A 123,931-nucleotide genomic window follows, 5' to 3' on the forward strand; every position below is an offset into this window, starting at 1 on the left:
TAATTAAATGAACGAACATGAACATAGTGCTCGTTCGTTCATTTACGTTCGTGAACGTTCGGTAATATGTTCGTTCATTTATGTTTGTTTATTATGTTCATTTGTTTATGTGTGTTTTTTTATGTATAGCTCAATCTCTCTAGACACATTTAAAATATTAAAGCCAAATAAGTTTTAATCTGATATCCATAAATATTTTAAAATTCAATTAATTTTAAATACAAATAAAAAAGCTCAAAACAATTAAATAAAATATAATCATAAAATTGTTAGGAAAGAAAAAATACATTTTCATTTTTGTTCGTTTATGTTAATTTATTGTGTTCGTTTATGCTTATTCATTTGTGTTCGTTTACATTCTTTTATTGTATTCATTATGTTCGTTTACATTCTTTTATTGTATTCATTATGTTCGTTTACATATGTTCGTTTGTGTTCGTTTATTGTGTTCGTTTATCATTTAAATGAACGAACATGAACATGTTGCATTCCTTAACGAACGAACACGAACAAAAAAAATATTCGTTTATGTTCGTGTTCGTTCATTTGTTCGATTAAAGTTAAACGAACAAACATGAACATATTCTCGTTCGTGTTCGTTCGATTCGTTTACAGGCCTATCCGAAGAGAATAATTCACTTCCCTAAGTTGTGAGTTCAATATTTATTAGAGCAAAAATTTCCCTTATTCCTTCTCTAAATAAAAATTGTCAAACAATTATATTAAACAATTTAATAAAAAAATTAAAATTAAAATACAAATATCAAATATCAAATATGATATATGTCGTATAGAAAATAAAAATATTATTTAAATACATAAATTAATATGAAATTATTTTATAATTTTTCACCGCATCAGTCATCACTCTTGGTCTTAACCACAAATATCATCCACTTTATCGATTTTCTTTGAGTCATCAATTTATTCAAATAAAACCTTTAAAATAATCAATAAAATGTTTTATAGCATTTTAAAATTCTTTTGTTTAATTTTAAAACTAAAATTTCCATTTTCTATTAAAAAAATGAAAACCTTAACCTTCTCAAACTTTTTTCCTTATCGCCACCCTCCTTTCTTTCATCTTTGTTGGTAAATGATAGTATTTGTTTTAATGTTGATTGTCGATATTATTTATTTATTTCTTTATTTTATATTATATTGTTTTTTATTTTTGTTATCTTTAGTTTCTAATAACTCTACTTTTATGACATATTATTAGATATTTTTATAGCATATTTTTCTCTGTTTTTCGGTACGTTATTTGTTGTTTGACCAATTGTTTTCATTTATTTTTTTAATGTTAGATTAGACATCATCTAGACTAATCAAAATGACATTTTTTATTATCTTGTTGATATTTCATGCTTTGAATACGTCATTTTTGTTTATAGATAGTTTTCTCACGACATTCGATTCTGATTTACAGTTGTCGGTGGTCTTCAGTAATTTGATATTCTGTTGTGATTTATTTTATAGATGTAGTTAGATATGTTCATATATATCTTTTATTCTAGTTTTTTTATGTGTTTTTAACATTTTCTTTGTTTGATTCCTGTATGATTTCAATAATTAATTTTTGTGTTAATAGTTAAAAAAATGTCATAATTATATGTTTAATATGTTTATGATTATAAATATTTTTTGTAATATTAATGTTTTTTATAATAAAAGTAGCTATTTCCATTAAAAAAAAGGTAAGAATAAAAATGAATATAGAGTCAAAGTCGATTTTCAATTTCTTTTCCTCTCAGTTTATCATTTTCCAAATACTATTATATATATATATTAAAATTATATATTATTACGTGATTTCACCATTTTATTTCTGCGACATTAAATTTAGAAGACCGAGAATTGTCCTATTTTATGTTTTCAAGGCTACTAGTACAAGATTTCGGTGAAATGGTTGAGATCATGGTTTTCACAGGTTAATTAATCGGTCATGTTATCGATTTATTGATTTAATCGGTTGAACTGGTCTGACAGGTCGGAAGAATCGGATGACGTCAAAATTATTTAAAAAATTAAATAAAAATATCAAAAATATTTAATAAAAAATAATTTTTTATATCACAAGTCATTCAAAGCAAGTCATAACATATATAAGTTAAAAACCATAAAATCAAGTGAAACAAAATGATTCGAATTAACTACAAAATAATATTTAAAGTAAAACCTATTAAATAATAAATATAATTATATAACTATAATTAAAAAATAAATTTGGGGTTAAAAAAATCATAACAAAATTATATAACTATAATTATATAACTATTCTTTCACTTCAATTAAGCTCGAATTTTAGGCTTCAATCGAGCTTCTAATTTTTTTTTTTGAGTTCAAGTTTCAATATTATATTTCGAGTTTGAGTTGAACTTAATAATTTTTAGCTTGTGAGTTTGAGTTGAGTTGAGCTTACTTTTAAAGTTTTCAAGTTCGAGTCGAGCTCAGCAATACTCGAGTTCGACTTGGCTCGTTTAACAAACGACGTTGTTTGGTTTAATTTTTCTTTAAAAAAAAAACAAAAATCTTGATTTTTCCGGTTTTTTCCGATTTTCAGCCGGTCCGGTTCGAACGGTTCAGCGGTTCTGACCGGTTCACTAATAACGGTTCAACCGATTTAGATTGAACCAGACTAAGCAACGGTTCCCGATTGAACCGGCCGGTCCGGTTTTCAAAACAGAGGTTGAGATAATGTAAGTGAGATTTTTTAATACTTAATATAGTCTATTTTGGGGATTATTTTTCATCTAGGGTAAATTAAACAGTATCATTCTAAAGACGTCAGGTGCTCCATGTGTCTTCAAGCTAAATATAAAGACCTCACAACTGCATGGCGTCTTCAGGTAAATGAAGAAGATCCCACGACTGCATGGTGTCTTCAAGCAAATTGAGAAGACCCCAGGAGTGCACGGCGTCTTCAGACCAATAAGAAACCTTAATTCGATAAATAATATGATGGATGTCTTATATGAAGAAATTATTTTTCTCACAACCTATATGAACGAGGAAGCCGAAATATTCTATAATAGCTGTAAAAATTAGAGAAAAACATAAAGTAACATAAAGCTGTTATTTTAGAAAATTATTTCCTAAATCATTTTCATTTTTCGTTATTTTAATCAATACAAATTTATTCTTATATTTTATTTTCAATGCCACGAGTGAATAGTCACCCATATCTTTTCACATCATTTTTTAAAGCGATTATTTGTATAAATAAGAAGAAAGATGAAAGAAAGGAGAATAGCGATAAGTAAAAAGTTTGAGAAGGCTAAGGTTTTTATTTTTTTAATGGAAAATAGAAAATTTAATTTTAAATTAAAAAATTAAAATACTATAAAACATTTTATTATTTAAAAATCGTACTCCTAAGTATCGTATAATGAAACCTAATAATCCGAATAATTTAAATTTTTAAAATTTGAGTTTTTATTTAATAGTGGAGGAATTTATCTAATCCTAAAAGTATTTAAATATCAATATAAAATATATTTAATAGTTAAATATCTTCGAATAGAGTCAAATTAAATTATTATTTATTTTTTAAACAATGATTTATCTTAATTTATTGAATGGAATGGACCGTTCCTATGGGCCGACCTCGGACAACTATAACAGGCATCTCATATTGTAAAGGAATGTGGGAATCAGGAAGACATCAATCAATGAGGGATGCAAAGCACATGAATAATCTATGAATTGTTTGCTTTTATTTATTTATTTTTTATGCACGCCCACTATATTTTTTATATATTTTTCGGGGTCAAGTGTTTATGTCGGTTAAAATAAGCATATCTTGAGTTCTTGACGTTCGATTGAATTGTTTCAAGATGTATTGAAAAACTAACTGATAGTAGGTCGTTTCATAAGAATATTGCATCTGGTCACAAATATCTTTATGAAAACAATCATCTAATGTTGGAAATATTACCATTAATTCCTAAATTCCAACATTATATATATTTCATGGCCATGCAAATAGAATTATCGAGCTTCACGATCTGTCTCGTCTCATTTACAGTCCTACACGAATCTACACCCATTTTCGAGTTTCTCTCCCTTACTAGTTTTGGATTTTCATATTCGGCAAGTATTTGGACCATGAAGTTGAGCTATCAAGGTGTCCCCCAACTGGCCAAATTGTTGAACACGGTGACATACGGTCCAAATTTTGCTGTGATTTTGGGTCGTGCAATAAGAATCTAATTGGAGCCCTATGTGCTTAGCCCTTGCTCCTTTGATAAACGATGGAACCAATGGGGACCAAATTGATCCCAACCCTATTGTCCTTAGAAAATGATTGTGCTTTCATTAAGCCTATAGATCGGATAATAATTTCGATTACGATACGTTTAATGAACACAAGTACAACATGAAATAGATTGATCGTAATTTTGAAACGACATGATTATTAAATACGACAATGATATGAAATAAATTGAAGTGCCACGTAGATGGTCCAAATGGCACAAGGATAGTTTAGGACCAAATCATGTTGTATGAATGGTGACTGGCACATGTATTTGTACCCCCAAACAAACAACTTTATGAAAATGATATTGACAAATGAGATGGGAAAGGCAAAGCATTGAAAGGGTGCGTTTGATTCACGGAATGTAAGATTATCAGTGGAAATAAAAGATTATCGGGGAATAGGATTACTGGGAATGTTGTATTTTGTGTTTGGTTGGTTTAGCAGGAATTTAAGATTACAGTGTTTGGTTAAAGGAATAAAAGATTATTGGAATGTATATTTTACCAAATTGTCCTTATTATATATTTGTTTTTTAACAAGTTGAATTATACTATAATTAATTTATATATTTTCTTTAAAAATTTTAAATTCATAAAATTTATATATTTTTTTCTTACAAAATTGAAAAAGATAAATAGGTTTAATGAAAGGGTAAAATTTTATTTTAACCCCTGAACTTCATATAAAATTTTAATTATAGACTTTTTTTTGTAAATCTAAAATAGTTTAAGGATAAATTTGTTGGATAACTTTCGTAGAATTTTTATTATTCAACGACAGAAGAATGATATTTTTTTTTTTAAAAATAAAGGCATTTTAGTCCAAAACGCCAGTAATCCAATAATACCTAAATGAAGGGGGTAATCACATTCCCGGTAATATACCCAAAAAAATCCATTGTTGGTAATAAAAGATTACAGGTAATAGGATTACTGGCCAACCAAACGGGGGAATGAGGATTTCATTTCATTCCCCCGGTAATATCTTATGCCGTGAACCAAACGACCCCTAATTGGCATCTCAAATGACTTATTTAAAGCTTAATTTGTGTTCATTAAACCTTATGTGTATAAAAAAGCATATGTGTATGGAAAATTAATCAGCACATTGACGGTCCATGTTTTATATTCTATAAATGATTTTTAAAATACCAGTCTATATCCTTGATTATTTTTTTAAAAAATAACAAATAAACATAATATATAATATAGTGTATTAAATAATAATTTTCTATAATAACAATGTATGATCTTAGATGGTTTTTAAAAATTATTATTTAAGATAGAAAGATAAGCAAAGAATTAGGTTTGGTCCCCAACAAATATGAAAAACAAGGGACGTAATGACACATCTTTGTCTATGAAAACGATCATCTCATGTTGGAAATATACCCAATAATTCCTAAATTACAACATTATATATATATATATATAATGGTCATGTGGTCTAAAAATTACCTAGTAAATCAAAGCAACAAGCATCACTGAGTTTGTGTGATCATGGTGTGGGTGTGTTGGGGGTGGGGCTGGGGGGGTTAAAAAGTAAAAACAAAATAATTTATTTTTAAATTTTGAGTGGATAAGGGATTTGGGATTTAATGGACCCCAACAATATTAAATGAAAATGGACCACTTTTTAAAATGGGTAAAAGATATTAGAGGTCATTGTACTATGTTTAAATAATTTTTTTGTCATTACTTTTTCAAAGGTTACAAAATGGTCCTCAAATTTATCGAATGATTGCGAAATGGTCATCAAATTTATCGAATGATTAAAAAATGATCATTGATTTATCAAATTGTTACAATTTTATCTTTAAATTATCGAACTTTGATGATTATTATAACGTCATAGTGACCATTTTATAATATTTTAGTATGATGTTATCTCCTTTCATATAATTATTTGATACATTAATAAAATAATATAGTAATTTACAAGTAAAATTAAGAAAAATATATATATGTAACATGTTAAAAGTTAAATATTTTTAAATAGTTTGGGGTAATTATAATATAGTATATGTTCAAGATTTTTCATGACTATTGATAATGTACACACCCTGCAGACGTAGTTGCTCAAACCCAACACCTCAAGGAAGAACAACACTTCCTTTAATCACTTAGGTCACTTTTTTAAAGGTTACAAAATGGTCATCAAAATTATCGAATGATTGCGAAATGGTCATCAAATTTATCGAATGATTACAAAATGGTCATTGATTGATCAAATTGTTACAATTTTATCTTTAAATTATCAAACTTTGATGATTATTATAACGTCATAGTGACCATTTTATAATACTTTAATGACATGTTGTATTTTACTCTTTAAAGTTTTATATATAGTGAGGGGGATTATTATGTTATATATTTTCTTTTAAAAAAAAGTTATAAAGGACACATGACATTGTCTTAAATTTGTTTGTGAAATTTTTTATTTCACTCTTAGTATATCAAATAATTCTTTTTATATAATCTTTAGTATAATGTTATCTCCTTTCATATAATTATTTTATATATTAATAAAACAATATAGTAAATTTTCAAGTAAAATTAAGAGAGAAAAATCTATGTAACATGTTAAATATTTTTTAATAGTCCGTGGTAATTATAATATAGTATATGTTCAAGATTTTTCATAACTATTGATAATGGACATACCCTGCAAAATTAATATTTTTTTTACTATTAATAAGATTTTTGTTTCGATTTGGGTTTTCAATTTGTTTTTTATTTAATATTTTCCCTCCAAAATTACAATTAAATGTGCACTCAATTAAGAAGAGCAATAAAAGAGCAGTTCACATATTTATGGCCTTTCATCATATAGCTTTGTTCCCACTCAAACTTCTAAAGAGACAGATGACCCCTCATGAATTATGTTTCATTTTTTTTTTTGAATTAATCACTGATATCCGATATATTGACCGACTAATCCAGATCGGGAACTGCAGAGACGATGGCAACCCTCCCAACCCAGTTTGTTCCATTCGCAAACGCTATGATTCGAACCCCTGACCTTACTTAAAGGACTTAGTATCTCATCCCACTAGACCAACTGATTGTTGGTTATGTTTCATTTCCTTAATCTAACGGTAAATTCAAGTATTTTCATATTTTATGTTTCGGTCATAGAATTATTTATGTCAAGTTTTGAATAAATTTATAATATATAATTATTTTCATAATAAAAAAAATTAACAATTATATATATATATATATATATATATATATATATAGTTATCAATCTAGATTAATATGATGGAGATATGATTCAATAATTTACATGTATAAAATGAACAATGATATTAATCATTTCAACGCCTGTATTATAAAAATACGAGAGTTAATTGCATTACATGTTCTTAAATGTATGACTCTCATTCTAAATTGGTTTTTGAATTTTTAATTGTTTCAACTTCATTCCTAAACTATGACTATCATTTTGAATTATTCTTCAAACTTTTGAACATTTCAATTTCATCCCAAACTATATGTATATACTGATCACATCCCTTGTTAATAAAATCATTAGGCCAAGTTATATTATTATATGTTTGAAACAAAAATATGGTTGAAATTACTTACATATTTGGATGAATTTATGGATGAAATTGAAATATTCAAAAGTTTAGAGACCAATTTAGAAATAGGTCATAGTTTAGGGGTGAATTTAGAATGTTCAAATGTTTAAGGACTAATTTAGAATGTGACACATAGTTTAGGGATGAAAATTTTTAGAAGTTTAAGGATCAATTTAAAATGAGGATTATAATTAGGTACATATTATGCAATTAACTTAAAATATTAATCATATAAGAAAAAATCTGAATATATACTACCTTATATTCACCTAAACTATTAAAGAATAATTAATTATACAAAAAGTTAGTTAAATGTGTAAAACAACTTTTATTTTATATTGGCGTAAGTGAATTCATCCCTAGAGGCAGATCCATGATTAGATATATACGAGGGCCGAATTATTAAAATCTTTAAGAAAAATAAAATGACCTAAATTGTTATTAGACCAAAAAATTGAGAACATTGAATTATCATTCCTTCTTTTTGTATAACGTTTCCAATCTATTGGTCGACTAATTCGGATCAGGTACTGCAAAGGCGAGAGTGACTCTCCTAACCCAGTTTGCTCTATTCACAATCCCCTACTTGATTAAATATCTAACAAATTCTTATATTTCTTAATTTAAATACTTAGTTTTACATTAACCAAAATACAATTAAATCAAAAATTATCGAACATAAAATAATTTTACTGGGCAGGGCCCTTTTGGCCCTAAGGAGCTCTTCCCCTGTTCATCCCTATTTATATATGATATAATATCCATATTACACATAATCATCCAAACCCCTAAATAAGAGGTAATTACTTTTGGGTACATACAAACTAACAACATCCAAAAAATGTCCATGGAATTAATTATATTTACTATTTGGTACATTTTTAAACGTAACAAATAAACTATCAAAACGTATTCGCAGAATTAATGCCCCATGAAGTACTTTTGAAGCAAACAAAATAAATACTAGGGACTACCATAAAAGTAGTAATAAATGAATTCAACTGATACAATAAGAGTAGTAGTAAATTTTAAGGCTGATATAATCAATACACCTAACAATAAAAGATCAAAAAGATAGTTTTATTTCAACTCTACAAAATGAAATATAATATATAAAATATAATAAAAGTGTTGCGGAATACGGCTATCGGATAGAGCAAAATCGTAACTGATAATTTGAGAAAATAAAAATGAAGATAAATAAGATACAAATTTTACGTGAAAACCCCCTAAATAATATAGGGTAAAAACCACGGGCAAAGGTAGAAGAATTTCATTATGAGAAAATAGGAATTACAACTTCTCTCGATCTAATAATGAGAAAACAATAATAATTCTCTCTTGATAAAAAGGAGAAAATAACTCTCAAGAAAACTCTCTAAATTTTTCTAGTATTGGGAGAAAGCTAAAATGATTTGGGATGATTTTGAAGCTAAATGGGTTAGGGTATTTATAGTTGAAGCTTAATGACTAATCTTGTAAATACCCTAAAGTATAGAGACTAAATGAGCAATTTTTTCATTCCACTTTTCAACCAAATCATATTGCTAAATTAGACCAAATCAGGCGTCCCATTAATGCTGTCATTTTTTTTACTTTCAACAAAAAGTTAGGGTAAAGTATATAAGATGTATACTTAAATAATCTTTTTGATGATTAATTTTTAATAGTTATAAAATGATCACTGAATTATTGTAAAACGATGGTTAAATTTTTGTAATTATTATAATATTGTAGTGACCATTTTATAAATTTTCAAAATTAAATTTTTTTTTAAACAACATTCAATTTCTCAAACCCATACATCAATGGCCGCATACAAACCGGACCCAAAGTGTTTGTATTTTATCATATAAATCAAAGTGAGAAAACCAAACCAAAACCAAAACCACAAAGAGCTCTCACATGGGGAAGAAAACGAAGCTCCCTTTCTTCTCCAAGAACACCAATGGCGGAAAAACAAAACCTTCATCGTGGCCATGGCCATCGTGTCACCAACCCAGAACTCACTCTTTCCGAACAGACGAAACGCCCGAGTCGTGGTTCTCGAACTCCTCGGAGTCTCCAAGCTTCTCGACCGCCTCCGACGAGTCCGCCACCGGGGCGGTCGTAGAATCGGTCGAGACCGTAATCCAAGGGTTAAGATTAAGATCGGAGAGGCTGTTCTTCGAGCCGAGTGAAGCCAAGTTAGGGACCGATGTCACCGAGTCAGCACCTTTCAAGGAGACGACGATTCTGTCAATGGAGTCTTTGAATCCACTCGTCGATTTCAGGGAATCCATGGAAGAAATGGTGGAAGCTCACGGGTTAAAAGACAGGGAAAGCCTTGAAGAACTCTTGGGGTGGTACTTGAAAGCTAATGGTAAAAGCAGCCATGGATATATCCTCGGAGCTTTCGTTGGTTTGCTTTTGAAAAAGGTTACCGTTTCAACGTCAAGTCCTTGTTCGCCATTGTCGTTTTACACTTCTTCTTCATCTTCTTTATCTGAAGATACTCCGACTTCTGAAACTCCATGTGAGTCTTCATTAAAATCTGATGATGATGATAATAAAACCCTTTGTTTATCTTCATTATCAGAAGAGGAGATCATTAAAGATAATGGTGTTTCTTCTTGTTCAAGCTAGATTTTTTTTTATTCTGTGTATACCACTAATTTTCAGAAATGAATATAGTGCACTTTATTTATTTATTTTCCTTCATGTTCTTTGTTTATTCATTTTCCCTCTCTTTCTTAGTTGCCAAACAGGTTTCCAATGCAATTTGCATGCCAACGTGTGTAATTAATAATAGGATTATTAACATGCATTTACTCTCTTTTTTTATTAAAACCGTACATGATTTTTTCCCAACAGTTTAAATATTGGATTTATATTCATATTATTAAATATTAATATTGTATCTAACTGCATAAATATTTATATGATTTTAATTTTTATATATCTTCTAATTATTATTATTATATATTTTTAAAATGTGTATAAATTATTTTACATGAAATTAGAGGTTTAAAAGTATATTTATGTTTTTTAATTAATCATTCGTATTTGATTTATTAATCAATTAATCCAAATCGATCATTGGAGAGGTTTATTATGGAGATGACTCTTCTAATTTTACTTGAGGAATTTTACTTGAAGTTCAACATACTACTCATTCTCTTATTAGAACAAACTGGCATGTGTGATGCTTATCCAGTTCCAACATCGATGGTCGTTTCTTCGAAGTTTAGCAAAGATGGAGGGAGCCCATTACAAGATGTTCAATTATATAGGAGTATTGTTGGAGCTCTTCTATATTTAAATCACACACGACCTGACATTTGCATATAGTGTCAACCGTGTCGCTCAATACATGCATGCGCCTTGCACTCAACACTAGGTGGCCGCGAAACGCATCTTGTGTTACTTGTGTGTGACACTTGATTATGGTTTAGTATTTCGCAAGGCTAGATTGGGCTTACACTTGGAAGCTTTTGTGGATGCCGATTGGGCAAGCAATGTCGATGATCGTCGTTCGATATCCGGATTCAATGTCTTTCTTGGAGGTAATCTCGTGTCTTGGGGTTCCAAGCGTCAACGATCGATCTCTTGATCGACTACTGAGGTCGAATACCATGCATTGGCTGATGTTGTGGCTAATGTTGTTTGAATCCAAGCCTTGTTAACATATATGGGGATTTCGTCCTCAAGCATCCCATCATTTGGAGTGATTATACAAGTGCGATAGTGATGAGTGTCAATCCTGTTCTACATTATTGGTCGAAACATGTTGAATTAGACCTTCATTTCATTCATGAGAAGGTTGCTGCTGCTAGTGTTCGTGTCAATTACATTCTCTCTCAACATCAAAAGGCTGATGAATTCACTAAGCCTTTGTCTCGAGCTTATTTTTCTCTGTTTCGCTGCAATCTCAATGTCTATTGTGAAGTTCTGGAGTCTATAGACATTAGGGAGACTATTAATTGTTACATGAATAACAAATTAGTTCTCTTTTAAATTTGTGGCTACCTAACATTTCATTTGTAATAAATTCACTTTCAAATCGCAAAATATGAATTAACACGGAAAGAAATCAGAAACGTACACGTGTGACACTATGATTGACCCGATAATTAACCCATTGGATTTATCTCGCCTGATACTGTGGTGCCTAGGAATCCTAACGTACGATGGAGAGAGATCACAACCGTTGATCTTAACTGGATAGTCATTATCATCTGATGGGTACAATTCCAGCCCGGACTTGGCTTTGCCCTATATTCTTAACATAAATTGGAGAATTTTTTTATTTCATTTTTTTCACCTTTTTAGGAAAATCCAATTAATAAAGCATCTTCTATTTCAGAAATTTAAATTTTAAATTTTTCGATATATATAATTATAAGGTTTAATTATGCCCTTAGGGGGCGTTTGGTTCAGGATATCTCACATCACCGGGGGAATTTAATATCTTCCCTCGTTTGGTTAGCAAACGTTTCAAAACCCCAGTAATAAGTTATTCCCAACAGTAGTATTTTGGAGATATATTACCGGGAATGTGATTATCCATTTTTCTTAGGTATTGTTACATTCCCAGTGTTTTGGACTAAAATACCCTTAATTTTTTTTTCAAATTTTTTTTTCTTCTGTCATTGAATAAAAAATTTTACGAATGTTAAATTACAAATTTATCCTTAAACTATTTTAGATTTTAAAAAAAGTCCATAATTAGAATTTTATATGAAGTTCAATGGTTAAAATAAAATTTTACCCTTTCATTAATCCTATTTATCTTTTCAATTTTGTAAAAAAAAATTATATAAATTTTATGAATTTAAATTTTTTAAAGAAAATATATAAATTAATTATAGTAGAATTCAACTTGTTAAAAAACAAATATATAATAAAGACAATTTGGTAAAATATGTATTCCAACAATCTTTTATTTATTTAACTAAACACTGTAATCTTACATTTCTGCTATACAAACCAAACACAAAATACAACATTCCCAGTAATCCTATTCCCATCGGTAATCTTATATTCTGTGAACCAAATGACCCTTAGTCTCTATATTCTATATGATAAAATTTTCTATATCAATAATAAATGATAATGCCATTGATAATAACGAGTAAATGATCGCAAAATAATAAAATATTTTCAAGAAATAATAAACCTATATATATATATATATTTCTCAATTTATTTTTCGTTAAAAAAGTCGTATTAAAAACTTTTAATATCAAAATAAATAAGATATGAAATGAAATAAATAAAAATGAAAGTTCAAAATTGTGAAATGAAACAGATCTTTTTGCTGCATGTAAATCAGCTTTATGATAGGATACAAAATGAAATCCAGATAAAGTTAATTTAAAAAGTTAATGTCCTTTTTTGCTGAGAAATGAAAGATGTGGGGCTAATTAATGAATGCATGAACTTTGTCTAAATTCAAATTGGGGAGTAAATGCCACAAGAAAAAACAAGAGATGCAGATATTCTTTAGTTGTTAAAGTTAACAAAAGAATGTCTCTGGCATATCAAGAACAAAAAAGAGTGGTGCCTATGGAGCAAGGGACCATTTTGTTTCTATCTTCATTATCAATCCCATATATATATATATTTTAGTTTTAAACATTATGAATATAATTATATTTTTTTTAGAATTAATCACTGGTATCCGATCTATTAATCGACTAATCCAAATCAGGTACTACAGAGGCGAGGGCGATCCTCCCAACCCAGTTTGCTACATTCGTAAACGCCAGGATTTGAACCTCTGACATTGTGATGTTACAGAATTCCATATGGAATTGATCCTCCTAACTTAATTTACTCAATTCGCAAACATCCGTTTTTTAATCCAACTTTGTTTAGGCAAATAATAACAATGAATATATCCTATTGATCGAATATTGATTTCGTGAACAATGTTAACTGAAGGTATAAATTGTGTTGAATCGAACACAGCTAATGATCATGGAAAAAATATCAATTAAGTGATTATTTAAATCATATCATCTTGCATAAACTAAACAATTTCGGTGGTAAAAAAATAGTTATTATTCATTGAGATCTCAGGTTCGAGCACTATAAATGTTAAGGATGTAAACATTCAATGTCAAATAGTTGAGAGTTATATTTGAACAGATAATACTGAATTAACGTATTTGAATTCCTGTTTACCTTTGTCTTTGTTATTATGGTCTGTATGTTGAGTTGCATATATTTAATATCGAATTGAATGGTTCTATGGTTAAAGTAAAAATTAAGATGAGCGCTAAATCGAGTCGAATCAAAAGGTTTTGAGTTATTTAAGTTGACGAGTCATATTTTATAACTTAAACTTAATTTGAATTTTTCTCAAATTAAGTCGAGTTTATAAAATTTGAGTTGAGTTTTTGAGTTTCTGTTTAATTTAATTGTAAATATTTATAATATTATGATACTATTTGATTCCAATTTAAATGATTTTTTGTAATCATATACAACACATATATTTCTTCATATTTTTTTCATATATGATATGCATATATCATACAGAGCCGAGAGACTAGACTCAAATTTGAAAACTAATCCACTAATTACTAAAAATTTCGAGTTATCCGAGTTACTATTCAAGGCATTCGAGTTGTATTTTATAACTCAACTTGAACTTGAAATTTTTTCTAGTCGAGTTGAATTTATGAAATTACAACTCGAAGTCAATTCGAGTTGAGTTTTTTCGAATCTAGTTGAAAAAATCAATATTTCGAGTCGAGTCGAATGAAAAAAAATCAATTTTTCGAGTCGAGTCGAATTTTACTCACCCGAACAACCTAAAGAGAGAAGCGAAACAATGAAAATTAAGAGATAAAGAAAACAAAGCAAGGGCGACATATCATTCGATGAAAGGAACCAACAACTAATGAAAATAACACGAATATAATACAAAATTTATATAACATGAATTGTAAATTCCTCAAAATTTATATATTATTATGACACACAAAAATAGCACGAATATAATACAAATACTGTTACGGTTGTTTGGTTCGGAAATGTGAGATTCCCATGGGAATGGAATCCACATTCCCCCGTTTGGTTGGCCGAAAATCTCATTCCCGACAATATTTTATTATCAATAGTGGATTTTTTTAGGTATATTACTAAGAATGTCATTACTCCTTCCCTTGGGTATTGTTGGATTACTGGCGTTTTGGACTAAAATGCCCTTAAACTTTTTTTCTTAAAAAATATTCTTCTTCTATCGTTGAATAATAAAAATTTTACAAATGTTAAATTACAAATTTATCCTTAAACTATTTTAGATTTACAAAAAAAAATATACAATTAAAATTTTATATGAAATTCAAGGGTTAAAATAAAATTTTACCATTTCATTAAACTTTTTTATATTTTCAATTTTCTAAAAAAATATATATAAATTTTATGAATTTAAATTTTTTAAAGAAAATATATAAATATTTTTCAACTTGTTAAAAAACAAATATATAGTAAGGACAATTTGGTCAAATATATATTTCAATAATCTTTTATTCCTTTAACCAAACACGGTAATCTTACATTCCTGCTAAACCAACCAAACACAAAATACAACATTCCCAATAATCTTATTCCCTGATAATCTTATATTCCGTGAACCAAACGCACCCTTAAGATTGCCTATCTATGACGAGCTGAAGCTTACACACTTGATCTGGGCTGATTTAGCCCAATAAAGATAACGGATTTTTTATTTAGCCCATTAGGAAAAGTTAAAATTTATTTTGAGATCTACGACATTTTCTACAGTGTTAAGGTGATGAGTTCCAATAAAAAAATGTTTTTTATTCGAACTCGTCACGCTGGAGTGACGAATTCGAATAAAATATAATTTTTTATTAAAATTTATCACATCAATGTTTAGGGTTTCCCCTCCTCCCTAGGTCCATCACTATAGTTGATATTTATTTTGATTTTAAATTCTAATTATTATTACTAATTGTAAATGCCAACTTTATGTTCCTATTCTTTTCTTTTGATTTGAGCCCAAATTATGCCTATTTTAGGTTCTATAACTTACATTAGCAAAAACAGAACAACAAATCCCAACCATTAAAGCTAACACAAAAGATCAAATTCAACCACAGTGAAAAGGTTGAGGGAGCTAACGGGGAAGAAAAATCACTGGATTTCTATAATCATATGATAGTTCATGGATTCCGTCATCACAATCTCCATATACAAATGGATCGATTTCATTGATCGATCCAATGATTATCTTCTCAATGCACCAATTCTACACATCTACATTTGATATGGCTGCTTTCGAATTTCGATATGTCAAATTAATGACTAATTGAGCGAAACTCAGATCAACAAAGGGGTGTTAATATGCATATATAATCAGATTTGACGGACCAGAATTCCGATGCCGGCACATTTTATTTCTCTAACTAAAACCATAGGATAGATAAATAGCTCAACCCTGCAGTAAATTGCAATAACCCCTATATTTACCATCCATGTAAACTAAAGATAGTGGGTGCTGGCATTCTTTTTGCAGAACTTGGTTAGGGAAATTGATTTTACCTATTGAGTCGAGTTAAAATCGGAAGATGGAACTTCGGTGATTCTAGAAGGTGGAGTTTCAGGCCTTGGGGTGCCGACATCAGCCATTACGAAGTCTGGATGAAGCATATTGGCTCCGCTCCATACAACACCTGCTATTCTTGGAGTTAAGTGTTACAAGCTCAATTGTTGTAGAGTGTATAAAAAAGTTTGTGCACGTGCTTTTTCCCGCCTTTGGCAGGTTGAGCAGATTGATTAGGCTAAAAATAGAAGGATACAATTTGTCTTCCACATATCTGTGATGCTAACATCGGCATCTGATAGAAGCCAGTAATCTGCATCATTCTGTAAACAAGACGATAAGTTATAGTCAATATTACGAGTTCTTAAATAATCTTTGGCAACCACTGTCCATGCTCCATAATTTGATGTTTGTAAAGCTTGGCTAGAGTAATAACTGGCCAATAAAAAAGACACTTACGTCAATATCTGACGGAACAATTCTCATCATTCCCCCGACAGACTGCCGTGAAGCATTAATATCAGAGCCAATTTGATGATTTTGCTGTGCCAGTGGTTCAATCTCCTCTCGGGTGCCAACCGTATAGACCAACTCATCTTGGTTTCCATTAGAGCCAGAACTCAAAGCAAGTGGAACACCCAGAGGTGGGTTACCGCCATTCATCTCTTCAAACTTCTCCTCAAATTGGCTGAGGAAACAACAATTTGAAGCAGAAAGACAAAAGAGAAAGACACTTAAACAACCTCCCTTGTTATCATCAATTAGTTTTATTTCAGCAGAAAGATGGTTCATAAACATGTATGGATAAATGGTTCAATATATAAGAGAAGGAACACCTGACTAGGTAAACATCAATGGGACCCATTGTGCTTCTAAGGATTATCCTGTATCTCCTTTGTCGATAGTCAACATCCTGGATTATTTAGGAGCAACCCCATTATGCCTTTAAATCATGAAAGTGGAGCATTGTACTAACTCATGAAAGTTTTCTAGTGATCTTACCTCATCAGGATCAGGTACTTCTAGTGTTGTTCCATGTGGAGCTTTAATTGCTATCAGGGTTTCATTCTTCCAAAAGCAACATGAAAAATTTAGCTATAGTAAAACCAAGATGTCTTGGAGATTAGTGTCAAATGCAGATGATTGCACAAGTGTTAGTATAGTGGTATGGAATCAACAAACCTGAAAACATGGTATACCCTTGATGTCTTCTTCGGTCACAAATAGCCACCTGAAACGGTTTGAAGATAAGTAAATGTAAATTCTTTTTGCAAATAATTAGCAGTTAACTTCAATTAATTGGATTCCAGTGCAAGGCAAGCAAAAGAATCTTACCTCTGACTGGTCTCATTCTCACTCAAATCTCTTAACCTTTCCTGCATTTCTCTGCAATAAATTAGAAGCAATCAGCATTCCTATAACGGTTACTACTGTAACTCGAGAATAAGCCACGTACAACCTTATTTGATCATCAAATCTGTGCTCTTCCATGGAAAGATTCTCAATTTCACCCTGCATAAAGGAAAAGAAATCAAGCTCATATGTATCAGAAATATAACACAATTGGTAAAGCAGCACTTACTGAAAATCTTTAGAAAGTAATTAGTCAACATAAAGAACTAAAGAAAAATTCTAATGCACAACAAGAGGAAAATTTGTTGCCTTGGTGTCAAAGAAAAAGAAATTTGATATTATTTTCACGTACCTGTAAAACAGAGACATCAACATCTGTTTCTCCTGGCCTTGAAGCACCAACGCCCCTAGTAAATTTGATTAATCCTCAAAAAAATCCCAAGTTCTTTGAAGGTTAACCAGAATGACAAACCAAATTAAGACATCAAATTCAAGAAAAAGTTGAACACATCAAATAATTACTTCCAGCGTATTCTGTTTTTGAATTTCTTTTCAATAAGATCAATGCCTTCCAAGACATTTGTTATATCATAAATCCTCCTCTTCTGCACCTGTTACAACATTTAGGGTGTGGGGGAAAGAACCCTTTAAGTAGTATGAGAAAACACTCACTAAGCACCCAACTGTATAAAACTCACTAGTTGTGTATCATTACCTCCAATGTTTCTGCAGCCTTATTTAGGTCAAGGATACCATCTTCAGAATGCTTTATCAGATTAACAAACTTTTTGTCAACAGACCTAAAAAGCATGACCACATTATGGCGATTCTTACCATCTATAGAAGGTTAAGGAAACAAAAATACGATGTTAAAAGAAAAATTATAATAGTAAGATTACCTAAAGAACCGTCATACCGGCAGTTGCCAGCAGGTGTAAGAGGACATGGAGAACCTGCCAATTACCACATCTAATGTCAGTAGTTCCTCTTGGAAGTGATATCTCTCTCTTAATTCAAACATTAGAGTATTGATAACGGACTGTGGACTGATCATAAGTTTCCTTCTGCGGACTATGCTAGTAGGAGGCAGTTTCTCACCCACATTTGACACAGATTTTTGTGGTGTAGATTTATTGGCCTTTGAGGTCTTTGATCTATTATTTACCCTTCCTTTAGCAGATACAGGAGTCTGGAAGGGACTGTTGGACATGCTGGTAACTCCTGGGCTGCTTGTCCATTGGCTAGATTCAACTTCATTTTTGTCCACTGTGCTCTTCCTTTTTAATTGCTGAGAAAATGACAGCAGTACTTCAGACCAGTGCCAACGGAAGGCTAAATTACAAGTTTACTCAGTATTTGCAGATAAAAAGACAGCAAGTATAACAAACGGAGATATAGGACATGCTATCAATTGCAATTATGTTTGAAATCCAAAAAATCAAAACCAAAAACCCAAAACTCAATCACTAGATCTTTGCCTCATCAGCATGTCAGAATAAAATTATAGTACTAAAACTTAGCCTTCTCAAATTAAGGCATAGGCATTGGATGAGGCCAGCATGTATTAAATTCCAAATACGTAAACGGCACACCAAAAGTTCACATATTAAAGTACAGGCATAATAATTTCACTGCACAAACAAATAATTCTAATGATAATTCATCCCCTGAGAAAACTAGCCAACATGAAAGGTTTTCTCAATGAACAAATCAAAATAATCTACAAAGAAATTAAGCACATGACACTAAACGTTAGTAAGAGTATAATTCTCATCAAAATTGATATACTGTGACTAATTACGCTGCAACCGCCATTTCTAAAAACGAACAATTAAACTCACTGGAGATCTCACAACAATTGCTTCAACTTCTTGATCGGCGATGATTCCAATAGCCTTTATTGCACTAGAGGAAAATCTGTGATAATCGTCGGGATGAACAAATGGCGGCTTCGTCGAGGCGAAGGCCAGGTGGCGACTTATCAGCGGAACAATCGATGGAGCCGTGGATGAAAGTGCGGGTGAAGCCGTAGAAGAAGAAGAATACGGCAAGGCGGGACCACCGGAGGCTCGGGCGCCGCCAGACGTGGAGGCGGGGGCAGAACTGGAATTAGGAAAAAGGGAAGAGGGAGAAAGTGAGGGTTTAGACGTTAGAGATAGAAAGTAGAAAACGAGGGAAAAGGGGGGATATTTTGTTTCGGATAAATGTGGAGGGAAGCATTTTGTGTGTAATTACAATTAATGTATTTGAACTCTTTCGTTTTTACCTTTATGAACTCTTAACTTCCCGATTTGTTCAATTTTGCCCCCAAAATAATAAAGAAAACTTATTGATATCAAAAAAAAAAAATTAGACCTATGTATCAGACCTAAGTTGCAGTCCAAAATTTTCTTTGTTCGAGTGAATCTTCCTACTCTTTGATAGGTCTATTATTCAATTCAAAAATGTTATGATTAAAATTACTAATTTATTTAAAAATATAACATTTATCTCGTTAAATTAAATAATAATTCATTTTACTATAACATTTACTAATATAGAAAAACAGTTGAAAGGTTCGTACAAACCTAACAATCAGTTGGTCTAGTAGGATGAGACACTAGGTCCCTTAAGCAAGGTCAGGGGTTTAAATCCTGGTGTTTGCGAATGGAGCAAATTGGGTTGGGAGGGTCGCCCTCGTCTCTGCAGTACCCGATCTGGATTAGTCGGTCAATAGATCGGATACCAGTGATTAATTTTAAAAAAAGGTTCCTACAAAAATTATTAACATATATTTATTAAAATGCAAAAGGTAAAAAAATAGAAATTACATAAGAGTTGATGTGCATGCCCTTCTCTTTATCATTTATTGTTGTTGAGTTCAAGCCTTTGGTTTGGCACTTTGGCTACCTATTGTCAAACCCTAGACCTTGAAATGAGTTATAAGAGCATCTCCATGGCTACCTATTGTCAAACCCTAAACCTTAAATGAGTTATAAGAGCATCTCCAACGCTGCGCTACAGTGGAGATATTTCCACTGTAGCGCGCTCCGGCCCTGCGCTATATCTATCGCTACAGTAACGAATTGCTACAGTACCGCGCTCTACATTTTATTTTTTTTTCTTTCTTTTTTAATTAAAATATATTAAATTATAAGATAGATAAAAATACATTGAAATTATATAAATAATCATATTTTTTTTGTGATTTTTCGGATTTTTTTGTATTTTTTATGATTTTTTATATTTGTAAAATTAATATTATAATAGTTAAATATTATGAATAAAGTAAAGTTGATGGTAATGTAGAGATATTGCTGGAGATGAATTATTGTTTCATCTCTAGAATAAAGATAGAGATGCTCTAGAGTAGAGATAAGGGCTGGAGATGACCTAAAGGCTTATAATGTTACAAGGCAAAATTCCAACCATCTAATTGTTCTTATTTATTTATTTGTAATTTTTAATAAAAAAATTAATATTTAAAATGATCCAATGATCAACTTGAATTATTGTTTAATTATTTTCCAGTTCTGCATGCTCACAAGGGGAAAACAACTTGTATGTGTTTATTGTAGCTTTGTCCATCATGAAAAATTTTGCTTTTAAAATGTAAAATATATATAGCAATTAATCCCACGTGATTTGTTGGACCCGATCTCGAGTCCGATTTTTTTTAAAAGTTCAACTCGATTGGGTCGGGTCGAAACTCGTCGGTTTCGGGTCCCATGCCCATCCCTACTTATAAGGAGATTTTAATCTTTGACATATAAAATTTTATCTGATTTAGATAATAAATCTATGATTTAAAATTTTAATTAATCTGTACACTGCGCCAATCTTGTAGTTTTTGGTTTGTGAAGATACGTTGTTAGGTTCTCTATTTTATTTTTCCATTAAAGCCGAACCTAAATCTGTGTTTGAGAGGTATGGTTTACCTTAAAAACGGAACAGATCAAAAGTGATAGGTGGATGACTAAAATAAAATCAAAACGTAACATTAAGTATGATTTTGAAATAAAAAAATAGTTAGATAATCAATACGGAAAAAATGTGATAGTTGGGGCATAAACTTGTAATTTACCCTAGAAAAATCTACATTTTCTTCTCTATTCATTGCCTAATTTACTAATTTTCTGCGTTTACTATATTTAAAACTATAAAAGAAAATAATAAAAATATTAACGGCGTCAAATAAAAACGAGGGAAACTAGTTAACACAGAGAAACAAACGATATACTTAACGGCGTTAACGCTTCTTCTTCTTCCTCACAAGCTAACATCACATCTGTTTACGAACTGAAACTTAACAGCGTTTTCTCCGACTGAAACGCCATCGCTTTGGCCCCCGAACGTAATATAAGCTGGGCATCTAACGTGAATATGATAACTCCCTGTAACGAAAGTCCCAACTTTCCATCTCAACCGTCCATCAACCTTGATCATCAAGTAAACAGAGCCAGCAGCCTGTTCGTCGCCCAAAGCGAAGGAATATTCCGGCGCGACCGGGACCATGGTACCATATATAAAAGGCGACCAAGTGTTTTCCTCATTGTGACCTTGGTACGTTTGAGGGAGTCGGCACCGGAGGGTGATTTCTTGGTTCCGGTACTCGGCGTAGACGTCGAGGCGGTCGTAGTAGATGCTGATATCGTCGTTTGGGTTCCGTGAACGGAGCGTGATCTGAAAGTTGGAAGTGAGGAAGTTGGCGGCGGAGGCGTTGAAGGCGTAAACGGTGGTGTCGAGGAGGGTGAAGCTAGGCTTGCTCGGACGAAGGATTGCCCAAATAAGAAAGATTGTGATGAGAACGAGGAGGACGAAGATCAGAATGCAATACATAATTCGCCGGAAAAACTTCCGGCGGGCTTTGCCATGATCGCCGCAGTCTTTTCCACCCATATGCTATGTGTGGAGTTGGTTTGTTCAGTTTTAAGATGTGAAGTTTTGTTTTTGAATATCATGCAAATTACACACACACATATATATATATATATTATTTTTATTACACATTCTTAAATTATAATTTTCATTATAAATCAGTAATGGTCCAATGGAGCTATTTTTCTTAGAGTGAACATATATATATATATATTAATAATAAATATGAAATAAATATAAATAAAATTTTAGGGTGAATATATTTAGTAAAATAAATCACTAATCGAAGCCAACGAGTGTTGGTACAAGTGATTTAGATTCAGGAATTTGAGTTTGTAAGATCAAGTTTAAATCCTACCACAGACACTCTTGGTGGTCAATCTATAAAGTCCTATGTAAATCCCAATTGGGTCTTAGGTGCACCCTGACCCTGGACTGGGGGAGCCACCCCTGACCTAAATTTGTGTGTAAAAAAAATCAATAATCGAAAAAAAATTGAATTTCAAGGTACACATGTGTCTATCTTAAAATAGGTGTGCATCCCCACCATCTTAAATTAATATATAAATTTTTAAATATTTTAATTTTAATTATAACTTTTATTTTACATTAATATCAAACTTTTAAACGTGAATATATCCTATATATAAAAAATAGTACAATATTTTTAAATATAATTAATAAAATAAAATTCTTATTTCTTCTACATGAAAACATTTTAATATACGATGGATAAATGGATTGGTTTTTCATTAGATGGACAAATACATGAAAACCACAGCTTTAAAGGGATATACATATCTCAAAGGATTGGTTTCCATCCTTTGTGTTATCCTTCTTTTGTATTATTTTAAATTTTATGTTTTTATTCGTAATTTCAAATTTCCATAACAATTAGGGCTTCCTAACTTTATTTATTATATAAAATTAATTTTATAAGTTTTAATCTTAATTATTAAACTTAATTAATTCAACAATAAAAAATATTTAAAATTAAAAAGTTTCAAAATTTATAAAAAATGAGTGTTGATTTGTGAACGATCTCTAAAAATAACATGTGAACCTCCATACAAGATAGTCAGTTATTTTCGAGTTCTCAGTCCGATTTCTATCTCATTTAAGTGAGAGTAAATACTATGCCCTTGAGAAGTAAACCTTCATACAAGATAGTGAGTTATTTTCGAGTTCTTAATATGATTTCTATCTCATTTAAGTGTTAGTAAATACCACGCCCTTGAGAATTAAACCTTCGTACAATATAGTGAGTTATTTTCGGGTTCTCAACCTGATTTCTATCTCATTTAAGTGAGAGTAAATGTTATGCCCTTGAGAAATAAACCTTCATACAAGATAGTGAGTTATTTTCGAGTTCTCAACCCGATATCTATCTCATTTAAGTGAGAGTAAATACTATGCCATTGAGAAGTAAACCTTCATTCAAGATAGTGAGTTATTTTCGAGTTCTCATCCCATTTCTATCTCATTTAAGTGAGTAATACTATGCCCTTGAGAAGTAAACCTTCATACAAGATAATGAGTTATTTTCGAGTTCTTAACCCGAGCTCTATCCCATTTAAATGGGAGCAAATACTATGCCATCAAGAGTTAAACCTCTATATAAGATAGTGAGTTACATTCGAGATCCGTGTGCTTTATATCTTCGAGTAAAACTCCTTATAAACATAAGGAAATAGATCCCTTTGAATTGAACTCATACATATAAACTTATAATGGATGATGATTGAGGAAAATATTCATTATTTGTAATACTACATCCTCCATCCAACCATGATCACACGATATATACATTTTATCCTGAACAATAGATATAACTGAAAATCGACATTCACAGATATACAATCTGCATATTGTTGCATGGCGTTTTTCCTATTGTCGCAAGTGCTTTTAGCGGCGTTTAAAAACGCTGCTATAGGACTGAAAAAACGCCGTTAAAACTATGTTTTGCTGTAGTGAGAGAATAAAACAAGACCTTCCCTCCCCAAGCAATAAGCACAAACAGCAGCCAATCTGACCACTATTCAGATCTCATAATTGTTGCAGACATAGTATGAACTATCTCCCTCAATACCTTTACCAATTGAAATCTTTCACTCACTATAACCCTGATATACAATCTGCATATTGCATGCATAATAATGTCCCCAGTCATGGAAAGACATATATGCTCTCTTAGCTCTCTTCTTCCCGCGTACATCAAACATGGAGGACTCCAATGACGAGGAATGGATCAGCTCCTGAAGAATGTATGTCTTCCATTAAGCTTATGCTGACAAAAAGTAACATTAACTATTAGATGATTGCAGTTACTTCTGAGATCATTATGAATTCAAGTGTAAAGCAATTAGATCAACTACAGTAGCTATTGCACCTGAACCTGAAGATAGAAAACAAGTCAGAGATGTATTCACAGCTTCAAAATAGAAAACACAATTCATCCAAATGCGTGTGAGCGATCTGATGCCAATTGGGCAAGTGGGAAAGTTGTAGCATATGCAACTGTTCCGAACTGGTTAGGCAATGCAGCTCGTCTGGAAAAGATGCTAAATTGAGCAAATTATGGAGATAGAGCTCTTTCAGCTGATTCGTTACATGTTGAAGCCACTCCGGAAGATGCAGACCGATCATCTGTTGCATGCACTCATCTAGCGTATCCGAGGCTATACTTCAATATTATGCACATCAAAGCATTTCGATTTGGATAGGGGAAGAGAAGAGGTTGATGATCATCTGAATGGTATGCTTGAATGGCCTTGAGCTGGTTGGTATTCACCAAGATTAGCTCATCGAGTGATGGATACAGTGGCATTGAAGTCAAAGGGCAATCTTCCATAGATGAAAAGGAAGGACAATGAAACGCCATGGTTGATGCGTTCGTGAATAGTTTTTAATGTCGCTCAAATATGATTTATGGTTTGTTTGTGGTCTTTTAGTTGGTTCGTTTTCCGGTGCGATCAGATCTGTTTGAATCTATATTTGTTTGAGTTTTCTTGATTAGATTTTAATCTTTCCTTGTATGATCTTTACGTGATCATAAGTTATTAGTTTTATTTCAATGATTATAGGAAATTATATTAATTATATGTTTAATTTACGATTATGATTGTAAATCTTAATTTTAATTTACGGTATTTCCTATTTTGAATAAAATTAGTGATTTCTATAAAAAAATCATTTAATAAATGAACCATTTTATACTTATAAAATATAAAAACAATATACATATTACTTGAATTTTAGAAACCTAAGCTTGAATCGTCCGAAAGCTTGGTCCATTGGCTGAGTTGAAATTCTTGGCCCAATCGAAGAATATTGGATTGGGTTTGCTATGGCTAGGCTCCCCATTTGTCAGCCATCTTCGTTTATATTCATTTCTTGAAGCTCTCGCTCGCTCTCTGTCACAAATTCGAAACCTGAATTTGACACCAAAACAAGAAAAGATCGGATTGAAGAATCCGGTGGAAGTGGAAGGCTATATTCTCCGGAACTGATCTAATTGGTTCTTCAAAGTTCCCGAGTCAGCTCGCCCAGAAATCACATCCGGCTCATTAGCTTTCAGCGAAACGACAACCGGAGGAGAGGGCGAGAGTGATGGCGGATCCGGCCAACACGCCACTTGGTAAAATGCTATTGGAGGAGATCGCTCCTGTTGTTATGGTACTCTGCACTCCACTTGTGGAACAATCTTGCCTCAAGAACGGAATATCCTTTGTCCAGATGCTTTCCCCTTTCTGCGACTTCACAAACATTGACGGTGAAAATTTTCAAATTTATTCCATACGGATTATATAATGTGAATTTATACGTGTATATGTATCTCGCATTTGAAGTGATTTCTTTGTTTGTTGCAAGTTACTTATCTGGATTTTTGTGGTAGTGCCTGTACGAACGTCGAGTGATCAACCCTACAGGCTGCGGAAGTTCAAATTGCGCTTGTTTTACTCCTCGGATATTCGGCAGCCGGATCTCGAGGTAATTTCTATTGAGATCACCAGTTTCGTAGCTTAATAATGTAGTGCTAAATGTTTTAATCAGTTTACTTAAATTGGTATGAATTACAATCGGTACTAGTTGAGTTGGAAGCTACCTAGAGCTGTTTCTGTTGGAATTGATTACTGAGCTTTGATTAAGGACCGTAATTTAGTTGATTTAAGGGTTTTGTTGTGCATTGCAAAATAGGCAGATGAAGGAAGGTGATGGGTTTTGGTTTGGCTGGAATAAAAGTTGGTGGATTCGAGCTCCATAGTGCACTTGCAATTTCAATCAATTTCAATCACGTTATAATTTTCATCTTTAGATTTTGATGATTTTTTATTCTGAAACTAAATTTTGATCTCCTAGGTAGCAAAAGAGAGGCTAAAGCAGGTTATTACCCGTGCGGGAGAGAAATTTTTTCTTGAATCTTCAGAACCATCTCAAATTAACGATCTTCTCTCTAGTAAGTTTACTTTTGATTTTGATATTTTTAGTATATTAGCAATTTGATTCCTTGGTGGCTAGTTTTTCTTTTTTCCTAAATTATCGAGATTTTCTGATCTCATTGCTTGCCCTTTCTTTTGTGGTTTTATTAAAAGATCACCTTGCTGCTTTCATTAATATACGGTGAATGTTTTTTTTTTGCAGGGCCTGAATCTGAAATTTTACCATCGTGGTTTCAGTTTTTTAACAAAGAGCTTGTACGTACATTGTCTTTTTCAGATCATGAAGCTTTTGACCATCCCGTGGCATGTAAGCTTTGGAAGATTATCAGAGAACTTGCCTTTTTTTCCTTTTGCATGATTAAGATCAACTAATCTTGTTTCTTTCACTTACGAGTTTCATTAAAATGTTTATTCTGGACACCATATATGATTAAGTTGTTGATTATTTCTTGTCCAAAATGATCTTTAGGCCTTTTGGTTGTGTCCTCGAAGGATGATGAACCTATAAACAGATTTGTAGACCTCTTTAACACCAGCAAATTGCCCTCTCTTCTCAATGATGGTGCAATGGACCCAAAGATTTTGAAGCATTACTTACTTGTGCATGATGATCAAGACGGTCCTTTAGATAAGTATGCCACACTTCTTATCTTGCTATGACAATAAGCATGACAATGATGCCGTTAAACACTGATCTATCATTTCAGAAGAACGTGTATGCCTTTATAACCTTTTATTATACTGTTTCAAGATGGTAGAGCAATGCAGATATATATTGTATTTTTTCCCCACTTTCTTATCCAGACTTGTAAAATGGCTGCATGCATGGCTCGGAAGAATGATACTGTTCAACCCAATTGAATGCGTTAGATTTACCTACCATCTCTATGAGTTAGGAAACAAGATCATGTGGAGAATGAGAAGAACATGGGTTTGAATAGCAAAAGACTACTGAGATTCCCATCATGCTGAAGAAATCCACATTTCATGGAATAAGACAAATGAAATGATTTGGGTAGAAAACATCCTCAAAGAAGCTTGTCGGAAATGGATCATCATAATGTGAAAATTGGAATAGAATGAGCATTTTTTTAGTCTGGGGAAGCCAATTTCAGACTAACTTACATTCAATTTATGCCATTCAGGATTTTCTCATAAGTTCTACTCTTCTACTTAATTGTTGGATAGTTTTGATAATATAATCAACAAAAAGGAAGCTAAAGACCTGATATAGATTAATCAATAATATTTCTATATTTTTCAGTTAATTAAGTGGATGCCATATGAGTGAAATGAATATATGATATGATCTGTAGTGCAGCTAGCTGAATGTTATTTTATTTATCTTTTGGTTGCAGGGCTACTAAGCTTTTGTCTGAGATGAGAAATGCATTTGGCCAAAATGACTGTCAAATAATTAACATTAATTCTTCTCAAGATGGGCAAATCCATCATGAAGATAACCCTTGGGCTCCATTTGTAAATTACTTGACTTTGAGGGATTATTATCTTCAGTTATTTACTTGTTCATAGGAAAATGTTAGCTGAATCTTATGTTGGTTCAGGTTCAAGGTGCAGCTAAAGTATATAACAAATAATGCTTTAATTCATGTTCTTTTGTTACAGAAACCTGATGCTTTACCTACTGAAAATCTTGGTGGTTTCCTCGATCTTGATGACTTGAATGAGGTAACTTTCCAACTCCTTGATCTAATATTCTGGGGTACTTTTGTTTGTCATTCTACTTATGGTTGCATTATTTGGTAACAGATAAAGGATTTTTTGCTAGAATTATCATCTAAACATATCATTCCTTACATGGAACAAAAGATACGTGTGTTGAACCAAGAGGTATTTTAGCTCCCCAATTTTGTTCCTCATGTTCTTATCAGAATTTCTATGTATTGGTTTTTCCCCTGAAATTCTCAAATAATGTTCTTATTCCTCTTGTCATCTTTCATATTAAAATTAGGTTTCTGCAACAAGAAAAGGTTTTAGGAACCAAATTAAGAACTTGTGGTGGAGGAAGGGGAAAGATGATACTGTAGTTACCGCTAATGGTCCTGTGTGAGTGATGCTGTTCATTCATTGAGATTAAAATCTGTTTCTCGTTTCTTCTTGAGTTTATCCTAATTTAGTTTTATTTCCTCTGCTCATAGGTATACCTTTAAGTCAATTGAATCTCAGATTAGAATTTTAGGTGACTATGCATTCATGTTAGGGGACTATGAACTTGCACTATCGAATTATCGCCTAATTTCCACTGATTACAAGATTGATAAAGCCTGGAAGCGCTATGCTGGTGTGCAGGTTATTTCAAATGCTCTCTCTTGCTATCTCGCTCTTAATACCATTTTCTCTGTTCTCTATATTGATTTTTTTTTCTTTTCACTTGCTTGGTTTGTGTTTCATGTGAATGGTTTGCTACTTCAAAATATAAGGATATCATGTATTTATGTTTATTCTCTTTGAAATAGATCTCATGAAAACCTTTTAATGTACATTTGGGTTCTTTATGGATTTATTGTACCTATTTTGCAACCTTATCGTGTCTTATTCATTTCTTCAGGAGATGATGGGACTTACCTACTTCATGCTTGATCAATCAAGAAAAGATGCGGAGTATTGCATGGAAAATGCATTTAATACTTATTTAGTATGTATAGTTCTTGGCTTCTTTCCTTTTTCTTTGTTAGGATTTAGAACTGAATATATTTGATCATATATGATTTATACTAATTTTCTTATAGCTTTCCTTCAGTACCTTTATTTTCTTAAAAGCAATCCATAGCATGGAACCCTTGATTTTTAAGCTGAAGAAGAAAATTGATCAATTGACGAGTATATGAAAAAATAGAAACTACAAAATTTAAGTGAACTAATTCTAGATATCATCATTATTTTTCTTCATATTCGTATGCCCTGTTTGATATAGCCATTTATGCTTCAAATTATCAACATCTTTAACATCCATTTTGCTATAGTTGGTGTGGATGCTTGCTTTTAGATTAGCAGTTAGGTTTTAACCATGAGTAAGCTTAATGTGTCTGCTGGGATTGAAGAAGTTATCATGTGAATGATGGGAATTTTGGTAAAGTCATCTGCTTGTGATTTGTGGTGGATGGGGTTCGTGGCTTGCAATAGCTAGGTCAGGTGGATGCTGTTTTCTTAATAAGCCTGAGATGAACTTAATGGGTTCTTCAATAGTAAAGAAAGCTCCTTGGTATAAGAAAAATGACCTTCGTTGTTGTTTCCTTATATGCTGGTCCAGTAGTTAACATGTAAAGTACTTATGACCTTGGGGATGATTTGGGAATTTTCGTTTTGCTAGATTGAGCTAGGTCTTATATTGGTCTGCGTAAGTAATTAGGATCAGTTGTGGTGACAGTTAGTGATGGCAGATGCCAAGTTAAACTTTTAATGTAGCAAACACCGAGTGTTAATTCTTTCCATTGATTTTCCTTTTTCCTTTATTTATTCAACTATTGCAGAAACTTGGATCTGCTGGTCGACAAAATGCTACCAGATGTGGTCTTTGGTGGGTAGAGATGCTGAAGACAAGAGACCAGGTTAAAGAAGCAGCCACTGTTTATTTCCGCATTTGTGGCGAGGTAATGTTCTATTTCCTAGGAATTACTTTGGGAAAGTGCATATTATCTGCCACTCACAACCTTTTTTGTTTTCTCCCCTTAGGATACTTTACATTCGGCTGTGTTGCTTGAGCAAGCATCTTTTTGCTACTTGTTATCAAAACCACCAATGTTGCATAAATATGGGTTTCATCTTGTTCTCTCTGGTGATCATTACAAAAAATGTGATCAGGTATGCGAAACCCTCAAGTATTGTGGGAATATATCAAATCTTCCCTCTTCTAATATTTTACAATGTCTTCTTCAGATTAAACATGCGATTCGCACATATAGAAGTGTTATCCCTGTTTATAAGGAAACCTCTTGGAGTCTTATTAAAGATCATGTTCATTTCCACACTGGACAGTAAGCTTCATATATGGTGCAGTCGGATCCTATATGAATGTAATTGTTGCAGAGTTTTATTGTGGAATTTTTCTAATAATTCCCACTTGGTATAGGTGGTATGCTTTACTTGGCATGTATGATGTTGCTGTCACTCATATGCTGGAAGTCTTGGCCAGCGCTCATCAGTCGAAGGCAAAGCAGGAGCTGTTTCTGAGAGATTTTCTTCAGATTGTCCAGGTGGATCAGAAGTTAATTTGATTTCCGCTGTGCTTCGTTGACTGAGGAATATGAAAAGATATCGGAGCTTCTTAGATCATAGAAAATCTACCCTATGTTTGAAAAGTGGGCTTGTCTTATTAGTTTGTTATGTGCAAGTTTAACAGGGTTGTTTAATTGCTTCTTTTTTTTCATGGATGATACAGAAAACTGGGAAGACATTTGAGGTAGTGAAACTTCAGTTGCCTGTTATCAACATTTCCACCCTTAAGGTCATTTTTGAAGATCATAGAACTAATGCCTCTGCTGAAGCTGTAAGTGAAATCATTATTTGTTTGGTGGATAAGAATGTTGGGAGGGATTCAAGTATCTGAAGGAGATGTTTCATTGTCTTGATACTTGTAACCAACCCTAGACATATTGGCTTAAGGCTTGCTAGTTTGGTTTACTTTTATTGTGATTTTTTGCATGGAATTACTGAAATCAATGTGTAAGCATAAACAAAATATGCTCTCCATACTTCATCGATATACTTATCTTTATTTTTTTTGAAATATCGATATACTTATCTAATTTGTTTCAGAAGTAAGATTATTTGTGGGTGATGTCATAGACTCATGGGCGTTTCATTCTTTCCCAGGCTAGTGTCAGAGAAAGTGTATGGCGTTCACTGGAGGAGGACATAATCCCATCATTCTCTACTTCCAAGTCCAACTGGCTGGACTTACAATCAAAGGTTATACCACGGAAGTATAAAGAATCAAATATTTGTGTGGCAGGAGGTATGAAGGTCTTATTACAATTAATGTTAATAATTGTTTTCTTAACTTAGAATTCTGTCAAAACAAATACTTAGAAGGTTTTTGGCTGGCGGCTGGTTTTAATTTGCTATTTTTTAGCAACAAAGCATAATACAAATATTTGACAGTGAGGTCAGCTTCGTAGTTTATTGTTTCCGAACTAACTGGATAGGCCCAACTTGAACAAGATAGGCCTAGGATCCTTTACTGCTAATTTTGTGTTCAAGGCTCTTATTGCTTTATGCAAATTCTATTGCCAATGTATATTCTTTGAATTATAAAATCCTTTTCTTCATCTGTCTTTTCAATCTTTGGAGTACAACTATTAGACAGAGTAGAATGCATGAAAAAGATTCATATAATATGCTACATGAACTTAAATTCTTGGTGTTGGCAACAATCTATTGGCAGTGAATGAGAATTTTCAAGGATTTATAGTTAATGCATGAAATTGATTAATATATGCTACATGAGCTTATATTCTTTGTATTGGAAATAATGCTATTGGCAGTGAAATAGAAATTTCAGGGATTTATAGTTTTAATTTACATTTCCTACCATAGTGTTGAGGATTTTGCATTACTGTGATGAAATTTTAGATTGAACCATTAAATGAAATCCCAAACTTTTACCTATAATAATATATGATAGTCGTTTCCTAGATAACAAAGAGAATATGTGATAGGTGTAATTTATTGTTGAATTGATGGGACTTTTTTGCGGATATATTCTTCATCTGTTTGCAGAAGCAATAAAAGTGGATATTGAATTTAGAAACCCTCTGCAAATCCCTATTTCTGTCTCAAGTGTTTCTTTGACGTGTGAGCTCTCTGCAAATCCCGAAGAAGGCAAGTTTTCAAAGTCTGCTAACTTTTTCTTTTAGGCCCTGATCCTTTCAACTCTATATTGACTAAAATTGTTTTTGTTGCATCAATTACGACACAGATGCTAATAGTTCAAACATTGAGCTCCAGAATAATGAAAGCAAAACATCAACCTCCACTGGGTATGTGTTGCTTTGTTCCTATATATAGGTGTATGTATATATATGCATACATGCATTGATTGGTTTACAATATTCTTCCTCTTGGGAGGTTCCAATTCTTCATTGCTGTATACAACTGCTGATGTAGCTGTTTGCATGATGACTGCAGGGATATTAATTCGTCTTTGATTTTATCTGAGGTCGACTTTTCATTAGAAGGGGGTGAAACAACCTTGGTGAGTATTTTACTGGAATACTCGAATAATTTATCGATGGGAGTGTTTGTATGAATTGACACCTACATCAATTTTATTTGTGAAGATTTCTAAAAGCTTAATTGGTTTAATGGACTCTTATAGAATTGTGTAGGAAATTGAAATTATGAGGAAGAGTATATCACCTAATTGATGTTCTTATCCTTGGTGCACCGTAATTAAAATACTTTTCTCATAAGTTACTATAATTTTCTGAACATTTACTATATCTTATTTCAGGTGCAACTAACTGTTACACCAAGAATAGAAGGAATTTTGAAAATAGTTGGTGTGAAATGGAAATTGTCAAGTTCGGTAGTAGGTTTATGTGATTTTGAGTCTAGCCATGCAAACAGAAGAGTTGTCAAGGGAAGAAAGAAGGCTAAGCATTCTCCTAGCAATGATTTGAAGTTTCTAGTGATTAAGGTGCACGTGTTTCCTCTGAACCTGCTTTTGTTGTGCTCTCCCTTGCTCTCTCTCTCTTGTAGAACTGCATCTAACTTGCACTGATTTTTTATGAATGCCTAGAGTACACCAAGACTTGAGGGTTTTATTCATTCTTTACCAGAAAAAACCTACGCGGGAGACTTGCGGCTTCTCGTGTTGGAACTAAGTAACCAATCTAAGTTTCCTATCAAGGTGCAGTTTTCTTAAACCATTTTTGTGTTAAAATCTTTCTATATTGTTGTTGACTTAGGGTCAACCAACTCTGTCGCATTCTAAAAAAAAGTCAATATGCATCTTTATACTGTATTTGTATGGGTTTTATTTCTGCCGAGTAATTAAAGCCAGCTTGTTCAGAGTGCTCCTTGGTCTAGCCTCAAGTGATGCCTGAGTTTGGCGGGGATTACTTACTGCAGTTTTCTCATATTTGCGCCTTCAGGCTTGTGTAGTGTGTCCTTTTATATAGCATGGATTATTTTAATGGTTGTTTATTTATAATGGGGGTTATAATAACGTTTTGACAGAACCTAAAGATGAAGATCAGCAATCCCAGATTTCTATATGCTGGGAATCAAAGGGAGTTGAATGTAGACTTTCCTGCTTGCTTAAAAAAGATGAATGTTGAGAAAAGCAGTGGGCATACTAATGGTAATAAAATGTCGCAGAATGTGTTTCACTTTCCTGAGGTAATGTTCCAGTGCGTGCTTTGATGACAATTTATATCAAGTTTGTGGCACCTTGTCATTCATATATTTTACATTTATCTATGCTCAGGATATATCAGTGCAGGAGAAAAACATCATTATCATGGCCACTTTGGTTTCATGCTGCTGTTCCCGGAAATATTCCTTTGTACATTACAATATATATTACGAAATGGAAGGTGTATCAAGCATCATGAAATATCGCACTCTACGCATGCATTATAATTTGCGGGTAAGTTCTTGAATTGGACAAGGCTGAGTGTTCATAGTATGATTCTTTTCCCTTTCTCTTACTATATTATTACCATTGGTAGCTTACAATATGGATTATTTCTTGATTAATCGTTATTTAGCTGTCTTATGAAATCAACCTATAAAGTAACAAGGGAAAGGTATAATCAAGATGTTAATCTATTTATGGGAGCACACAGAGAACATTTTAGTCTATTTATGGAAAAAGAAAATTATTGGGGGCATGGGCAGCAATATGCTGTGGCTAATTTCTAGAAAATATCCGTTTGAATTTTGTTCAATAGAGAACAATCAAGATCATGATGTATCAGTTGGCTACCTAGCCATTCTAATTCTTTCTCATCATCTCTGCTAGGTTTTACCATCAATGGATGTATCATTTGAACTTAGTTCTCGCCCATCAAGATCAATAGAGTTCCTCTTGCGCATGGATGTTGTCAACAAGACCAGTTCCGAATGCTTCCAGGTTCATCAGTTGTCATCTGTTGGGCAGCAGTGGGAGATCTCATTGCTTCAACCTGTTGATAGCATCTTACCTTCTCAATCTTTATTTGCTGGTCAATCATTCTCATGTTTCTTCATGCTTAAGGTTGGTACAACTATACAATAACTTGCACCTTGGATTATTCATATAGGTATAAAATATTTATGCACTAGTTTTCCTTTCAATTTGTTCATCGAGGTTTTATAATGAGCGGGATATTACATGTGCAAAGCTAGCATTAGGTGATTTCTTTTTTTTTTTGTCAAGCTATGGCCAGAGGGTGTTTGATCAAATGCCTTCCTGTTGGTTCCATGGGACAGGACTATCTTTAGATCTTGATGGTATTCCTTTGAACTTAACTAAAATGCTCATTGATAATAACTGAACAAGCTGTAAAATGATAAGGCAAGGGTTAAATCTGGGGCTTGGTCATTATCCAGACGAGAGTAACATGATCTCTTGATTGATAGATTTTGCATAAGTTGCAATTCTACCTTATACTCGTCTATCGACCTTATCACCTTTTAGTGTAAGTATGCATGCTATAGGCCACATATTAGCTTGGTAAAGGTTTGTATGTCATCTCGAATTCTTCAATTTCCAAGTAATACTTGTTTGTTTCTTTCATCTTTTTAACTGATTGACTTAAGATTACTCTCTAATTTTCCCCAGGATCGCAGGAGGTCAGCAACTTCTGAAGATTGTACACCTCTTTCCCGTATTCAAAGTGATGTAAGATTGGGACCTCAGGATATCAATGAAGCCCCCTTTGATGTATCGAGTTCGCCTTTGGCTGATTTCCATGACTGTGAAAGATCATGCCAGGGAATGTCATCTCAGGTTTTTAGCCTTCTTGCCTTTGTGCTATTCGTTTGAATAACAATCAACTGGAATGTGTATCCATATATTGATTATCATACATCAGATCTATATAATCACTTTATTCCCGACTCTCAAGCATATATTATCAATGACGATGATGATGTTGCCTTTCTTTGTTATAAATAGATTGGATTGGTTATTTGTCGATTCTTTGGATCTTTTACACTAGCCAGATGACGCTTTCAGCTTATATTTTTCTTGCACCAGGCGTATGAATCTAAAGTTGATTTCGTTTTCATCACTCAACTGCCGGAGGGTACTATTGATTCCGCTGCTCCTAATACACCGCTTGTCTTTTCCTATCATGCTTGTGATTGCAGGTAAGTCCCCGTTAATTGCAATAACTTTTAACGATGAATTGATAGGTGCCACTTATTTCTGATGTTTGTTTTCGATTTCCTTCCTTTTCTGTTAGTCTTTCTAGCATGAATCCAATATCATGGATAGTCGATGGACCTCGTACCATTCAACATAACTTCTCGGCTCCTTTATGTGAAGTAAATTTGAAGATGACTATAACCAACTCCTCCAATTCAGTTGCATCTGTCCATATCAACACATTCGATTCCCCCAGTAGTAACAGCCAACCCATAAACGACGCTGCTGCATCTCAGCCTCCAGAAAACCAAGCAGGATGGTCGGATATCCCCATCGTCAGTGATACAAAGATCATCACTAACGATGCCCTTGCAACACGTTCTTCCAAGTCATTGTCCATTGAAAGTGCCCCCCAGTTCATATGGTCAGGGTCGAGCTCCACTAAACTCACACTTCAACCTAAGTCGACTGCCGAAATTCCTCTTCAGATTTGCGCTTTCGCTCCGGGGGTATACGACCTGTCAAACTACGTCTTGAACTGGAATCTTACACCCATCAACGACCAAGTAAACCAAGGAGAAGCGAGCAAGTCGTCCGGATCCTGCCAAGGGTATCCCTATTACCTTACTGTGCTCGAATCTACTCGAAAGGGTAGTTAATGTTTCCCAGTTTTATTGATGCACCGTTACTGATGAGATCTTTGGTTTATAGTAATTTTTGTAATTTCACTTTTATGGTGCCTACAATGTATAATTGGAATTGAAAAAACAAAGTGAAGATAGATGAACTATTTTTAAAAAAAAAATATTTAGACAACAATAAGTAAAATATGAGAAATGAAAGAAAGAAAATTAGCTTATCCTATTCTTATATGTAATGGGGTAAGGGGGAGGTAGGGTAGTAGGCTGCCCTTAACGTTAGGTTGAGAGCAATTTTCGAGAAAGACCTCAGGCAATTATTTTTATTTACTTATTATCAAATGGGTCAATTTAACAGACTAAGCTAACATGATGTTAAGTTGATTATGACCATAAAGATTCAATTAATCAATTCATTAGGTTCACAAGCACGACACGCACATGTGAGACACAATTCATGAGCATCACAAATTATCCATAGTTTAAGATTACAAACACCATAACCAAAGTTTCAAAGCATTTTACTGGATCAAATGAAACAGCTCGTTATATAGTCTGATCCGTATATATATATGAAGGTTTCAGCATCTTCAACCAGCGGTAAAGAGGAGCTTACTTGAGCCAAGAATGATTTGCCTAGCAACCAAAGCCTGTGTTGCAAAACAACCCTATAATGCAAACCCAAGTTCTTCCCTTGGTTGCTGCAGGGGGGAGTGGTTTTTTGGTGCAATATCTTAGCAGCAAATCCCACAAGAATCCCCCCATTGATGTCAAAATTTCATAATGGTGCCTCGATGATCAACGATCATCGACGGGAGAGAGTCTGGACCCGATAGTCCAAGATGATTGATAAGGAAACACTGGTGGAGGTCTCCCCTGGAGTACATGCTGGTGACCTCTGATGACCCTGAAAATGTTGAGCCAGCTCCATTTGGTCCCTTGGATGAGTTCATGGTTCCACTATCAGATGAACCAGTAGGGTTGGTAATCAGTCCTCGAGCGGCTTTCTTATTCCCAATGCCATCTTTTTCGGAGCTCGAACTTCGGGTATTCAGGAACCGCCCTCCGGATCCCCTTGGCCGGCGCATTGCATGAAGATGGCGAGAGTGATGCATATATGGCTGTGGAACAAAATCTCAGACCGTAAACAATTTGTGCCATATGAAGACATTAAAAATCTTCAAGTTAAGAATCATACATGCTAATGGACTATGATAGTGTCCTAGTGATCTCGGTTGAAATTATACCCAGAAGCTTATACAATCTCAATAAACTATCATATCCATGATGTTTTCTATGTCTCGATATAAAAAAAGTTACAATATACTTGTAGCAAATACACTTTCGTATTCGAAACTTACACGTACATTTCGAACTTTAGTCAATTTATTCTCAAGCACAGCCTTTGCACGAGATTGCCGACGCCTAATGATTCCATTGTATTGCTTGGCATTTACGTATATTGGTCCCTCTTCGGATGCCAAGTTGAATGGCAGCATTATACGACCCTATTATATATATATATATACATAAGGTGAAAAATAGAGATTTAATAAGTATTTAAAGTGAAAAAAATGGAGAAGACATGACTTAATTTGTACAGTGTTAAAACTTATAAAGATCTAAGATTGAACCTGAAAATTAGAAAATCAAGGCTAAATTTTTCTAGTTTTAAAACTAACAAGGACCGAAGAAGTAATTGAACAAAAAATTGGTTTTGTTCCGGATTGGATGTATTATATGTTTCAGAAAAAATGTACCATGGGGTGACCAAATCCTAGTTCGAAGCGAGTGCCATTTTCTGAAGGATCAGGTTGCAGAGAGATGACTGCCCGAGCTTTATGTTCGGCCCCTGAATTTTTGCAATCACCTTGATAGAAACACCACTTGGCTGGTTAGAGGATCACAAATCTAAATGTATATCGAACATAAATAAATAAAATTAGCTGACCCTGTTCCCATATATATAGGGTAGGGGGAGGTAGGTAGTAGGCTGCCCTCAACGCTAGGTTGAGAGCAACTTCCGTGGAAGACCTTCGGCAATTTTGAATTGCCCACCGTGGGATATCGAACATAAATATTAAACACAAATATTTAGTTTTTGTTCGTTTATCGATGTAGTTAGATCTATTTGTATCGATATTTTTGTTCGAATTTTATGGACAAGTTTGTAACATTTTCCTTTTATGATCATTGTATGATCTATGTAACTAGTTTTTGTGTAATGATAATAGAAAAATGTGTTAGTTATAATATTTAATTTACGTTTATAGTTATAAACATTCATTATAATTTTGAAACTAATATAACCACGTCATCATCTTGTTGTTCATTGAGTTCTAGGTTGATGAAAGGTAAGGGAAACCAAATAGGCATAATGTCAAAAATAGCCCCAACGTCTCGAAATGCTCATTTAGCTCCTATTTTTTTTAGCTTTTTAGCCCCAATGTTTCACTTTGGGATAAAAAGTTCTGTCTATAGATGAAAATCATTAGCTAACACACGATTAATGCTCCAAAATAAGAATCTTGTTTAACCTACAATGAAACATTGGCGACCAAAGTATCTTAGGAAAAATAAGAAGAATAGGAGACAAAATGATTATTCTGTCAAATATTAGAAGCCTTTTTACCCTAAAATGAAACGTTGAACACAAAAATACTCCAAAAAATAGAATAGGGGTAAAAAATACAATGTGGTCGTGGGATCGAGTCCCACGGTGGGCAATTCATAATTACCGGAGGTCTTCTACAGAAGTTGCTCTCAACCTAGCGTTGGGGGCAGCTTACTACCCTACCTCCCCTTATTCCATTACATATAAGAATAGGGTCAACTAATTTCTGGGGGGCTAATTTTAGCATTATACCAACCAAATATTCAAAGCTTAATAACCATCCATGCAATATGTAGTTTCGTTGCTTCGATTCATAGGTGTAGTAAAATTTAATGCGTGTATAAATGTATTGAATATTAGGATAATTATTTCATAAATAGGTGGTGAAATTTTTAATTAAATAAAAAAAACATGTGAATATAGATTAAGATAGCTAGTGGTAGAAAAAACTCAAATGATAATGTATGAAACAATAATGCATCTTAATCAATTATCAGTTGATTTAGTGGATACGAGATATCATATCTTTCAAGTAAGTTTATGAATTTGAATCTTAGTGTTAGAAAAATCGTCTTATAATTAATTCGATTAAATTCAAACGATGAAACTGGAAACTGAGATGAGATTTACCAGGGACTATGGTGAATTACTATTGTTGAGTGGAAACATGTTGGTCACCGTTAGAGGGATGCTCCACCAACAAAGGCCCCCCTCCATGGAAGGATTGATGAGATCCTAAGGCAGTCCCCCATGGCAGTGAGCCCAACTGCCCCATTGGATGATTCCCAGTCCTATCATGTTCCTTAAGATGCTGGGTTTGCATTATGTTCCAATTATATCAACTATTTTCCTGCAATATTCAAACATGGAATCAAATATTTTATCACAAGATTTTGCTAACAGATCATAAACCGTCGAGAAAACTTTCACTTTCTTAAAACGAAAATAAACCCAGGACAGAATTTGATTAGTTCATTCAATTCACAATAAAAAAACTAATATCTCATTATCTAAAACTTGAATTTTTAACATTTACAACAACTATAGCACCTTTTTATCCTAAAAAAATCCCATATCTGAGAAAACGAAGATGAACCGAGTTTCAATTAAGAAGAAGAAGAAGAAGAAGATGATCTGAGTTAAATCTGAAAGCAACCCAAGAATTCTGGAGAGCAAAAAAGATGAAAGAGACAACAAAACAAACAGATAGAGATGATTAGAGACTAAACAGAAGAAGAAGAAGAAGAACTAACATATAGAGTAAAACAAAGAGGAGATGCAGAGATTTAGTGAGCAAAGGCAGAGAAGAAACACCAACTGTTAGGAGCCATGTCGGTATAAATTTAAGCAAAAAGGAATTATAGAGAGAGACAACTGACGGCCTTGCATCTCACAAGTGTGTAAATCAATGGAAATACACGCCACTCGCCAATCACCTTCAATTTTCACACCAAGTTCTTTGTACTATGTACAATACAATAATAATAAAAGAAAACAAAAATAATAATTGTTATAATATTATATAGTAAATTAGATTGAGATATTTTTTTATAAAAATATTTATCGTATCACAATCAACAAATTAACAAATTAACATTCAGTTCAAGCGGTAGTCAATTTTTAATTAAAAGAAACAAGTTTGAAACAAATGAATAGTATGGTGATCATTTTGTAACTTTTAATAGTCGGGTCGGATAGGTTTGGGTCAGATTTTTTTAAAGATGATGTTCTGGTCGGGTCAGATTCGGCTTTAATGTGAAAATACCCAACCCGAACCGATCCCAAAAAAATATAATTTTACCTTATATATTTAGGGGTAATTACAATAATACTCCTCTATATATTATTTTTTCAATTAAATCACTATTTTTATTGAATATAAATAATATTTTTATTATTATTTTGGGTCGGGTGAAGGGTATATATTTATACGGGTCGGATCGGATTTCGTGTAGAGGAGTCATTATTCTTGGGTCGGGTCGAGTAGACCACAAATCTGACCCAACCCGACCCATACCCATCTCTAGTCTTTATATTGCATTTGTTTGCTTTGAAAAAGCCACCATAGTCATCGTTTTGAATATTATATCATTTTAGAAATAAAAATCGAAATTTAAATATCAAAGTATAAATTTATTTATTTAATAAAATTTTGTATAAACACAAATTTCATGTAATTTATACTAAAGATTTGTAAAAGTAAGAAAATATAATATCATCTTTAATTAATATTTATTGTATTTTATAAATAAAAATAATTTTATAATTTTTAATTGAATTGACATCACATTAGTTAATGACATCAAACACAAATTAACTTTAAATATTAATATAAATAATAAACTTCTTTTTTTTTGAAATATTTGTATGATATTAATTGAAACACATACAAAATGAGACAAGACATGAGTCTCGAATCACTAAATTTTAAATTTAATATATTATATTTTTTATATAATTGTTTGTATATAATTTATTAATTGATTAATCTAAATCAAATGTTATAAAAAATTATTCCATTTATAAAATTAAAATTCGAATATACTAAATCAACTTCTAAAATCTTCATTTCCCTCACTGTTTAAACAGATCATTGGGTCATCTATTGAAGCAAACCCTAATAGCATTCTCTTCTTTCATCCTCCATTGAAATTAGGGTTTGCCAAGCAATAAAGCAATGATAAGAAAGAAGGTCAAGCTTGCATGAAAAGGAGGTAAGGGTTGTTTAAGAAAGTGGGCGAGCTAACCACACTATGTGGCATTAAAGCTTGTATTATAATGTACATCTCTGATGAAAATGAACCGACGGTGTTGTCGTCGCACACCGAGGTGCGAGGACAACTCGGAGAGAATCGAAAGATGTACTTGTCTCATAATCAATTATCGCTCTAGTAGTTAGATTTTTTTTCTTCAAAATCTCTTTAAAACTCACGAAATTAAATCTAAAATTTAAAAGAATAATTCCGATACATAATGTTCATCGTTTGATCAACCTGATCATAGTGTATTGTTTATCTCTTCTTTTGCACCATCGAAATTTGAAAGAAGAAACTCCGACTTTGAAAAATCAAAGAGAGTATAACAATTCAAGACTAAAACTTTGTGAAGTAAAACTTTAGGGGGGGGGGTTTAACCAAATGAAAATAAAGTTTTAAGGGATTTTCATAAAAAAAAAATTTAGATAAATAAGATGTCTTATTAAGGGTGTGCAAATCTGGGTACCCGCAACATTCGGGTCGGTGATTTCTCGGCCCGTGTCCCAACCGGATATTGCGGGTACCCGGTAATCGGGTATCCAGTACCCGTTTTTTTTATTTTTAAATTATTAATTTAAAACAATATATACACAAATTTAAATGTTCGGAACTTCGAATTACATACTCCGAACGTAAAATTTAAAAGTTTGAAATGCAAAATCTAATAATCTATAATATAAATAATTCATTATATTATATATATATATATAATAAATTAACGGGGTATTCGGGTAACCTGGTACCTGGAAAACTTCAATTTTATGACCTAGACCCAACCAGTGAAATGTCGGGTCAAATAAATTTTTTAGAAAATTATCCAATTTTTTTAGATTCAGGTCGTCGGATCAGGTAGTTTTGCACATCCCTATGTCTTATCATGCAACTGTTAAATAAATATTTATGTTTGATTTGATGCGCTGAAAATTTAATTTATACAATCAAAATTAAAGGCTAAATTATGATTTTCACCATTTAATTTTGATTGTGTTCCTATTTTGGTCCTTTTTTAAAAAAAAATTATTAATTTCATTATTAATTTTTTCGAATTATTCCTATTATGATTACTCCATCATTAATTAATGGCTTCACTCAAATAAAAAAAAGATGAAGTAGAAAAATCAATCAGTATCTATCTGAAAAAACAGAATCAGAACCTTTGACTTCCAAGAACCTGCAGACAAATAAATACTCCATAAATTTTAATTTAAAGCATAATTTGTTTTGGTAACAATTCTGAACATGAATTGATCATCATAAAGGCCTGCCTTCTCATCTCTATCTTTGATCTTCCCTCTTTCTTCTTATCCTTTCATTCTTCCATGAAATGAGCTCCACCTTAGGCTCCGAAACCGTCGATGGATTTGGATACGGGATCGGAGTTTCCGTCGGAATCCTCTTGCTTATAATCACCATAGTATTGGCTTCTTACGTGTGCACCAAGGCACTTCAACAACAACAAGCCCCGCCTGCCGCAGACGTTGGTTCCGAGAGCTTCGTCGGCCTTGACGAGGAAACGATAAAAAGCTACCCGGAGCTGATGTACTCCGAGGCAAAGCTCTTGAAGAAAGGTTGTGCTGATACGTGCTGCTCCGTATGCTTGGCTGATTACAAGGGTAACGATAGCCTTAGGCTGCTGCCCGGTTGCGGACATTTGTTCCATCTAGAGTGTGTCGACCAATGGTTGCGGTTGTACCCAACATGTCCCGTTTGTCGGACATCTCCGGTCCCGACGCGGCTTGCTGATGTTCAGGTGGTTCCTTTACCGAGCAGGTCCGGTGGTTGATTGAAGAAAATATTGTTATTTGCACTTTCATTTTGTCTTCTTAGTTCTCACACCATTCATTAACCCTAAAATTGTTACAAGGGAATGGCAAAATTGAACATTCTCTGTTTCATACTCGTCTTGCTCATTATGTGTTAGATTCGGATATAAATATAAGATATTATTCATTAAATTTACTAAAAAAATATTATTATTATATATAAATATTTTTTATCCAAGTTAAATCTTGAACTTAAAAACTTTTCTCGACTTGGTATGTAAAATTTTTTTGGGTCCACCTTAGTCCAAGAATTTAAAAAAAAAATCCAAAATGATCTTTGAACTTGATTTCATTATGGACTAAATTGTGGATTAAGTTGAGAAAAATTACCAATTATGAGATTAATATGGACCGAAAAAGTTCAAGGATCAAATTGGAAAGAATATTAAGTTTAGGGGCTAACCGTTGCTTTATCCCTTACGAAAGCTAAATGGTAACTTTGTCATCTTAGAAACCATGAATGTATGAACAAAGAGGGAAATTGAAATCACACAAAATGCTCGGGGTTAATTCTTTTTTGAATTAATCACCGGTACTCGATCTTTTGATCGACTAATCTAAATCGAAATTTGTAGTTCATGGACTAAATTCAGAGCTTATACATAGTACAAGTACCAAACATAAAATTTGACAAAAAAAGTTTGCATAAACATGATTAATTACAACTGTTTTTAAAGGAAAAATTATGGTCAACATTTTGATTGGAAAGTTCAGCAATGTTATTTATTGTGACTTATAATATTTATTTATTGTGACTATTAATAATATTATAAAATAAGTAATAAAGATTGTGACAAATCAAATTATAGGGAACAAATCCCCCAAATTTGATCCTAGTGGAGGACCAAAACCATAATTTAACATTATTATAACGCTAAAGAATTATTTTCATTTATCCATGATTTTTGGTTATTTTTCCACATTAGTCCCCCGGGTTTTGTCCATATTAATCCCTAGGTTTATTTTTTGGTCCGTATTAATATATGAGTTTAACTATTTTTCCCACATTAGTCCATGAGTTTTCTTTGTCCCTCCATTATTCTTGATTGTGGTCCTTTTGTAGTATATACCGTTTTTCTTGTGTCACTGAGATCACTCATCGAATTCTTATAATTACTAATTGATTAAATTATTTCAGACAATCGATGTCATTTTTATATAGTTTTTAATTTAGGTATTAAGGTGGACAAAGAAAATAGAGATTAATGTGTAAAAAAAACTCAAAAACTAATATGAGAAAAATATCCAAGGATTAAATAAAACTTTAACCCAACAACAACAAGTTGATATAGTGGGATGATACATTAGGTCCCTTAAGTAAGGTCAGAGGTTTAAATCCTGACGTCTGCGAATGGAGTAAACTGGGTTGGGAGGGTTGCCCTCGCCTCTACAGTACCCGATCTGGATTAGTCGGTCAATAAATCGGATACAAGTGTGATTAATTAAAATAAAACTTTAACTCAATATAATAGGAATGTACAAAAATTATGTATATTGCCAAGTTAGGGACTGAATGATGCATGTTGTTGCCCTTAAGCTATGATGAGGGCACCAAAATGTTGGTTATGGGTCAGTGTAGTCCAATGGTGAAGGGATACCCCACTGGTTTCAGTGATCAATCAAAACTTTTAAAAGCAATCCCAACACATTACCCCTTATCTTCCATTTTTTATCACTTTCCTGCCATTTGAAATCTCATCCTCCTACAGCTTTCTCTCTTCCCAAACAGCTCTCATTCAAAGTTTCCACTCATTTCCATGCTAAAGAGATGAAAGGCATGCAGGGAAGAAGAGGGTTTCTAAAGAAATTCAAATTCAACCCTACAAAGATCAACACTTTGAAACAAGGCTCAGTCTTTCATCAACGCACTTTCTCCCACCAAAACTGCAAAACCAACAACGTTAATCTCTCGGAACTATCATCAGTGCATAATGTTAAAGATCGAAAAGAACCCGAATTCGATGTCGAACATCCGTGTTTGACGGATTTTGAAGAGAAATGTCCACGGGGTGGTGAGAATGCAGTCGTTTTCTACACGACAAGCATGAGAGTGATCCGGAAAACATTCGAAGACTGCAGCAGAATAAGGTTTCTTTTGGACAGTTTCAAGGTATCAGTCCACGAGAGAGATGTTTCGATGGACAAGGGATTCAGGGAAGAGTTATGGATCATGTTGGGCGGTCGTGTCATCCCTCCCAAGCTCTTCATCAAAGGCCTATACATCGGTGGAGCCGACGAGGTCGTCGGACTTCACGAGCAACGGAAGCTGAAGAAGCTGTTGGAAGAGATACCTTCAAGTGGCAATGTCGCCAACAACGTGTGCAGTTGTTGTGGCAATCTGAGGTTCTTGATTTGCTCCAACTGCAATGGCAGCCGCAAGATTTATGAAGAAAAAGGCTGTGATGATGATGATGATCATCATCATCATCATGAGTTTTGCATTAAGAGATGCAATGATTGTAATGAAAACGGATTGATTAAATGTCTGTCCTGCTGCTGAAAATTGCATGCTGGTGTTTCTTGAGTCCTTAATTCAGTGATTTGTAGAGGAACAAAAATGGTGAAACTTCGTATCTAATTTCCCTTCCTCGACTAATATGGTATCATTATCGTCTGAAACCGAAATAATTTAAAACCTAAATAGATATAATTAAGATGAAAACAACATTTGTGAAAGTTTGGTAGTGTGAAATGCACCAATTTGTAGAAGCATGGAAAGGATATGTTAAAGGTGAAGGTTGACAATTTGAATGTGATGTCATGGTCTACAATAGATGAGATTGAAATGATTATGAAGTAGGGCGATAAAGAAGGCATGCACATGGCCTCTTCCTTCAGATGTAGATAAAGTTATTGAGAGGAATCCAAAACAAATGTGATGAAGACAAGTTGTTGAATGAATCAAAAGAAGCAACTTTATGAGAAAGTTCCCTCTTTTTTCTGTAATTGGACCATATGGTCTAAAGAATCTTCTCTCTTTCTCGGCCCCCAAACACCACCCTTGAGAAAGCTCAGCTTTGCCTCCTGTAGGATACAGGGAAAAAGAAGGAAAAGAAAATCTGGGATTTTAGTCAGAGAATCATACCTGTCATCAGCAATCATATGGGAAATTGGAACCCGTGAAATCATATTATTTTTACCATCAGTCAACAAAGCTGCAATGTTACACCTTGAGCTAAAACAGGAGAGTATTTCCATAATTGTTGAATACAAGAAATTTTATTGATCATGTCCGTGTTAAAAATACACTCGTATTCGACACTCATACTCGAGTCCAAAGAGTTCCTCTTTGTTAAATTAAACTGCATTCACATCATAAGATACTCATAGCAAATGGGAAAGAAAACAAGTTAGGGTAAATCACACTTTTCCTAGGATTTACTCATTTTACAGTAAGTCTCTATGCAGCAACTTTGGTTAACGGAGCTTCGGCCAACTACCGTTCGGCTGTTGTCATTTGAGTAGCGGTTGTCATCGGAGTTGCAGAAGTCTCAGGTCGTGGTTGGAAGAACTCGGTATAGTGGAATTCAATCTGTAGTCGGTGATGTAACGGTGTTGATGCCATTAAACCCTTCTTGATATCTGCCTGCAATTCCCTAATAGGTATAGCAGCCAAAAAGCTCTTAATGTATTCCTTGCAAGACTCCTTTCCTCGGCAAACAACCTCCTCAACGTCCTTACTCTTTACCGATTCCTCGGGTTTGGTTGCTACGTACCCTGCAACAGAACTGTCCTCCTTCCTATTGACCTGTTGTTGAACCGGTGAAATTTTCAGTTTGGTCGCAGCTGTTGCGATCTTCTCATCACCAGTTGGTTTATCATCTGCTGATTGAGCCGTATTTGCTAGCTTGTGAATTACGGTACTGCTGTCGAATTTCAAGATGTAAGCTTGATCGCATCCCTCATAAAGCCTCTCTCCCAATGTGTCGATTATGTAGTAAGCTTCAGGTTCGACCTTGAGAATAAAAAAATGATCGTTCCAGCTAACGATGTATACCTGTGGTTCACCATTATTAAGGCATTCTTCACTGGCACGACTAATCTCATCCCAGATGTTATCAAAAGACATTGCACCATGCAAAAAGTCAAATCTTCCCTTATTCATCCCCTCTGGATGGAAAAACCCGATAAAGGACTTTCCTGGAACTACAGTAAGAGGACGTATTTTCGCTTGGAGAACCGTCTCGAGATCGAAGTGTTTATCAGGAAACCGCTCCCTATAGGTTTCATTCTCACAGAGGTTCCTCCATTCCAACGAACCGTCTCTGATCAAACTATCGAATTGAGACTTAATTGGCATCAGATCACGGTTATTCTGAAACCAATCAGCAATGACAGCAACAAGGGCAGTACATGCACTTTCACCGGCTGCTCTCTCGCTCCGTTGATCAATAGAAGCAAAGAAGACTTGCGCTTGAAGCTTCATGTGCCCATCACGGCTTACCACTTCCTTTTGTTCCCAACTGCCGATAGCAAAACTATCATCCCCAAATTCAGAAACTGATGAACGATTCACAGATGAATCTTCATCCGTCTTGTGCCACTGCCAAAAGAAATGGTAGTTAGATTTAGAACTTCATATGCTTTAACTCAAACTACCAGAGTTTATAAAAGAATGAAATGCGTTAGAATGTAGGATATAAAAATCTCGAATCAAATACATAAACACATGCATCATGAGAGTTGTATGAATTCATAAGAACATCAAGACATAACACGGAAAAACTCGGGATTAAAAATCCGATGCAAGAACATTGATGATCAAAAGATGTAATCAGAATTAAAACTAAATTAAGAATCAGAAAATTATTCTTACCCCAAGTGCATGGGATTCATCAGAGCTAAGTTGACGGCGGCGGTCGAAATCAATGTCATCCCCGCCTTCTTCTCCATTGGATTTCTTCAACAATGGTTCCCCTTTAACTTTCGGAGATCTAAAGTTCAGCTTCCTTTTTCTCCAAGGCAAAATGCTGCGCTTTGAATTTGACAGCAAGGATGTCTCCGACACTGATGCAGCAGAATCCTCAATGTTTGAGGAGCCAACATCAGATTTACGGTTGCTGTAGTACACCCAATCCTCACCTTCCTCGTTGATCTTCATGCTGGAATAAAACGATCCTCCAGCATAATTTGCATATGCCAGATTACCGTAACTAAATGATTTTCGAACAATTGAGTCGTCCTTGCCCTCATCCGTTTCTCCTTCCTCGAAATCATCAAGTGAATCTGTGTCCAACGGATACTCACCATCATCACTCCTAGCAGAACACCTTCCTTCACTGCCCTCATCCTCTCGACAGGCCTTTTTAGCTGTCCTGGTAGAAACATACTCTTTAAAAATCTTAACTTTTCTAAGACCAGCTTTAATCGCAGAATGCTCATCCTTTTCCATTGAGACCGTTTCTCCAGATCGGACAGGTGATGCAACAGGCACTAATGCTCTTTGTACCGGCTCAGTGGCTTCTTGGGCAGTTCGTAGTTCCAAAAGGCTAAGTGATATCTACACGATTAATGACAACCTAAAATCAGAACAACAACCAATGAATCAAGCATAGTTTAAGTGAAGGCACATACGTAAAGTTGCGGACCAGGCTCAGCAGCACCAGCGGAGACCGTGAGCGGGATGTTAAACTCAAACTCTTTCTGTTCAGCAGAAGCATATTCAGCGAGGTTCAGGGATGCCGTCCCGACAATGACAGGAAACTTGTTCTTAGGTCCCTGGTTCAAGCCCTGCATCAACAAAAGCCGCTTCCAATTAGTTCAAAGAGATAACTTCTCAAAACCGAATTCGATAAACAATCCCTTGAGGTAAGAATCCTGAATCCCTCAGCCTCCAATAATCAGTTAATCAACCATATTATTATGTTCAAGTGAAGCTACAACACTCAAAAAGTTCAGACAGAACACAATTGGTCCAACAAATATGTAAAAAAAAATTTACAAAATTCATAGGCATGGACATGAAAAAATTCATAGAAAATTCAGCAAATTTGAAATGCCTAAAAACCCAGAAATTCTCATAATACATATAATTTTCTAAAAACACTTACATTCAGGACACAGAAAGCGATCTCCCATGGATGAAACGCGTTGTCTTTATAAGCCGATAAGCTACAATGGGTTTGAAACTCCTCGTCCCACAAAACGACGTCGTTCGCGTCAACGCCGTCGACTTCTTTCGTGAAATTCCTCTTCACCGTTCGCCTCAAAGAACTGAGGGATGTCTTTGGACCTTTCCATCGAATCTCCACCGTTAATTTCTCCGGCTTCTCTACACCTTGCCTTACCGGATCCCAACCTTCCAGCCTCCTCACGATTAATTTCACCTCGTACTTTTTCGAAACCAGCGGCGGCCATGGTCGCCACTTCATCATCTTCACCACCATTTAAAAGAGAACCCAGAAAAGGAAAAAGAAACGTGATTTCCTTGAATTGATTGCAGAAAAACAACAAAACCCAGAAATCTAATATGTTTTCTCCCTGGATCTTCTGAAATATAAACACAAAAAGGAAGGAAAGAGACAATCTTGAGGGTCCTTGAATCAAAGAGAGGGTGGTTAAAGAAATTATCAAAAATGGAGATTTTTAAAAGTTAGAAGTGGAATTGATTCGATTTGGAAGAACAGACAAAGAAAGACCAGTCGTTATGAAAGAGTGAGAAAGGAAAGGATGGTTTTATAATGAGAGAGAGAGAGAGAGAGACAGAGAGAGGTTAACAACTACTGCAAGGATTAAAGGAGGTTAAGGGAAAATCTAGCAAAGCAAGAGATTAACAAATGTTGGAACTCCTCAAAATATATTGTTGTAGAAGATAATTATAAATCTTAAATATAATTATACATTAAGATCTAAAAGTTTTTTCTTTTAACTTTTTATTGGTAATCTTTTCATCTCTTTTTTTTATTTGTTGATCGACATCAGCACAAATTGTAGCGTTGGTTGTCGATCGTCGATATTTTTTATTATTTATTTGTATGACACGTTATCTTTTATCTTTTATGACATGCTTTCTTTTCTTTTTTTACATATTTTCGATCGTTTGGTCGTTGATTTTATTTATCATTTTCTAAGGGTTTATTAGACATCACCACAATTGATCAATATGACGCTTATCTGTTATATTATTGAACTTCTCTACTTTGGACCTTTAGACTGAATTTGGATACTCGTTATTCGTTTGTGGATAGCTTTTCACATCGTTCTAGTTTGATTTGCGGTTTGTCGGTAACATTTTAGTAGCTTGATCCTTTTTGTAGTTTGTTTGCTGATACGATCAAATATGTTTGTATATATCTTTGTTCGAGTTTTCTTTGTTAGATTTTAATATTTCCTTGTATCGTCTTTATGTGATTACAAGTTGTTAGTTTTGTTTCAATAATTATAGGAAATTATTCTAATTATGTGCTTAATTTACTATTATGATTGTAAATCTTTAATTTACAAGTATGATTATAAATCTTTATTGTAATTTAATATATTTCTTTTGAATAAAAATTAGTAATTTCTTTCAAAAAATGATACATAAATATAAAAATATTATATTAATTTAATATTGATTTCTTTCAATAATGACATGGCGTTACCTTAAGGTGATATGCTAGCATTATTTTTAACTTTTTAACTGCATGTGATTAAAATGAAACCAAATGTAAAATTAGGTATGATTTTAAAACAAAAAAATTGAGTAACCAAAACGTAACAAAAGTGATAGTTGGGGTACTAAACGCATAATTTACCCTTTTTAATTTAATAATTTTATATTTTATTATATAATATTTAGTTATATATATTTTTAAAAAATTGTTGATATTTTTCCCAAATCAAGTTAGGGAGTTTTGTATATATATATTTTTTATTTTGAGAAATAAATTAAATATTCATACATATGGATATTTTTTAACAATGACAAATGAAATGAATCAAAATTACGATGCATTCAAATATAGTGTACAAAATAGGGACAATAGTCACACAAAAATTCATGCAAAAATAAAAATATTAAACTCAAAGAGACGAAGAAAAACGAAACATTCTCTTGAGAATAACGTTCAACATAAAAAAAATTTATAATCTTCATAAAAAACTCTATGTCTCTGTCAAACGAGATGTTGCGAAGTGATAAAGAAGTAGTGCGCGAATCAAACTATCTGGCAGACTGCTTCTATACACAATTCTAATTATATCGACAAACAATCTTTTACCAAATAAAAAATCTGATTATACGTAAATAAACCAATCAAAAAACAAATGTCACGAGAATAACATCAAAACAACATCAAATGCATGCTAAAAAAATGTATAAAAACTAGGTATGCATATGGTATAATATAGATAAAATATATGCGAGTCGAGTAATTGTAAATTCGAGATTTCTTAAATAAGGTACGAGATTCAAATTATTTAGATAAAAAATTAGTGTCTGAAGGGCTTTGCCTATCATTTTGAAAATTAAATCTGACTTAATTATGAATATAATTGAAATTCATTTAAGTTTCATAAACATCGAAATTTAGGGTACCTTTACCTTCCAACCATCCATCGTGGGGTGTGGGGCAATTCCATTTTAGAGCCTTAGAACTTGGGCAAGCCATCATCAACTTGCATTTGCTTCAGCATTTCTTAACCTCAAAAACATTTTTAAATGATTGTTTAGTTGGCCAAACTGGTGATAAAGCTTAGGACCCTGTGCCCCATACGTGGGGTTCAATCCAGTTACTATACCTCAACAGCATAAGTTTAGACCCTTTTGTCCCCGTTAGATTAACACTATGGATGGGCATGGACTCGAACCCGATCCGATAATTTTGAGTTTGGGTTAGATTGGGTCGGGTTTTTTAAAGATGATGTTCGAGTCGGATCAAATTCAGGTTTAGGATGAAAATATTCGATCGGACCCGACCCCTAAAAAATAATTTTACCTTATACATTTATGAATAATTACAATAATACCCCTCTATATATTATTTTTTTCAATTAAATTATTTTTATTGAATAAAAATAATATTTTATTATTATTTCAGATCTGGTCGGATCGGGTTCGGGTCGGGTGGAGGTATACATTTTCGGATCTGATCTGGACGAAAGATTGACACTAACTTTTTAAAATACAAGATTTGCAACGAATGAAAAAATGCCACGTGTTAAAACACAATATTTCATTAGACGATGGTATTGGCTTGCCTGTGGCCGCAGTGTGAGCAACAAATGGCCGTTACCCGTGTAGGGTTTGAACATACTTTTAAAGGCTTAATTAAATAATAAATGTCTAAATTATATTGTTTATTCATATTAAATATTTATCTTTTTTTGTTAACATATACTTTAATATTTTTAACATTATCATTATAAGTGTATAATTCATCACGACCGTTTAAAAAAGTGAACTACTCAAATTTTTTTTTTATCTTTTTAACGTTTTAATCGTTTATTTATTTTAGAAATAATCGAAAACTAACCAAAAGCAAGCCCTGGCCACTTTCCTCCATTTTCTTTTCTTTTCCTTTAGAGTTTATACCATTTTCTATTGATAATATCAACTTTTTATTCGATTTTGTTTAGCTGACGACGACGACGATTTATGTTGGTGTCGACCGTCGGCTCTCTTCTCTCCTTGTTTCTTTTTTATTTTTTAATAAGAATAATTCTGACTTTGTGACACGTTTATCTCTGTTTTTATGACACGTTTTTCTTTGCATTTTTGGCACGTTTTTCGTCTTTTTTTCAATCGTTTGGCCGTTCATTTTATTTTATGTTTTCTCATTGTTGTATTTGACGACGGTATGACTGATCAAGATGGTGTTTATTTGTAATCCGGTTGATCTTCCCTGTTAAGGACCACCAGATTGAATATGAATACACGATCTTACGGTCGTGGATAGTTTCTCATGACACACGACTCTGATGTGTGGTTTTCAATGGTCTTAATAGCATAATCCCCTCTCATAGTTCATTTGTCGATACAATCAGATTTACTTATATCTATTTTTTTGTTCGAGTTTTTTGATTGAACTTTTAATATTTTCCATGTATGTCCTTATATGATATAAAGTTACCAGTTCAATGTTATAGAAAAATGTCTAAATTATTACGAGTAACTTTATCTTGTAATAGAAAACATTAAAATCGGGTTATGAGGCAAATCTATTGATTCGAACCGAATAATTTATAAAATATTATCCCTTAAAAAGATTTTTATTTTAAAATGTGTTTTTATTTTGTCAATGCTATTTGCCCTTATGCTTAGCTTATAAAAGATATAGGAAAGGAAGTACCCATCACCCCAATAATATTTCCGACCTCTCTTTCCAAAAAGTACGATTAAGACTTTCAATAACATTTAATATATATACATAAATTATCTCAATAATTAAAAAAATTAATTTTAAATTCGAGTATCAAATATATCAGAGATATAAAAAGCTCGAAATGTATAACCTTATACTCAATATATGTGATATAATTTCATCGTATTATTCAAGGATTATAGAAGTTAAAATCTAAAAAAATTTATAATTTTAATTTAATCATTAAATTATGACTTTATTTATAATTTATTATAAAAAAATCATAAGAGTCTTTTGAGCTAATGTTTTGGCGAGGAGTGCTTTCCGTTGGTGGTGTGGGTTATTGCCACGTGTAACACTAACGCTTGGGTTGATTAGCTAATCATCAACTTTTTGACTAAAAAACCAAACTTTTTGACTAATCAAACATCATTAATCTATAGAATTTCTTTTAATGAAAATGACATCACCTTCTCTCTTTCACGCCTTAAAAAATAATATTTTATTAATTTCTTTTTTAAAAAATTAACAATCAAATCCAATTCAATTCTTGAAAAAAAATATCATCATTTAATAGATTTAATACATTCATAATAAAATAATTAATTTTAAAATCATATTAATGTTACATTTTTTCTATAAAAACATATGATAATATTTTAAATTAGTTTTGTATAATTTTTCAATTTCGCTGACAATGTATAAAAGAATTATTCTTAAAAATATTTTCAAATGAGAACAACCATGATAAATAATAAATTATTTTTCTTTTTATACTATGAAAAAGTAAAGTAGTGGGATATTAGTAGGGATGGGCATGGGTCGGGTTTTTGGTCCACTCAACCCGACCCGAGAAAAAGGAGTCATGCATCGAGACCCGACTCGATCCGACCAAAATAAATTTTTACCCGATCCGAAATAATAATAAAAATTATTTTTATATAATAAAAACAATGACTTAATTGAAAAATTAATATATAGATAGATATTATTGTATTTATTCTTAAATATATAAGATAAAATTATATATTTTTTTCGGGTCGGGTCGAATATTTTTCACTCTAAATCCAAACTCGATTCGACCCGAACATCACATTAAAAAAACCTAACCCAAACCCAAATTTTTTTTTAAAAAAATCCGACTCGGGTCGAGTCGGAACCCGTCGAGTTCGGGTCCCATGGCCATCCCTAGATTATTGCCGCCCGTTTACGAAAAGCTACAAATTCAGTCGGAAACAAACCAATTGGCTGCTGATTATCATCCTCATTATTAAAACAAAAGTTTTAAATATTTTTTAATATCCTATAAAAACTGAAAATATACTGAATCGAAATGAACAATCCCTTTCGGCTCGGGTTTCGATAGGATCTCTACAATTATGATTCATAGGCAGCCATTAATGGGGAGCTTGGGAAAGTCTAATGAGGGCCACATACCAAGACGCAGCCATTAGTGAGGTTACATGGTGTAGGGGAATCCCAGGAAATGGTGTAGTTTTGTGTATTCGGACTGTGTTCGGGTATTTTCTCGTTTTATAATCGTGTTTAAATCTAAGTGGTTCGATCATCCTGGAAGCTCAAACATCTATCTGTAAACCATTGGATTTCATGCTCTAATCATCTTTCAAGTGATTGATATTCAGCAAGATATGAATTGAAACAATGAAATGATTTTAATCATGGTGAAAGCTTGCGTTCACTTTTTAGAGCAGATTTTTGTTGCAATACAGCTTGAGCTAAAGAATGCTTACCTTCTCTATTCAGACCATAAAAGACAGTCCGAAAATTGACGGCACTAGGAGCGATCCCTGAGTTTCGCATTTCGGATAAAAGCTGCATAGCTTCCTCGGACCTACCTAGTTTACAAAGACAGCGAATTAACGTTGAGTAAGTCTTGAAATCAGGCTTCAGTCCGTTCATCTTCAAATGGCGGAAGATGTTCCAAGCATCGGCAACCTTTCCCGTGTCCATGTAGCCGCGAATCATTGCAGAATAAGTAACGATAGTTGGCAGACAACCTTCCTTTTCCATTTTTGCCAAAACCGCCAATGCACTCCCGAGTTGCTTCTCCTTGAAGAAATGAACTATCAAGGATGTATAAACATGGACGGTTGGATGAATGTTGGCCTGCTTCATGGAGTTCACCTTAGCCAGCGCTTGTTCGAATCGACCCTTTCGTAGTAGTGCATGGACAAGGCTTCCATAAACATACTGATCCAATGGGGACTGTTCCGTCCCGGCATTATCTAATATTTCTAAAGCTTCTTCGAGTCTCTCTATTCGACAAAGTGCCCTAATATACAAGGAATAACTTAGTGGAGCTGAGAATCCAATCTTGCTGAGAGATTCCACACAGCTTCTGGCTTCTGTTAGCTTGTCAACTTCACATAAACAGCCAAGATATGTTTCAAGCAACTCTTTGTCGGGGACAAATCCAGCACGGATCATTTCTTGGAAGATTTGAACGGCTTCATCTACCTTCCTACCTTTTCTCCCGCAGAGTGATATGATCAAGTACTTGTAGGTACTAGCGGTTGGATTAAAACCGTCGGATTTCATCTCAGTTAAAGTCCTCAACGCAATTTCGGTTAGACCAGTACGACCATATTGCATTATCATGATCGCCCACGTATCCGATACTAAACAACCCCTCCTTTTCATTTCATAGAAGAGCCTTCTCATGTTCTTGAAATCTTTCCCACATCCGGAGATTTTGATAGCCATGTTGTAAGTTTCTAAAGTGTGCTGATAACCGGCTTGCTTTCCTGCCCATGAAAAGAAATTTAAAGCATTTTTACCATGCAAACTGCTCTTTCGCAGTATTTCCACAACAAGTTCTGGTGTGAACTTAATGTTGCATCTCTCCAAACCTTTTTCAATAATGAACCAATCCTTTGAGGATGATATTATTCTATACACTTCTTCCGGGTCTTGCTTGTTGAAGGCCTTCGAAAGGGACTGTACTTGGTTACAGTCTGTCCTCTTGGGTTCTAAATGTTTATCACCCGAATCGGGGAGGAGGTCCTGTCCTTTGAAGCCGTTATTGCTTACCTCATCGGCCTGAGAATGAATTTTACTAATTCTCTGCAACTTCTTTAATTTTTCAACAATATCTGTCTCTCCATTTCTCTCCATGCTAGATATAATCCAACGGTATATCTCATCATCTCGTATGACTACCTTTTCCTCCTGCATTTTGCATAAAACCTGAAAAATTTCATCTTTCTTTGCAACTTTACCAAGCTCCTTAATGAATACTGAATATGCTTTCCAAGTGGGTGTAATCCCCCTATCCTCCATCGAATTGAACACTTTCCAAGCTTCGGATATACGGTTTTGGCCAACATGACCTGCAACCATGGCCATAATAGCAACAGTATCAGGTTCAACACCTTTCTCCAGCATCTCATTGTATAAATCACAGCCTTTCTTATACTCCTTCGATCTAAAGAGGCATTGCATTAGATCAGAGTAAGTAGAAACCGTTGGCAAGAACCCGGATTCCTTCATGGTTTGGAAAAGATCAAATGCCTTGGAAAAATCATTTCTTCTCAAATACCCATTGATGATAATCTCATAAACCTTCTCGGTAATCAGTTGTCTTCTCTTCATAATATCAACAATCTCCATGGCATCGGCAATCCTATCAGCTCTGCACAACCCTTTGATCAGAATCTCGAAATAATGGGGGTCTAAAGACAAATCTTTCTTCCTAAGGTCCCAAATAAATTCTAAAGCTTCCTTGATTCTTCCAGAAATACAGAAACTCTTCAATACATAGCCATAAACTTCTTGTTCTGGAATCTCAGAGACCCTCATCATGTTATCCGCAACCAAGTGAACCGAATCGTTATCCCCTGATTTCGCTACGCAATTCAGTAGCATCTTGTATGAATTTGAATCAAGGCTCATTTCCTTCTCAACCATCTCCTTGTAAAACTCTAATGCTAATTCACCTTTTTCAGCATTGCAAAAAGCACGCACCATCATCGTATAAGTCATTGTGTCGGGTTCAAAACCACATTTCTTCATGTTTTCGAAGACTTCCAGCACTTTGCCAATCATCTTTGACTTCCCATATTGTGAAATTAGAATTGTCCAAGTCTTTATATCTTTCTTACAAGATTTCGCCTCCATTTCCTCCAATATCTTCTCAACCAGTCCATATTCTTTAGCCTCACCACTTACATACAGAATGGTATTAAAAAGTTCAGTTGTATAACGAAAACCTTGTCTAACCTTCACCCAGTTGAAGAATCTAAATGCTAAATGAGGCACCTTAAAGCACCTTTTCAACACTTTCTCAACAATATCTGGTTCAAAAGAAAACCCTGATTTATCTAATTGTTCCTCCATGGAAATCAAGGCGTTTTCAGCTCTAACTATCTTAGTTATCTCATGAACCACAGGACTAACATCGAATTCGACTGAATTCCCCATTTGAGTATCATCCAAAACCGTTACATTATCCTCTGTTCCCAGCAATCCACTCTTCTTCTGGGAATTTTGACAAACCACTGGCCTGCCTGACAACGGTTGCTCAATAAACTCAAGCTCACTGGCATTGGTTCCTGGGGTTATTGAAAACCCAGATGGGATTTCACCTGAGATTACTTTAACAGCTCCAAAAATGTCAGTTATTTCATTCCGCTTCTTTTCCACCAATTCACTCCTCTGCTGGGCATTTTGACAAACACCCGGCCTTCTAGACAACGATTGTTCCATGAATTCAAGCTCCCTGCCAGTGGTTTGTGGAGTTATTGAAAACCCTGATTTGGTTTCATCTGGAGTTAATTCAACAGATCCTAAAATATCAGTTATTTCATGGAAGAGTGACGGTATGCTACAAGTTTCAGCTTGTTGGGCTTTCTTCGCTTGTTTGGATGATTTGGAGAGTGATGAAAAATGAAGAGCGAGAGTCTTATGTCTCGAGAAATGGAGGCGAATCCCGGATTGTGAATGAAAGTGATGGAATCTGACTAAGTACCTCATATTCAAGCAAACCTTTTGATCTCCACTACCTTTGTTGCCGATGTTCAGTTTCCTCCGAAAAATCGAACAGGGTGGTCTTGACCTGAAAATGTATATGTTTATTTTTTAGGGTAAATTACATATATGACCACTTAACTACCCGGATATTTTAACATGACCACCAATCTTTTAATTTGGTTAATTAGATCACTTAGGTATTTAAATGATGCTAATCAAACCCCTTGCAATTAATATTTAACGGAGTAATTGACGTGATAGCTGAAAAATTACATTTTATTTTTATGATATATAATAATCATAGTTATATTTTTATAAAATTATAATTTATTGTAATTACATGATAATAATATTTATATTTTCATGAAATTACATTATGGTGTTCATCAAATACACCCTTAATACAAAATTACAACACGAATCTCATCCAAAAATTAAAAAAATGTAAATGTAAATGTAAATTCAAATTCAAATTGCAATGCATAATAAAGAGAATATTTCTCTTCTTCTTCTTCTTCTTCCTTTTCAAAGGGTTTTTTTACATTGAAGAATCCCTCTATACAAAACCTGCCTATTGAGAGGCATTTGAAGAAGCTGTCGTCTATCAGCATCATCACCACCGACTCCAGCCTACTTTGCAATGGCCGCAACACTCTGAATTCTCCTCCTGTATTCTTTGTTATTCGACGACGGTTCCCTCACATCATCAGCAAAACGAACCCTTTTCTTCACTTGACATTTCCCATTCCCTAAAAAAACCCAGAATTCCATTCATGCAGCAATGTTAAAATAACCTAAACAAGAACATCAAAAATAACATGCAAGCATGCATGCATGCATGTATTACCAGCCAATTCGAACTCGATCTTTCTCAAGAAATCCGAGAAGAGGCGTTTATGGACTTCATTTGCAATGAAAACTATACTTCCAGAAACTGCAAAGACTGCCATGAGCCCCAGCCTTGAAGATCCAGTCTCCATTTCTTTAATTTTCTAAAAGATTTTTGTGTTACTGAACAAATGGATACACTAAGACATCTTGAAGAGAGAACGATGAAGAGGAGGAGTAGGTGGATGGATGGTTTTTATATGTGAAGATGATGAAACAAAGGGGATGAGAAGGATAATTATTAACTAATAACACACAGCATCTTGCCTTGTACGCTTAATTTTGACTTATCCTTGAAATAAATTCTCTAAATATTCAACTCAAATTTGGTGGTTACTTTTAGATAATACTAAAACAACGTTAAGGATGGGAATTTATGTAATTTATTTTAGTAAATATTTAAATTTAATATTTTAAAAAAAAAATCAAAAAAGTCTTGTGCTTGAATTTGACTTTTTAAATAAATAAGATCGAATCAAATTAGACATAAATTATCTTATCATATGTAATTGTACGGTCTCTTGTAATCCATATAAGAATACGACTCTTCTTTAAATGATGGAACCGATCTACCGAAAATATTTTTTTACGTTAAATCTTTATGTTCTTTATTTTATCGTTTTATATTTTTTGTTATTGTCTTGCTTTCATTATTACATCGTCAATCTTAACACACTCGTACAATGACCTTGCTTAAAGGCGACCTCTCAACCCAGTTTACTCCATTTGTAACCACCAAGATTTGAACTCCTGACCTACTTAAGAGACCTAGTGCCTCATTCTATTAGACCAACTGGTTGTTAGTATTGGTATTTAATACAATGTATCTTACTATTCTATCCTATATGGTTGTCTCTAAATGAAATCTATGGCAACTAGGGCAAGCTAAGTGGCACACTCGCCCACAACAAATATCCTTATATATCTGAAACATCAAAGTGCATGAGCCATGGGGACCAAATGTTTGCCACTGCCAACGCTGTTAATACCCAAGTGAAGGGGCAACCGCTCGTTGATGTTCCAAAACCTTTCAACTTTCGTCACGACAACAAACACCACTTACCTTTTCCCTCCCCACAATCTTTTCATTAAGAACACAAAAACAAAGCAAAATCGAATCATAAACTTCGATTCTGTCTTATCTTAAAAACCCCTGTTTTTGTTGCTGCCCAACACCTTTTAATTATCAGATTGTGTTATTTTCAAATCGAAAGGTTTCTTTTCTAACTTTGGATGTCTGGGTTTTTATGTGATTTACTTTTGATTGATAATACTGAGAAGAAAATGAAGTTTGGAGAGACTTTTAGGGAATACTTGCATGGTGATCAAGAATGGTTTTTAGATAAGTTCTCATGTTGAGTACAAAAGGCTTAAGAAATTGTTGAAAAGTTGCAGGATGTGTAAAGCATTGCGTGATGAAGAACAGAATCCAGCATTGTCTCAGTTCTGCCAATGTCAATCTTGCCCTGGTGAGTTCATTTTCTTATTGGTAATTTCTTGATGAAGAACTTAACTCTGTTGATGTTTTTTCCTGTTTGTTATTGGTAGTTTACATGAACAATTAAGTTAGCGTTTGCATTTTTAAAAATTTTGGTTCTTTTGCTGATATAAAGTTCATGATACATAGTTTTCGGATGATCTTTTAATGGATTTCTTCATCTTTCAGTGTGTGATCAAATGTTCTTTGCTGAATTGATGAGGGAAGCGACGGATATAGCTGGATGCTTTAGTTCCCGAGTCCGACATCTCCTCCATCTTCATGTTCCCACCAGTATGCAGTGGTACGTGTTGCGGTTGCGCCAATGCTTCAAGAACGACCAACAAGCGTTGGTGAAGGAAGTGCGGATGTTAATCGAGTATATCATGATGAATGCGACCGCTATCCGTAAAATCCTAAAGAAGTATGATAAAGTATCTATCCAATATCCTGTTTTTTTCTCGATCACTTTGAATTAGACAGTTTCAATTGATTTTCAATCGGTTTTAGGTGCATAGCTCTTCTAATGGGAGGAACTTTTAAGTCCAAGATGAGGGCTGGACATCTAGAGCTTTTGCAATCGCCATGGCTGATAGAATTGGGAGCTCTTTCAATGAATTTCAAAGGATCAGATGGTGAAGCAGCACTCATTCAGTTTTCCAGTTCGTTTTCATGCGACCTCGATGTGACGGAACCGGTGATGACATTGATGCTTCCGCATTCAATAAAGCTGGAATACAACTTAAAGTGTGCTATTTGCTTGGTAAGCAGTAAGCACGTAACTTCAATGTAGATTTCCGTTCTTTTTAAAGGCAATGTGTTGATCCCATTTTGGTTTTGATCATTTTATCTATCGCTTTGAGTTGTGGTCATCTTTTCTGCAAATCTTGTGCTTGCTCAGCTGCTTCTGCTATGATCTTTCAAGGACTTAAAGCTTCGACTCCGGATTCAAAGTGTCCCATATGTAGAAAGGTTTGAATTTTTCTTTAAAATACCCATATTTGACATCCGTCTCCGACACATTTCGATATAGCTTATCAATCGTAGCCTGTGTGTCGATGTTTATCCGCTCATGTGCAGGCAGGAGTTTATTCTAATGCAGTACACATGCTAGAGCTAGACCTGCGCTGATTACGAGAAGGTGGTCACCAAAACTGAAAACTCCTAATTTCTTTTATGTATATTCGAGTATACTTGTATTAGATACACACAAACATACATACATTCATCTATATATATGTGTGTGTGCGTGAGAGAGACTGAAACTCGAGCCGAAATTTGTTTACAGGCACAGAGATTATTGGAAAGAGAGACTCGTTGCGGAGCGCGCAGAGATGGTGAAACAGTCTAAGGAGTTCTGGGAATCCCAAACAAGATGCTATACCTAATGAAACTTATGATCTTCCAGCATTAAAGCATCCATTATCATGTAGCTGTCCATTTCATAACAAAGACCAAGCAAATTATCAAAGACTATTGTTGATCTATCGTATCCCAGATGCCTCATTTTCTGCATTACTCGCTCGGCCTTTTCGACCGATCTTTTCGGCCTTTTCGACCGATCTTTTAGGCAATTTAATTTTGTCACCATTTAGAGAGTTAAATTTATTAAATTATTTAAAAGTAAACTAAAGATCGAATCAAAATAATTTATAAATATTGAGGGTTAAATTTAATGAAATTTTTAAATTGAGACTAAATAGATTAGAATATGTGAATTTGGACGGAATCTTAACTGATAAAGAAAAAAATAACGTTAGTGACTAAATTTACAGAAAAAATAGTTTGATGATCAAAGTAGAAAAGAGTGAATAGTTTGATGACTAATGTTGTAATTTAGGCAAAATACTTGGGTACCAGCTTGAGAAAATGGTATAGCTTAGATACTTGTTTGTAAATTAAACATTTTTATTTCACAAAATATAAAGTCCTAGTTGTTTAGGTACTAAATTGGGGAAAAAGTATAATTTAAGTACCAATTTGTCATTTAAGCTATTTAAATTTACGAGAGGCAGTCCAACTTTTTTCCCCTATTAATATAGTTCCTGGTAGCTAAGGATCGAAGCCTTAGTCTTCTATCTTAAAAAAAAAAAAAAAACCTTACCCTTCACTCACTGGCCACTACAATTTCCGATTTAAAGCTCAGATCAATAACCTCGCCGGAGAAACGCTGTCGCATCTCCGACATCCAGGTAACTCGTATTTCTCCTGTTAAAATTTGTGCTTCAGCCGTCGATCGCGTCGTTTTTTTTGCCTTTGTGTGTGTTTAGGTTTTCTAATTGTCTAGAAAAGGAAAACCTTATTGACATATTTCTTTGTTTCTTGTTTACAATTTAACTAGAAATGAAGAAAAAATCTCTTTATTCATGTGAATTTTGAGAAATTTATGAGAAGGAACTCCACAAATAAGCCTAATCTAGTTAGGTTGATAATTGGAAAAGGCATTTAGTAAGACAGTGACGTTGATAAGATTTCGTGACCTTAAAATTCTGTGGGGAATGCTTATATCTCCAGTAAAGGCGAAATGCTATTAAGTTGATAATTGAACTCTTTGGTTTGGTTTGTAGAATTACTTGCGACAAATTCTGGGCTTATTGGGTTTTTCATCAGGTTCAGGCTATAATAATCATCACTTTTTCAGTGTTATCTTGGCTACTAAGCTCTTGTTTTATTTGGAATTTGTGTTAAAATCTTTAAGATGATTGTTTTCGGTGTTGGGGTGACTAGAGATGGCGACAGCTACATACCCGCCGCCACCACCGTATTACAGGCTCTACAAAGATTACTCACAAAACCCTAAATCAGCACCAGAGCCTCCGCCTCCAATTGAAGGAACTTACGTTTGCTTCGGTGGCAACTACACCGTGAGTTTTCTCATTTTATTTGCAAATTACTTACTACAATTTGTAAATTATTTATGTTGTTCCTTTTGGATGTAGACTGATGATGTGCTTCCAAGTTTGGAAGATCAAGGGGTTCGCCAACTCTACCCTAAAGGACCTAATATTGGTAATTTTATTATCTTGCTTTTTGATTTTGCGAAACCGTTGAATGGAGTTCATGTTAGCTTGGTTTTCATGGTCATTAGCTGGTTATAGTTGTTTTTTATGCTTAATTCAGCTAAGCTAATATTTTTCACTATTAGTTTTTGAAAGGGGTCTTATGGAAATCCAAACATTCTATAAATTATGATGAGTGATGAGAATATGTTAGAGCTAATCTAATTTCATGAGGTGGAAATTAGGAGGCTGTTTTTTTATAAGAATTAGGAGGCTGTTTTTGAGTGACTTTTAGATCAATTTGTACTCAATTGCTTATTTTCTGTGGGTTTATGTGGCTATAGAACCCTTGGATAATCCAAATCACCGATCATTTCACTTTGCTGTTATACTTATTGATGAACATTACTTCTAGATTTCAAGAAGGAATTGAGGTCACTTAACAGAGAATTGCAACTACACATTTGGAGCTTGCGGATGTTCTCATTGAGAGACCATCACAATACGCTAGACGAGTGGAGGAGATATCTCTAATATTCAAGAACTTGCATCACTTGCTAAACTCGTTGCGCCCTCATCAGGTAAAAAACCATTGTCCCATTATCTGAGCAGTTCTTTCCCCTGCTTGTTTAATGCTTTTGAATTCATTTGGTTCTTCTATGGTTATATTTGTTACTGCAGGCTAGAGCAACACTAATTCACATTCTAGAACTTCAGATACAGCGCCGTAAAGAGGCTCTGGAGGATATTAAGAGGTATGTTCCTAAAAATATTGGAGAAACTGCTCCAAGCTAATTTTTTCTGATGAAACAGAAGAATTTGTTCTTTGAACGTGCAGTTAAGAAAGAGCTTCTTAGAAGTATTATATGAAATATGATCAATGATGCCTCTCTGAAACTTTTGCTATAATTATGAAGATTACAATAATGCTTCAGTCACATATATTTTCGATAATGGTTAATGGCCTAGGATGAAATTTAATCCTCCCATGTGTCGCTTTTTTTTTAGTTTCCCTTTCCTTTTCAGTCATTCACTAGGGGCAATTTTTACTCCGAGAATGTAGAAGGATTTTCCTCATATTGTTTATCAACTTAATTGCATTTGCCTTTCACCGGGGACAATGACATTCCCCTCGGAACTCTGGGTTCGTAAGATGTTTTCAATGTCAATGCCCTCATCAAATTTCAACCTTACCAGTTTAGGCATATGGTTGAAATTTCTTCTCATGTGGTCTTAGGGGATAATAACTCGTGTTAAAAGCCGTCCCGTGATCTACCTGTCCGGTTAGCAAATGACAGAATTTACTTGCTTAGTTCTGCAACTTTGTTTCATTGCTTGTCCAGGAGGCGAGAAGAAGCACAAAGACTGCTCAAGGAGTCGCTTGCGACCTTAGACGGACAGTAGTACACCGGGTTTGAGCTTGAATCGTCATGAGGTTGATTCCGTAAACCGAGCTTACATTTTACATAAATTCTTGGAGTCTTAAATAGATTCAGAGTTGTAGTTAAAAGCCTTGACATGCTCCCGACTTGTGGTAATTTTCTTTTTTATTGATGAGGAATCACTTGCAGACTGTAAAATTACAGGGGATTCTCTTAACATTTTCATTTCACTCTAGAGTTTTTAAATTGCCCAATGTGTTCAAGGGATCAAGTTTGGATTTTTTATGAACATATTCCAAAATATAGGTATTAAAATAACAAAAATAAATAAAACAAACTTATTTTTATGAATAATTAAATAAAATGTTTAAAACTTAAGGTTGTGTTCGATGTATTGAGAATTATCTAAAATCAATGTATTGCGGAAAAGATAATTTTTATCGGTCTATATGGATCGGAATTTTAAATTTTATAATTATTTTGAATATCTTAAAATTTTACAGGATTTTATAATATATATTTTTTGTTTTATAAAAAAATAAAAAAATATTTTGAAATAGAGCGGATTTCTTTTTAAATAATCTAGACTCTAGAGTGATTATAAAATAATATTTATTTAAAATTTTTCTTAATTTATAAATAATACACATCATGCATTTTGTAAATACAACTGTTAGAACATAAATTCTTTAAAAAAAATAATTCCATTTTATTATTCTATTTGACTATTGATGTCAATCAATGAGTTGGGTATGGGTCAGGTTTTTGATCCACTCGAGACTCGATCTGATCCGACTAAAATAAGTTTTCACCCAACCCGAGCTGACCTGATATATAATTTAAAAATCCGACCCGACTCGACTTCACCTGAAATAATAAAAAAAATTATTTTTATTCAATAAAAATAGTGACTTAATTGAAAAAAATATATAGAGGGATATTATTATAATTATTCCTAAATATATAAGGTAATATATATATTTTTTCAGGTCGGATCAGATATTTTTTATCCTAAACCCGACCCAAAACCCATTTTTATAAAAAACTCAATCCTTTCGGGTAAGATCGAATTTGAGTCTCATGCCCATCCCTAATGAATAATTTGAATCTCATATTTTAATTATGTTTTGCATTAAATTTAAATGAATCGTATTAATGTCTAAATCGATTATTAGACTGATAAAAGAAATTTGATTAAAATAATATTAATAATCGATTAGAATGATTACAATTTGATGACCAATCAACAATCCAAATAATAACTAATGAATTAATTCATTTAAAATAGGGTAAATATAGTAATGGTCACTGAATTTTCTAAAGCTTTCATTTAGGTCCCTCAACTTTTAAAACTTGCAATACAGTCTTCTAACATTTAGTTCGTTTGTAATATGGTCCCCTACGTAACTGTTGAAGGACCATATTGCAAACAGAATAAATATTAGGGACTGTATTACAAGTTTTAAAAGTTGAGAGACCTAAATAAAATCTTTAAAAAAATTCAGTGACCATTACTATACTTTACCCTTTAAAATAAGAAGATACGTTGTAATAATAATACCCTAGTTTAACAATCTTATTTTTATTTGATCAAAAAACAATCTTATTATTCTTATATATTTGAGGCGGCCAAGGGCAACAGTCCGTTATGGAGGGTAATGATTTTAATTTGAAGGGAAGCCCCCCATATTGTACGGTCACCAACCTAAGATTCGTAGATTTTTTTTCACACTCTCTCGTTTTTTCTGAGCTGCAATCTGCACGCGACATCCAAGGCCTAAGAAAATCCAAAGAAAATAAAAAGACAAGACAAGAGACAACCAAGAATCTAATCTTACTTGTTTTCCGTTTTTTGGGGGATATTTTTTGCTTATTAATTGGATATTTTTTTTGTTTTTAAGTGTGATCTACGGAAAAGTGAGTGGCTAAGAAGGCATTTTAGAGGATTTCAAATTCTGGGTTTTTGTTAGGATTTTTTTTCTGGGTTTTTATCAGGTTTGGGAAATCATGAGAACTTCATGGGCAGATTCTGTGGCAATCTCTGCATCTGAAACTGTTGTTTCAAACAACAATCCCGTGCCTCGTCCAACTCGACCCACTTATGTCCCTCCCCCCTCCGCAACACTGCAGTTTACGACGCGCCTACCCCGTCAGGTCCGCCCACTGAGAGGGCGAGTTTTGGCGGGAACACTGGTGGTTCCCGTTGGGGCGGGAGTAGTGGGACTAAGCCTGAATACGGGCGTCAGATGCAGGGGATGGTTATGCTGCAGCCGGACGAGATGGTAGCGGCAGCGGTAGGAATAACAGAAGAGGCTGGGAGAGAGAGAAAGGGAAGTAAACCCATTTGTTAATGATGATAAAGTATATGATATGAAACAAGGTTTTAGTGAACAAGAGAACACCGTGATCAATTTCGATGATACGAAGATATTCCGGTGGAGATTAGTGGCGAGAATGTGCCACCTCCTGTAAATACGTTTGCCGAGATAGATTTAGGTGAAATGATGAACCAAAACATTAGGAGGTGCAAGTATGCGAAACCGACTCCGGTTCAGCGATATGCTATCCCTATCGCATTAACCGGAAGAGATTTGATGGCTTGTGCTCAAACCGGGTCAGGGAAGACAGCTGCATTTTGCTTCCTATTATTAGTGGGATTATGCGGGAGCAGTACGGACAGAGAGCTCGAGGGGGACGAACCGTTACCCTCTCGGTCTCATTCTATCTCCCACAAGGAGCTTTCTTGTCAGGTGAGATTCTTGGAAACATGTAATCTCTTCGAATGGTTTAATGTGGTTTTGTTCTGATAATACACTTTCATACTGATGAGGCCAAAAAGTTCTCGTATCAAACCGGTGTCAAAGTGGTCGTTGCCTATGGTGGAGCACCGATTAACCAACAGGTTGTTATTGCATCAATTCGGGTTTTACAAATTATTCTCACTCTATATTATGATGCATCTGGCTGTGCTATGTTATATCAATTTAGATTTTGACTCAACTAGTTCTTGGTTTTTTCAAATGTGTTGTAGTTTGATGTCATTTTTGTCTAATTATGATATCTTCATTAAGCTATTAGATGCATTCTGCGTTGAAGATGTGATTTTGCTGAATTGTGCTAATATGGATATTAGCTTTTTAGAACTTTAGCTATGTTACTTGAACTCGGATGTATTGTCAGATACGGTATATATGTCTGAGGCCGGTATGTTTGATTTTCTAAGGTTTATATCTATATATCTGGTCTTGTTGTTGCTTTTCACTGTATGTTTTAATGGATTTTGTTTCTTATCTTTTTCCAAAAGTCTCCAGTCTTGCAGCTTGTGGTTCCTTGCAAACTCCTACCTCCCTATATCTGATTTCTGATTGTTTCCTTTTTTCTTTTTCTTTTGTGGTTTTGTTCCATAGTTGCGGGAGCTGGAGAGAGGAGTTGACATTCTTGTGGCAACTCCAGGACGTCTGGTTGATTTGCTAGAGAGGGCCGAGTGTCATTGCAGTCAATTAGGTACTTGGCCCTTGACGAGGCAGATCGCATGCTTGATATGGGTTTTGAGCCACAAATCAGGAAGATAGTAGAACAAACGGATATGCCTAATCGGGGTGTCAGACAAACAATGTTGTTTAGTGCCACCTTTCCAAGAGAGATACAGGTTGGTTATAATTGTTAAATACGGTTTCTTTGTTGATTCATGCTTTCTGTTATTTGATGTTGAAGTTGCATCTTCTGACAATTCCACTCATATGTTTCACACTTATAATTGTAAATTGTTTCAAGTTTTACCAATTAAACCACATAATCCTTTGCAAATGGTTACTGTGCAGAGACTTGCATCCGATTTTCTTCAAATTACATATTCTTGGCTGTTGGGAGGGTTGGCTCAAGTACAGATTTAATTGTTCAAAGGGTTGAATTCGTTCCGAGTCTGATAAGAGAAGCCATCTCATGGATCTTCTGCATGCACAGAGGAAATGGGGAGCATGGAAAGGTAATGCAAGACTACCATGTATGGACTGCTTATGTTCCTTTATCCATATATATTTCGATCAAATCTGGTTACCGTGTTACTCGGTATATTGTTTGATGAATAATTTCTGTCCGACATGATAATTAATAGCCGTGTGTCTTTGACTTAGCAGCAAGCTTGACTTTAGTTTTCGTGGAGACTAAAAAAGGGGCCGACTCATTGGAACACGGCTGTGCATTAATGGATTTCCATCGACGACATCCATGGTGATAGGAGTCAACAGGTAATTGTTGAGAATAAATTGCCGAAGAGAAGTGAAAGAAGAGGCCTTTGTACTTGTGTGATGTGCTTTTAATTGTATTGAGCATTACTTCCATTTCGTGAGTTCTAAACTATGTTACTCATACTCGAGTTGAGTGTCGGTTGCCTGTATATGTCCACCATGTCATGAGACTCGGGTCTTGGATGCGGTTACTTCAAGAAGAATAAAGAGTTTGAATAACATAGATGCAGACTTGAATATTAAGAATTTTGCTGGAGCCTGAATTCGACAAAAGATCTAGATTTCGCATTAGTTAGTATGTCTTTACATAATGACACGAGTTTGTCTGTATGCAGGAAAGGGAACTAGCATTGAGATCTTTCAAGAGCGGGAAGACCCCAATTTTAGTAGCTACTGATGTGGCTGCTCGGGGTCTTGATATACCCCATGTAGCTCACGTTGTCAACTTCGATCCTAATGACATTGATGATATGTCCATCGGATCGGTAGGCGGGCGTGCTGGTAAAACAGGGTTGGCCACCGCTTTCTTTGATGAGAGCAATTTGTCACTGGCAAGGCCACTAGCTGAGCTAATGCAAGAAGCAAATCAAGAGGTGCCTCCATGGCTCACCCATTATGCCTCTCGGGCTCCTATAGCAGTAACAAGAATCGACGATCTGGAGGGCGTTTTGGGGTTGTGATTTCAGGCGGGAGGAGTCATTCGGTAAAAACCCGGATTACTATGGCGGAGGAAGTAGTGGTACTGCATTCGGAGTTCCTTCCGACTATGGTGGAGCATATGCTCCCGGTGTAAGTGCATGGGATTAGGTCCCTACTCTGACTGTATCAATTTTTTCTCGAGTATGTAGGATTGATCACATATGCTCGATGGTAACCATAAGAAACTAACCATTTAAGCCTGTCTGCTGGTCGCGGATAACAGTCGTAGTTCGGACGGCGATATACAAAACTAACCGGTTAGGCCTGGGTGTCTGAGCTTTTGCGTGCTCGGTTCGGTGAGAAATATAGGTAAGAGCCTAGGATGCAAAAGAACATGAAAGCATATTTTGCAACCCAGTTATAAGTATAGTGATGAAAAGAAAATATGGCATTTGCAGCTCTGTACTGTCTTAATATGTTTTATTTTATTGAGTGAATAATTTTTCTTTATTCTTATTTTAGATTTTAGATTTACTAATAACTTTATAAAAATGATTATTAAATTGTATCAAATTGAAAGGGAAAATTAAATCTCAAATTCATGGTAGAGGGACTAAAAGTAGAATTAGACCTCTAAAAGAGAAGAAATAACTCACTAATAATGGAAAACATAAGCATCATATCAACAAAGCGTGCCAGTCTTGCGATCAAATGTACGAGTCCTTGCTTCGACATATCCACGAGCAAACCGGAACACTGCCACCGATCACCGGCTCTCTCTGACGGCGGAAAACACCGGATTCCGCCCCATAACGGTAAGGATGCTTCCATTATATTTCCCTTCCTGAAAGCAAAGTATAAGCCATCAACAGCTAGCTAGCTTCGGTCTGCGACGTTAAAGCATATATCCCTGCGCTCTTCCCACAAGTCTGGACCCTATATCGGGGCTGACCGTCAATGGATATATCAACACCACCACACCGAAAGGCGACAAGGCGTCGTCGTTAGTGCTTTGGCCACCGGATAGCGGTGGCGTTTTTGCCCGTGACTGTTTACGTTTTGGCTTTGAAATGTTGATTAGTTGCGCCTAATTAACCAATTACTGTAAAACAATATATAATTGAGAATTCGGTAAGAAAAGTTATATAGCAAGTGGTTTGGTTAGAAAATTTGAAACTTTAGAATATAAATATTTTAAAGCTTTAGGATTACTTTAGAATGGAAGTCATGTTTGGGGACTTATATTAATTTGAAACTTTAGGTAATTAATGTAAAGATAATAGGAAGGATGATAACATTTCAATCCATATATGTTCGAGAATATTTGTAAAATGTAAAGCAAGATAAAAATGGAAACGCAGTTAAAAGAACTATTATGGACCGAGCTGTGATCTGAAATCTTTCTAGCTCCTAGCTCAGTCGTCTTCTCCTCCGCGCACGAGAGTCGCCGCTGTCGACATCGGAAACCAGCAAAACGTCGTTTCTTCTCCTAGAAGATGAAGCTGAAAGCGATACCGCGGAATCTATCTCGACGGTGGTGTCCATTTGACTCTCCGAGTTTATTACAGCAGCAATGCTTGAGAACGAGTCTCTATCATCGACTGCTGGTGGCTGCTCCTGATTTCTTCGCACCGAGTTGCCTCGGAAATGCCTCCGCCACCCTTTCCGCTGAACTCAGCGTGGATGACAGGGAAGTCAACCTTGCAGCTCTCCGCAGGTACGATTGTCGTTGAAGGTACAAGAATGAATCCTGGAGGACGCAACATCGGTTCCGGGTGTACTGCTAGGGGTCAGGTCAACATCATCGAGTGGCACAACTGCATTTTGCTCTCCTCGGAATTCGCGAGATGTCAAAATCCTGTTCAGCATGGAATCGGTTCTTTCTGCAGTTCCCCGGGAAATTGGCCTCCCGTGGTGGAGTCAGGTCACGAACCAAATCAAATCTGCTTCCAATCCGGCGAATCATTTCCTCCACAGGGAGATTTAAAGGAGTCCGTTGAATGGTTTGCCTCCAACTATCCACTCGCCGTCCGTTGGGGCGAGGAGGGATCTTAAAACCAGACTCCTCTTCCGGCTCGTGGATAACATTCCCACGACCAAATATCGGGTCAGAGTTTTAATCGTCACTTCTCCTTTGCAGACAGGGCACTCATTTGCATCCGAATGCACGTGCAACCATCGGTAGAGGCACGACCAACAAAACAAGTGACCGCAACAAGTCACAACAGGTTCCCGAGCCAAATCGAAGCATATATTACAATCGAAAAAACTCCCATCATTGCTAACACCCTTCTCAATATCATCCTTTCTATCTTCTGAAACCCCATCCTCCACAAACCCATTGGTGGCTTCACATTCTTTCGGCACATCATTCGTTCTTTCCTCGGCAGCCACACTGCCCTCACCTGCCTGCATCGTATTCACACCGCCGAGTTCCCCTAAATTGATCGAATTCCACTGAGAGGCTCTGAGTCTGCAGGAATTGGAACCTGATGCCATCTCCTCGCCTCCGCCTAACCACTTCCCGGATCCTATCGAACCGGTTATCAACTAAACCATCCAAATTTACACCTTCATTCGACAGTGATCCGGACCCGGTGTCAGGGCCGGACCCAGATTCAAATCAAGGTTCATTGTATCAGATGTTTCCTCACCCATACAAATGCTCCAAGAAACCTTATTTTCTAACAGCAGATAAACCCTCCTTATAATCTTCACAAATCTAACGCACCCAAATATAAAAACCTTAAATTTACCCTAAAATTGAAGAAACCCATATCACAGAACCATAAAACTAAACAAAATTCATCAAAACCCCTAAATTTCTTTTTACCCTAATAACCAATAAAACCCAAATCCAGAAAAGCCCTTGCTTGATCACAAATTCATCAACACCAAAAGGTAAAACACTGATTTCTTCACAAATTTCATGATACCCAGATCTAAAACCCAAATTCACCCTAGCGTTATATCATCAAGCTGAAGACTTCAATTACGAGAACAGATAAACATTGAAAATTAATGGTAAAAATAGAACTTATTGAAGAAAAGAAAGACCTGGCCTTAACAGCCGCAAAAACTCGGAGCTTTTTCAATGCTCCTGGGTCACTGAGTTCGGCTTGACTCGCCATGGATTGGGTCAGCGATCTTCATCCTGTTTGGAGAGAACAGAGTGAAGAAAAGTAGAAAGAAAAATTAGAAATTAAGAAGAAAATTTTTGGGAGAAATTTTTAGAGAAATTCAAGCAGGCCTAAGGGGAGAGAGAAGAAGGGAGGGAAGATTCTCTGTATTTGTACTCATTTTATAAAATTCATGATTGGGTATTAATCAACGGTATGATGATTCGAGTGAGAATTAGATGATGATGTGGCGAAATTGGGGTCAAGTGGAGATAATGTTAGCTGTCAAATGTTGTATTTTTTAATGTTGCAACTGAGGTTACTTCACTGCACATAGACTTGAGACATTTCTTCTATTTTGTTCTAATGTAATATTTGATGAATTGTTTATAAATTGGTTAATATATTATTGTTTTATATTTAGCAAATTAAACAATTGTAAATATATATTTTATTTTTTAGTTAAATAAATAATTTTTAATTAAATAATGTCAAGTTCATTATATTATAAATATATTTGTTTAGTTGATTAGTTGATTTATTAAAATTTATGTATATTTTCATTACAAAAAGGGAAAAAAATATGTCACAAGAAGGGTTATAAATGAGACGAGACAGATCGTGAGTTATTCGAGATTGACTCGATCAAGACTCGATAAATACTCGGATCAAATGGACTCGACTCGAGCTCTACTCAAGTTCTTAACGAGATACTTGATATTCGACTCGGAAAGCTCGTGAGCAGCTCGAAAATATAATATATTAAGATTTTATTTTTTTTAAAAATAAATTATTAATAATATTAATATTTATGTATTGGTTTTTTTTCTAAAAAATACAGTAAGATTTTCATGTATTTAAGGTTCATGTTCAAGTTCGAGTTTGAGGCTTCAATCGAGTTAAATTTAAGAATTTTTTTTCATTTCAAACCTTTTCGAGCTGCTCAAGAGCTTCAGTTCAAGATTTTGAATTCGAGTCGACCTTCATTTTAGAGTTTTCGAGTCGAGTCGAGCTCAGCAATACTCGAGCTCGACTCGACTCGTTTACACCCCTAGTCACAAGATTATACTGGGATTGTCTATGGTTGTTGCTATTTCTATCCTTCTATGAAGGATTTACAACAACTCGTTGGGATGATTAAGAAAATAAAAATGGATATATCTATGCTAATATAGTCATATCGTTGGTCTTGGTCGGCCTAGATTAGTCAAGGCGAAATATTGGAAATCGGGATGACAAAAAAAATCAGGGATATATCACCGAGTTGTTTCATACTGTGGATGTAGATTTAATGATGGGTCATGCTCGAAAAGTTGTAAAAGATAGGAAAGTGGCGAATTTAGTAAAATCAGGGCTATATGTGCGTGTTAAGAGGAGATTAAAGAGTGACGATGATGGTGGTGGCGGCTAAGATTTGAAGAGCAGGACGAAGAAGAGAATCTTGAACGAGAATGACCCGAAACCAGATCATTATTGGTTGACAACTTTCTTCCATTTTGCTCCCCTAGGAAGCTGCTAAGGTACCTTCTTATGGCTATTGTGGAATTTTAAGTCCTTTACTTGCTTATGTCTGTCTGAATGAAATGCTCAAGTAGTGGAAGAGACGATCGTTGCGTATTTTAGGCCGTCTAAGCACGATTCAATATGGTAGGATAGCATCGATGATGGGATGCCACAACCCTTCTTGGCCCGAGTTTATTCCTTCTATAAGTGGAGAGAAGAAACTAGGAAAATGAATTACATGAGATATAAAGTCGTTTCTTGATCGGCATTCGAGAACCAAGAGAGGAAGCGGTGCAAATTAGATGGGAGATAATCAAGTTTTGCAAGAGCAAATCCGGGTTAAGGTCGGGTAGTTATAAACTGGAGACTGAACTCATTATTAGAGCAATTGAATTCTTGGACCATATATATAATTATCTGTAGGATAGTGATACACCTGGCCTTATATTCTGTAGGTTACAGCAATGCATTCGACAGTTCAGGCAGCTTCAGTTTGTCAAGGGTGACAAAGATCCCGAACCTCTCTACCTTGTAACCCAATGCTCTCTACTCGAGTCGAGCTCATACAAATTTGCAGATGAATAAGTTTCTCGAGACTATGACAGATTGGTACAGATATGCTGATAAATGAAAGAAAGTTGTAGGAATTTGTGCTTATCTGATTCGTAGCTCGTTACCCGAACTGTATGGTGCAAGATATCCCGAATACGCCGGCTAAAGTTTCAATAAATTGTCAAGGGTCCCCCCATATTCAATGGTGCCTTCATCAGAGATCAGCACTTGTGGAATGGTAGGAAGCTAACCTTCGATGCATAGTCCATCGATAGAAATAAATATCGGATTCTCTTCAAATACCAAAAATCCATCCATGCAATGTGCAAGAGATGTAATGTTTGATTCGTTGCTCATACATAGCTCTAATTTTCAACTTCATTGTTGATTCATTGGAAATGTTACACTCGCCATTGATGGAGGCCTTTTAGCTCTCAAGGATTAGCACAACAGAATAGAAGTGGTAAGTCTTTTAAGGTTATTTTCAAACCATTCGATCCACAACAGTATTCTTATGTACAGGGTTTCAAATCGCGATAGGTCGCATTTTCGATCATTTTGTTTCAGGCGCTATTGCGGTCATAACGGACGTTATTACGACCGTAGCAGGCGCTATTGCGGGTGTAACGGAAGACAACACTACTACGAAATCACGGGCGTTATCACGGTAGCGGGACGCTATTTGAAACCCTGCTTATGTATGTTGTATTCAAAACATTTTAGCTCGAAATTAATATACTGAACTCGAATTCTCATTATTTGAATTCAGATCAACTACGAGAGGAAGCAAAGTTGAAAGCTTGAACCAATTTTCTAGCCATCAACAATGCCGCTTTCAAAGGTTGAAAGCTTGAACCAATTTTTAGCCATCAACATGTCAACGACGAGGACGAAAACAAGACAGCTCAAATGTTCAAATTGATAAACAGCTAAAACTGAAGTCAGGGCACACGCCAAACCCCCAAATCCTTAACGATAATATGACAAAACTAACACAAACCTCTTGCACGCAACCGCCATGGGCAACCGCGACGCCTAATTTAAAACTTGTTCCTAAACCAAAATACACCTTTGCTGCTCTGCTCGCCTTCGTCTGGTTCCACGAAAATACACTTTGCCTCTCTAAATATCGCCCTGTAAACTGGTGTACCATCGAACGAATATACTCTCCCATAGCGGCTTGATTGCCTCGTTGCCTCCATTGCGTGGTAATGCGGCATCGTCGAAAACAAATGGTGAGCCACGTGAGTGTCGGTTATGTATGGAAGACCTTGTTCAGTATCCGTAATCACGGTCAACGGTTGCCAGCGCACCCCGTAACCAGTCCCACTCCGACGAATCATAGTGCGGCAATGCTGGGTGAGTGTGTTGCAAAGTAAGTATCATGAGGAAGGCGTTGACAATGAGCAAGGACACCATAAACGCAAACAACCCAAGCCAACCCTTTAGCCAAACGACACGGTACAGCCCGTAGGTGACAGCGAGGACACCGACATCGGATACGTAGATTTGCAGCCGTTCGCGGTCGTTGTAGATGGGCCGTAAGGATTGTAGTGGCATGCAAATCCATCATAAGGCCTGCCTGCTACGTTGAACATCAAGTAAAGAGGCCAGCCGAGGGTGAGTTGAATTGTGACTGAGAAGAATCGGCCTAGTGGATTGTTGAGGTACTTTGCCCACCATCTAATGGAGCTACGTTTCTTCGGGACAAACACTTCGTCGCGTTCAAGGGAACCGGTGTTGGAATGGTGACGACGGTGGCTGTATTTCCATGAGAAATACGGGACGAGGAGGGCCGAGTGAAGGATGAGACCGACGGTATCATCGACCCATTGGTAGTCGCTGAAAGCGTGGTGGCCGCACTCATGGGCGATGACCCAGACGCCAGTCATGACCGAGCCTTGGACGGCCCAATAAACGGCCCAGGCGACGAAAGAAAGGGGTTGGGGAAGGTAGGGGATGCAAGTGGTGGCTGCATAGTGGAAGAGAGATATTAAGATGAAGTCGTAAATGAGATAGGAGAATGAGCGGAAAAGTGAGCGCTGGAAACAGTGTGGGGGGATGGCTTTTTGATTTCGCCGAGAGTGAGGGTGGTCTGGATATTGGGACTCTCTTCACTGACCGGATTCTGGCTTCCTTTCAGATGGGGGAACCGACATTCTGCCACCAGCACCCATTGTTCCACAACCTGGAGAAAGATAAAAGATGGCAAAATGGTTAAAACACCAAAGTCAGTTTGATGTTTGTGTACCAACCAAATATATAGATCAAATATAAACATATATTTAAATATTCATAGCCGAATCTGAGTTACATGAAAAATCCGAGATCGGAACATTAAAAAAAGACAAATAACATACGTACCAAATTAAAAAGAAAATGGGCCATCATACTTTCTTTCTAGTCACAGCTAATTAACATGTTGGGGTCAACAGAATAGTCATTCTTTGACATAAACTAGTCTTGAAGTCAACTTAGTTCATTTAAAATTAGACCCTACATTTGAATCGTATCATCAAAGATTTGGGGTTTCCTTTATTGTTCTAAATTGCATGTGACCTACTTTATACCAATAAAAAAATATCATACCAAAAAAGGATACATATTCAATGTGGATGAGAGATGTTGTCCCCTTCTATCACATCTACTTAAATACAGTAGTTATTATTTTTAAAAAATATTGGTGAAATTACAATTTGACCCTCCAGAAAGTTATTCTATGATTCAGTCTAGGCATCTAACACAAACTTCCTAATGGATTATACATGGCTTAAAGTAAAAATAAACCCCTAAACTGTGTTGTTTCTTGCTTTAAGTCTCTAAACTAAATTTTGATCCAAATAAGTACTTAAAATATTATATATAACTATTATAAGTCTTACCATTTTTTAGTTAGAAATTTTCTTTTTCAATCAATGAGAGGTTCAATGTCACATAAAATTAAGTACTTGTTTTGACCAAAGAATAGTGTAGGGACTTAAAACAAAAAAGAGACATAGTTTAAGGGCTTATTTGACCAGAAAATAGTTTAGGGACTTAAAACAAAAAAGAGACATAATTTAAGTGCTTATTTTGACCAAAAAATAGTTTAGGGACTTAAAACAAAAAAGATAAAGTTTAAGGACTTACGTCTAGTTTAAGACGTTTCTCATTTATAGCGATTGAAGCATAAAAGGCAATAAGTACAAACCTATCAAACAACTTGCAATGCTATGACTACAACCTTACACAGTCTGACAGGCAGGCAGAAAGGAAAGCACGTTTACAAGTTAAGATAAAGAAAAGGGAGGAAGCATGTCGGTGGACAAGTTGAGCGGTGAACTTGTGAATCGATGAATAATCTATAGATGAAAATAAGTGGCCACTAGCGTGAGATGCGTTGACGAGATAAATTCAGCAGGGGTGTACTACTACGACTAATCCTCCTACATACAGGAGCATCCAAGGTCCAATTTGTCACCAATAAAAGTATAGTAAAAGTAATTAACGACCAATATAGCAGCTTAATTTCCCATTTTGTTGGCTTTTCCTTTTTGTACTTGACACGCAAGGCTCACCAATAATATGCTTTCATATTAAGCTAATGACTCAAAACTCCCTTAAAATTGTTCACATTCTGAAAGCTTAAGCATGTTGTTTATTAACATGGCCCCCACCAACCATCCTATTTAACCCATTCAAGAAACATGCATCTTTTAACCTAAAAAAATAGAAACATGCATCTTTACCAGTTATGTTAATTAAAAATTATTTATATGTACCAAACCGAAAGAAAATCAGTAATTACAAATCTTCTTTTTCAAGTATCATTTTAATCAAAGATTGTTAACAACAGCCCTAAAGGCACTTCTATACTATCTATAGAAATAGTTGATGGCCCTAATTGCACTTGTTGGCAGATATTTCATATTTGGTGCAACTTCTTGTAGTACTAAAATAATAGCATATGCCATTGGAAAAAACACCACAAATAAATCAGTGCCAACTGGCTGGAAAAAATGATAACGTCACAGCTGTCACTGACTGAAGATGGGAATCAAGTGAGTACGACACAAAAAGTTTTAAAAAATAACCTTTTAAAATCATGTGGTCATCACGTGATAATGAACCATCAATCAAATGATTTTCTTAAATCGGAAGTGTCACAAATCGCTTTCATTTCCTACCAATAACAGCGTATCTATCACTTCTCCATATTAAAAGCTTATCTAACGAATTTAGCTAATAAAACATTGATTTAGGGTTTCATTTAGCTAATTAAATTAAATTTGGTATTTACTGACAAATGAAACTAATTCAACAGTGTAAATTTTATGATAAAAACAGTACAACTTATTTTTCTAATTAATCAAAACCCAATAAATAATTAAAAAGTTACAATTTGAATATATTTTGTTGTAAAAATCAACATCCAGCAGAAAAGGACAAATCGCCTTTACTTTGTTCCCTGATTTAACTTATAGCTTGTGTTGTTTTGTGATTGAAAAGTAATTCATGTGCAGCCACATTCAAATGAAAACTAGAGAATATTATAGTTTTAATATTAAATTCATGAAAAAGAATTTCACAGAGGCCGCCGAAAACCTAACAAACTAAAACAGGCCCCTTAAACTTTGGCTCAGTATCAACAAGAAGAACAGATTCGATCGACATGATTCTTCTTTCATCAAAGCAACAAAATATCTTACAACCTCTAATCAAATTTATGCATGCACGAATAAATACATATATTATATAGCATAAAGAGGACGAAACAAAGAAATATAAAATAAAAGAAGGGAAACGAAAGATCTACGGCTTTAACAGTACCGGCGATTGTTAGCTTGAATCAAATGAAAAACAGAGTAAGATCCGATAATTAAGGTGTTTCATGTTCAACACTGCAACTTCAGATCCAAACTCAGAGACACAAAAACGTCGAAAAAAATCAAAGAGAACTTAACAAAAACATCCAAATCTGAACTTCAAACGCCTGAGATCTAAAAAACCAAATAAAACTAACAATGAAAAACAAGGAAAATAGTCTTAAAAAACAAGGAAAATTAAGCGGAAAAACTGTTGGGGAGGGGAATTGGAGAGAAATCGAAGCACCTGAAAATGCAGATAGAAAATCAAATCCGTCTTTAAATATTCCTTTTCCCTGGCCCTTCTTTTCACTATTTCGATAGGTTTTCTCCCAAATACGGACTCTTCTCTTTTCCCCTTCAATTTCTGGTGGCCGTCTCCCTGAACTCAGAGCCTAGTATTTAAGCTTTTTTGTTCTTAGCTTCACTCTCGGATGAGTGGACCTATTCCCGTAATTTCACACCACTTGTTCTGATTTTCTTTTTTCTCCACGTGGCGTATTTTAATTGGTCTTATCTTCTCCGATTGATTAAGAACCGTTAACCGTGTCGATTTCACAGATTATGCCTTTCCGTCCTATAAATATCTAGTGCGAGTTCTTTTTTTATAATAATTTTAAGAGTAAACTATTTATTTAGTCGCTCAACTATCGCTTTAGTTCCGTTTCTATCATCACACAATCTCTTTAATTTCATTTTGATCACCAAACTATTTTATTTTTTAAAATTATCACTAACATTATTAATTTGATCATTCGTTGTTAAAAAAATTAATGATAGTGTTAATGTGTCAACATACGATAATACCATATTATCATTGAAAAAATAAGAAATATATCACAATATCAGTTATATTAATTTTTTAACAACGGATGACCAAAATGAAACTAAACCATAACATTAGTAATAATTGTGAAAAACAATAGCTCGATGACAAAAAACGGAATCAGAGTCATAGTTGGCTGAGTAAATATGTAATTTATCCTATTTTTAATGGTGGGATTCGGGTTCTTTTATTTGGACGGAAATACCCCTCATGCTAATATGGAAACGACCCCGCTTTCTCCGCCGTTGGATTAGCTTTTATTAAAAGAATCGGTGCTTCCATTTGATAATACCTAAAATATATAAATATTAAAATGTCACGTTTCGATACTATCTTTTGTGTTTATATATTTTAAAACATAAAATAATCAATTCAATAATTTTACATATTAAAATGTCACGTTCCGCTTTGATTCTGATCTTTGATTTATTAAAGTATAAGTACAAATAATTAGGATTAAAATTGAACTAATTTAAAATACAAATATAATAAAAATTAAAAAATATATATAAGTTTAAATTTTAAATCAAAATATATTATTACGAACATGTTATTTGTTTAAACTAAAATATATATGTAATTTATTTTAGCTTAATACTAATTTAATCATTAAAATTTGTTTTAACGCAATAAATATAGAACTTCATATTTAAAAATTAAGTATACAAATTGTCTCCCGACTATAAGGCGTTGTTTTATCGGGTCACTTGATTATTAAAAATTATAAAATGGTCCTTCGATTGTATGGTGTTATTTTATTGAGTCACTCGACTATTAAAAGTTACAAAATGGTCACTCGAATATTCATATATTTCAAACTCATCCTTTTTCGTTAAAAAATGGTCGTCGTCTGAGCTAAATGTTAACTTGCTAACTAAGATATGATAAAATCATATTTTAATGATGTTTATTGGCACTGTCGTTGCTTTTAAGTATTGGTTTGAAGACATAATGTTTCAAGCACTAGCTCGACAGCAAAATGTAAATGGAGAGTCAATCCATAAAATATAATTCAAATGATTTTAGGATCAAATTTTATCATATCTCATTCAATATGTTAACATACAACTTAGGTGATCATCAATTTTTTAACAGAAAATGACAAGTTTGGAACATATGAATAGTTAGGTGACTATTTTGTAACTTTTAATAGTTGAGGGTCTCAACAAAGCAATACCCTATAGTCAAAGATCATTTTATATCTTTTAATAGTCGAGGACTCAGTAAAACAACGTCCTACAGTCAGAGGACCATTTGTGTATTTTATCCTAAAAAATTTCATTAACGGAGTCTCTTTTATAATATTATTAAACCAAATGAATATATCATATCAAATATATAATTGATAACCAAATGAATGACGGTAATATAATGTAGAACAACAATTTATTATTAAATTATTATTATAGTAGAAAATATCAAGAAAATAATTCAACATTTCCATGAAAATAACCAATAATTTCAGAAAAATATTAAATTAATAAAATTTTAAATATAAATGTTTAATTCATTAAATTATATTAAATTAAGATTAAATTTATAAAATTTAAACTTAAATATTTTATTGTATTAAACCATCTCACTATCTTATTTAATATTTAATTATTAATTATTTTCTTCTAACAATATTTAATAAATTATCATTCATTTAACAACTATTTAACAATGAACGTTCAAATATCCTGATAATATCTAGTGCTCGAAGAAGGAACCTCTGAGAATAACAATCATTCCTTTAACCATTGAGGTAACTTAGTTTGGGTTATAACAATATTTAAATTATTTTTTTAAATATGATATTTTATGTTTTGTAATAAATTTTGAGTAATAATTAGTGAAAATAACATTCTTTTAAAAATGGCATTACGAGTACAAGCTTGCCCTCAAGTGTTTTTTTTTTTTTAAATAGTTGATCCTATTCCATATGTAATGAGGGTAAGGGGGAGATAGGATAGAAGGCTGCCGCCAACGTCAGGTTGATGACAGTTTCCATGAAAAAACTCCGACAGAATTATGAATTGCTCGTCGTGAGACTCGATCCCACGACCACAAGATTAATAGCATTGCGTTCTACCAACTAAACTGAACGGAAAATTCAAATATGAAATGACAATGCCAGATGTTAAACTTCTATTAAAAAGACAGTGATGTTTGGAATATTTAAACTCTTACTTTTTTCGATAACTTCTATGTTTGGAATATTTAAATATGAAATGATGTTAAACTCATTAAATATTATTTTCACTGCTAAATATAAAAAATAAGAGTTAATTGCATCATATGCCCCCAAACTACGATCCACATTTACATTAGTCCTTAAACTTTTGAACATTCTAATTTCATCCCAAAATTCATCCAAATATGTAAATAGTTTCAACCATAGTTTAACCTAATTTTTTTTCAAACGTATAATAATATAACTTTGCCAAAAGTTTTTATTAAGAAGCGATGTGATTAGTATATACAAATAGTTTGGGATGAAATTGGAATGTTTAAAAACTTTGAGGACTAATTTATAATGAAAGTTATAGTTTGGGGATGAATTGAAATATTCAAAAGTTTTAGGAGTAATTTAGAATCGTAATCACATTTTATAGATGAAATTGAAACATATATAAGTTTAGGGACCAATTTAAAACGAGGGTCATACTTTGAGAACATGTGATGCAATTAACTCAACAAATAATGACAAGACGTTTAAAATCTTAACCTAATAATCGGTTGATCTATTGGAATAATGTACTAGATTTTTTAAGTAAGATTGCATGTTTGAATCTCGACGTTATAACTGAAAAATATGAATTAGTAAGGTTACCTCATAATGACAAATCAGTTGGTCTAGTGGGATGAGACACTATGTCTCTTGAGCAAGGTTAGGGGTTCAAATCCTGGCGTTTGCGAATGGAGCAAACTGGGTTGGGAGGATCACCCTCGCCTTTGCAGTACTCAATCTGGATTAGTCGATCAATAGATCAGATATCAATGATTAATTCAAAAAAATAACTATAAAAAATTATATATGTGTGGTTTCTACATTTTAATATATAAAAAATTAATATGTTTCAAAGAAATAATTGTGTAATAATAAAGAACACTAATAATGTTTTATTTGAATTTAATTTAACATTTGTTAGGCATACCAAACTTACAAAGCACAAAATGCTATTTCACATTGGTGAACTTCCAAAAAATAGTACATATCTCTTTCCATGGCATAAAGTATTGAAAAATTTTCACAATATATTACTTTATAATATACATAACATTCTTATCTTTATTTTAAAGGAATAAAACCATTCCATTATAGTTTACAACAAATTCAATTTTAGAGCTATTTAATTAAAAACACCTCATAGAGGTATATGAAGGTATTGATTTTAATATTTTATTTAAGGGTCATTTGTTTTATATTTTACAGATCAGTTGTATAATAATACTATTTGGTTTATTGAACGATTAAAGGTTTTTTTATATATAAATTCTGATCTTAATCTTATTTACAAGAATGAGAGGGGATTATGGGGGAAAGAAGGGGAACGTTCCTATTGAGTTTATAACCTATGACCTAAAGGAATATGAGAGAACAAATATGAACAAACTTGACCAACCGACCAAATGTACTTGCTCTGTTGATCGAGTTAGTTATTAAGTTAGGTTGAAATTTGACCTTCCAATCCACATATGGCATCATGATAAATTGATAAGCAATTGCTTAACATAGGGTCAGTTTCGACCGTAACAAAATTACATGTTTTTTTTAATATTTACACACGTGACCACACAACCAAATTTCGTACATGGGTAGGGGACCGGGCTAGGAGTGAGTGTTCTCCGGCCAGTCGGCCATCGTTGAGCTGTCAATTTTATATGTTCAATATTGAATTTTATTATAAAATAAATATATTCACTATAATAAATATATATTTTTAATTTATACTATCCAAATTTTACATAAAATTTTCTTTTATTCTTATTAATTATTTTTATTTAAATATTAAAAAACCATTATCATATTAAAAATAAATAAATTAATTAACAGATAAAAAAAACTAAATTTTAATTATAGAAACTCAAAATCTCCACGTTAAAATATTTTTTTTATAATTATTGACATTATAGATTTAAAATTCGATTGCGGTCTCATTTTCGTTTGCGTTACGTTTATCGCGATTACGGACATAACATGCATTATTGTAGTGATTGCGAGCGTTACGATTATATAATAGTTGTTTTAAACTGTACTGCTACCACTATATAGCAATTGTTATTCTGATAGCATACCGCTATTTAAATATTTGATTGACATGAAAAACAAATCACTTGAAATCATATAATAACCATACAAAGAGAAGATCAATAAAATAAAATAAAATATAGATACAAATAGACCTAACTTCGTTAACAAATGAATCACAAGAAGAGACAAGCTTACATAAAGACCACTGACAATCGCAAATCAAATTCAATTTTGTGAGAAAACTATGTTTGAATGCAAATCGCATATCCAAAGCATGAAAAAATCAATAAGATGATAAATAAACATTATATTGATCACTCGAAATGACATCAAATCTTAACATTAAAAAAATGAAACAAAGAGAAAAATCAAACGACCATTAAAAAAATTGAAAACTTATGATAAAACTTGTTTATTAAAATAAAAATATAAAAAAATATAATATAAAAAATGAAAAAAAACAGTGATTGACGGCCAATACTAGATTAGATTAATATCACCACCAACCAAACAAAGATTAGAAAAAAATAAACAACACGAAATTATGGGAAATTCTACCGTGCAACAGTCTTAATATACGAATAAAGAAATACGCTACCGATTTTATTATCATTTTTTAACAAAACCGGTAAAAAATTACCTAAAACATTATTATTTATACCTAAAACATTAATTTTTTAACATTTCCGGTAAAGTGCATAATAATAACAAAACCGGTAGAAAAAAATAATATTTTAGGTAGCGTTTTACCGGATTTATTAACAAAACTGGTAAAGCGTCCAATAATAACAAAACCGGTAAAAATAATAATGTTTCCGATAATTTTTTATCAGTTTTATTAAAAAATAATAATAAAATCGATAGCATTTTTTCTTAAACGTATATTAAAACTATCACACGAGAGAATTTCTCGAAAATATTTGAATAGGATATTAAATTATTGTTTTTCTATATCTTTTTATTAATTTGTTGTGGCCAAAATTTCCCCTCAAAAGTAGAGGAGATTAATGGTGCAATTTCAGTTTGCGGTTCATTTTGCTTTTTCCCCATTTCCCAGCTGCACGGCTTTATAATCTGCAGATTCTTGGCCCTATTTCACTTGGCAAATTATTGGAAACAACGTATGCTTTACGTCATCGAATTTTGTTAGGGTGAAATAAATTAGTTTTAAAAATTATCCTCATAATAAAAAATATTTAATTAAATATGTTAATTAATAAATAATAATAATAATATCATAATAACTTTATTGTATAAGATCAGTTATTTTTAATAATACGAGATGATTATAAAATAATATATTTATAATTTTTTAAATTAATTGATAATATATACACATATAATAAATACAACTACTCTAACTCAAAACTTTTTTAAAAATAAAATTCTCTTTAATTACCGATATCACTTGTACTTATATACCACGAGGTAGGACTTTCACATAACGTCAGGCTCTTCCCAACCTGTTTACCCATCGCCCTGTTGAGTTTGAAGATGCCATGGACCTACGTTTAACAACATTGCTCAACCAGACTAGATTTGGGCTTTATTTTAAGAAATTTTCGATTTTCTTATTACTCACTCGATTCAAACGAAATTCAAATTAATTTAAAATTGTTGTTGTTATCCTTTAATGTTTCATTTTTAATATTGTGTATGTAGCGATGTATAAATGTTTATTATAAAATGATTAAAAGAAACATATACTACAATATATCCACCCAGATTAATAAAAATATTATTTTAATTACATTCTTTCATTTGTTAATTATTTAAATTTAATATAGAATATATTTAGAATATATAGATTGAATTTTTAAAATGTTAATAATATTACTTGAACACATTGAATTTGCCGTATTAAAAGAAACAAATGATATCGTTTAATTCAACGGCTTTCCATGCTTTAATTATACTTTGCATCCTCTTCATGTGCTCTTCATTGAGTCTGATCGTCCATGGTGAAAGATGTCAGAATATTCCCAGAAGACTGCCTTCTTCTTCTTCTTCTTCATTTACTGCCGGTAAAGCTCAAAGCAAGTCCATCAATGGCGCCATCGAAGAAAAGAACAAGAAAGCTGTGGAGCCAAGACTAAGGGAAGCACCAAAAAGTGTTTCGAATCCCACCCAGAACTGGAATTTGGATCAGTTTCATCTCCGTTTCTTTAATTTTCAAGCTTTACAGCTTTGATTTTTGCATTCTTTCAATTCTTATGTTTGGGAAGGTCTTAAACCTATAGTGTTTGAGTTTAAGTAAAAGATGTAAAGAATTGTATGCACATGAAGAGTTTCAATTAGATTTATTGTGAGGACGGTTTTATTAATTCAGTTTATTCCATTCGTGATAATATTTATAATTTTGATCGAGTTAACGTTTCATTCCATTAAACCAATCAATATTTGAATATTTGCATTTGAATACGAGTAATATAGAAAAAACACAAGACATGTACTGTTGGTTCTTCCCTACGAGGTCATGACTCTTAACTAGTAAGAGCTAAAAGAACGCATGAAACCAAATGGTTTGAATTAATTAAATTGAAGTGTTGGATTTACCCTTGTTTGGTTAATGAGAAAATAAGAGCGTATCAGATGGAAAGTGAAGAACCGCACGATGGGTTGTCAGCTTCTATGTTGTCCATCGTATTGCTTACCCATCCAACTTGCAGGCCTTTACAACCCCAAAACTATCACCATAATATATATATACGATCATGCAACACAGTATAAAACTCTTTTAGTTTTATACAAATTTAGGATCGTTGAATGAGTGAAAATAGATGACTGAGATCAACTGTATGAAATGAGAATATATTCACGAGAAAAAAAAAACAAGTATCTCATCCATATGTTCACTCACTCAACGATCCTAAATCTGTATAAAACTAAAGAGTTTTACATTATATAAGTGGATCCCAGCCCATATATATATAATATTTATATACAAAATTCATTAAACGGTTTCAGTAGTAAGAATAATATTGTTATCTCTTTAGATCTTAAGATCAAGTATATATATATATATATAACGTGTATACGTCCATTGTTTTTTTTGGAATAAATATGGGGTAAAATACAAGACACTGTTTGTTCAAAAATAACTCTCAATCACTTGATAGTAAACATTTATACTCCTGACATTCTTAGTGCTTAAACTCGTGACACCGAGAAATAACAACATTTCCTTTATCACTGAAGTCGTTTGGTTCGTGTTACAGTCATTGTTAATTAATTAAGAAAAATATCAACTATATAATTATATTGAATTCAATTTATTAGACATGTTGGACCAACCACGTTTAATTATGTTTTAAAAATTTTATTTTATATTTGATAATATAATATACAGACATAACTACTTTAATTTATGATCTCTTATGTGTTTGATATATTATAATAAGAACCATATGAACAATGCCGAAATTTCTTTTAATTAAATTTATTTCCCTTTAATATTCAGTGATATAGTCACAACTAAACATGTGCCTATGATTGGAAAACCGAGTCTGAGCTCACAGAATCTCAATCCAACGGCGAAAATTACATTGTACTAAAGTGAAGTCAAGTCACAGTCACCGTACACGTGTAAGTCAAACCAAACTCAAAACCCAAAGTCAAATTTGAGAAACGAGGCACACCCCGCACACATTCACAAATTCTTCTTAACAATAAGCAAATCCTCTGATTTTTCTTAGCATTTCTCTTTGAAAAACTCATCGATCGTGCTCTCCTTTTAGCTTACACCACAGAATCTGATCTGGCTTTTGTTTCTCTTTGCTTCACATTCAGATCATGGTTTCCAATAGATAACCTTTGTGTTCTTTACTGGTTTCACACTTGAAAATCATCGAAAGAAACATAAATAAAAGTAGAAATCCAACTTTTTTTTCTTGGAGCATTTGCGCAATGAGATTCTGAAAAATGGGTTTTGTTCCAAAGATGCAAAGGATTGATCTTTGTTTCAGGGTCAGCTTCATTTCTTTATGGGTGTATTGCTTAATGAGGAGTTAATGCCCTGTTTGGTGGAGTAATTATAGTAGACGGAGAATCTCTATACTTTTGCTTTACTCAATCTTTGATCACTGTAAGTTGAAAGCTTTGAAATTAAGGCTTTTGATTGGATTTGAGGTTTTCCTATCATTGGTTGTTGGTTACTGAAAATTGAAGATTGCATTGTTTATTTTTTGTTGGGTCAAGTGCAGTTTGAAATTAGGTCGATTTTGATTTTTTTGATTTTTTTCTCTCTGTCTAATCGATTTGTGTCTTTTATGAACTCTCTAAATCGAGTTTTTCCTTCTTATGCTTTGATATTTTCCCGGAAAATGTAGGAAACAGGAAGAGAAATTAAACCCAGAAATTTGAATTCCCTATTGTTTTAGAAAGGATAAACCCTGCTGTTTGATGATTCATCTAGGAATTTCTGTTCTGGTTTAGGTGAGTGTTATATATATATATTGCTTGATCTTTCATTTGATTCGGAAAATGGGGTTTGAGATTTTTATTTTTTGGACTGAATTTTTTGATTTTGTCTTTGCAGAAACCTTGTTAAGTTGTTCAAAATTGTGTCTTTGAAGTGGTTGATTTGCTTGCACCATGAGAAGAGGTAGAGGAAAAGTAATGAAGCAGGCTGTTGTTTCGTCTCATGAAGATCCCGGGAGCGGTGACGAAGAAAGAATTCCGGCAAGTAATAGAGGAGGGAGGCTGCAAATCCAATTCAATGATGATATCGAGGAAGGCGAAGCGGAGAAGATTGAAGACGACGGTGAAGATGTAAATGGTTCGGTTCCTATCAAGGGGATGAAAAATCCGCCTGCCAAGGAGAATGGAAGGAAGCGGAATAGGCCTACACAGGCGAAAGAGAATGGGATCGCAACGAAGTTAAGCACCGGTGATTCGATCAAACCTGTTGGATATCGACAAAACGGTAGCAGGCGCAAAAACAAACCTCGACGGGCAGCTGAAGCTGTTGTTGAGTGCAAGTGAAGAGGTTCCGGACAACCATCCCTGAGGATTCCACCTTCTGTTTTCATGTCAAAAGTAGTTCTTGTTTGCTCTTGTATGAGTTTAGTTGTTTCTTTTTGCCATACTTGATTAGTTTGTTGTCGTTTTGGGATTCGATATCACTAATGGATGATTTCGGATCCGAGTTTGTAGATGAGTTTACCAGTGCCTGTCTTGTAACATTCCATGGATTTGGAAACCTGAAGATGTTTATTCAAACAAGACGAGAATGCATGCTCGTTCCAGGATTTTTTCCTGTTTCCATACAAGGAGACTGGTTTGTGAAGAAAATGCAAGTGTAGATCGTTGACCCAAAGCATTGGGCGCTGATGGCATTGGTGAAGGGAAATGCCGGATTCATGCGAGTCACTAAAGGCTCGTCGTATCCGGCTCAACCACCAATGCCCCGTGGTGCAGTCATGAATCCGTATTCGAATGCATCGTGGGATTTAACCGGAACCTTGGAGCCTGTTAGTGCTCAACATTTCGGCAGGCTCTAGTTGCTTCAGCAAAACGGGAGGCAATGCATAGAAATTCAGCAGCAATCCAGGTCGTATGGCACCTCCACACCGCATGTTCACCGGTCGCTCTAAGTTCGTTCCGTTCCTCTTTCCGGTGCGTGCCGACCGGTTTTCGTGCCCATCTCGTGTAGTACTTGTAGTGTTTCGGGCACTGGAGTTTACGTTTTAATCAAATAAACCCAATCCCCTGAATTTGCCATTGCTGCTGCCGGAATCAGTGAGTCAGGCAGGACTAAACAAAGCTTTAGGGGGTGTTTGGATGGGGGAATGTGGGATTCTCATGAGAATGAAATCCACATTTTCCCGTTTGATTAGTCTGGGAATCTTATTATCGGTAATGTAAGATTACCAATAGTGTATTTTTGGAGTATATTACCGGGAATATCATTACCTCTCTTTCTTTAGGTATTGTTGGATTCCCGACCTTTTGGACTAAAATGCCCTTATTTTTTTTAAATATTTTTTTTTCTGTCATTAAATAATAAAAATTCTACGAATATTAAATTACAAATTTATCCTTAAACTATTTTAGATTTACAAAATAGTCTATAATTAAAATTTTATATGAAGCTCAGGGGTTAAAATATAATTTTACCCTTTCATTAAACCTTTTTATATTTTCAATTTTGTAAAAAAAATTATATAAATTTTATGAATTTAATTTTTTTAAAGAAAATATATAAATATTTTCTAACTTGTTAAAAAACAAATATATAATAAGGACAATTTGGTCAAATATACATTCCAATAATCTTTTATTACTTTAACCAAACACGATAATCTTACATTCTTGCTAAGCCAATCAAACACAAAATACAACATTCCCAGTAATCATATTCCCTAGTAATCTTATATTCCCCTTGATAATCTTCCATTCCGTAAACCAAACACAACCTTAATATCAAATTCCTTATGTTTATGCCTTGATAATCATATTCCCCTTGGTAATATTATATTCCCAGTAATGCTTATGCCTGAATATTATTCAAATTCCTCCCCACTCATATATCAAGTGATAATAAATCAAAAGATAATATACTTTAAAATTGGAATATTATGATAATTATTTTATTTATATAAATTATAAATCAAAGTCTGAAAAAATCCAAACTTTAAAAGCCCATGACACCCAACATTTGACCCCTAAACCCTAGAATTGAAATTTAAATATATTTATTTGCTCTATTGTTGATTTGTCGGACGCCATTGAAAGAGCAGGAGCGAGCAGTGCAGAGGAGAAAATGGCGGCAAAACGGAAAATCCCAATCAAGACCCGAAACCCAGATCTAATCCGTGGCGTGGGCAAGTATTCAAGGTCTAAAATGTACCACAAGCGTGGTCTTTGGGCAATCAAAGCCAAAAACGGCGGCGTTTTCCCCCGCCACGATCCCCAGGCCAAGACTCCCGCCGTTGCCGAGAAGCCTCCCAAGTTTTATCCCGCCGATAATGTCAAGAAGCCGCTTCTTAATAAGCGCAAACCCAAACCCACCAAGCTCAGGTTTTTCCTTTAAATGTTATTACTTTGTTTTTTCATACGTAGATCTCTGGAGATATGTTTCTTAATGTTGGTTTTTTTTCCTATTTGTGTTTAGGGCTAGCATTACTCCTGGTACCGTGTTGATTTTGTTGGCTGGTAGATTTATGGGGAAGAGAGTTGTTTTCTTGAAGCAACTCACTTCCGGGCTCCTTTTGGTTACTGGTATTTTCTTTTTCTTTCCCGCTATTGTTTTCATTCCATAGTATTGTTTCTACCATTTGTTTTGGAACATATTTTACTGCAATTACTTGTTTAAGTTTGCCATTGTTATTGTTTTGCCGAATGTTTGTTTGGAAAATTTATTGAAGTGGAACCGGTGCCTATAACTGTAATTTGAAAGCAACTGAAGTTCATGGTTAAACATTAATTGAATGTAAGGATTGGTGTAATTCGAATACCGATTGGATACATGACGATGGTGGTAAAAGCCATCTTATTAACTTTCCGGTATTGTTTTGTCGCTGTATATGTACGCTTATGTTGCTTTGAATCTTAATTTGTACCTAGTGGCTTAGTGTGGCTAGTAATCCTTATTTGTTGTGTTGGCTGTTCATTGTGAGCTTGATTTTGCTTTTATGTTTATTATCTTTTGTTGTTCGATATTTGTCTTTCTTTGCATGAATTTGGGAATTCCCTTTTATTGCAGGACCATTTAAGATCAATGGTGTCCCTCTAAGGCGTGTGAACCAATCATATGCTATTGCTACTTCCACCAAGATCGACATCTCTGAGGTTAATGTAGACAAGTTCGACGACAAGTACTTCACTAAGGAAGTGGTGAAGAAGAAAAAGAAGAATGAGGGAGAGTTTTTCGAAGCTGAAAAGGAGGTTTGTAGTTTTGCATTTATTTTAGTTCAAGCCATACAAATTCCATTAATCTAATTTCATTTCCTGGTTGTCCATCTCTTATAGGACAAAAGGAAACTGCCTGAAGATAAGAAAGAAGACCAGAAAGTTGTTGATGCCTCGTTACTTAAGTCCATCGAGAACGTCCCAGATTTGAAGGCCTACCTTGCCGCTAGATTTTCACTGAAGTCTGGCATGAAACCTCATGAACTTGTTTTCTAGAGGGAATTTTGCACTTAGCTTGGATTTGTAGTGTCAATGGTTTTATCGACAGATTTTTTATGGGGAAAACCAAAATTTTTTGTGTATCATCTTTTGCTTTGTTATGCTGAAAACCTCGAATTTCTTACATGAATTGTTTTGTCTATTTTGTTCTTAATCTGATTCAATATATGTTCTGTTTTGATGTCTATCTTTCTTTTATTGAATTGTTTCCATTTCATAATGTAATTGTTTGTTGAATGGTTCGAAAACTGTAATCAGATCAGGTGCACAAGGTTGTTCGAGCTGAGAACGAAGCTTGAATTCACAACACGAATGTTACATTTTATCTGTCCCAACTTGACCCAGACCTTTTTTTACACTATATGCTCTATTTGAAAAAAAAATCAATCCTATCATATCAGAGTACGTGAAGTTCAGATATTTTTGTCATCTTAAGGAAAACATGGTATAGGCAAGAGAACAATAGATCCATGACAGTACATCTTAATGTGAAACATATTACATATAGTGTTGCAAAGTGCAAAAAGATCCAAAACATTAGTGTTAGAAAAGAGTGAAGCAAATCCAGAAACCAAGTCCTCAGTATTCCTAAAATGGTCTCTTCAAAGAATGAAGGATACAAAGGAACCGTGTGTTACCAATTTTTATATCAGGACCCTTCAGCAAGTATTGAAGGAAAATTTGCCCCAAGAATGCAAACATATCATCAGAGGATGATCAGCCGGGTTCAAGACTTGCACCGAGAGGTGGTTTTCTTATGGTATACAGCATCACCGCATCGACATTAATGTCCGGACCTTGTTTTGCCTTTGAGCTTTCTTAGCACTTGGGGTCCTCTTCATTTTCTGCAACTCCTCCATCACAGCTTTCTCCACTGTGTCAATGGAGTTCAACAGCTTCCTTTGGGGTGTAGTAAGAAGCTCCCCTGCTGATTCATCAGGTTTTTTATTGGCAACATTAAGCAGAATCTTTGACACAGTCTGGATCGGTGGAGGGCGAGGCTTCAATTTAACGGTTGAAGCTGGTGTGGAGAAATTGTGCTCGAGTGAAGCAACCGATGATATGTTTGAGTTAAGAACACTTTCATTTGGGGCACTTGGGGTCTCAAAAACTTGATTTTCACCATCTCCTAACCGAGCTCTCCTCCTTTCAATGGCCTGGTTATTCTCATCAAATTCAGTGAAAATTTCTAATTGTTGCTCGAATTAAGCAACTGTAAAAATAATAATTGAAGTTCAGTGTGAAACGTCATAGGTGTTCTTTCTGTGAAAGCTTTGCCCAACCCACTAATAAAGGGGGTGCGCTAGGATGAACATGAAACAAATGGACTATGGATTGGATGCATCCATGAATGAAAGACAAGTGGACTATGGAAGAATAAGACACCTGATAAAAATTGAAGACGATAAGATGAACATCAAACATATGGACTATGGATGAATCCATGAATGAAGGACAAATGAACTATGGAACAACAAGACACCTGGTCAAAATTGAAGACACTAATATGAACATCAAACAAAGTTCAATGAACTCAAGCCGAGCATCGAATATTAGCTTAAACGTCAATTTTTATGACTCAAAAGAAGGGTTTTCACTAAATGTAAATGGATGGATCAGAACCCAGAAATGAGACAGTAAAATCAGCTCATGAAAGCCAGAGTGAGCATTGTTTATGGTATACTAAATTTAGCAGTTGAATCATCATAATTTCAAGATTCTCTCATTAGCAAAACAAGACATAGCAATTGAACAAATAAACGACATTTCTCTTTTAGTAAAGAAACAGATCAAAAGCGTCCAATAAGATTTCAAACATAAATAAATAAATAAATAAAAGAGAGAAGAGAAGCCGTCAATACCCTTACAACAGCGGTTATGTCCCGGAGAGGAGTTCTTGGATACCAAGAAGGTAATATACTACCCGTACCTCTACCCCTACCACGGCCCAAGGGACCGGGAGTCCCCGGAACATTAGCTCTCGGAGTCCGGCCACGTCTTACACTTCTTGGAGTCCTCAAAGTGCTACCCCGGCGGAACCCTCCTACACGTGCCGTCGAAAGAGTAGCACCGGCAACACCCATTGGCCTACGAGTAACAGGGGAGCCGCCTAAAAGCTCCATCGCTTCTTGCGAGAGGATTCTCAAATGCCCAATCCGTCTTCGAGCAAAGACTTCCGCTAAATCAACGTTTCTCACGAGTCTATCTCTCGACTCAGCCATTGCTTATGGCTTCCAACCCACAAAAATGCAAAAAAGACAAAAATTGGGTATCAAAGAGCTTGCAATAAATGGAGAAAACAAGCAGAAAGGTAAAATGGGTATCAGAAAATTCCCAAGAAAACGGAGAAAAAAGCAAGAAAGAAGAAGAAAAAGAAGGAGAAAATGGATTCTGCTAGTTCAAATTTACAAAAACCACTAACCTTAGAAGAAATGGGCGATTGCTTCAAAAGGGTCTAACGGCGATAAGGCATCTACCGGCGGCAGCAAATATTGAAAGAAAAGCCTTTGGCACTTCGGATTCGAAGATGGCAAATTTGGCAAAATTTTCAAAGTGAAGAAATGGGCGGTCCTATAGCGGCTAGTTTCATTACAGCATAGCGTTTGACACGTGTCACTCAGTTGTTCCATGGCTATGCATTCAAATTTTAGGTTTAGGCGCTCAATGTTTATTCCTATAGTTTTAGGTATAATTCTAGTTTCAATCCCTTTATCATGTTAAAATTTGGTTTTAACTTCTGATTTCTATAATTGAAACCAATTTAATTATTAAATTAATATTTCTAAATTGTAACCAATTTAATTATTAAATTAATATTTCAAACCCAAAACCCCTAGAAAAAATGAATCTCTTTAATCATTAAAATCACTTGATAAATTCACTATTTATATGAAATTTGAAACTTTAATAATTCATTTTATATAAATATGAATATATTTATATTTTCATGTTGTATATTTCTATTGAGTTGATGTTATTTTCCATGTTATTGCATAGGAGATAAGATCCTATTAGAAATGTAAAACTATTTCGTTAGATTTAGAACTGTTGGATGAATGAAAATAGATGTACGAGATTAACAATAAAAAATGAAAATATATTCGCTGGAAAAAAATAACGAGTTAATCTCAGCTATATATTTTCAGTCATTTAACGGTCCTAAATATGTATAAAACTAAAAAGGTTTTAAATTATGTAAATAGATTTTAACTCATTATATGATCGTGTTGTATTCAAAATTTAAACATCTCGCACTCCTTTCTATTTTTATTTTTAAATACTTCATAATCGTGACAGATCTAAAAAATTTGAAAATGTTAAAAAATTTAAAATTATTTTTTGAAAAAATGGGTATACAATTTTTTTATTCTCCTTACCACGCTAAATTAAATTTAGCAATTTCTCTAAAATAATGGGGTACATATGTTTCCCTTGAGGACAATATACATCCACCCTTGTGTCACGGGCCGTGATACTTGGGTCCGAGAGCCTTGAGGGTTTGATTCCAACCTTGGTGAGTTTGCATGCTCACTAGGCTTGGGTAAAACTTACTTAGTCGTAGAAAAGACCAGAAGTATCAATAAGCTTCTAAGGATGTACGTCCCGTCAGACTTTAACTCTGATATTGCAACAGTTTGTGCTTGAAAGTTCTTAGGGCGTGACACTTGCTTCATAAATTCTTATTTTTTTGATGTAAAGTAATTTAATCTCTTATAGCATTGGATCCCAATTTTCTCGTAGATTATATGAACTTAAAGTTTCATTGTGTTTGAAGAGACTAGAAATCATAGTTTCCTTCTTTGGGGAACCAAGGCTATTGCTTACCCTTCTAATATTCAAAATGAACCAAAAAAAATTTAAAAACATATATTTATCAATCTTAATTGATTCACACATGAATCGTAGGATTTTACACTTATTTTTGGACCGACTCGAATTTCACATCTTTGGCTAATTTAAGGCTAACCCACCATAAATAAGAAAAAACCCTAAATGATTTTAGTAGAAAATTATGCAATCCGGAGAGAGAGAGAGAGAGAAATGGAAGTTGAAACATAAGTTCAGGACATGTCAAGGGAATTGGCCACAAATGGAATCTACTGATAAGGTGGGGATTTTGTACCATGAGAGTCCCTGCAAATTCATTCATCTCTTCAAATGTTGCCTTTACTCGATTCGTCTCCTACATCACTTTAATGCCCATACAAACAAAAACCCTAATCTCTTTAATGCCAATGCCTAAATGTAGACTAATGGAGGCCACTCTCTGTGCCTTGCTGAATCCTAAAGGAAGGTCTTGGTTTAATTTAATGTACCCCAAAGATGTAAGCCTCCATTAATGGATATCTACACTGAGCTACTATGGGACAATGTTAAAATCCCATCAAAGGTTAAATTAAGTTTTCGATAATATACAAGAACATATTTGTTCATAAATTTTCTTAAGCTATTAACAATGTATATATATCATGTAGACACATTACTTAAACTCGAATCAAAATAATATATATATTTTTAATCATTAAGACTGATCAATAATTTATATATATTTAAGATGCTCTATGGGACCCTACCCTTGATAGGTCTTCTACAATGAGCATATGAATAAAGGTTAAAAAGAGAGGTGGAAAAGGAGCACCCCACCAATTATGAACTATTCATGTGTCAACCACCATTCCATCATGAGCTATAGGGCTGGATGAAGCTTCTGGAGAGGTGATAAGCTTGTGTGCTTCGGCATTGTCGGTTTGACATTGTATCTTCTCGAAGCCATACAACCAGGCGAGGGCGAAGCCATCATGAATGGCCCAAAGCTTTGTTTCGAGGATGGTAGAAGGACCAACAAGCTTATTAAAGCCAACAAGGAGCCGACCTTCATTGCAGCGGATGAGTCCACCGATCGTTCCCACGGTAGTCGAGCAGTTGAGGGCACCACCAGTGTTAAGGGTCACCCAACTCTCTTCAATAGCTTTCCATTGTATGACTTCATGTTATAAATAAATGTAAGAGAAGGGTGGGTCATAAAAAACAGTGTCCAATATTAGAAGTTTCACTTAAAAAATATTTCCTTAAACTATTCATTGGTTCAGTCTCATTGGGATTCATTCTTGTATTTGACATTAAAATTTTGAAATTTAACATATTATATTTATTTAATTAAGAAAATATATATTGGTTATACCTAGTATACTTTTTAATTAATTTTATTAAAAGAATTAACATTATCTTATTTTAGAGATTTTCTTAAAGTTTTGAGGTAAATATGACGAGTGAATGTAGAAGAATATATCTGTATTTTATTTTTTTTAAGTGAAATCAAATTTATGAAATTTGATTCAGGTAGAATTGATATATTTATTCGAGTTTATGTTTAAATTTAAATGTAATTATTTATAATATGATGGTACTTATTAATTTTAATTTAAATGGCTCTCTCTAATCATATACATACATACACACACAATTTTTAACATGTGGGAGTAAGACTAGTAATGTTATAAATCAAATAAGTTTTAAAATTATGGAGTATAATATACCTATAATGTGATTTTTAAAAGAATTTATTTTGAGAAAAAATATTTATGGAAGTATAAAACAATTGAATAATTAATAAAAAGATATAATTTGAAAATAGTTGTAGTATGAGGACTAAATTAAATAAAATGAAAAGTTAAGAGACTAAATAAAGTTTCATAGGTATTCTATACTAATAAAGGAACATGTGATTCAAATTTACCTATAATTATTTCTTTATTAGTTTGAGCACGAACAGAGTTAGAATAACAGTTTAAGGGGACAAAGTATAATTAATTATAAAAATAATAAGAATAAAATATAATTAATTATAAAAAATAGATATTAAAAAAAATAAATTCAACATTTATTCATGTATATATGACGAGTGAATAATTATTTATTTATGATGATTTAATGTAATATTTATAATTATTTGATATCATGTTAAATTGAACCGCACCCCATAAACTTTCTTTCACTCTCAACGAACTGTACAGTTGGAGCTGTACATTTTAATAATTCAGTTCGAGGCTGAGACCCCCACTTTCGTCTTTCTCTTTCATTCTCTCTAAATTTAGATATTAAGAAACAAAAACATTTTGAAATCTTTTCCCCTGTTTATTGTTAAACCAGACAATCCCTGCTGCGTTGCTTTCCTTATACTTCAAATGGTTCAGAACTTCATCTCTCAATGACAATTAACTCTTTTTTGTTAGCTTGACCCGACCGCCATTGATGAAGCTTATCAAAGCTTTAAAAATCTTCTGAAGCTGTTGAGACTTAAATTTGGGTTGAATTAACCAAGTGGGTGTTTTTTATTTTCAAGGAATCGAACTGGGTACTTTTTAGAGTTTCGAATTTGGGTCGTTTTGCTGTTGTTGTTGTTCTTCTTCATTCCGCCATGGAGTTAAACGCGGGGGCGGCTGGAACTGGACCGCATAAGACGGCTTCGGAGAGGGACGAAGTGGCGGCACTCGAATCGCTGCAATTTACCGACGAAATCCGCCGTTTGATGTCGGCTCCGGCGACCGATAACGCGAGTTCCTTCACGGCTCTGCTTGAACTTCCGGCTCCCCAAGCCGTTCAGCTCATTCACTCACCGGACTCGGCTAAGCTTACTGCTGCTCCAGCTCCGGCTCCGAACGTTGATGATTTCAAAGGCAGCTTTCATTATCCTTTTAATAGTGGGTTAATCGAACGAGCGGCGAGGTTCTCTGTGTTCACCGGAGATGGTAACATCAACGAAGATAACAAAAGCAACTCGCCTGAACCGACGTCGTACAATTCAAGCGCCAGTCTCCAGAAACCGGTGAAGAGTGAGCCGGCGGAGACCGAGTCATCTCAGCCGTTAGTTTCTGATCCAACGGTGGAGAACCGGCGTAACAAGAGAAAAGACCGAGAAAAGGTGAAAAATTATGATATCAGCTTTTTGGGTGTTTCCATTTTTGGTAAATTTTGATCAAATTAGCTGATAAATTTGTTTTTTGAGATTTTCAGGTGAAAGGGTCGACAAAGAAAAGCAAAACCGCGGCGAAAGAGAGCTCCGACGATGCTGAGAAGTTGCCTTACGTTCACGTTAGAGCTCGCCGGGGACAAGCCACGGATAGCCATAGCTTGGCTGAGAGAGTAATTCACTAATTTTGATGATTGGATCCTTAATCAGTTTGCTTGTTAGTATTAGTTTATTTGTCTTTATGAAGCTAATAATATTTGTTTTTAGGCAAGGAGAGAGAAGATTAATGCACGTATGAAGCTCCTACAGGAGTTGGTACCCGGATGCGGTAAGGTCAGTTCACTGGGATTATTAGGTTCGTTAATGATTTGATTATGATTATGACTATGATTATGTGATTAAGCTAGGAATATCTGTTTAAATGGGTACACAAAAAGTGGATTACATCTTCAGATTATATTTCTTTAGTAATGGTTTATGTACTTTGTCACCTTTTTGCACAAAAGCGGGTTACTTTTTGCAACAACAAAAAAGCTCAGCTGGTGTACCATGGCACTTTGATAATTTTAATGCTTTAGCCCTTCTTCCTTTCTTTGCTGTTTTAGATTTTATAGCTCTGATCTAATCTTTCCGAATTGATGTCTCGGGCGTTGAATTATCTTCGGAAAGGATAGGTATTGGTAAAACGAAAGGAAATTTTTAGTTAGGTGGAATGCTAGCTGGATATTACCATGAAGTGTTTTATGAACTTGTCCGGTGGCTTGCTTGATTAGATGTCTTCATGGGGTATCGGGGTCCCATTTCATTGATGTACAACAGTTGCCAACTTCTCTTGCAAGTTAGGCATCCATACTCTTATGGGATAACAAGATAAAAGATCACAAAAGGAAATGCCTTTTATATGCCAAATGGTAGCCTAACTATACGAGTACATGATGTGATAGTGCATGGGAAATTAGTTTAATTGTGCCAAACTTAATCTTGATCATACCTTAATCGTTGAGAAGACGTTTTCGACAATTGAAAATGGGGTCCAAGTCATTTTCTTCAAGATGTGACCACAATTCAGTGTAAATTAGATGATCAGAGCTGTAGATAACCTTTCCTTTCTAGGACCACATGTCATGATCTCCTCATAATTTGAAAAGGATCGGCGATGCCTAACCGTTAAAAAGAATATTATTGATGTTAATGACTTACAGTCAATCCCTTGGGAGACTGGAAATCTATTGCTTCTGGATAGGTTAATGTTTATGTTTCGAGGAAATCACTTTGGAACTCATCTATCTGCGTGCCATGAATATGTATTCAAGTTAAACTTGTATGGCTATTGGGAAAGTTCAACTTTTCAAACAATCTGATGTTGACTTGTAGTTTGAATTTCATTATAGAATCATTGAATTCACATAGGACCTTTTCTGATTTGCGGACGAAATACCATGTGCTGCAGATCTCGGGCATGGCGTTAGTGTTGGATGAAATCATCAATCATGTGCAGTCCCTACAGCGTCAAGTGGAGGTGAGATGTTACTCTGTAGTAAGGGTCTTGTTATGGAGATTTTCCGTCTTCTGCAACCCTCACATCGTTGATTTTTCTCTTGGTTCTTATTGTGAACATCCCAATAGGCTGGCATGTTTCGTTTTGCGCTTTATGCTTTGGTTTCGACACAGTATCTTCCACTCCCTCGGTCTGAATCTACTTATCATGTTTCGTTGGTTGCAGTTCTTATCAATGAGACTCGCTGCAGTTAACCCGGGAATTGATTTCAACCTCGATAGCGTATTCACAGCAGAAGCAAGTATCAACACCTTTTTCATATGTTTCTAGTCTAGAGTCAGAACTTGAAAGCACTTTCCACAAATCTTCCATTTCACGTGACAAATAGCTCTGCAAAACTATGTTGCTCTAACTCTTCATTTTCTTGAATCGGTTATGTGGTTGTTCGTCGAGTTTATCTTCTGAATGAAACACGATAATTATTGATTTGGATTACTCGAAGACTTGAACTGACATGTTTGATCATCTTTTAATGTGTAGAATGGATCTTTAATGGACAGTAACTTCCCCGGCATGGTCATGCCTATGATGTGGCCCGAGGTTCAACTCAACGGAAACAGACAACAGTATCCACCGCAACTGCATTTCAATGCATTGCAACAGTCTGTTTGGGGAAAAGAGGAAGTCTGCAATAATTACATAACTCCGGAGAACTCGCTTTTAAGCTACGACTCCTCAGGAAATTCAGGTAGAAAAGAAACAAACTTTATTTGCTCCATAAACTATCATCATTCTTATAATGCCAAGTAACTTGTGAACGAGACTTTGTTTTATATCACGATTTTGTTGCAGCACCGTTGCATTCGAATCGATTGAAAATGGAGCTATGAAGCGCGAAAGAAGCTTGAAACAGTTAGATTTATGATCGTTCTACTGATAGCTACCATTGTATATATACTATACTATATCAAATATTAGAAATTAGTAGGGAATAGAGGAGAGGCCTCACCATATACTCTTTTGGTTTCCATGTGGTTTGTTTAGCTGAGTCAGATGGAAACCTCCTATTTCTCAGGACCGGAGACGAGAAACGTCGGTATGCTGTTATTAAATATATATGTTATGCTAACTTGGAGTCATTCAATCGAATACTTGGATTGAGGTTGATTGATTCATACTTTAAAATCACAGAACGAACTATGATGATTCAAACTATTATGGAAATCTGCCTTCTTTTGTTCTATATTTTACCGTCATCTTCTTTCATTGATAAACTTCACTTGTTGGTTTGCTACCCAAGTTGATATGTTAGTTTGATATTGATAACTATTATGGAAAACAATGCTAAACTGCTGCCCAAAATTAAGAGGGCCTAAAAAACAATTTTACCCCAAATTTAACCCCTTTATTTATTATATCATAATGTTCGATTACCGAGATAAAGACTAGGGATGGGCATGGGATCTGACCCGATCGGGTCAAGTTTTTTTTTAAAATTCGGATTCAGGTCGGGTCGGATTTTTTAAAGGTGATGTTTGGGTCGGGTTCGGGTTCATGATGAAAAATACCTGACTCGATTTGACTCGAAAAAATATAATTTTATCTTATATTTTTAAGAATAATTGCAATAATACCCTTCCATATATTAATTTTTTTTCAATTAAATCACTCTTTTATTGAATAAAAAAATATTTTTATTATTTCGGATTGGGTCGGGTTCGGATTTTATCTAAAAAAGTCGGGTCGGGTTCAGGTTGGGTGGAGGGTATATATTTTTCGGATCGAATGAATGATGTAAAACTTTCGGATCGGATCGGGTCTGCCGAAACCTGAACCATGCCCATCCCTAAATTAAAGACATTGAAAGCTGCCCAAAATTTTAAAAGAGACCACCCTTAATTAAATCTTCTGTATTTTTTAATCTGAAAATTAAAAAAAGAAAGAGAGAGAATGACAATTACAACATTGATTAAGATGCTGCTTCCATTGTCTTTTTATTCGAAGTTAATTTTGTTTGAATAATTATGTTATACAATAAGACAGCAGTTTCCATTACCGTTTTAGGGTAAACTACATAAGATAACATTGAACTTTAGGTAATGTATCGTTTATACCATTAGATTTTCAATTACTCTAATTATAGCATTGAGTTTTGGTTTTGACTTCAATTATACCGTTAGACTGGTAAAATTCAAACGATGCGAGGACAAAGATAAAAAGACATCGTTTTGGTGTGATTATTGACACAAAAAAAGGTGGTTTAGATATTAATTTTTAGGTACATATCGATTTTGGTTTGGATGTTGTTCTAGTTTATAGTTGGGAGGAAGAATCGGTTGTTAGCAAGTTCGACTTTCTGTGAACACACTTAGTGACGGTCCACTAAGAGAAATTGAGACAGGGCTCGATTCTCATTGAGACAACATGGTCCGAGTCAGGTTTTTCCAAAACTTTAAAGCTGGGCTAGTGCTGACGACGATAGTCGTGGTTAGTCCACACAAGGATCGGAATCCAAAATAGCTTTTAGATTATCAGTTTACAAGAGAGAGAAACAAGTTATAGGGGTTGAGTCTTGTAGACTATAACAGACAGATAAACGAAGTGAATATATTCTGATGATCAGATGGAATTGAGGTAAAACTGAAGTATGAGGTTGTTTTTACAAAAGTTTTCTTATCTCAATTTATTTTAACCTCTTAAACGTGGATTTGATGTCCAATTTTTCCCACAACAAAGATAAATTTTATTAATAAATGCAATATCGGCTCAAAGGCGAAAATTTTGCCCATAGTTTTTTTTTTGAAAAGGGACGTTATGTATATTATTAGAAGTTTTAGCTGACCCTATTCCCATATGTAATGGGATAAAGGGGAGGTAGGGTAGTAGGCTGCCCCCAACACCAGGTTGAGAGCAGCTTCCGTGTAAGACCTCCGGCAGTCAGAATTATGAATTGCCCACCATGAGACTCGATCCCACGACCACAAGGTTTAAAATAGCTAAACAAACACAACAAAACAAAGAATTAGGATCTCGATAAAAAACCTCTTTAAACCTAAGTAGAGGAAAAAGAGTACCCGACACCAGTGCCATTATAACATACAACTCACTAACGAACCAGCAAAAACAAGCTGTTACAAAAGAACCATAAAAAAAATCACCAAAATCAACCAGCAAAAATTTGCCCTTAGTTGCTTCAAAGAAGCTTCTATAAACCCTAAACACGACGACTAAATTAATTTCTTCAATTTCTAAGTGCCCTTTTCCACAAAGCAATCATAATTCAGAATACCTTAATAAAATGGAGTATGAAATTACTGCATTACCTGGAAGATGAGATTGCAGATTCGAAGAAATTACGAGAATGTCCAGAGAATCCGAAGAACATGTCACGAACCAACCCAACAGAAACTTACAGCAAGTTGGTGATTGAAGACAGCTGCTTTGGCCACCAAATTCGACCCTTTCTTCTCATTTTTCAATCCATTAAATAACAAACAACTTGTTAATTGTCTGCATGGAAATTATGGATTTGATTATAATATAGATTTAGATATTTCTTGTTTTTTTTAAATAATATTAATGATAAATTTATTATTATGAATTAATTTTAAAGAAAGTCGAAGGGTTATAAGTTTGATATGTGGAGTTTTTTTGATGAAACAAACGTTAGATTTAGGTTCAGGAGATTGAAAATGAGTGAACTAGAAATTTTAGGGCCCAATGGTCATTGGTAGTTGACAATTAGCGACGACCGTATGTAGGGGACGTTGGTAAGATTCGTGGGTTCAATTAGTATTTTATCTAAAGTTTAAGGGTTAAATTGATATTTTATCTCATGTTTAGGATGGGTAAATTACATAGATCATCATGAACTGTACTTTCTCTCCTATTTAACTCATCTTACTTTCAATTTTTTCAGTTTGCTCACTTTACTTTATACATTGGAAAAATTTGGTCACTATATTGTTATCTATCTAATATTGTTAACGCCAACCACCGTTGACCACCGTAGATGGTGGTCGTTTGGTCTCAAATTTCATGGATCACTTCACCTCGACCCCCTGATTCATAATCTGGTGGTTATTTTACCGGAAAATATCCCAAACCCCGTGAATATGGATTGAAACGTTCCGGCTTCCTCACTTTCAATAAAAAAATCGTGGACTTCGGAGCAAGTTCCTATAAAATGGAGATCGGTTTCGGGCTCACGGTGTCGAGGTGAAGTGACCCATGAAATTTGAGACCGAATGACCACCATCTACGGTGGTCGATGGTGGTCTGCTTTAACGACATTAGAGAGATAATGGCTGAGTAACCAAAATTTTTCAATGTATAAAGTTCAGTTAGCAATTTAGAAAAATTGAAAGTACAGTGAGCAAAATAGGAGACATAGTAAAGTACAGTGATGAACTGTGTAATTTAGCCTTAAATAAAAATTGGAAAATTTACACAACTTGTTGTTTTTTTATTCATTTTTTATTTAAAAAATTCCAAAAAGGAATAAAAATTCTAAAGAAACAAAATAGTACAAAGCCAACCAGAATTGAAAAACTTTTCTAGTCCTCTCACGTTCATACTTTTTTGTTTCTTTTTATTATATATATGCTTGAAGTCTAAATTTCTATAAAAATAAAAGATGTAAACATTAAGTACTAACTATATTATTATATCAATTATTTAACTGATTTGAGTATGAAAAGTGTAATCTTTTTAATAGTCTAGTGACTGTGGGTGTAGTTTACCCAAAATAAAATAGCAAACTTTGTGCTTAACTGATACTAATGGCTAACCATTGAAAGCTTTTATGTCGTCTTCTAAGGCCAAAGGGCCTACTTTCTGCAACTATTAGTCTATTACAAGTGGAGGAACACCCCACGTTCCGTAGGTGATGAAATGTATTATATATACCTATGGACACCGGCACTTCATCTCTTCAAATCACTTCCAAACACTTTGCCTTTAGTTTCAGTTCGAAGCAGCAACTTCATCTTCTTCAATGCAGAATCAATTATTTATGACATCATCACCAAATTGAGCTCCCCTCTTGTGCAGCAACTTGGCTTGTGGTGGAATTTCAAAGACGACCTTGAGGACCTCGAAAGCATTGTGTCTGCAATCAAAACTGTGCTTCTTGACGCCGAAGAGCGATCTACAAGTAACATTCCTGTCAAGCACTTCCTTGAAAAGCTGAAAGATGCGCTTTATGATGCCGATGACCTTTTGGATGATATCCATACTGAAGCTTTGAGGAAAGATCTGCTGAGTGGGAACAAGCTGACGAAAGAGGTACGCGTTTTCTTTTCAAGCTCAAACCAGGTTACTTATGGTCTCAAAATGGGAAGTAAAATCAAGGCCATTAAGGCCAGTTTAAGTACCATTCAAAATCAGACCAAGTTGTTAAAATTAGTACCGCGTGAGTATCCTATGGAGACGCCTTTCATGGCCAAAAGGAGGCAGCAGACGCACTCTTTTGTGCCTAAAGATAAAATAATAGGGAGGGACGATGATAAAGCAGCTCTTCTGAAACTCTTATTAGAGTTTGACAGTGAAGAGAATGTTCATATCACTCCAATCGTGGGGTTCGGAGGGTTAGGCAAGACTGCATTGGCACAGTTGATCTATAATGATGAAATGGTTAAAAATCAGTTTAAGTTGAGGATGTGGGTATGTGTCTCAGATGTTTTTGATGTGAAAACAATAGTTGCAAACATTATTAAATCTGTGACTAACCATGCACCAGATCAAAATCTCGAAATGGATCAACTGCAGAAACAACTTCGAGGTGAAATTAATAGGAGAAAATATTTGCTTGTTTTGGATGACATTTGGAACGAGGACAGGGAACGATGGGTTAGCTTAAAGAATTTACTGATAGGTGGGGATAAAGGAAGTAGGATAATAATAACTACTCGCTCTCACAAGGTAGCAAAGTTAACTAGTAAATGCCAACCCCATGTTCTTAAAGGCTTGTCTGAAGATGATTCTTGGTCGTTGTTCAAAGATATAGCATTTGAGCAAAGATCTGCAGACTTGACAAATTCAGGCTTTGTGGAGATAGGAAAGCAGATTTCAGAAATGTGTCGTGGAGTTCCTTTAGTCATAAAGACTATAGCTGGTACCTTATCTTTTATAGAAACCCAGAATGAGTGGCTTTCTTTTAAAGATAATGAACTTGCTAGAATATCCCAAAAAGATGATGAAATTCTATCTACACTTAAGTTGAGTTATGATCATCTCCCATCTCATTTGAAGAATTGTTTTGCTTATTGTAGATTATACCCAAAAGATCATAAAATTGTTGTGAAAACACTTGTTCAATTTTGGATTGCACAAGGCTTTGTAAACCAATCAACTTCGAGTCAACCACTTGAAGATATTGGGTTTGGGTATTTTAAAGGTCTAGTTGAAAGAAATATTTTTCAAGAGGTAGAAGAAGATGAATTCCGGGGAATGGTATGTAAAATGCATGATTTTATGCATGATCTAGCTGAATCAGTAGCGGGTAGAGAAGGCAGTCTTTTAAATTCAAATTCAAGTACAAGTGAACTTGATGAGAATTGTCGTCACTTATCTGTCGATTTTTCATTAATTCCTTTGCAAAAGGGAAAGAAGTTGCGAACTTTGTTGAAATTCTCGAACAAGAAAGTTGTAAATATGAGTGATGCGAGTTGGAATTGGATAGTTTCAGATTGTAGATGCTTGCGTGTCTTGGAATTGTATGATTTAAATCTTTTTAGTGTCCCAGGCTTCATTAAAAAGTTGAAACATTTGAGGTACCTTGATCTCTCTTGGAATCCCCATCTTTTTTTCATCCCCAAGAGCATTTGCAAGATGCAAAATCTGCAAGTGCTGAAAGTTGAGTTTTGTTACATGCTTGAAAGATTGCCAAAGAAGATTGAAAAATTGGTGAATCTCACCCATCTTTCGTGTGCTGGTTGTTGGGGGTTAACTCATATGCCTAGTGGAATAGGGAAGCTGACTTTGCTTCAGACATTAAGCATGTTTGTTGTGGATAAAGACGGTGCCCATGGTGCAGCAGCAGCAGATCTAAGTGAATTGGGTGGCCTTAACAGCTTAAGGGGAGAGCTAATAATAAAAAACTTGGGATTCGTGACAAATGCAGGAGACAAGTTCAAAGCTGCAAAGTTGAAAGAGAAGCAACATCTGCAATCATTGGTTTTAGAATGGAGAGGTGTTATCAGTGATGATGGCAAAGAAGACCATGATGATGAAGAGAAGTCACTAAAGGACCTCGAGCCCCATCCTAATTTGAAGAAGCTCCATTTGAGAGGATGGAGGGGCAATGCCAAGTTTCCAAGTTGGTTTTCTTTGCTCACAAATCTGGTGGATATTCGAATAAAGGGTCCAAGCAAATTTAAACATATCCCTTCCTTTGCTCGATTGCCTCATCTTCAACGGTTAAAGATTTCCAGGTTGACTGAGCTGGAGTACATGGAAGATAATGGCCCTAGTGGAGGACAAGCAGATTCAGAATCATTCTTCCCGTCGCTTAAGCTTCTTCACCTCAAGGAATGCCCAAATATGAAGAGTTGGTGGAGGAACAGTCCGATCGATGATGATAAGGATGACGATAAGGATAGAACATCATCAACCATGGCATTCCCTTGTCTTTCCAGTTTATGCATTAAAAATTGCCCTTTGAGTTCAATGCCGTTGTATCCAACAGTCGACGATGAGCTGATCTTGGTGAATACCAGTTCAAGGCCATTAAAGTGTACCATTCGGATGAGCAGCACTGTTACGACGCCATCAAGTTCAAACTTTTTTGTTCCTTTCTCCAAATTGAAATCTTTCGAAGCGGAGAATATCGAAGAACTGGACCACGACATGCTAGAAGAGTGCCTGGAAAATATGACTTCCCTTAAAAGGTGGGGTATTGGTTCTTGCAGTTGGCTCAAGTCATTATCTGGGTTGTTGCAACAGATGAACGGTCTCACAAGTTTAAAGATAAAAGATTGCAAGGAGCTTGATATAGAGGGCATGCAGTGGGAACCCCTTAAGAATCTCTCTGGTTTGGAGATCGATAATATTCCGCAGCTCGTGTCTCTCCCCCTTTGGCTTCAACATCTGGATCAACTGAAAACATTAGAAATCCAGAATTGCAATGGATTGAGGTCACTCTTTCCTGGCTTCCAACATCTCACTTCCCTCGAAAAGCTTCGAATAATCGACTGCAAGGAGCTGGAGTTTTCTGCAGATGGCATTCAAAAATTCGAAGATTATACGAGCCTACGCCATATATGCCTGGAAAGTATTCCAAAGTGTCAGCATCTTCCGGAGTGGCTTCAATATGTGACAAATTTGAAAGAGCTTCATCTCAAATTTTTGCCCGGTTTAACATCATTTCCGGATGACCTGCGTTGCCTAACCAGTTTGGAACAGCTACATATGATACACATTTCCAAGTTGCCCAATTCGCTTCAGATTACTCACATTCCTCGCATTTGGGTGGATTGTGTGAGTACCCTCCTCTCCTTTCAATCATCCATCTATCCACTTTTACAACAACATATTGGGTTTTCTATTTTCAAGCTGTGAATACATCTCTTGTCTACTATCTTCAGGTTCAGGTACAATAGCTTCCGAAGCACATTCGAGTACTTCAGGAATTTATATGCAGAAAAAGAGGAGGTTGTTTATCTAATTGCTTTAAACTTTCAATTCATAATAATCTCAGAAGTAACTGCAATCATCTAATAATTAATGTTCCTTTTTGTCAGCATGAGCTTAATGGAAGACATACATTCTTCAAGAGGTTGATCCATTCCTCAGCAGAGGACATCAAGATTTCTGAAAGAGGGGTTATACGAGCAAGGCCTTCGAGTCGTCCATGTTTGATGTACAGGGGAAGAAGAGCTAAGGGAGCATATATGCATTTTCATGACTAGGGACATTATTATGTATGCAATATGCAGATTGTTCATACTAGGTGTGCAAAACTGAGCCTGCAACAATTATGAGATCGGTTGGGCTTTTATCATTCTTTGTACTATGATCTTAATAGTGGAATTTTCTCTGGGCAAGGCCCCGCAGATGTAGGTGTGACACCGAACTGCGTAACCAATGTGTTCGTGTTCTTGCGCATTTAGTGCTTGTTACAGCAACTAAAAGGATAACTATCAACCAGTCATGCACTTTCAACAAGTGTTTCTATATTTTGATCCGGATCAATCTCATAAGGATAATCTCTTAGCAGCTTGAAACTGTGCCAAATCTTCCAAAGTGAAGTCCTCAGCTGCCAACTTGCCTGCACCATTGCACCAATAGTTCCCACTTTCCACGATTAAGGCAAGCACGCAACACCGAACTAGGGGCCAAGACCACGTTACCGTCATTAATGGGAGGCTACTGAGTTGGCGGAGCAGGGACCGGTACCTTATATGGTTTAAGAAGGGAGACATAAAAAACATTGTGAAGCTTGCAATCGGATGGGAGGTCTAGCTGATTAGCCACTTCCGAACTGTGCTGGCTCATCATCATCATCAACCATACTCGGATCACCATAACAGACACCATTAATGCCACTAACTTTATAGAGTTCCGCAGTTTACATTCAATGATGAGATTGTTAATCAGACACATATGCAATTATTATTTTTCGTAGGGAATTTTTTATTGAAAATTCAAGTTTGGGTTGAATTTAACTTGCAATCCTTCACTGAATATTTTTTTATAAATATATTCCACCATACACAAATCTTTACCAGCACTTTGAAGTGATATAAAATTTATTCTACTATAATGGGATTAAAAGCACAAGGAAAACAAGTGTCGGCAAATATTCATCCATTAGCGACACTAATGGTCAACCCGTCCGGAAGCTTTTTTCTGGCATCCGCCTCGCCAGTTCATCCGACGATTCTGACTATCAGTAAAGCTTTTACCAGCGGGTTTTCCCTTTTACCGACGCTTATAAACGCCGGTAAAAAAATGAATTACACTATAGTACTTACTGACAAATATGTAAGACTAATAAGCCGACGAAGGAATGTCGTCAATGGCATACATATCTATTTCCTGCACTCGCCAGGATGCTTGTGATCACAATGCTCACATAATGCCTAACTAAGAGCTCTCGATGAACCTCCAAAATTAACCATGGAGCTATTCTACTTCCTGGACTGACTAGATCGAGAACCATGTCGAACACTGCCATTGAATCTAGAATACCCTGACTGTACTGAAGAATCCACTATCCAAATCGACCAAGTTAACGTCTACCACTCGATACAGTTCAGCTGTAGATTCCTTGACAACCTTGGTCTTCATGATCATCATAATTCATATCCAAAATCCTTTGCTCCAAAATTAACCATGGAGCTATTCTACTTCCTGGACTGACTAGATCGAGAACCACGTCGAACACTGCCATTGAATCTAGAATACCCTGACTGTACTGAAGAATCCACTATCCAAATCGACCAAGTTAACGTCTACCACTCGATACAGTTCAGCTGTAGATTCCTTGACAACCTTGGTCTTCATGATCATCATAATTCATATCCAAAATCCTTTGCTCCAAAATTAACCATGGAGCTATTCTACTTCCTGGACTGACTAGATCGAGAACCACGTCGAACACTGCCATTGAATCTAGAATACCCTGACTGTACTGAAGAATCCACTATCCAAATCGACCAAGTTAACGTCTACCACTCGATACAGTTCAGCTGTAGATTCCTTGACAACCTTGGTCTTCATGATCATCATAATTCATATCCAAAATCCTTTGCTCCAAAATTAACCATGGAGCTATTCTACTTCCTGGACTGACTAGATCGAGAACCACGTCGAACACTGCCATTGAATCTAGAATACCCTGACTGTACTGAAGAATCCACTATCCAAATCGACCAAGTTAACGTCTACCACTCGATACAGTTCAGCTGTAGATTCCTTGACAACCTTGGTCTTCATGATCATCATAATCATATCCAAAATCCTTTGCTCCAAAATTAACCATGGAGCTATTCTACTTCCTGGACTGACTAGATCGAGAACCACGTCGAACACTGCCATTGAATCTAGAATACCCTGACTGTACTGAAGAATCCACTATCCAAATCGACCAAGTTAACGTCTACCACTCGATACAGTTCAGCTGTAGATTCCTTGACAACCTTGGTCTTCATGATCATCATAATTACATTCTTCCAACTACTGATGCAGAAATGACGTTAGAGAGTAATGATCGTATTTCTCCCTAACAATCAACATCGTAAGTTCAAGTTTCGATCATGAAAGCAAAATCTTCATTAAGGACCTCCTGAAAACATTCTCAAGGGAAGACACAAAATTCTCGACATTTAATGTCATCAACACTATGCACATGAGGCGACAAACCACCCGATCACATATTCACAAACATATTTTTATTTACATACGATGAAGCATTTTCATATGAATTAATCTAACACAAGACAAAACGAGTGTGAGAAGTGACAGGTGATCCAAGAAAATTCCTATAAAATAAAACATTCATATAAAGGCAATGCGTATTAAATTAAGAGAAAATTCATCCAATCAGACGACAGACTAAATTTATTGAATTAAATTAAAATTATGACTAAATTGATAAAATGTGAGTAAAGAGGACTAAAAGCGTATTTGTATAAAATTGCTTAAATACCACGTCAACATTTTTGAAAAACGTTAATTGCCAATGACTTGATTGATAGCATCTTAATAGTTTAAGAGTCTGACTAAAAAAATAGTTTGATGTTTAAAATAGAATCGACCCGTAATTTAGTGAATATATGGGTAGTTTATCCTTTTTAGATAAATAAATTTAAACCCTAAATTTTAGATAAAATATCAATTTAAACCTTACACTTTAGATAAAAATCAATTTAACCCCTAGATCCAATCTTAGTCCCTACCGTTAGCCATTGATAGGTGGTTTATTTAGTTATTATTTAGTCTTTAATTTGCTCTTTTAGTTGTTGGTTTTTGTGGCTGATTTGTTTGTTTTGATTCATTTTCTGGGTAGGATATTAGATTCTGGAAATTGCACTAAAAGTATAGAATTCTGCTGTTTTTTATTTTATTTTCGGAATCAAGGCTGGATTAGTGGGTATGACTCTGGGAATGACACATCTGATGTGGCATTGAGTCAACAGCTTCCAGAAGGTTCAGTCAACGCTTTTGGAAAGATGAACGGATTAGCCGTGTTTTTGAAATTCTAATTCAAGATTATCTCATGATTTTAGGATTTTAGTTTGAATGTTTTCAAGAATTGTCTTTAAGAATTATATCTTGTTTTTAGAAATTATCTTTTCATTATTTTTAGGGATTTGGAAAGCTATAAATACCTCTCAGGGAAAGCTTGAAAACATATTCAAATTTCATTCTTCTTATTTACTCTCGGGTTTTATAAAAGTTCTTTTTCTTTATTTTCAAAGCTTTTATTTTTTTATTTTATTTTTTAGATGCTAATTATGATTGTCATACTTAGCTAATTTCTACATAAGTCAAGAGCTGAAGCGAGACTCAATTCCGATTGTGAAGATTGAAAAACACCTAAAATAACTTTGGGTTATTTTGTAAATTTTTTGGAGAAATAGGATTGGTAATCGACCTATCCTTTAAAATCAAAACGCTTTTAAATCAAAAAGTCGACGTTGGTTTGGATGTTATTTTGGTTTATAGTTGGGAGGAAGAATCGGTTGGTAGCAAGTTCGACTTCTTGTGAACACACTTAGTGGTGGTTCGCTAAGTGAAATTGAGATAGGACTCGATTCTCATTGAGGCAACATAGTCCGAGTCGAGTTTTTCCAAAACTTTAAGTTGAGGTGGTGTTGGCCACGATAGTCGTGGTTGGTCCACACAAGGACTGGAATCCAAAAATAACTTTTGGATTATCGTTTACAAGAGAGAGAAACTAGTTATAGGGGTCCAACGCTGTAGACTATAAACGACATATAACCGAAGTGAAAATCTATTATGATGATCAAATGGAATTGAGGCAAAGCTGAAGTCTGATGCTGTTTTTATAAAAGTTTTCTTATCTCAATTTATTTTAAATTTATTTATTTATCTTATCCTTGTCTCTTATCTCAAACAATGTAAAATCTCTCATTCTAATCTCATCTTTATCCAAATCCCTATCTTTACTCATCTTTATCCATATCTAAAATCAGAGAGTCCACAACTACAAAAACTCCAAAGTCCCTGTGGACTGACCCTGCTTCTCTTTACTTCTCTTTTACTTTATTTATTTTCAAGAAGGAATTATTTGACAATATAACGACACTTGTCAACCATCATTATCGATCACTGTAGGCTACTGCCGTTGACGACCGAGGGACCCTAAAAATTCAATTCCACTCTGTTTTGAACTCTTAAACGATTTTTTTTTTGAAAAGGGACGTTCTGTATATTATTTGTACAACTAAACAAACACAACAAGACAAATGATTAGGGTCTCGTTAAAAAATCTCCTTAAACCTAAGTGGAGGAAAAAGAGTACCCGACACCAATGCCATTATAACAGACAGCTCACCAATGAACCAGCAAAAACAAGCTGTTACAAAAGAACCATAACAAAAATCACCAAAAACAACCAGCAAAAAATTGCCCATAGTTGCTTCAAAGAAGCTTCTATAATCACCAGATTACACCCTTAGTGAAATAAAACAAAATACAAATGAAACACTATGGTCACCGCTACCACAAATTTTAATTTCCTTTAAAATTCAGAGCAAGCAGGGGACTCCATAAATATAGCCTATAATCTTTAATTTTCTTTAAAATTAAACAGCAATAATAAATTTACCATTAATATTCTTTTGAAAATAAGGGCATTAGAAATCTAATAATCAAATTTATAAAATACTTGTTTATAATGATATAGATTTAGATAATTATAATTCATAAAATCTTTACAAAATTAAATTAGGATTAGTGGTTGGCTAAAGCATTACAAATTCATCAATAAATAACATCAAAAACACAACAACTAAATTAACTTCTTCAACCAATAACCAGTTGGTCTAATGAGATGAGACATTAAATCCCTTAAGCAAGGTCAGGGGTTCGAATTATGACGTTTGCGAATGGAGCAAACTGGGTTGGGAGAGTCGCCCTTGCCTCTATAGTACCCGATCTGGATTAGTCGGTCAATAGATCGGATACCAGTGATTAATTCAAAAAAAATTCTTCAATTTCTAAGTGCCCTTTTCCACAAAGCAATCATAATTCAGAATACCTTAATAAAATGGAATATGAAAATACTGCATTACTAAGGCTGTAAAAAAACTGACCCGACCTGCAAAACTGACTGAAACTGACTCGAGTTAAAACTGTTTTTGACATGTACTGTGGCAATCCGAAACCGACTCGAGTCGGAATTGGTGTTGACCTGAACTCGATTTGGACATGGAAATTGTGGATCCGAACCCGACTTGCATCCGACCTGAACCCGAATTAAACCAAAAATATGATACTCAAACCCGAACTGCGTCTGACTAATATGAACTTGAATCCGAGATTGACCTGGTAAATAACTGGTATTACCCGACCTGTTTTCAACCTGACCTGTTTTCAACCTAACTTGTTTTTAACCTGACATGTTTTTAACCTGACCTGTAAATGATCCGACTTGTTAATGATATGATCTGATATTTACCTGACTTATATATTACCATGGACGAAATTATAAGATTTTAATAAAATTATGAGTTTTTTAGTTTATGATGTAATTAAAAAATTAATATGATTACTTTTTAAATTTTATAATAAAATATTTATTATGATAATTAAATTAATAAATAGACCTATTATATAAAATTATTTAATAAAATTAATAAAATTATTTAAATGTAAATTAGATAAAACATGATTAATAATGCAAAGTAAAATTAATATAGTTTAATTTATATAAATTATATAGTTTAATTTATATAAAGAAAAAATAATATTAATAATGAAAGTATTTATTATGTAATATATATTAACGTTTTACATTATTAATATAAATAATTTTGGCAATACATTAGTTTACATAGGCCCAATACATAAGCTCACTCTTTTGTTACAAATATATATATGCATTAGTGCTAGTCCATTTACATTATGGTTTATGGTTTAGTGTTTCGAGTTTATGATTTAAAATTTAGGGTTTACGATTTACAGTTTCTATAAACTATATACATTATTACTTTATATAGTTTATGTATAGTGTTTCTATAAACTATATAAGTAATTTATTTTATATAGTTTATATATATTTATATATACTATACATATATTGTAACACCCCAATTTAGGGGCTAAAATTAAGAAATTATAAAGCGGTGGATTTAATTTGGTATTTTAAAAGAAATAGGGGATTAAATTATAAATTTTTAAAGTTGGCAGACCGTTTTATGAAGTGCAGGAAGTTCAGTGACTAAACTCTTGGTTTAGCCAATTTCCTATAGGAGAGAATTATAAACTCTCCCCCGTGCGCAGAATCAGAAAATTTTCTAGTTTTCCCTCTCCAACAACCCAACTTCCAACTCCGATCTACTCGCCGTCCGACCTCCAAACGACGAGCCGAAATCACCATCGTGTTCGTTGTCAATCGAGGAACAAAACCCCTCAAACCTTTCGTCGTGAATAATCGCCGTTCGTCGTGAATTTCAGTCGGAAGTATCGTCGGTAATAACTCGGTTTTAGTTGGTTTTTCATCGATTCACGACGATCGGGTCATCCGTTTACGACACCTCCCGCACCATCGTGTTCGTTGCATCGTTCTGAGTTCGCCGGTGTCATCCTTGATCTCCATTGACGGCGGCGCGTGAGGAGGTGAAGCGGTCAAAGTTTCCGATTCGTTGAAATCGAGCTCTCCGCCGTTCAAAATTTTGAACCGAGCTTTGTAAGTATCTCAAAATCGCTTAAAATAATTTTTAGGAATTTTTCCGGGAATTTTCCGATATCAGGGCACTTTTCACGCGCCCCCACGCGCCGCCACTGCGCGTGGGGAAGACAAAAGTGACCGGTTTGACCGGTTTTGGTGGATAGTTGACCGGTTTGACCGGTCATAACCCGACCCGACCCGTTTACCCGACCAGTTGACCCGACCCGACCCGTTGACCGTTGACCCGCGTTGACCACTGTTGACCAAAACTTTGACCGGCTTTGACCGGGCATTAAACGACCTTTGACTTCGACCGAGTATACCTATCCTGATATTTTTCGACGTTCCAAATCCGATTCCGCTATCCGTTTTTAAAAATTTGAACCCGAAGACCTCGAAATTTCCGGTCAAACCCGTTGACTTTGATTTTGACCGAATATTCCAAATTTCCGAAAAGTCATATTTTATGCTTTCGACGTCCTGAATCCGAATCCGAAGTCCGTTTCGCCAAATTCGAACCCGGTAAGCCGTCTTTCACTGATTTATCACCCGATTCGATTCGTTTATCGTAATTAAGCTCCGTTTCTGATATAATTTATGTTGATATGTATCTGAGGAATTATTGGAAGTTGAATTGAAGATCAAAGGCGTTCGAATGGAATTTTTATGGTCGATCAGTATTGCACGGAAATCGAGGTAATACTTTACTACCTCTTTATGCTTTATGGAACATGTGAATATTGGTAAATGCATGAATAAGATAATGTTGGTCACTTTGGGGGAGTTGAATAATTTATTCACTCGATATGAATGTGGTAGAAATTCTGTAACTGAATACGGATCGAATGACTAATATAAGAGATTGAAAGATTGTTAGAATTAAATTACAAGTTTGTGAATAGTGATAAAGAAATCAGACATGGATTTGTAAATTATTTTATATCATCAAAGGTTAAATGTTAAAGGTACTTGGATGGGAAATTATGAGAATACTTCGGTATGGTAAAAACGAAATTACCCTTATATTGGAAATTGACAAGAATTGTCTCTGGAAGTGGATTAATAAATCTGAAAAGAATTATTGATCTGCTAAAACTATTGATGTGCATAAGAAATGTTAGTTTTACTTGGAAATTATGGAGAACCGGTTTTTAACCCCAAGAAGGTTTATGCAAGATACTAGAAGTGTGTTAAGGGAATTATTTCAAGATCAGAGATTGTTCAAGAAAGCAATTAATCATAGGATCTCTAAATTATATTATTTTCGTTAAGTGCTAATATCGAACTTATCTGGTTAAGAAATTACAGAAATGCCTTAAGAGGTAGAATAGTCTGAGATGACTCTGAATGAGAAAATACTTAGAGGATTCGTACTTAACTCGATTAAGTACGGATTTAATTGCTAAGATCCCGACTTAGTGCAGGAAAATTTATGATATTCCGTTTGTAAAGTCTGAGAAGACACTTGACCTGAAAATATTCGAATAATGAGTAAATACTTGAAGAGTAATTTATCGGGGGTATTCTGCTGTCAGAATTGTTCGAAAGGACTGAAGTAAATGATAAGATTGAATTAAATAATAAGATCGGATGGAAGGAAAAGATTGAAATACCGTAGATCTGTAAAATGACCAAAATACCCCTGTAATAGAAATAACTCAAGAATATCACCAAGCTCAGGAATGATTGGATATCCTCGAGCTCTGAAAGGAATGGAATAAAACTGAACACCAAAATTACCAAAATACCCTTTTGGCCTATATTAAGTAAATGCCTTGGATTAATTAAGGAATCCAAATAAGCATAGGTATTGGACTACCTTTAAAAGTTATGGATCATAACTTAAGTGAGCCGATCAACCTTAATAATATGTCAGTACCTGAACGACATAGATATTACTTGAATTCGTGTTCGTATTCTCAAGTTTGGCTCAATGATAAATTTTGGAAGTATTCAACTCAGCTCAACTCTAGATCGTATTCAGTATTAAGAATTGGACGTTTGTTCGACAATCAACCACGAAGACCAAATTGAATGGGATGGAAGTACAACATTTATCTGAAATTCAGGAACGTTTGAATTACTCTGGAAAATCCTGAAGTAACTGGAATGAAGATGACTGCTAAATGAAATAGGTAACCTCAATGACTGAGGATTTAGTAAGTGATTTGGACAAGTCTGGAAACTCTGATGAGTTTACGAAGTGTACAATTACAATGGGTTATGAACAAATTAATCAAGTACGTCAGCATTTCATGATATTGTGGAAGTGTGGAAATGAAATAAAGACATTGGAAGATCTATTCAACGATGATCCGAAAATGGTCTATGGACAAGAATTGTGGTATTAAAGAGTAAATACCCTGGAAGAACAATGAATTGACCAATCGACAGGCATTAGCTCTGGGAACTATTCATGTAAGAGTTGTCTGATAATCCGATCAACCGACATAGAATATAAATGTCCTGAACCTTCATTTCTTCCTTATCAGCTCAAGTCACATTATGAATACTGATGATTCTGTCAGTTATTGAACTCTTTCAATAGTGATTCTGAATTCCGATATTCTATCGGTATACTAAAGATCCGTGTTCCCCTACTTGTTAAGATTATCCAATATCTTTGAATACTATCTGTAAATTCTGGTGTGTTCCCTACTCACATGAATATTTTACCTGATTTTCGATTTGATTTCTGACATGGATTCTGATCTGATACTTGACTTGGATTCTGATCTGTTACTTGACCTGATTTTTGATATGATACTTGACCTGATTTATATTTTGATTTTTGATATATCCGTTTACGGACGGACATATTTTACTTGGGGGGTAATATTGGAGGAAGTATACCTGGAGGCTCCTCGGCTATGTGCTCAGGGCCTTATTTACCGGTTCCTCGGCTGTGTGCTCAGGGCCAACTGGACTTGATGGTGGGTGTATAGTTCTGGGGAACCTACACAATTTGGACTTGTTGGATGGGGTATATATATATATATATATATATATATATATATATATATGTTTTAAAAAGATATGAAAAGTTACATGGTTTTTGGGAACACACTAGAAAACCTATTCTGATCTCCTGAACCTAGACATCCGAAATATTTCCATCTGAAATGAATACTATTTGTTTTACATGCGATATCAATGGACCTCAGATCAACATAAAGATCTGTAAATATCTGAACCAATAAGGAAAATATGTTTATCTGTATCTGCACGTTTTTCAGCATCATCTGGTAGTTCTGTATTACTGAGCTTTTCGAAGCTCACTCTATTACTCACCTTTTCAGGTTAAAAGAATTGTGCATCTATCGACTTCAGTAAGGGAGTTCTTCTGGCGTTGTTGCAGAGAATGGTACATGTGATTAGGGGGCATGTAATTGTATTTTTATTTACACTCGAGTCTGAAAATCTGTTTTATTTCTGCACACTGACAAATGATTTTATAAGTTTACATGTTCTGATAAAAAGTTTTAAATTTTTCGCTATTTTTACAGTGGGTCGCTCCGATGGCCCTAATGTGACTTCCAGGATAGGATCGGGTTACCCGCATCGGTCTGGGGGGGTTACATATATAGTTTATATATACTATACATGGTTTATACATACATATTATATAAAATTATTTAATAATTTAATAAAATTATTTAAATATAAATTATATAAAACATGATTAATTAGGTGTTAAATAATTAGTATGTTACATTGCATATTATATGGTTCATAAATAGTAGTACATGTCATATTAATTTCATTTGCATAATTAATATTTTAGTTGCATGTTAGGTTAATTCACATTAATAGCCCATTTATTTTGTTGTTATGAATAAGTAATAATAAAACTAAAAAACAAATCCGTTTGCAATAGTGATAGTCCATTTACATTAGTTTACATAGGCCCAATACATAAACCCACTCTTTTATTACAAATATATATGCATTAGTGCTAGTCCATTTATATTATGGTTTATGGTTTAATGTTTATAATTTATGGTTTAGGGTTTAGGGTTTAGTGTTTCTATAAACTATATATTTTATTATTTTATATAGTTTATGCATAGTGTTTTTATAAACTATATAAGTAATATATTTTATATAGTTTATATATATATATGTTTATATATATATATAGTTTATATATACTATACATGGTTTATACATACATATTATATTAATATTTTATATTATAATTTATATCTTAAATTAGTCTCAAATTTAAAATATTTTAATAGAATCTTAAAAGAGTAAATATTGCATCAATTAGATTCCTATGCTAATCTAATCATTAAATGATATTTTGATATAATATAAATATGGTAAATTTTAAATTTAACATGTGAAAAAAATAATTTTTTAATTTTGTGGTCTAACCGTGCGTAGTGACTAATTGACAACACGCATGAATATTTTAGAAAATATATACCGAAAATAAGGGATGAATATTATGACTTTTAAAAGATTATAACAAATTTCAGAAGTTATGAAATTAAATTATATTTAAATTATTTAAGAATTTAAATTTTTAAAAATACGATACTCTTAGACATTCCTCGATCTATTTCTACTAAAATGAAAAAGGAAAAGAAAAGAAAAATCACGTTTACACAAAATAATCTTTGACTAATTTAAATCGACTTGCGTCGTATACTTACCTTTGGTAGATGGAGGATTTTCTGCATATTCAAAACCTCGAACTCAATACCTATTTAAATGATATCAAATACCAATGTCATTGTGCAGTGTTTGAAGCTTTTTGAATCACTTGGTAGACAAGCAAGGACAGGTAATGCATGAAAAGCTTATTATGTTGCATTTATATATTAATATTACATTATTTAATAAGAGTACACCATATTCCCATACAACTTGGAAATGACGATTCTCGATTTTTGCCCCCTTAATGGGTTAAGATGTAGGTACAAATTAAAAGGTTATACACCTTAATTTTCATTAGGGTTTATGGTTTAATGTTTATAGTTTAAAGTTTAGGGTTTAAGGTTTATGATTTAAGATTTAAGGTTTCTATAAACCTATATACTTTATTACTTTATATAGTTTATGTACAATGTTTCTATAAACTATATAAGTAATTTACTTTATATAGTTTATATATATATAGGTTATATATATATATATATAGTTTATATATACTATACATAATTTATACATACATGTACTATAAACTACATATATAGTTTAGAGATTAGGGTTTAGGGTTAACATTTTAAGGTTTACGATTTAGGGTTTAGGGTTTTATAAACTATATATTTTGTTATTTTA

General features: G+C 34.3%; 14 protein-coding genes and 5 pseudogenes across 19 annotated transcripts; 11 read left to right on the forward strand and 8 right to left on the reverse strand.

The window, feature by feature from the left end:
- Positions 1–9,686: 9,686 nt before the first annotated feature.
- Positions 9,687–10,533, forward strand: LOC120202879 (transcription repressor OFP15-like). The gene has a single exon (XM_039203230.1). The coding sequence runs from the start codon at positions 9,753–9,755 to the stop codon at positions 10,470–10,472; it is 720 nt and encodes a 239-aa protein (XP_039059161.1). The 5' UTR covers positions 9,687–9,752; the 3' UTR covers positions 10,473–10,533.
- A 5,665-nt stretch (positions 10,534–16,198) lies between these two features.
- LOC120202761 (transcription factor E2FA-like) lies at positions 16,199–19,946 on the reverse strand (the record flags this gene model as incomplete). The annotated part of the gene is made up of 14 exons (XM_039203139.1): positions 16,199–16,537; positions 16,661–16,727; positions 16,864–17,092; positions 17,241–17,317; positions 17,407–17,472; positions 17,587–17,635; positions 17,740–17,790; positions 17,864–17,916; positions 18,110–18,164; positions 18,280–18,368; positions 18,473–18,547; positions 18,646–18,710; positions 18,856–19,045; positions 19,599–19,946. Coding segments are annotated over 14 exons (1,548 nt in total), but the record flags the coding sequence as incomplete, so codon positions are not given.
- Positions 19,947–21,926: 1,980 nt separating this feature from the next.
- LOC120202880 (NDR1/HIN1-like protein 1) lies at positions 21,927–22,686 on the reverse strand. Its single transcript, XM_039203231.1, has one exon. It carries the CDS (start codon positions 22,633–22,635, stop codon positions 22,006–22,008), a length of 630 nt encoding a protein of 209 aa, XP_039059162.1. The 5' UTR covers positions 22,636–22,686; the 3' UTR covers positions 21,927–22,005.
- A 3,312-nt stretch (positions 22,687–25,998) lies between these two features.
- LOC120202881 (trafficking protein particle complex subunit 8-like) lies at positions 25,999–37,164 on the forward strand. Its single transcript, XM_039203232.1, is given in 30 exon segments — positions 25,999–26,386; positions 26,510–26,604; positions 26,974–27,070; positions 27,256–27,360; positions 27,523–27,685; positions 28,412–28,532; positions 28,680–28,742; positions 28,824–28,904; positions 29,026–29,120; positions 29,213–29,363; positions 29,623–29,709; positions 30,545–30,664; positions 30,747–30,875; positions 30,951–31,048; positions 31,144–31,267; positions 31,453–31,560; positions 31,887–32,028; positions 32,793–32,894; positions 32,992–33,052; positions 33,201–33,267; positions 33,526–33,711; positions 33,814–33,924; positions 34,254–34,415; positions 34,504–34,521; positions 34,523–34,591; positions 34,594–34,665; positions 35,041–35,274; positions 35,842–36,009; positions 36,259–36,371; positions 36,467–37,164. Coding segments are annotated over 30 exon segments (3,867 nt in total). The 5' UTR covers positions 25,999–26,223; the 3' UTR covers positions 37,029–37,164.
- A 412-nt stretch (positions 37,165–37,576) lies between these two features.
- On the reverse strand, positions 37,577–38,515 carry LOC120202703 (nuclear transcription factor Y subunit A-2-like). Its single transcript, XM_039203096.1, has 2 exons — positions 38,369–38,515; positions 37,577–38,128 (listed from the first exon to the last, which is right to left on the reverse strand). The coding sequence occupies exons 1-2, from the start codon at positions 38,504–38,506 to the stop codon at positions 37,778–37,780; spliced, it is 489 nt and encodes a 162-aa protein (XP_039059027.1). The 5' UTR covers positions 38,507–38,515; the 3' UTR covers positions 37,577–37,777.
- A 5,096-nt stretch (positions 38,516–43,611) lies between these two features.
- Positions 43,612–44,274, forward strand: LOC120202725 (RING-H2 finger protein ATL70-like). Its single transcript, XM_039203113.1, has one exon. It carries the CDS (start codon positions 43,702–43,704, stop codon positions 44,158–44,160), a length of 459 nt encoding a protein of 152 aa, XP_039059044.1. The 5' UTR covers positions 43,612–43,701; the 3' UTR covers positions 44,161–44,274.
- Positions 44,275–45,668: 1,394 nt separating this feature from the next.
- Positions 45,669–46,757, forward strand: LOC120202882 (uncharacterized protein At3g28850-like). Its single transcript, XM_039203233.1, has 2 exons — positions 45,669–46,100; positions 46,134–46,757. The coding sequence occupies exons 1-2, from the start codon at positions 45,969–45,971 to the stop codon at positions 46,698–46,700; spliced, it is 699 nt and encodes a 232-aa protein (XP_039059164.1). The 5' UTR covers positions 45,669–45,968; the 3' UTR covers positions 46,701–46,757.
- Positions 46,758–47,472: 715 nt separating this feature from the next.
- On the reverse strand, positions 47,473–60,817 carry LOC120202884. 2 transcript variants are annotated; one of them, XM_039203236.1, is made up of 5 exons: positions 60,767–60,817; positions 50,251–50,606; positions 49,775–49,930; positions 49,017–49,700; positions 47,473–48,743 (listed from the first exon to the last, which is right to left on the reverse strand). In XM_039203236.1, exons 2-5 carry the CDS (start codon positions 50,584–50,586, stop codon positions 47,637–47,639), a joined length of 2,283 nt encoding a protein of 760 aa, XP_039059167.1. In that variant the 5' UTR covers positions 50,587–50,606; positions 60,767–60,817; the 3' UTR covers positions 47,473–47,636. The 2 variants fall into 2 exon arrangements, with proteins under 2 accessions (XP_039059167.1, XP_039059166.1); XM_039203235.1 differs by lacking the exon at positions 60,767–60,817 and having other exon boundaries at positions 50,251–50,851.
- Positions 56,161–59,517, reverse strand: LOC120202762 (putative pentatricopeptide repeat-containing protein At5g06400, mitochondrial). The gene has a single exon (XM_039203140.1). It carries the CDS (start codon positions 59,473–59,475, stop codon positions 56,161–56,163), a length of 3,315 nt encoding a protein of 1,104 aa, XP_039059071.1. The 5' UTR covers positions 59,476–59,517.
- A 785-nt stretch (positions 60,818–61,602) lies between the features above and the next one.
- Positions 61,603–63,360, forward strand: LOC120202723 (annotated as a pseudogene).
- A 536-nt stretch (positions 63,361–63,896) lies between these two features.
- On the forward strand, positions 63,897–66,416 carry LOC120202704 (annotated as a pseudogene).
- A 1,715-nt stretch (positions 66,417–68,131) lies between these two features.
- On the forward strand, positions 68,132–71,356 carry LOC120202885 (annotated as a pseudogene).
- A 1,107-nt stretch (positions 71,357–72,463) lies between these two features.
- Positions 72,464–73,854, reverse strand: LOC120202886 (annotated as a pseudogene).
- Positions 73,855–77,175: 3,321 nt separating this feature from the next.
- On the reverse strand, positions 77,176–78,464 carry LOC120202887 (annotated as a pseudogene).
- Positions 78,465–90,420: 11,956 nt separating this feature from the next.
- Positions 90,421–91,397, forward strand: LOC120202888. Of its 3 annotated transcripts, none has more exons than XM_039203239.1 (2): positions 90,421–90,621; positions 90,728–91,397. In XM_039203239.1, the coding sequence occupies exon 2, from the start codon at positions 90,779–90,781 to the stop codon at positions 91,166–91,168; it is 390 nt and encodes a 129-aa protein (XP_039059170.1). In that variant the 5' UTR covers positions 90,421–90,621; positions 90,728–90,778; the 3' UTR covers positions 91,169–91,397. The 3 variants fall into 3 exon arrangements, with proteins under 3 accessions (XP_039059170.1, XP_039059169.1, XP_039059171.1); XM_039203238.1 differs by having other exon boundaries at positions 90,421–90,619; positions 90,723–91,397; XM_039203240.1 differs by having other exon boundaries at positions 90,421–90,619; positions 90,760–91,397.
- A 1,473-nt stretch (positions 91,398–92,870) lies between these two features.
- LOC120202889 (60S ribosomal protein L6-1-like) lies at positions 92,871–94,416 on the forward strand. Its single transcript, XM_039203241.1, has 4 exons — positions 92,871–93,205; positions 93,300–93,406; positions 93,891–94,072; positions 94,157–94,416. The coding sequence occupies exons 1-4, from the start codon at positions 92,949–92,951 to the stop codon at positions 94,310–94,312; spliced, it is 702 nt and encodes a 233-aa protein (XP_039059172.1). The 5' UTR covers positions 92,871–92,948; the 3' UTR covers positions 94,313–94,416.
- A 538-nt stretch (positions 94,417–94,954) lies between these two features.
- On the reverse strand, positions 94,955–96,790 carry LOC120202718 (protein POLYCHOME-like). Of its 2 annotated transcripts, none has more exons than XM_039203110.1 (3): positions 96,738–96,790; positions 96,178–96,539; positions 94,955–95,472 (listed from the first exon to the last, which is right to left on the reverse strand). In XM_039203110.1, the coding sequence occupies exons 2-3, from the start codon at positions 96,535–96,537 to the stop codon at positions 95,086–95,088; spliced, it is 747 nt and encodes a 248-aa protein (XP_039059041.1). In that variant the 5' UTR covers positions 96,538–96,539; positions 96,738–96,790; the 3' UTR covers positions 94,955–95,085. The 2 variants fall into 2 exon arrangements, with proteins under 2 accessions (XP_039059041.1, XP_039059040.1); XM_039203109.1 differs by having other exon boundaries at positions 96,178–96,546; positions 96,738–96,769.
- Positions 96,791–100,345: 3,555 nt separating this feature from the next.
- Positions 100,346–104,031, forward strand: LOC120202890 (transcription factor bHLH48-like). 2 transcript variants are annotated; one of them, XM_039203243.1, is made up of 7 exons: positions 100,347–101,237; positions 101,330–101,458; positions 101,553–101,618; positions 102,736–102,804; positions 103,009–103,080; positions 103,324–103,531; positions 103,636–104,031. In XM_039203243.1, the coding sequence occupies exons 1-7, from the start codon at positions 100,734–100,736 to the stop codon at positions 103,671–103,673; spliced, it is 1,086 nt and encodes a 361-aa protein (XP_039059174.1). In that variant the 5' UTR covers positions 100,347–100,733; the 3' UTR covers positions 103,674–104,031. The 2 variants fall into 2 exon arrangements, with proteins under 2 accessions (XP_039059173.1, XP_039059174.1); XM_039203242.1 differs by lacking the exon at positions 103,636–104,031 and having other exon boundaries at positions 100,346–101,237; positions 103,324–103,626.
- Positions 104,032–107,676: 3,645 nt separating this feature from the next.
- On the forward strand, positions 107,677–112,150 carry LOC120202763 (putative disease resistance protein RGA1). Its single transcript, XM_039203141.1, has 2 exons — positions 107,677–111,261; positions 111,369–112,150. Exons 1-2 carry the CDS (start codon positions 107,677–107,679, stop codon positions 111,381–111,383), a joined length of 3,600 nt encoding a protein of 1,199 aa, XP_039059072.1. The 3' UTR covers positions 111,384–112,150.
- The last annotated feature ends 11,781 nt before the right edge of the window (positions 112,151–123,931 follow it).

Source organism: Hibiscus syriacus, unplaced genomic scaffold, assembly GCF_006381635.1.
Source record: "Hibiscus syriacus cultivar Baekdansim isolate YM2019G1 unplaced genomic scaffold, ASM638163v2 tig00009009_pilon, whole genome shotgun sequence".
Lineage (NCBI taxonomy): Eukaryota > Viridiplantae > Streptophyta > Magnoliopsida > Malvales > Malvaceae > Hibiscus > Hibiscus syriacus.

Excerpts from the sequence above, each read along its gene's own strand:
- LOC120202882 (XM_039203233.1), top strand. The coding sequence starts at position 45,969 with ATGAAAGGCATGCAGGGAAGAAGAGGGTTTCTAAAGAAATTCAAATTC. Across the intron at positions 46,101-46,133 it reads AAAACTGCAAAACCAACAAC|GTTAAAGATCGAAAAGAACC; the intron begins GTTAATCTCTCG and ends TCAGTGCATAAT.
- LOC120202718 (XM_039203110.1), bottom strand. The coding sequence starts at position 96,537 with ATGGCTGAGTCGAGAGATAGACTCGTGAGAAACGTTGATTTAGCGGAA. Across the intron at positions 95,473-96,177 it reads ACATAACCGCTGTTGTAAGG|GCCATTGAAAGGAGGAGAGC; the intron begins GTATTGACGGCT and ends GAGAATAACCAG.
- LOC120202884 (XM_039203236.1), bottom strand. The coding sequence starts at position 50,586 with ATGGTGGTGAAGATGATGAAGTGGCGACCATGGCCGCCGCTGGTTTCG. Across the intron at positions 49,701-49,774 it reads AGCCTGGTCCGCAACTTTAC|ATATCACTTAGCCTTTTGGA; the intron begins GTATGTGCCTTC and ends TTAATCGTGTAG. Across the intron at positions 48,744-49,016 it reads ATGAATCCCATGCACTTGGG|TGGCACAAGACGGATGAAGA; the intron begins GTAAGAATAATT and ends TTCTTTTGGCAG.
- LOC120202763 (XM_039203141.1), top strand. The coding sequence starts at position 107,677 with ATGTATTATATATACCTATGGACACCGGCACTTCATCTCTTCAAATCA.
- LOC120202890 (XM_039203242.1), top strand. The coding sequence starts at position 100,734 with ATGGAGTTAAACGCGGGGGCGGCTGGAACTGGACCGCATAAGACGGCT. Across the intron at positions 101,459-101,552 it reads GCCATAGCTTGGCTGAGAGA|GCAAGGAGAGAGAAGATTAA; the intron begins GTAATTCACTAA and ends ATTTGTTTTTAG. Across the intron at positions 103,081-103,323 it reads ATAGCGTATTCACAGCAGAA|AATGGATCTTTAATGGACAG; the intron begins GCAAGTATCAAC and ends TTTAATGTGTAG.
- LOC120202703 (XM_039203096.1), bottom strand. The coding sequence starts at position 38,506 with ATGCTGCCATTCAACTTGGCATCCGAAGAGGGACCAATATACGTAAAT. Across the intron at positions 38,129-38,368 it reads CTAAAGTTCGAAATGTACGT|CCATATATGCATCACTCTCG; the intron begins GTAAGTTTCGAA and ends TTTGTTCCACAG.
- LOC120202888 (XM_039203239.1), top strand. The coding sequence starts at position 90,779 with ATGAGAAGAGGTAGAGGAAAAGTAATGAAGCAGGCTGTTGTTTCGTCT.
- LOC120202880 (XM_039203231.1), bottom strand. The coding sequence starts at position 22,635 with ATGGGTGGAAAAGACTGCGGCGATCATGGCAAAGCCCGCCGGAAGTTT.
- LOC120202879 (XM_039203230.1), top strand. The coding sequence starts at position 9,753 with ATGGGGAAGAAAACGAAGCTCCCTTTCTTCTCCAAGAACACCAATGGC.
- LOC120202762 (XM_039203140.1), bottom strand. The coding sequence starts at position 59,475 with ATGAGGTACTTAGTCAGATTCCATCACTTTCATTCACAATCCGGGATT.
- LOC120202889 (XM_039203241.1), top strand. The coding sequence starts at position 92,949 with ATGGCGGCAAAACGGAAAATCCCAATCAAGACCCGAAACCCAGATCTA. Across the intron at positions 93,206-93,299 it reads CCCAAACCCACCAAGCTCAG|GGCTAGCATTACTCCTGGTA; the intron begins GTTTTTCCTTTA and ends ATTTGTGTTTAG. Across the intron at positions 93,407-93,890 it reads CGGGCTCCTTTTGGTTACTG|GACCATTTAAGATCAATGGT; the intron begins GTATTTTCTTTT and ends CTTTTATTGCAG.
- LOC120202725 (XM_039203113.1), top strand. The coding sequence starts at position 43,702 with ATGAGCTCCACCTTAGGCTCCGAAACCGTCGATGGATTTGGATACGGG.